At 38.2% G+C, this 144,179-nt stretch overlaps 1 long non-coding RNA gene and 1 pseudogene across 1 annotated transcript; one reads left to right on the top strand and one right to left on the bottom strand.

Annotated features, from left to right (window-relative positions):
* Positions 1-30,676: 30,676 nt before the first annotated feature.
* On the bottom strand, positions 30,677-100,759 carry LOC105491878 (non-histone chromosomal protein HMG-14 pseudogene; annotated as a pseudogene).
* A 292-nt stretch (positions 100,760-101,051) lies between these two features.
* Positions 101,052-111,921, top strand: LOC139355714 (uncharacterized). Its single transcript, XR_011606588.1, has 3 exons — positions 101,052-101,111; positions 102,286-102,353; positions 111,813-111,921. It is a non-coding gene; the product is annotated as an uncharacterized lncRNA (long non-coding RNA).
* The last annotated feature ends 32,258 nt before the right edge of the window (positions 111,922-144,179 follow it).

Genomic DNA, 144,179 nt, shown 5'->3' with positions numbered 1-144,179 from the left:
AAGTGGTAATCATTTGTCTTCCTGATTTCAGAGGAAAGCTTCAGAAATAACCCATTGCATGTGATATATTTTGTAGGGTTTTATTATATTAAAGATATTCCATTTTATCCCTAGTTTGCTGTTTCCTTTTTCATGAATGGATATCCAGTATCACCAAGTGTCTTTTCTGTATCCATTTAGAGGATCAGGCAGTTTTCTTTTTTTGCCATTTGTTATGTTAATGTAGTCTACTTAATTGATTGATTTTTTTTTTTTAATGTAAAAGGTAGCTTGCTTTCCTGGAATAAACTGAAAATGGTCAGAATGTATTATTGTTTTCATATTCTGTTTAAATTCGTCTGTTAATATTTTGCTTAGGATTATTGAATCTGTATTTATGAGAGGGACTGGCCTGCAATTTTCCTTTCTTTTGATAACTGGTCAAGGTTGAATTTCAAGATTCTGCTGATTGAACCTAATGATTTGGGAAGTATTCCTCTTTTTTATTTTTAATTTTCTGGAAGAATTTGTTTAAAATTGGTAATGTTGCTTTCTTAAATGTTTTGAAAATTGACTGAACCTAGACTTTTCTTGGAGGAGAGCATTTTAGTTATACATTCAATTTACTTTGCAGAAAGACGACTCGTTTGGGTGAAAAGATTTTAGAGGTGGAAAAGCAAGCGGTAAACAAGTGAAAATCCGGAACATGCTGGAACCGCGCTCAGCTCCGGTGAGCAGACAACCGGGGGCTGTGGCCGGGGGCGGCGTCTGTGGGTCTTCACTGGAATCTGACTTTGGGCTCCCGGGGTGGCCTGGGCTTCCTCGGGACATGCCAGCCCTCGGGCTGGTCAGCTCCCCACGGCCTCTCCAAATGAAGGCTTCATCAGCCCAGCCACAGGCGCAGCGCCCCGACGTAGGGAGCTGGGGAGTTTGCAGCACGGGTTTCAGGCAACACCTCCGCCCCGCGCCCACGGCCTCTCCTGCCTCCTGGCCCCGCGCCTCTGTTCTGCGCCTGCGGCTCCCGCTCTGATCTCGGAGGCACAGCCTGGACACCTTGTCCAAGGAAGACACCTGGAACGGGGCCTGGGCCCCCTGGCGCCTGCACAGTGGCGCGGCCCAGGCTCAGAGTGTGTGTTCCTGGCTGGCCCTGAGACCCTGCGCTGCGCGAGGTCCGCTCACTGCGTCCATCCCTGCCCAGAGGCCCCAGGGCAGGAACCCCGTCCTCTGTCAGCTCAGCAAGGCCGCCTGCCCGGGGCGCTCTGCTCAGCACGCGTGTCCAGGAATCCGAGTTCACCACCCCACGCCGTGTGCGGGCTGCGCCTGTGCTCACAGCCACACGTGTGTGCACGTACAAGTGTAGATGCGCACATGCACACACACACACCACACGCCACAGATACACACAGAACACACACCACACATACAGAACATACACACACACCAAGCACACCAGAAACATGTACACACATACTACATACACACAACACATGCCTGTCTACACACCAAACACATACATACCACACACACGTTAAAACACACACCACACACATGCACACCACACACACACCACATACACACTACACACACACACACCACAAGCACACATGGACACCAAACACAACACACACAACACACACCACACACACACCAATCACACATACCACATACATCACACATAAGTAAAAACCACAGACACACCACACATACCACATATGTACCACCCGCACATACACATCATAAACACATCCACACACACCCATACATATTCTACCTAGATAGTAAGATCTATGTGAAGTGTGTAGTTTTATTTAAAGGAACAGAATACTATGAATAATTTAGAAACACAATTCTATTAAACACTGGATTTCATCATGTTTACCTTTTTTGGAGATTTACAATTAAGCATTATATCAGTTGACTGCATGAGCTGTTATGTTGAACATTATCTGAGCTCAGACCTCTTTTATGAGCTTGCTGTGTAACATCAAATTTGTAAATGTTTAATCAAAACTGCAAAAAATTTAAATTCACAGATATAGAAAGTATCATTATACATAGATGGAAGCACAGAAGCAGATGTATTGTACTGTCTAATATGTAAGGCAGCTGTGAACTCCAGCTGAGCATTAATTGATGAACCTCCATCTTCTATAATCAGCGACTTGGCAATAAGTAAAACTTAATAATTGGGGTGATAATAAAGTCCTATGAGCAGTATTCTTTTTGATTGACCTCTAGATTTTTAATTTTCCAGAGCTTTCAAAAAGTACTGTGTCAGTTTTCTTGGTAAATCCATGATGTCCATGGGGATGGGCCTTCTGGTTCTGGAACTCACATACTCCTGAGCAATTCCTTCCATTCTCATTGATTTAGAATAAACCACAGAATGAGTAGCCATTTTCTCTGAATTATTTTCCACAGAGCTTCGAAAGAGAACAAGGAGCCTAATCCATCATCTCTTTGATGAGTGGGGCGGTGGTTGCTCCAGGTGAGGGGGAGTCAAGAGGCAGGTGTCTCAGCCTCAACCCCCGCCCCAGGAGAATGATTTCCTGCGTGCCACCTCAGAGCACCTGGCCATGTTCCTTCTTTCATTGTTATTTTTCCTTCACAACAACAGCAACAACTGCGTTGTTCTTCCCAGTGTAAGCAAATACATGCAGTTCACCCTTGTAGGTAGACTCCAGTATTGTATGGTACACTCCAAAAGTACAAGCATAAAGACACTGCATCTGAAAAAATAACCTTAATGGTGACTGGCAGAGAGTTGTCTGGCCAATCATTTGACCATAGTCAGGTAAAATGCTACATTCTTAATTATAGCTCTTGTCTCAATATGTGATAACTACACCATCTGATTTGACAATTTAGGGATACACAAAAGACTGATAAATCGGTGAGTATTTAAATTGATTAGAAGAGAAGTAGTGTGTTATTTTGTGTGTCTTCTTTTATTGGTACCCTGCATTCTTACTCAGATTGAGAATGAAAAATCACATTACATCCAAAAAGAATAAGGCTACTTAAAATATTTATATATATTTTAAAATATTATAAAATATATTTTAAAAAAATTATATGTATTTCAATATGTATATTTTAATATATCATATATTACATAATATATTTTAAAATTTGAATTTAATGATATATATTTTAAAATATATATAATATTTTATATGTTTAAAATATATATATTTTTAATATATCATATTTCATGTTTGAAAAATTTGACATATATTTTGGGTTTTTATAAACCAACTTTTTCACTTATTTTAGCCAGTCACAATGATATATAAACAATTTCATATGTTTATGAAATGTGATATATTTTTAAAATGATACATATTTGGGTCTTTATAAACCAAATATTTTCACTCATATTAGCCAGTCATAATGATATATATATCGTAAATATAAATACATATATTTATGTGAGACTAAATATACGAGACACGTCTTCTCAGACAGTGTCAATAGACAACTCTGGCTGTGATCTCCAGGAAAGCTCTGCATTCACTCTGGGATTCTGCCAGAAAGCACAGCGCAGACGGTGAAACACAGAGAGGAAGATGTATTAAATAAATCTGAGCAAAGTAAATATACAAGTTTAGGAGACAGTTTGAAGGTCAAGAACTCTAAGGTAGCTGGAGATCACAAGGCAGAGTTCTGGGGCAAAAGGAATTGTGCGGATAAAAAAAACTCTAGGGGTGTCACTGGATGTTTATTACATAAAAAGACAGACACATGTATAGTGAAACTCCGTGGCAGCAAAGACCAGTTGGGTAGGTGTGACATGAATGGTTTCCAGAAATCACCCATGCCTGAAATTATTTGAGTTTACACCAGCCTGAATGGAGTGTTGTGCTGATCCTTTGTGTAGCCAAAGAAGCTCTAGAAGGGCTACACTTCTGTAGTTCAGAACCAAGCTAACAACCTCTAAAATGTTAACATGTCTAGAAAGAAGCATAACTCCCCATCAGGTTGAAGTTCAGCAGTCTTCACTAGAGGACATGAAAATTCAGGCACTCAAAACCATAACATCAGCAATTAGTAGGAAAACAAACATAAAAGAAATGGAAAATATTTTAAAATCCAATTAACAGACATAAAAGTGATAGTACCTGAAATTGAAAGACACGGAGTAAGATTAACAGCAGATTAGAAACTACACAGGGAAATATTTGGTAGTTAGTGTAATTCAAAGAATCAGTCCATTTCATCTAAATTATCAATTATATGGTCATAAGTTGTATGTAATATTTTTTAAATGATCGGTTTTGTGTCAATATGATTAGTAGTGATGATCCCACCTCCAGGTGGCAGACTCCCCAGGGAAACGCAGCTAATTTATTTATTCTTTTTATAATTTTTTAACCTGGTTTTTACCAACTTCATCAATATTTTCAAACAACCAACGTTTTATTGATTTTCTCTAGTATTTTTCTGTATTCATTTTCATTAATTTCAGTATTTTTTTTGTATTTCTTTTCTTCTGCTTGATTTACTATTAAATTTATTTTTACCCAATTATTTAAAGTGAAAGTTTAGATTTTTAATATTAGATTTTTCTTCTTTTTCATCTATCCAATGCTATAAATTGCCCTCTAAAAACGCTGCTTTTGCTGCATCCCACAAATTTCAGGGTTTTATTTTTTGTTTTCATTTAGTTCAAAATATCTTTAAATTTATTTGGAGATTTCTTTTTTTACCCATGTGCTATTTAGAAGTAAGTTTCTAAATCCCCAAATATTTGGGAATTTTTTAGCTACCTTCCTGTTACTGATTTCGAGTTTAACTCCATTGTCCTCTGGGAACATTACTCTGTATAATTGTTTTTATTCTTAATTTGTTAATGTGTGTTTTGTGGGTCAGAATGTGGTCTTTCTTGGTGAATGTTCCATGGGAGCTTGAAATCAATGTGTATCCTGCTGTTGTAGATGGAGTATTTTATAAATGTCAAGCTATCAGATCAGTTGTTCATGCTGTTTACATCAACTGTGTCCTTATTGATTTTCTGTCTGCTTGATCTATCAGTGCCTTAAAGAGGCATGTTAACTTCTCCAACTCTTAGTATTGTATTCTCTAGTCCTCATTTCAGTTGTTAGATTTTGCCTTCCATTAATAAAAAAAATTATCAGTATTACTTCAAATATTTATTGTGCCCTATTTTCTCTTTTCCTTCTTCTAGTGTTCCAATTATGTATATGTTACACGTTCTGAAATTGTCCCAGAGTTCTGGAATATTCTGTTCTGATTCCCCATACCTTCCCCATTCTTTCTTCACTCATCATTTCAGTTTTAGAACTTGCCCTTTACTCATGTTCAAACTCACTAATTCTTTCTTCAGATGTGTGAAGTCTACTGATAAGCACTTCCAAGGTACTCTTTATTTCTGTTTTATATGTTCTAGCATTTTCTGTTTTTTTTACAAGTTTCTTATCTCTGCTGTGAACCCCAAATATCTTAGATGGCCTCAGTCCATTTAGAAAGTTTATTTTTGCCAAAGTTAAGGACACACATCTGTGACACAGCCTCAGGAGGTCCTGATGACACGTGCCCCAGGTGGGGAGGGAACAGCTTGCTTTTATACATTTCAAGGAGACGTGAGACATCAATCAATGTATGTAAGCTATACATTGATTCCATCCAGAAAGGCAGGACAATTCGAGGTGGGGAGGGGGCTTCCACGTCATAGTTAGATAAGAGACAAACGATTGCATTCTTTTGAGTTTCTGGTTAACCTTTCCAAAGGAAGCAATCGGATATGCACTTATCTCAGTGAGCAGAGGGATGACTTGGAGCCCTATCTGTCCTTTGTCCACAGGGGATTTCCTTGTGGACAAATTGTGAGGGAGGTATGTAGCTTTATTTAAAAAAAAAAAAAAAAGCCCTTAGTAGCTGTAATTTTTGGGAGTAGAATGGGAGGCAGGTTTGCCCTAAGTAGTTCCCAGCTTGACTTTCCTTTTGGCTTCGTGATTTGGGGACCCCAAGATTTATTTTCCTTTTACACGGCTTACATTACCCATCTGTGTTTGCACATTCATTACTTATTTCATTAGAACCTTTACATATTTGCCAGTTATTTTTAATTCCCTTCTGATAATTCCAACATCTGTATCGTATCTGACTTTGTTTCAGAGGTTTTGTTTCTTCAGACTGTTTTTATTTTTTCTTGTCCTTTGCTTTGGCCCAATTTTTACTGGAAGAACTCACGGATCAGGTAGTAGGAACTGAGGTGAATCGGCTTCTAGTGTCAAGATGTATGTTAATCTGAGTAATTGCCAGGCATTGTACTGTGTTTGCTGAGGAAGCTGTAAGCTCCTCTAGTGGTCTTGTTTGTGTCTCTGCTCTTGAGCCAGCCCTCTCCGAGTGTCTGACCTGCAGCTCTTTTCACTAAAATGCACTATATATTTTGATTGCAAGGGATCACTATATATTTTATGTGATGGTGAGGAGAGGAGGAGGGGTCATGCTATGATACCCCAGTTAAATCTATTTATCTCAGAGGGCCTATGATGACCTTAGCCTGAGTGTCCTCCTGTGTGGCTTTCTTCTGCTTCCCCTGCCCCTTGTGTGAGACAGGAAGGCAGGGAACATGGTCCGGAGAAGACGGAATTCCACGTGGCTCTGGACAAGGCTCTGGGCCAGTCTTCTCCTGGAAAATAGGCCTTCCTCATGGAGGGGTCCCTGAGCTCATTTCTCTCTCTGGCCCTTGCCAGAGCAGCAGAGAGTGGTTCTCAGATCTTCACCATGAAAATATACTGTGATCTCTCTCTGGTAAAGCCCAGAAACACGTGCAAGCCCCATGACTGTCACTTTCAAGAGTTTGTCACTCATCCACATCTATACCCAGTCTTACGGGTTCATCAGAGTTGCCATTCAAGTGACCCAACCAGTTGACAGTCCCATGGAAGCAGATTTGTGCTGTGACTCTGGATTCTCCTGTCCCTCCAGATTCCATGGTGGCTGTGCACTTTGTGCCCTCAGTTCTCTGATGGATGAAAGAAAAGACATTGGTTTCAGTGTGTCCAGCTGTTTCTTGTTGCCAGGAAATAAGCACGCATTTTACATATTTCAGCTGAGCCCAGAAGTCCTTCATTGATCAAAGTGTCCAAAAAATTAGGATCTCCTAATTTGATCAAAAAATGTTTTTTGCAAAATATTTTCTAGAAATTTGTTTTGTATTAGTATGTTCTCATGCTGCTAATAAAGACATACCCAACACTGGGTAATTATAAAGCAGAGTTTTAATGGACTCACAGTTCCACATGGCTGGGGAAGCCTCACAATCATGGCAGAAGGTGAATGAGGAGCAAAGTTACATCTTACATGGCAGCAGCCAAAGAGAGTGTGTGCAGGGTAACTCCTACTTATAAAATCATCAGATCTCATGAGACTTACTATCACGTGAACAGTATGGGGAAAACCACCCCCATGATTCAGTTATCTCCACCTGGTCCCACCCTTGACATGTGGGGATTATTACAATTATTACAATTCAAGGTGAGATTTGGGTAGGGACACAGCCAAACCATATCACTATATAGTATGAAACAAATAGTACATGTGTTAGATTTTTAAGTCCTATTCAGTTATTTTTTTCTCTGACTAATTTTAGGATCTTCTTGTCTTGTTATTTTGCAATTTAACTATCATATATCATCTCAATGTGAATATCCAAAACAATAAAATAATGCTAAGAATTAGCAAAATAATGGCTATTTTTTTTTCATTTTTAAATGGACATTTTGATAGTTTCTGAATTAAAGTTGCCAAGAGTTAGGAATCATGATATTTTAATGGTTGTCACTCCATTTTATCTCCAGATATCTGGGTCTTGTGCTTTTCATGGCAGTAGGTGAGTTTACCTTAGGGAGTTGTCCCTGCCTTGTGGTAGGCAATCTTGTTACAGTCACTATTCCAGATGCTCTTCTTCCCCTGAAAAGTGGTTGGTACCTAATGTAAATTCGGCCAATCAGCCCTTCTTTTCCTGACATTTAACTTGAAAATAAAGTGCCATCATGGACTAAAACTGGTTGTCAGTAACTTACCCGCTATCCTAATGGGCAAACGCACTCAATAGGTCTTCTTATCTTGATTCCTTGAGTACTTTTGCTCTTCACCTGGCCAGGGCTTTTATCTTCAGCTGTTTTGTTGTTGTTATTGTTTGTTTATCATAGCTCCTTCCAGTAAGTATTGTTATCTGCTGGTTATCCGCTAACTGATTCTGGTGTTTAATATTTGTGATATAAACCCTCATATATACTGCTGCTTAATACCATGGTATTGGTACATGACTGTTGACTGATGTTTGCATCGCAAGATTCTCGTCACACCGTTCATGCATTTCCCACCTTCAACACAGATGGAATAGCTACAAGTGTCAGGCACTCTTCAGTTATCTTACACAGAGAATAAAAATTATCCCTCTGAAATTCTGGAGGAGTTATGAAGCGTTTCACACTGATTTTGCTCCCAAATTATCCAAGTGAAACCGAAAAACTACTAACTACACAAATATTCAGCTCACTCAATTTGTTCACTTCGGCTGAGCCTGTTACCCAATACTTTAGAGAGGTCACTTTATTTCCTTATTTGCAAGTTCCTGAAAATATTTGGCCCATTTTTTCCCAACTTCTCCGTGTGTGTGTGTTCCTAACATACAACTCAGCCCCGAAAACTGACACACACGAGATATCAGGGGTGAAGGAAAGCCTCTTCGTAAACATCCAAACACTACCACCAAGTTGGCCTCAGGAAATTCCCCTGGGCTTCTCCTGCCGCCATTTTGAATTTTACAATGCCAATCATGAATTTACTTTGCTTGCTAATGTAACAGGATTTGCAGTCTGGATCACCTTCTTTCTTTTTATAATTTGGATAATGATTCACAGATATAGTTGCTTTGTGAGGGATGTAGGACATTGAGTTGGGTAACTGCCCAGAAACGCAGCATGGTAATAACTGCCTAACGCTTTCCCACACCTGCATTGGAACCTGGGCCATTAAGAGCCTGGATGCAAGCTCTCTCCTCCCTTCCTCTACCTAGGTTACCTGAATTGGACATCAGGTGATTACCTTATCTCTTAAAAGACAAATTATAGTGTCTGACCTTTCACCTTTTATGGAAGAATAGCAATAATCACCCTGACTTTAAAAACACTTTGATAAATGAAAAGATCAGATCATAATTTAAAACATTATCGTCATGCTGTTAACGGAAAAGAAGAAAAATTTAAAGTTTTGACAGCAACAACAGAAATGCAAACAGGGAAGGCATTCTCTAGAAACTGTCAATCAATTACTTAGTTGCTAGCTCATTGAGCCCCTGCTATAAACCAGCTAAGGCGATAGGCTTACAGTAGAGAGATGAAGAAAACAAGCTGCTTGCCCTTGAGAAACTCAGTCTCCTTGTGTAGGAGAAAGGGACTCTCTAAAGACAGAAAAATCACATAGTTGATAATATTCAAACTGAGAAAGGAAAAACCACCCTGCAACTTTACATCACCAATTTAATCTTTTAAAAAACCCATTAAAAAAACCTTAATTTTGAAGAGTACCTTCAGAAGTCATAGTTTTAATAAATATAGATGTTTACTGAAACACTTATCATTATGAGACTAGACACTTACTAAAAACGCAGCATTGAAAGGAAGCATCTTCGGGGTGTGTGTGTGTGCATATACACAAATCCAGACATACACTATACACTATCCTGTAATTATATTACTTCAGACTTAATTATATTATGTCATTCCATCATAGCAAGATTTTATTTGTAAGTAAAATAGAGTTGGGCTTTTTCTTTAAGTTGAGTTGGACTTTTTGTTTGTCTAAGTCTCCAAGAATCTAAATTTAAGTTGCTGTGGGTATTGAAGTCGGGACACCATAGCTTTCAGTAAATCATAATATTAAAAAAATTGATTGCACAAGAGATTGATTTTGTGGGCAATAGCCATTTTTCTCTAAGACAAGTTATTTTGAGTGCCAATACATTTTACCGTACACAAATATATGGTAGTTTTAAACTCTGAACCAAAATGGATTTTTATCAACCCTTTCAATATGATTCTGTCACAAATAATTTTTTTGAACAACCAAGTACAAAACCCTTTAAATAGATATGTTGAAAGCAAAAATAATCTATTTTAATTGCAAGTATGTAAAAATCTACCGTATTTATTTTAACCAGTAACTGCAGTGATAGAACTTTTAAAAACTTTTTAAATTAATAAAGATAAAAAATGTAATTCCTTAGAAATATATGAGTTAAAAACACATTTTGAAAAAGCTTTAAAATAAATGATCTATTTATCTAGCAGATTACTTTTACCAAGTTGTTTCTTTATGTTTTCTCAGAGGTTCACTTTTCTGCAGAAATATTAACTGTTAATACGCATTCCCAACCCCTCATTTCAGTATTATTCTAAATCAATAGAATTCTGTAGCTATGTCATGCATGTGACCATAAGTAAAGAGAATGCACATATTTGTAAAACACTGATTTGAGGAAAAACTAGCATATTTATGGGAGAATGTACTATAAAATTTGGAGGAAAGAGAGTTGTGGTTAGGATCATGGGCTCCAGAGCCCGCTGTGGATTCAAAGTATAATTCTGAATATCTGTGTGATCTGGACCAAGTTAAGTCAGGCTTTCATGCGTCAGTTTCTTAATTTGTAAAATGGGAAAAATAGTAGTATTACTAATTGATAGTTTTTGAATTTTTAATACACTATAAAATAACACATGTAAAATGCAATCATTATTAGTGATTTTTTTGACTCCAGATGTGCCCTCCCTATTGTATTTTATTGGAAGTAGCTCTCACGTATCAACATATATAGAGTGCCATGTAATCATAATACGTTTTGATTTTAAAAAAGAATTAAATTATCCTTTTTTGGAATCAAAGGTGATTTAGGATATTGAAAATATATGTGAAAATATGTGTGGAATGCCATCTTTACCTATGATAAGGGTGCTGGCGTTCAATAGTAAATATATATTTATGTTTAAAAGTTTACTTTAGGCCAGGAGCAGTGGCTCATGCCTGTAATCCCAGCACTTTGGGAGGCCGAGGCAGGCGGATCACCTGAGGTCAGGCGTTCGACACCAGCCTGGCTAATGGCAAAATCCTGTCTACTAAAAATACAAAACTTAGCCAGGTGTGGTGGCAGGCTCCTGTAATCCCAGCTACTTGAGAGGCTGAGGCAGGAGAACCGCTTGAATCCATGAGGTGGAGGTTGCAGTCAGCCAAGGTCATGCCACTGCACTCCAGCCTGGGTGACAGAGCCAGACTCCATCTCAATTAAAAAAAAAAAAATATATATATATATACACACACACACACACACATACATATATATACATATATACACACATGTATGCATATATAAAAGTTTAAACTTTATAGAATTATGAACTCTGTTCTCCATCCCACTATCTCTTTTTATGGTCCACAGAATTCTTTGAGTCTACCCCGATGCTCTAAATTTATAAAGTTCTTCATACGAATGTGTAGTCAATCTTTGTGAAAAATATCAGTAGAAGGACTGGATAATATTTTAAAAGATCAAAGTTCATGGAACAGTGTGAGTAACCTCTCAAGCACTGCAAACTTTAAAGTTTTCAAACAAAGTTGGCAAAGTGTTTTTATAAACAACACAAACAAAATGTGTCCGCGGCGGTCAAAGCAAGGGATTTTCCGTCCACTTCTGTCCCCAACACGCAGCAGGAGAAGGTATGGAATTCTCACACACTGCATTCCATGTTACAACTTGTTTAGGTGTTCTTATTTTGAAATACAGTCTCTGTATAGTTCTTTACTACCTTTTCATTTCTGCAGGACACTCAAAGTTTTGTTGATTTTTCAGTATCTTTGCCTCTTCAGGCAACAGCCTAAATTGGTCTCTTGTTTACCATCTATACCATGAATGAGAATTGAAAACCAATAATATCACTTCTGTGTGTCCTTTTCTCCCAGCTACATGGTTCATCACCAACATTAAAATAAATTTCCCCCATTGTCCTTTAAATAATTTCAACTGCTTCCTATAGTAAATTGCAATCTCCTTGGAACTGAATTATCTCTTTTGGAATATTATGAGTGTCTTCCTTAAAACTTGGATACTTCAGTGTATACTTTTGCAAGTTTTTTTTTAATACAAATATTAAGTAAGCTTTATTCTGGCCTCAGTTTTTGGCTAACCTCATGCTTTTCTGGTAGCTGTCTTCTCATTAAAAAGGTTTTTCCAACATTTTCTACTTTAGAATTCACAACGTAGAGTCCAGTGCTCTCATGACCTCCTCTTCGCTATCAGTCTCATCCTTCTGCTGTTCTCTCTCCTCCTCCTTCTCCTTTTCCCTTTTGTAGGATGTTTCACATGTTCTGTTGGTCCAAAGATGTGGTTAGACATATCATTCCTAGACTCTTCTCATTTATGTAGCTATCACCTTCACACAATAGCTAAACTTTCTCAAGCTATCATGAGTCAGGTCCAAGAAGTTGAATAAAATAATGAAAAGATGCATGCCTTGTAATGTGAGAGGCATCCAGCATCCTTTGTCAATGAGAAACTAATTTTGCATTTAAGAGATCATATTTTACTTAATTTTTTAACAAATATTTAAAATCTTTTACTTTCTTCACTAACCGAGATTTTGAAGCTAAGACATTCTAAAAACATCATTCTCATGGAGCACCTTCAGAGCTGAATACAGTAAATTACACACATTTGGGACCTTGATCTTCAGTGCAGGCTCTTGGGTTGCAATAACAGTATCAAAGTCTTGGGTCCAAGTGTTCTCATTCATTACAGCTCAGGTTCTGCTGATCACTTCAGAGACGTCTGTGACTTTCCCCGTCTCTGTTGGGGAAAATTTGTAGAGCAGAGGGAGAAGACAGATGATGATGCCTGGATAAACTTGGGACCAAGTGAAGTCAAGACTTGGACATCACTTTGTTCATGAAGCCTGGAAAAGCTTTGTAAGAAGAATCTTCCTGCCTAAGTGCTAGTGCTTGTAGAAGGTTTCAGACAGTCTCCTGGAGTTGCACATTTGTACGAAGGAGGAATTGAACTTGTGCTTCAGCAAGGAGATTAGAAAAGTGTCTACATCACAGCTGGACAGCTTGAGGAAGCCTGGTCATTTAGGCCAGCAGAAAGTAGAAAGAGTTGCATGTTCCTAAGGACCAGAGGATAGCTGAGAAACTTGGACACCTCCATAGCCACCAGCGGGGATTGACAACAAGGGATCAGAACCACTTAGGGAAGGGTGCATTTCAGAGTTTCCCAGCGGAGGATAACGTGGAGGATCAATCACATAGGATTCAGATTTTCTCCCCTTAATGTAATGTAGCGTTAGAACAAACATATGGCTCTGGGGAGAAAGCAGAGAAAAAAATCTCTGAAGAAACTGAACGCAAAGCTGAAATTACCTAGAAAACACTGAAATATCTGGATTTATTGGGTAGTAACTACATAAAACATTATGTAAACAGACCAAGTGAGACTTGGAATAAAAATAAATTGATATGAAAAACTAAATTTACATTTTGACTACCCGATTACCCATCTTGAAAAGATACTTAATGACTCTCTTTAGAAACCAGTTACTAACTCAAAGGAAGTCAATTCTTCATCTTGCCACATGGCTCTGTTATTTTAAGAAATTGCTTTTAGCCATATGCAACTATTAAAAGCCAAGTTGGGAATCCTGAAAACATATTTTCAGTTTGAGTTTTCCTTTGCTTCTGTATTCAATGCTTTCTCAGTCCACTTGGTCGAGTGGCGGGTTTTCCTCTCCCTTGCAGAGCCTGGGTTAGTTTTCTGCAAATCACACTGGACATTTGCTAGTGCGCTATGGTCTTACTTGTTTTTGCTCAAAACGTCCCTAATTGCAGTTTGTCCTATACTATGTTTTCACATTTGGGATGTTATTTCTGTCTTTCAGCCTAACTATTACAAAGCAGGTGACATTCTCATTGTATCACATGAGGTCTTGGATTGGATCTACAGATGGGGAATATTCTGGCCTCACAATGGCCCTGCTCAGACATAGAAAAGTTTTACAGGAATTATAATATTAAATAAGTTAAGAGTTCCACAGTTTTTCTGCTGTGGATTTTTTGAACTCTTCCATAGTTCTCATCCAGCTGTGTAGAAAATTTTTTTTTTTAAAGTTCTCGTTTCATTCCAATATGTTGCCCTAAACCATGTTGAGAAGCACAATATTAAGACACCACTAATTTGGACCTACATTTAATATTTGCTAACTTTATGAACTGGCAGTTGCCAGATGGTGCTTTAGCATCTGTAGAGCAAAATGCTGATTTTACTGTCTTTGGAGACCACAGAAGGTTTTGGCTCCTTTAAGAACAAGGATAGTTACACACACACACTGTTAGAACTGACAAACGAATTCAGTAAAGTTCCAAGATTCAAAATCAACAAGTAAACATCACTGGCGTTTCTATACCTTAACGGTGAATAATCTGAAAAGGAAATTAAGGAAACAATTTCACTTAAATCATGTCAGAAAAAATCAAATACATAGCCATAAACTTAACCAAAAAGATGAGAGATTTGTACAATAAAAAACTACACAGTGTTACTAAAAGACATTAAAGAAGACACTAGTAAATGGAAAGACATCCCTTGTTCATGGATTAGAAGACAATGTTATTAAGAGGTCAATTCTATCCAAAGCAATTTATAGATTCAATGTAATCCTTATCAAAATCACAATGGCATTTGTTGCTGAAATTAAAAAAAAAAAAATTCATCCTAAAATTTGTATGGAGTCTCAATGGGTCCTAAATAGCCAAAACAATCTTGAAAAACAGAAAATTGGAGGTCTCATACTTCCTGATTTCAAAACATACTACAAAGACACAGTAATCACAACAGCGTGGTACTGACATAACCACAGACATATAAACCAGCTCTTGGGAGCTACATCAAAATTCAAACTGGAAATACATCAAAATTCAAATGGTCAAATGACAGCAAAGAAATTTTCAAGAAAAAAAGATGCCATTCAAGGCAATGTAGTGAGAGCTGGAGGTATTAACCTGCTGCAATGAGGTGGAGGGGAAAAGTGAGATGATCTTTATAGACAGCCACTGTCTAAGAACACAGCAACTAGTTACTGACCTAAGGACAAAGAGAAGAGCAGTAAAGATGGTGAACAGTGATGAACAGCTGGACTTGAATGAGGACATTGGCTAAGCAGCAGCTGAACGCCAAGCGAGATGATCCCCAGGCAAGGAGGGGAAATCGGTGCAAAGTCTATCAATGGAATGGAGTAGCCATGAGTCAGGTAAACTCCCTGGGCAACTATTGCAGCCAAACTGCCAATGACTTGGCAATTAAGAGGTTTTTACAAAAGGCAATAGGTTGCAACCAAATAGCAATCATAGCGCAATCAGACACCGAAATTCAAGGCAGGTTAAGTTAGAGATGGAGCTGTCAAATATCCTAGAATAGTGTGTTCAAAGTTGAATCTGCAACCCTTGGATAAACAGAGGCATCATTGAAAAGTCACCCAGACATCAGTTCATTTGGTGTTGAGTGAAGGCTGAAGGAACACTTTGATATTTCATTAGAGATGTTCTGAAGGAAATGGTTTTAGGGCACCAAGGGCTTCTTTGCATTGATGTAACAGATTTCTTTTTCTTTCTTTTTTTCTTTTTTGAGATGGAGTCTCCCTCTGTTACCCAGGCTGGAGTGCAGTGGTGAGATCTCGGCTCACTGCAACCTCCGCCTCTTGGGTTCAAGCAATTCTCCTGCCTCAGCCTCCTGAGCAGCTGGGATTACAGGTGCCCACCACCACGCCTGGCTAATTTTTGTAGTTTTAGTAGAGATGGGGTTTTGCCATGTTGGCCAGGCTAGTCTCAAACTCCTGACCTTGTGAACCACCCACCTTGGCCTCCCAAAGTGCTGGGATTACAGGCATGAGCCTCCACGCCCAGCCAATATAAGATTTTTAAGGAAGAAAACAATTGCCTCTTTGCTCATTATGTTTTGTCAACCATAAGAACAGGTTTGTACTGCAGTCTTTGTATGTGTGAAGTGCAGTTTTAAACATTTCTCACTGCTTTTCTTTTTCTTTTGAAACTATTGTGCCACTTCCTTCTTGCCTCCATGCATTCTGATAAAAAAAATACTAGAATTTGAATTGTGTTTCACCTGTAGGTAAGATGTGATTTTTCTCTGACTGCTTTCACTTTTTTTTTTGGTTGTCTTTAGCTTTTATACATTTTATTATGTTGTGTTGGCATGATTTTTTGGGTTTATCCTGTTTAAAGTTTTCTCAGCTTCTTGAATCTACGTGTTTATGTCTCTTGTCAAATTTGGGAAGTTTTCGGCTATTATTGTCTCAAGGACTTTTTCTGCAACACTCTCTTTTTCCTCTCCTGAAACTTCAGTGACTTAAACATTAGACATTTTCTTACGGCCTCTGAGGTTTCTGAGGCTCTATTATTTGCTTTAAGTCTTTTTTCTCTATGTTGTTCAGATTGGGGTGTTTCTCTTTTTCTATATTCCAGTTCACAGATTTTTCTCTCTCTCCATCAACCCTGAAGCTGTGCTTATCCACTATGCTTTTTATTTTGATCATTGTATTTTCCAATTCAAAATTTCTATTTTGCTTTTCTATACATTTTCTATTTCCTTACTGAGCATTTCTATTTATTTGCTGAAGTTTTCTCATGTTCACTTGTGTCAAGTGGGTTTGAAAAATTCTAATTGAGGCATTTTTTATGGCTGCTTTAAAACGTTTGTCAGGCCATTCTAATTATCTGCCTGGTAATTCTCTTTTATCTTGGTGTTGTTATTTATCAATTGTCTTTTTAAGTTCAGAGAGATCTCCCTGGCTCTTCGTGTAACAATTTTAAGTTATGTCTTGGACATTTTTATGTGCTATGGGGATCTGAATCCTTTTTAGGCCTTCTATTGTATTGACTTCTCTGACACTGTTCAGGCAGGGGAATGGAGGCTACACCTCATTACTGCCCAGTGGAGATAAACGACCAGGTTCTCCCCTCAGTCTCTGTTGACACCCAAGGAGAGCATGGCTCATTATTGCTGGGCAGGGTTGAGAGCTGCAACTGCCCATGTGGGTTCCCTGAACCTGCAGGGGGTTGTCCCTTACCGCTAGGCAATGTGAAAGCCCTGAGTCTTCACTGAGTCTCCTTTGACACCATTTCAGTGGAAAGGAGATGAGCATCCTGACCCTGCCAGGTGGTGTAGACATCCAGCTGCCCCATGTGCTCTCTAGTGACCCTAAGGGGTCAGGGGCTTATACCCAGTCGGCAAGGATAAAACTCCTAGCGGCCACTTGGCATTCTATTTCCCTGCCCCAGTGGGAGTGTTGAGGCACCATATTATAGCATCATGAGTGCTGGAGCCTGGGCTTTCCACCTGGCCTTTGCTAGAAGGCGTGGCATGGGGTACAGGTGTTTTTTTGTTTGTTTGTGTTGTTTTTCCCCTGCCGTGATTGGCTAGAGTAGAGCTATTATTATGTAATCGTTTTCTATGCTCCTAACATGACTTTTTCATTTTCCTTTGGTAAAGAGATCAGGCTTCTGTTGGGACAATTTTGTACTCATTAGCACTTCTGAGTTGCTGGCTTCTTTAGCTCCACATTTTAGATATAAGAGGCAAGAAGAAAATCCAGAAAGCTCAGTGCGATGCTATTCCTTGGATCCTGAGCTTCTTGGTTTGTCTGACTCCCTCTCTTCACCTTTCAAAACCTTTTTACTTTTTGTTTTTATATACTGGGCAGGGATTTTTTGTGCTCTGTGAAATAAATTTTAAAAGGTGCATCGACGGCCGGGCGCGGTGGCTCAAGCCTGTAATCCCAGCACTTTGGGAGGCCGAGGCGGGCGGATCACAAGGTCAGGAGATCGAGACCACGGTAAAACCCCGTCTCTACTAAAAATACAAAAAATTAGCCGGGCGCGGTTGTGGGCGCCTGTAGTCCCAGCTACTCGGGAGGCTGAGGCAGGAGAATGGCGTGAACCCGGGAGGCGGAGCTTGCAGTGAGCTGAGATCCGGCCACTGCGCTCCAGCTCCGGCGACAGAGCGAGACTCCGTCTCAAAAAAAAAAAAAAAAAAAAAGGTGCATCGACTCCAAGTTCCCAGAAGGGGAAGTTGACAGTACTTATTTTAAAATGAATGTATTCAAACACTTTGACTACTTATATCCACTTTTTGAAATGCATTTTTAGGAAAAAAGTCTGATATATGCATAAAGCTGTTCACCAATAGTTTGTTATCTCAATAATGGGAAAAGTGATAAATAAATAAGTACCCAACATAAGAGGTTAGTTACAGACATATTGTAGGATACAATGCAACCATTTAAAGTAATGCTGTACTCTATTTCTTCACTTCATGTAGAAATATGTTCAGGATATATTTTTGAGTGACTACAAAGCAGATTGCAAATAGGATGCATAGAATGAGCTCAGCAATAGAAAATAACATGTATGCAAACAAGTATGCAAATATTTTTGCATTTATCTATGCAAAGACACCCACCTTATTTCAGTTCTTTATTCTGCAGCTAGACCTGAGCAGAAGCCACACTTGGTTTTCTGGGCATACACACTGAGTAAAAGTGCTGAGTAAACATGGGAACCAGAGAGTGTGTTTGGCTGCCTGTGTTGCCTGGCAATCCTCATTACTTTTGCCTCATCGATTCACCAATTCTCATATTAATTCATACATTTTTTTAATGAGGATACTTGACTCCTCGTTTTTACTCTCAGAAGTTGACTTTGCTTCTGAGTTGACTCAGACAAGAGAACACTTTTAAGTTCTCATCATCACATTTACAATCCACCCACATTGTCTTCTCTCTTCTCACAATGAACTGTTACTACATCCCTCTTGGGGAATTTTTTTCCACAAGGTCTCATGCTCTCTCTGTCACTTGCTTCGGATTGTTCTGGACATCTTTCATTTTTCTCGTAGGTTTAGTTTTCCTCTCTCTGTGGGAACCCTTTCCTTCCACAAGGGAATGTGCTCCAATGGATTCATCCGTCTCTAGAAATCTCAGTTCTGCAAAAATCCTCAGGAGTTATCCATCTCTGTCTCCACATCCTCACTTTTCATTTTCTTCAAACTTTTTCCAGTCACACTTTCATCCCCATCACAACAATCACACATTTTAGCCAATGTTGTGCGTGAATAATCTCCATGGCTCATGCCATCCAATCACAGACAATCAGTTGGTCTTTCTCCGACTAAAACTTGCATCAACATTGTATCAGCATTGACCACTTCTGAGGCTTCCCCCTTTCTCAAACTCTCTCCCTGCTTGGCTCTTAGGAGCACACACACACCTGGTTTTCTTCTCTTACTGGCTATTTCTTCTGTGCGTTTTCATGGCTTTGATACCTTTTCCCAATTTCTAGATAGTGACATGTCCCAGAGATCATTCCTCAGAGCTCTTCTGTCCTAGGAGATCATTTCCTAGGAGATCAATTCCAGGCTCAGAGTGCCTCTCCTGGCTGCAAGTTCCTAGACTGTTAGTGGATGACATTCTCCAGTTGTGTGAGATTTCTCCCTATCAGAATGTAGGGAGCTCAGAGTGATGCAGGTGAGACCCCTGGACCCTGGCTTTCTGACAGCAATGCCTACTGGGGCAAGTGGAGTTAAACACACCTCTGCTCTTCCCTCCCTCCGTGTCTGTGAGAACTGCTTCTGTCTGGCTCAGCAGGGCTACAGACAGGCAATAGACACGTATGCCACATCCCCAAACAAACTCTTTTTAAAAATAAGCTCCTAGAAAGCCCATGCATGGTGTGCAGTTTTATTTCAGACAATAACATTCGCTACAATAAAAACCTTCTTATAAGTAAATATAACTTCTCTCTCCCTTTTTTATTTCAAATCTTTAATCACTGTGAGTCAAACTGAATTATTCATAATTCTTAAAACAACATAAGGTTTTGGCATGTTTGTGGTAATTTAAAGCAGCAATTTAGACATTAAGGAAACACTTCTCTTTATTCTTCATTTCAGCAATAACTGAGCCATTAATCTCAGTTTGAGTTTATATGACTGTTTAGTAGTCATGTTTTCCCATCCATTTACACATTTAATTCAACGTGTATTCTGTAATTTTTATTTTTTACTTTTCTTGGCTGGAAATATAGCCCTTGGGCAAAATAAAGAAAGTAATTACTTTTGTCAAAACATTACAAGACTAGCTCAGGGGTTATCCGGTAGATTTCATTAGAACTGTGTGTCTCTAATTCTGCCATTATTATGCTTATCCTGAGAGACCTTAGGAGATGAAGTTCATTCCTAATGGACTCACTATTATACTTCTAATTTTAACAGAAGGTCTTGGATATGAGTATTGTAAATTAGATATATTATATGACAAAAAGCAAAAGTGAAACACTCCCTTTTGATATATTGGTATTTAAATAACGAATTTTATCAAGGCATAAGGGGAAGATGACCATGGACATGTGATCATTAGGAACATGATCCATCTGAACTCAGCATGATGAAAATCCCAGCTTTAATGAGAAAATAGCGTTTAAAAAATCTCTTCAGAAAGGAGCTCAAACTGTGGTTATGTATTTAGATGTCTCTGTGGGTATAAACCTGTATATTACAGAGACCTCTGATTTCACCCTCTTTACACTTACCATATTTGAAAGGGTTAAATTTGTTACTATAGAGGTTTAGACAGACTTTATAATGACTTTTTCATAGAGTGGCTTACCATATATGTATATTGTGGCTAAAAATTACCTAGTCCCCGTACAGAAGTAACTCAGAGCACAAATGAATGAACTATGATGCTTTTATATGAAGAAGGCTGACAAAGATGAAAAATAATACAGTATTACCATCAATATTGATATTAAATAAAAGTCTATCTTGGTAGAAAGTTGATTAAATTAGTCTCCTTCTATGTGAGAATGGGCAGTAGTTCATCTTGATTGGAATTGGCACACGTTCTGAATGTGTGACCTTTATGGCTTCAGGCACTCGGCCATTGCTGCCCTCTGAGGCTTCTGAGTATTTGATCCACCATAGGCAATCTCACAGAGTAGCGCCTCAGAACGACGACCCACTTTACAGCAAAGTAAATGGGAAATGGGTCTGGTGCTCCGGGATACAATGTTCTTATCACAGACTCCAGCAGCACAAAAACAGGTGCCTACTACAGCATTGAGATGACCTTTGCACAGGTGATGAGCTGACCAGAGATCAGACTTTACAAAAATGAGACATTATCCTCCAGGTTGAAGTCGACACTTTGGCAGGGTGGGTGCTAAGTCTCTAAGAGGAAGACACTGAGAAGCAGGAGTGGCCTCTCCTGTTGTTACTGCCAGTGACCTACTCGGCAAAGCTGTGATTCTTTTTCTTGAAACCCTGGGCTTGTGGTTTGGAGGTCCTCATTCTCAAAGGGAAAGACTTCTTCAAGGGAAGAGAAGCTGAAATTTTAGTCTACAACCTTGTCCTAAGGACCAGCAGGCAAGAATAAAAGACACTATTCTTGCAGAGGTAATAAGCACCCCAAATCATCAGGAAGATGTAAGGCTATAGGGGCATGCAGGTCATGCACTTGGATGCTCCTCGGTGCTTAGTTTTCAAAACACCATGGCAAGTGGATGAGTGCAGCAGCCAAGGTCTAAAAAGCAGTGGTGACTAGCAGCTCACAGCTTCAGGGACCAGGGGGTGTGGGCCATGCTTCTAACTAAGTCAACAGGACCAGAAGAGGTGCTACTTGAGGGTCTACAATTGTTGGTGGAGGTGGGAGATGGAGATGAAGAACATCTCATGGCCCTCAAAATAGCTGACTCCTGAGAACTGCAGGGTGTGCCCTAGAACGCTCCCTCTAAGTTTCTTCCTGGAAGCAACACTGGAATCTTGGAGGAGCTTCCAGAATATGAAAAAGTTTCTCCAAGTGATGCAAAAGGTGGTGCCTCAATGGGCCACCCACATGCCCTTGTATAGAATATTTGGTGTCCTGGAGATGAGAAGTTTTCTCTGGTGCACAGACTTCATTGTCAGCACCTTCAGATATTTTAGTCTCAGCTGAAAACAACAGCCTCTCCCAAGACCATGCTCCTTCCTGGAGGAGCTTCCTGCTGTGGATGATCAATGGGAATTAAGAGGGACCTGCCATCTTGGTCCAATGTGGCCCACCTCTGAATGGCATTTTACACTGCAGCCCCAGTTTATGACCCAATGCACGTGACTGCCAAGCTCGTAGAGAGCCATTCAGATGACGCAGTCACTTTTTGACCTTAGACACTCTGTCTCCACCAGCACCTAGTAGCACATCAGGAATTGTTCCCAAAAAGATGTCAATCTTCACAGCCGATGGCATGACCTTTCTCCAGAACCCCTAGGGTCTGCATGATGAAGTCCCCACTGGGGCTGCCATCAAGTGTACATTGAATAATTCCTCATTGCTGGTGTCTCTAAAACCAGAACATGCCAGGACTTATGGCCCAAGGTTCTCTGTTCCTTAAACTTAACCCTGGGACTGCTGTGGGCTGTTTCCTGCTCTGAGCTCCACTCAATGCTGGTAGTCTTTGGCAGCTATATGGATTGAAGACAAGTGTTCAAGTGTGGACCGGAGTGCTTCCGGAACATGGACAGACCTAAGACGCACTGTATTAGTCAAGGTTCTCCAGAGAAACTGAATCTATGGGAGAGAGAACGAGATGAATGAACACAAAACTGTGTGTGTGTGTGTGTGTGTGTGTGTGTGTATATATATGTGTGTATGTGTGTATATATATATATACGGTCATGCAAATTTTTTAACCAAGATGGATTTTTATTTAATATCAATATTGATGGTAATAATATATTACTTTTCATCTTTGTCATTCTTCTTTGTATAAAAGCATCATAGTTCATTCATCTGTGCTCTGAATTATTTCTGGATAGGGACCAGGTAATTTTTGACCACAATATATGTGGTTTGGTAAGCCACTCTATGAAAAAGTCATTACAAAGTTTGTCTAAAACTCATATATATATATATAAAATATATATATTTGCATATATTTACATAGACATACAGAGAGACAGAGATTGAGAGAGGATAGATTGATATTTATTGTATTTTAAGAAAACAGCTCAGTTTACTGGGCAGGCCAGTGGGCTAGCTATTTATTTAGGTGACAGTTGAAGTTACAGTCTTTAGTATGAAGACTGGAATCTTAGGCAGAATTTCTATAGTACAGTCTGAAGGCAGAATTTCCTCTAATTTTGGGGAACTTCATTGTTTGCTTTGAAGACTTTCAACTGTTTGGATGAGACCCACCTGTGCTATAGAAATCTGCATTACATTCTGCAGAGAATTTCTTTGTGGGGAGGAGCATTCCGTTATGAAGCTATAAACATTTAAGTATCATTTTCCCCAAGAACTAGCAGATATGTCCTCTAACAAGTAAATCAACAAGAATGCAAAATATATTGCTACTGGAAAAAACTATGGGAGCAAAAGAAAAGTGGAAGGCAGTATTCCAAAGAGATGCCTTCACACTACAATTTTTTAAAAAAACACGTATGTTTGTAAAACCTGGGAAAGCTTTACTTACTGCTTTTCTGGGAAGAGGTCTTGTACATTTTAACATAAAACCTCACAACTTATCTCACGTCGGCTCTTATCCCAATGAGCCAATTTAATGGTGATTCACGTTAGTGTCATCTTTGCTTTAGAACAAGAAGTTTGGCTTTATTTTTTTCTGACAGATTCAGGAACAAAGTCATTTTATTTTTGTTTTGTTTTGTTTTGTTTTTTTGAGACGGAGTCTCGCTCTGTCGTCCAGGCTGGAGTGCAGTGGCGGGACCTCAGCTCACTGCAAGCTCCGCCTCCCGGGTTCCCGCCATTCTCCTGCCTCAGCCTGCCGAGTAGCTGGTACTACAGGCGCCCGCCACCTCGCCCGGCTAGTTTTTTGTATTTTTTAGTAGAGATGGGGTTTCACCGGGTTAGCCAGGATGGTCTCGATCTCCTGACCTCGTGATCCGCCCGTCTCGGCCTCCCAAAGTGCTGGGATTACAGGCTTGAGCCACCGCGCCCGGCCCAAAGTCATTTTATGAATCAAAGTTACAATTCAGCAGTATTCCACAGAAAAAAATGTATATAAAGGCATACAAAATAATATTTCTGTTGCACAAAGGTTAAGATGTAAATTATCAAGAATCATTCAGTATTAAAATATGTCCACATACACTGTGAAACGTAAGCTTTGGCTGGATAACTCCTGTCATCTTGTACAACACACCGCCAGTTGTTTCATTAGACACAAATGAAGAACAACTGGACATTTATTATTCAACCCCGATCTTTGATGAGATTTGCTTCTTTACATACAGAAAAAATATATTGCATCCATTTCAGATTTATGCCTCAGTGCTGCTTTCTTTCAAGTGTACCAGAGCCCAGTGAAAATCATTAGACATATCATAAATTTACCCTGAAATATAGAGTGAAAAGCATGCACCACTGTAGAGAGGGAGTTGATGCAATATTTTTCTTAATCTAGGATTTTCTACTTTTTCTTGAATATAGCTCCCAAAGGGAAATATACATGTCAAAACAAAGCAGATGGAAGTAAAAGAATTCACAGCGAGAGAGATTTAATTGCCAGGGGATTCAACACTGCTCTCAAACATGTTTACCAAAAGAGTATCAATGCCTGGGTAAGAAACACAGGGAAGAAATATTTAATGTTGCTCATGGAACAATAAAAGATACACAGGCCTGCCTTAATTCAGGTGAGCAAACTAACAAGAGGGCACATTTTTATTTACTTACATAAATCTTTATCTATTGCCATGTAAAGTTTACAAGATCCCAGAAAGAAAATGGCACAATAGTTGTGGGAATGTGAGACTAGAGGGATGTTATACTTGTAAGGGGACTCAGATGTCCTGCAGGCCACGCTCCTGCTGGAGGCCCACATTTCATTATTGGATCTTGCCAGGTGCCTGAATCTGAGCTTCACTACTGACATGGACACCATTTTGGTTTAGAATTGTATTTCCTAGACCTAAGACTTGAGATATAATTTTTAATTAATAGAAAAACATACTCCTTCTGCTATATGACAGATATCCAAAGGTTTGAAACTGACTCACAAATGTTCCTTACTCCTTTGGCAGTGCCTTCTGGAAGCTCAATATCTCTAAATCCTAAACCTTTCTTCACAGGACATGATGTGGCACAACCTGTGATGTTCCGTCTGAACTCCCCTTTTCTGAAGGACTTGGTGCCCTTCTCTGAAGTACCTGCAGCAGGTATCTGTTAGCTGTCAAATCCTTCAGATATTGCCTGAACTGCCAAGAGCTGCCTTGTGAAAGCTGTTTACACCTGCTGTTAATCAATATGAAAACATAAAGGTCTGGCTATTATGGCAAACATAAAAAAATTCTAAAAGGTCGTTATAATAGTCTGACTTTCCTTGGGTTGTTATTTTTTCTGGGTAGCAGCTCAAATTTTTCTGCTACTTCCAGCAAACCTGGGCCACAAGTAGTTATGGGGTGATTTACAAAATATGGTGTCCTTAGAAACAAGAGATGAGTCAATAGCATGATTCATATTAAATTTGGTCCATAAAGACCAAAGGGATAATTTTGTCTGTCATCCCAAACAAAAGTCAGATCAACCAAGATAGTGTACCACAAAATAATTGAAATAAAAGTTTTCAAGACACTGATACCAGGCAATATAAGTTGCTTTATGTTGTCACACAAATCAGATGGGCCATATGATTTTCCCAGGTAATGGTCTTGAGTGAGTCTCCAACCTGTGACAAAGGGAAGGAGAACCAGGCAAGGCTGAGGGTTTGCAGGACACAGTGCAGCTAAAATTCACAGGACAGAGTAATGGAGGGAGGGCTTCATGGAGAAAAAAAAATCTGGAGTTCTGCATAGCGATCCTTCAGCATCTTCAGTAGAATACTGAGCAGAACATTTGTGTGAGGAAAATTCCAAAAGCCAGAAAAAATAATCATCTGTAAAGTTCACTGGGGACAATATTTGATGCTTACATGGGGCTGCAAAGAGTGTCTGTTCCCTTCAGTCAAATTTGAAAACAACTTAATTTAAGGAGCATTAGGTAGAGTATAAAAAATAGTCTTAGCTCAGTACTGGAAAATAATTATCTCTATACTATTTTTTCTCTGATTACACTTTAAAAATATTAAAGGACATACCCAGAGGATCACACTTATTGCAATCTTTAAGTGAATCTTACGATAAAGCTCAAAATTTTAATAGAAATACCAAAATATGCAGCAAACAACAAAGTAAAAATCACAACGACTGGCATGCAATCACAGATGACTAGGCATGCAAAGAAGCAGAAATACAATCCAGAAAGAGAAGAAAAGTTGACCAGTCAAAACGAATCCAAAATTCGCAAAGATGTAATTTACAACAAAAAGGAAATTAAAATATTTATTATGATTTTTTCTCATTTATTTAAAAATACAGACATAAAAAAAAAACAACAAAAAACCTAAGTCACAATTCAAGAGATAAAAGCTAAAAAGTCTGATATGAAAATATGCTGGTTAGCATTTCTGAAAGATTAGATATTGAAGAGAAATATTGAATGTGAATAGACAGCAAAAGAAACTATGCCAAATAAGATGCAGATCAGAGAATTTTTTAAATAAAAAGAGCATTAGGGGGCAATGGGAAATCTTCAAGTGGCCTAACAGATGTGTATTTCTGTCCATTAAAAAGAGGAAGGAGAGATCATGGCGGACGGGAGGCAAGACTGGACTGCGCCTCTGGAGAGAGCCGCGAGCGGGGCTCATTGTAAACGTGAGCTCCAGATCCACTGCAAACACAAACCAGCAATGCCCAGAGGACCCACAGACCCTCTGAAGGAAGTGGGCTGCTCCTGCAGGGCGCGGGAGACCCCACAACTGTGAGCGTCGCGACTGCGGAAGTGGGAAAGGGAACCCCTCGTCTGAGGAACACACCCCCCAGTGGAGAAGGTGAAGGTCTGTTTGTGGGACAAGTTTCCCGCTTTACCTGGAGTTGAGTCCGTTTGGAGACCTGAGTGGAGGAAGCAGCCGCCAGGCCCTGGGAGCTGGCTGGGTCCCCGAGCAGCCCATTCCTGCTGGCACCACAGGGATCTAATGGGAGAGGAACAGGGAATAAAACTACACAGAGAGGCCGGGCGCAGCGGCTCACGCCTGTAATCTCAGCACTTTGGGAGGCCGAGGCGGGCGGATCACAAGGTCAGGAGATCGAGACCATCCTGGCTAACACGGTGAAACCCCGTCTCTACTAAAAATACAAAAACTAGCCGGGCGTAGTGGCGGCGCCTGTAGTCCCAGCTACTCGGGAGGCTGAGGCAGGAGAATGGCGGGAACCCGGGAGGCGGAGCTCGCAGTGAGCCGAGTTCGCGCCACTGGGCTCTAGCCTGGGGGACAGGGCGAGACTCCGTCTCAAAAATAAAGAAAAAACTACACAGAGAGAAAGAAGTCTGTAGCTGAACTTTGTAACAATTCGAACAGGGTGAGAAGTCTCCTGGCCAGAACTCGGGGGAGAGAACAAATCTGGTGCACAGTGAGTAAAACATATATATATATATATATATATTTATATATTCAAAATAATTTCAGTATTCTAAACTGCTTTGGGGAATTTTGAAAATTCAAACTCTTTCCATATTGTTGTAGTGATCATATAGATAAGTAGGTCACCAGCATCATCAGTAAAAATGCACATTGTTTAGGTAGGTTTCTGCCCAGCCCAGATCAAACTTCCCTCTTAGACTTTCTATTAGCACCTTAAAGTGTATTTGCCATTTTGTAAGCTCCAGCAGATCTTATTTTGAGCTATTTACCAACCTTAGCACCTTATGCAACTTGGTAAGCCAACAGTGAAAGAAATATGTCACTTTGGAAAATGCATCTGAGGAGATTTCAAAAGATGCATGAAAAATGTAATGTAAAGATAAAAGTATTTAAAGATAAACTTTATCAACGTAAGCTCCTTCAAGCTCAAGACACTTTTGTATGTTGTGATACCATTATTTAGTCTATTCGTAAAGAAATGAGGGTCCTGAGAATTTAACCAAGTCAATGCAGTCTTTTTTACATTATCATCTAAAGAAAAATGGGTGCCACTTAAATATTTTTTAAGAGTAGGAAACAAAGAGGCCCTAAGGAGCCACGTCAGAACTCTAAGATGGATGTCTAATGATTTCCCTCCAAAACTTCACCAAATTGCACTTGTTTAATGAGAGGAATGAGCAGAATCACTGTCTTGGTGGAGAAGGAATCTCTGGGGAAGCTTTCTGGCTTGTCTGTCTGTGAGAGCTTTGTCAAAACACTCTCATAATAAGCAGATGTTATCATTCTTTGGCCCTCCAGAAAATCAACAAGCAGAATGCCTTGGGCGTCCCCCAAAACTGTTGCCATGACCTCTGCTCCGGACCCATCCACTTTTGCTTTGGCTGAACCACTTCCACCTCTTGATAGCCAGTGCTTTGTGCTTTGTCTTCAGGATCTTACTGGTGAAGCCATGCTTCATATCCTATTACAGTTCTTGAAAGCTGTGCTTCAGGGTCTTGATTTCACTTCTTTTAAATACCCATCAAAAGTTCTGCCCTCATCTGCAACTGATCTTGGCACAATGGTTTTTAGCACTCAAGCAAAGAGTTTAGCATACTTTAATTTTTAAAAGAATTGTGAAAGCTGAACTAATTGAGATGTCTATGATGTTGGCTATTGTTTGTGCTGTTAGTCATCTGTCCTATTCAGTTAGCATACAAACAAAATTAAGGTTCTCCTCACAAGTGAATAAAGTTTTCTTCACAAGACTGAAGACTGCTGCTTCAGTCTTCACCTTCAACAACATTTCATGCCTCCTTATAACAAGTTATCCATTTGTAAACGGCTGGATTATTTGGGGCATTGTTTCCATAAACTTTTTGTAAACCATCAATGATTTCACCATTTCTCTACCCAAGTTTCACTATAAATTTGATGTTAGTTCCTGCTTCAGTTTTACCAGAATTCATATTACTCCCACAGGGGCTCTTTTTAAACTGATACCTTGTTTTTCTTAGTGCCTCAAACTAGATCTTTTTCACATATATCATAACAAGTTATTTCAAGTTTATTTTGAAAAAGTGTAAAATTCATGCATAGATTTTCATAACATTCATTTTCCAAAAGCTTTTTGAAGACTCCTTATATATGGTTTGGCTCAATTTAAAAAATTAAACATTTCAAGTTGTGTGTCTCAAATTATGAAACAAATGCATAGAACACAAAATAATTTGTTCCATGAAGTCAGTATGATCATAGCAACTCTGGAAAAATAATTTGAAATATAAAGGAGAAAACAGAAAAGTGAACAACTGCAAATATGTTGGAATGTAGTTCAGTTTTTAAAAGGTGGATAAAGGCGTTTAAATGAAGAGACTACTTATATGCAGAAAATTAGAGATAAACAAAAGATGTGTAGGAGAGAGGAAAAGAGGAAGGATAATAAGAACAAAAATGAGGATAAAGAGAAGAAAGAATGGGGAGAGGAGGAGAAGAAAAAGCAAGGAAGGAGAGAAGAGAGAGAGGGGGCAGAGAGAGACAGTGAGAGAGAAGAATATAGATAATTTTTGAAGAACACAAACGATGCTTGACAGCAGTTATTTCTATGGAGTAAAGTTGGGAATTAATGACAAGAAGAGTTGTATTCTTCTGTTCTGTTATACTGTTTTTTGTTTTTGTTTTTTGTTTTTTGCTGTTTCTTAATTTTAGAAACCCAGCTTCAAATGATAGAAAAGTTTCTCAGAAATTTGGCTAAATGGTCAGATGCCGTGATTCATACCTGTAACCTCAGCACCTTGGGAAGTCGAGGCAGGCAGATCTCTTGAGGCCAGGAGTTCAAGACCAGCTTGGCCAACATGGTGAAACGCTGTCTCTACTAAAAATACAAAAAGGAAAAAAAAAGGTAGATGGGCACAGTGGCATGAGCCTGTAATTCCAGCTCCTCAAGAGACTGAGACAGGAGAATCGCTTGAACCCAGGAGGCGGACGTTGCAGTGAGCTGAGTCTCACTCTGTCGCCGAGGCTAGAGTGTAGTGGCAGGATCTGGGCTCACTGCAACCTCTGCATCCTGGGTTCAGGCAATTATTCTGCCTCAGCCTCCCAAGTAGCTGGGATTACAGGCACACGCCACCATGCCCAGCTAATTTTTGTATTTTTAGTAGAGACAGGGTTTCACCGTGTTGACCAGGCTGGTCTTGAACTCCTGACCTCAAGTAATCCACACGCCTCGGCCTCCCAAAGGGCTGGGATTACAGGCATGAGCCGCTATACCTGGCTATATGTGTGTATTTTCTATTTGTGTTTATATTTAAGATCATGGAATACTAAGTACAGGGGAAACAAATTAGGTAAGAAATTTTATTTATTCACTGAGCCAGTAAAATGCTATCACACTCACGTGTCACATTGTGATAGGTGCTGGAGAGAAAACAAAGGCTAATATAAGGTTTCCTATTGTAAAGGGATTGCACTCGTTTTGGGAGGAGAATTATCTCAGTGTTTTTCTATGTTTTCATTAGGGCCCTGTCTGATTCAGTCAGCTGTTCAGCTCACATTTCTCAATTTCCAAATACTTGGTTTCTGATGCTCAGTATCTTTTTCTTAATTATTTTCATAATTGAGATTTTATGGTTGAGGATCAGTACAGACGTTTCAATTTGTACACAATTCTTAACATATGTAACGAAATTCTAAAAAGCCATGTATTGTAATTCTTTTTTAAAGTTATTCCAGTGACTTTCCAGCTTAAAATTTGGAAGCAAATTTTCCTTAAGAGGCTATCAAGTACCAGTATCTTCACATGTTGGTCAGCTGTTACGTATGGCCCACCAGTTCACAACTGAATAGCATGTACACTACATATTCAAATCTGTAATCTTTCACAGCACAGTAACGAAGTTATTAGGAAAACAGGACTACCACAACCAAACATGTTACAGAGTGCACACAATTCCGACAGGGAGCGCCATGATCGAGGGGTGGTTTGCTTTAGGAAACAATTCTACTAAAACACATGAGAATAGAAGTAAAATAAAATGTTCAAGACATTCAATGCAGGACTGACTCCATATTGCCATTTAATATGCTTTGTATTATAGGATATAAAAACTAACTCCCCATCTATGGAATGTTAAGCTGGCACCCGAGACAGTCAAAGCCTCCCATAATTCAATGTCCCACACTATTTTCTGGTTGTATCAAAAAATAAACAACCAGCAAATGATTTCACCTCTTAAAAAAAAGCATTTACACTTAAAAAATGGAATGAGGTGGGATTCCCTCCTTCGTAAAAATGTTTCTAGAGCTACTAAAAAACTTGCGTTTATAAAGTAGTTGATAAAAATATTCCTCTGGATTGTACAAGAAGGGAGACAGGGACCACTGGTAAGACATGGTATACGGTATTAATCAGATGTGGCTTCTTTCTCTCCTGCTTCGTCAGAGGCTGGACTCTCCTCGGTTTTCATTTCCCCGTTTTCTGCAGGTAAATCTTCTTCAGTTTCTTGGTTAGCCACTTCGGCCTGTTTTCCCTTTGCTCCCCTTTTCCCTTTTGTTTGCACTTTTTTGTCTGATGATTTAGCCTTCGCTGCTGCCTTTTTCGGCTTCGCTTCCACTTTTGCAGGAGGTTTAGCTGACAACCGCGCCCATCTCCTTTTGGGCTCTTCCTTGGCGGCCCCTTCGGCGGAGCTGACCTTCCTCTTGGGCATCCTGGCAGCGGGGAAGGCGAGAGCCTTCGCGAAACTGGGCTGCCTGGCCGCTGCCACTCCTCCCGCCGCCTGAGCTGCTGAGCGATGCTCAGTATCTTAAGAATTGCTTGAGGAAAACGCTGTAAATAAAGCAAAACCCGTAAAATTTTGACGTATAAAAAGTAGATAAAGTATACATTTTATACTACATGTAATATAAAAAATAAGTAAAAGCAAATCATATAAACCCAACATAATTGTACAATCCACAAATTTTCCTCAAACAATAAAGTCAGGGTATTTTTTCTCCCATGATGTTTTTGGAGCCTGACGTCCTAGAAGTTGCTATGTTGAAGACATCTGAAAACAATGCTACCATGTGCTGTCAACATCCAAATTTTCTTCAGTGTGATCAAGGATACACACATTTGCTACAAAGGAAATTTAACTAAGGTAGAAAAACATCTGGCAAAGTGAAACTTCTAAGAATAAGGTGTTTTTAAAAATTTATTATTCAACATCCACTGTGCCCTCCCACAGCACCTTTCTTCCCTTAAACTTCAAGAAGATATAACTTTAAAGGAAGATATCGAGAATCAATTGCCAATCTAGAAGTATTCAATGACCCCAACTTCACATAATATTAAATTATTCATTCTATGGAAATAATATTTGCTTTTCTTTGGACATAATTGGTTTGTGTTTTACACATGTAATGAAGCTGTTTCTGACTTTTCCCATCTTCTATTTTTAATTCATAAGATTTCTACTTCACAGTTCCATAACCTTTAACATTTATTCATTCAATGAATATTTATTGCACGACTATCTACACTAAGCCAGGCACATTAAATAACTACATTAGGTGACAGTAACCAGATCAATAACATAATTACAGAGTATACAAAATTTAAAAATAGGCAGTAAGCTCTCTGTTAAAGCAGAGAGAAACTAAGGATATTCTGCTGATGGAAGAGTGGGTAGAAAATTCCTACCTGAGATTATGACACTTAGTTGAGAACTAAAGGATGAGAAAATATTAACCATACAAAGAACTCAGAGTAGGATGTTTTGAGACAAGAAAACAGCAGCTCGAAAGGCACAGAAGTAATATGGTAGGCATCAGGGAAATAGGACTGAATATCTAAATTAAGGAGAGGAGGCCAAATATAAAACTTAAAAGAATTCTCGTTCAACAATTCTGGGGTTCAAATATTTTCCATTTCCCAGCTGGTAGCCATGGATAATGCATTTAGCCGTAGATAATTCATTTCAATTTCAGTTTCCTGACACATAACACAGGGTTGTCAAGAGCCTGTACCTCGTGCCTGTGCTGCGAAAAATTCAGGAGGTGATGCTTGTCACGTGCCTGCCACAAGGCTGAGCACGAGATAAGAAATCAGACTCCCTTGAGGTGAAGGAGAGCATAGGAGGATCGCAGAAAGACAAGAAGTGACCCGATGGCACGGCATTGGGAGTTTAGTCAAATGGAGGAAGAGGTCCCTACGCAATTTCAAATGGAGGGATTTGATGGTATAACTTTGGTTTCAAGATGACTCTATTGGCACTGTGGACCATGGTCTAGACGGGAAGGTGGTGAATGCAATATTCTGAGATGTATGGATGACTGTAAGAGGGGGAAACTGAAAGAAACAAATCTTTAGGGGAGGCCTGACCTTTAGGGAGACTGTAGAAAAGAATAGTAGAAACTGAAGCAGAAGGTAATAAGTTGTGTCTGTACATACGGAAAATAACTTTGAATTTAGCTTTCATAATAATATTAGAGGTTATTTTTTCATAACTGTTGTTTCCAGAGATGCAAAAAATTATCTTGCTAATTTTAAAAAAATTACAGATATCTGGGATAAATCACATGCTGAGAGAAAAAAATAGTGATTTTTCTTTCTTTTTTCTTTATCAAGCATATATAAGATAAACCTTAAAAAACATAAAACAAGCCTCTCAAATAACAACCTTAACTGTTTAAAATGATCTCCTTGACACTACCTATTTGCAAGTGACTTATTATTTGAGACAATGTCAACTGGAATATTCACAGTAACGCTTTAATTGATGTATTTAAAATGAAATAAGTTTTTTTTTTTTTTTTTTTTTTTTTTTTAAGAAAAAGCATTATATAAATATTACCGGGAAGTGCAGGAATCCTTGGTTGTTAGCGTTCTGCCAATTGACTGATTTAGCCAAAAAAGAGAAGTGATTGAAGGAAAATAGCCGAGAGTTTACTTAGAGGCAGCGCGCCCTGCGAGGAGAGCGAGCTCGCAGCCCCCAAGAGCGCTGCGTTTTCTGCGTTGGGTGTTGATGACGTGGAACTAACCCTTCCTTGAAGTTTCCGCCTCTGCCTTAAGTCTCCACCTTTGTTCTTTGTCTAGTTTTACTGTTACTGCCTTAAGTCCTCTCCTTTTTCCTGCCTATTCCCCAACCCCGGCTTGTGGAACCCTCCTTTACTGTTAGTCAGTGCGCATGCGTGGCAGGTTGGCCAGGCACTGCCCCTGCATTATCTCCTAGGAATTTCTTCTTTGCCATCTTCCCCTTATCAGCGTGCATCTGGCGACATTCCCACAGGTTACCTGCAGAGTGAGTGATCACTGGGCCTCTCTCAAGGGACATTCCTTCTTGCCTAGGTATTTCCCTTCCTCCCTGCTCATACCCAGCATGCACGTTTCAGGTGGTTCCTGGGTTACGAGGTTTTCCCTTTTCTCAGGGGTCACCCTCTCCTGCTCATGTGTGGCTGTCTGCCTAATCTAACACTAATAATACAATACATATAAAAATATATGTTTACAAGATTCTCAGTCAAAATGTTGAAGCGAAGACTCCGGATGTTTGAAGCTGTTCAAAGAAATTCAGAGCCCCCAAATAAAATCAAGTAAATGTAATACTTTTTCATATTTTAGTTCACAAATTAAGTCAGAGAGATGCAGGCTTACCTCCTATTTAAGGACTGTACTGTGAGACAGATCTCTATCCTCAGCCGGTGTGGGGAGGGCCACACTATGGCCTTTGTTTATAGCATCATATAAATAGCCATCAAGGTAGCCAGGGTTTTCTGTGAAATGTGGGGACTATAAAGATCACTTAGGACACAGCTCTGAGGATGATTGTGCCATGAAACATGGTGAACAGAAGAGAACGTCACAAAGTAGGTGATGTAGGAGTGCTTGAAGAAGCTGGACATGGCCATAAAGTTGTTCTGCCAGAAGCCAGCATGGAAGATTGCTCTAAGAAGGTTGGGGTGATGAAGGGAGATCAGTGATAACCTTGGTAAGAGCAATTTCTATGAAATGGTAAGGATATTCACTTTTTCATTTGTTTTATTATTAAAGATAGAGTCTCACCCTGTAACACAGGCTGGACTGCAGTGGCATAAGCTCAGCCAGCCCACCGAAACCTCTGATTCCTAGGTTCAAGCAATTCTTCTGCCTCAGCCTCCCGAGTAGCTGGGACTACAGGTGCATGCCACTACACCTGGCTAGTTTTTGTATTTTTAGTAGCGATGGGATTTCACCATGTTGGCCAGGCTGATCTTGAACTCCTGACCTCGAGTGATCTGCCTCGGTCCCCCAAAGTGCTATGTAGGATTAGGCCCCCCAAAGTGCTAAGATTACAGGCATGAGCCACTATACCTTGCTGCCAGTTTTTAGTTTGTTCATAATTGTGGGAAATTAATACATGAAAACTCTGAATATTGACAATTTTAAGTAGTTTGGTTATTTCAAGTATGAGACAAAGTTGAGTCTGTTTAACATCTCATTAAAAGGATCCAAAGAAAAGAAGGGGGAAAAAGTAGAGATTACAAAAGAGAATAATGCATAACAAATTGTAGTCTACAGTAAAACACTCTGTGACCTACATTCACCTAGTACAACTGTCACTGCAATTCACATAGTCTGCAAGTGTAGAGATTCCTTTAAGAAAGGATTAACAATTAAATGTTTTTGTCTTCCTTAAAATTCCGTAGACATATCCCAAGGGTTAAGAGAGTCAAATTATTTTGTGTATGCAATCTTGTAATACAGAAATATAAAAATTAATTACAAAATGACAGTGTTAAAATAATTATTTTAAATTGTCAGATTTCAATAGAGTAATTGAAAGAAAAAAAGAACGTATTTTTAGGCTGTAATTATAATTTTATGACATCTAGTTGCTGACCTTAACAACTAAGATATTGTAGAGTGTTTTTTTACAAAACAATCCAAAACCTCACAGTTATCCTTAAAATTTAGAAAGGAGATAGACTATTTCTCAACCAGAGAATATAATATTCAACAGCAATACTAGGACCAAGTCTGCAGCTGGCTGATAAGAAGGACAATGACAGCAATACAGCTCAAAGTGGTTCCAGGGAATATGAACTACTTAAACTGAACACAATATAAAATCTCAAACTATGTCAGCACATCATGAGAAAATTATTTTAGAATGCATATGCAGAGGAATTAGGGAATAAGGTTGATGTAATGTGGAAACTAACAAAATTCAAGAGTGTAGGACAAGGTTCAAGTCTCTTAACGTGATGCCTCTATTGTCCAAATATTGTCATTGTTGTTAAATAACTTGAAGCAGTGATGTGACTGTGAAATTGGAAGTGAAATCAAGTCTTTCCTTCTTTAAAGTAAATATATTCAGCAGGGCATTTTCATGGAGGAGTATGTCCTTGGGAAAAGTAAGATGTTCAGGTTAAATAGAAGATGGTGTCATTGAAATCATTCTCATTTTAAGATGCAATTACTCAGCTAGCATGTGTTATCTGGATTTATTCATGGCTTCCTGGGTAGAAGTTTAAACTAAATACTTGAGTAGAATGTAATCTTGAAATATTTATATGTTCAATGAGACTAATAGTTGAGAGATGCTTCAACAAAGTCTGTCCTAGAAATTTAACCTTGGTAACTATGCTGCTGAAATATAGACAGTTCTATAAAAAATAGTTTTAGAAAGGAAAGTGTCTCATTATGATTTACTATAAGGAGAAAATCTTTCTTTTATTTGCCAACTCCTTGTATTTGTGTTCAAATTTAGAGACCTATTTGAAATTATATTTTCTTTTATATTAGAAATTGCTTGTTTCAGGAGCTAATTTGTGAACAGAGATATTCTGATTTTACTTGTTAAATGATGGTATTATAAGTGGTAGAATAAGGACCCATAGAAAATTGTCTCCTCTGTAAAATCATGAGAATACTGATAAAGCTTGAGAAAACCAACATTTTCATGCTGTATTCCATCACCTCCTCCATCTCCATGATATCCTCAACAAACTCTCCAATGATGGTGAAAACTTGGAGCTACATTGCCTCAAAAAGAGTGAGAACAGAGTTGAAACTCTTCTGCCTGATAGTTCCCTGGAACACCCACCGCGAGCCTTGTCAATTAGTTGACCTGACTCAGTGTCTCCAAGTATGAAGACCTTCTCTTTAAAGGGATTTGTCAAAACAATTAGTGGCAATTATTTAACATTACATCTGCCTGAGACAGAGAAAACATTGAGAGCAAAAATGTAACCTAAATAAAAAACTTAAAGGGAAAAGCTGGGAAATGAAATTTTCATGGGAACTTAGAAAAGCTCTGACATATTTGGTAATGTAAAGACATGTCTATGCAAAATGTTGTGTGCATGGTCAGGAAAGACCTAAGAAGTCTCTCACCTCTGGCTGAAGTTGAGGCTCAGCACAAGAAGAAAGGAAAAATGATGGTAAGTTGTAAACTGTCCAACAGAGAGTTGAAGGCCTGCCTCAACATTCATGTGGAACTCTGTGGCAAAGACTGGGACATTTAATGTTTTCAGGTATTTGAGGAAATATACCCAATCATAAGCTGACTCTAAGCTACTCAAGCAGTTTTCAGTGGTTACATACAACAGAATACACACTTCACAGAGTTATTTCAGAAAATTCACTAAACAAACTTCGAGAACAGCAAAGTTGGAGAGGAAGTGAATCCTATCAACTAAACTTTCCTACTGTATTATTTATGTCTTGTTTTCAACAGAAAATTTTGAGACAATAAACAGAAAAGAAATGTGTATATACAAGGAAAAAAGGAATATGTAGAAAGTGTCTACAAAGAAGCCCCTACTTTGGATTAATTAGGCACCAATTTTAAATCAGCTGCTTTTCATTTCTTTAAACAACTAAAGGAAACATGTCTAACAAAATAAAAGAACATATATCAAAAATATCTCACCATAAAGAGAATATCAATAAAGAAACATAAATTTTATTTTTATAAAAGAGCCAAATATAAACTCTAGTGTTAAAAAGTATAATATGTGAAATGCAGATTTCACCATGAGAGCTTGACAGCAAATCTGAGCTCACAGAAGAAAAAAACTCCATGAGTTTGGAGGTAGGTTTGTTGGTATTGATTATCCAGTCTGAGGAACAAAAAATAATACTAAAACAAGAAATGAGCAGAGCCTCAGGGGCCTATACAACATCAACTGTACCAACATATGCATAACAGACTTCCCAAAAGAAGAGAAGAGAGAGAAAATGGGAAGAATAAATATCTTAAAAATGGCCAAAACCTTGAAAATAAAATATGAAATATTAATCTTACATGTAAGAAGCACAGTGAACTCCAAGTGGATAAATTTAAAGTGATCCACACTTAGATGCATCGTAAAATTAGCCAAAGACAAAAATAAAGAGTAGCAAAATCAATAAGTGAGAAGCAACTCATTATGTATGAGAGAGAGTCAAAAGATAAACAGCTGATTTCTCTCCAGAAGCAATAGGGGCCATAAGAAAATGGAATGGCATATTCAAAGAACCAAAAGAAAAACACCAGTTAACCAAGAATTCTATATCCTGCAGAACAGACCGTTAGAAATAAAAAAGAGATTAGAACACATTTAGTTAAACCAAAAAAAAAAAAAAAGAGGATTTGCCTCTTGCACCTCTGTCGTGTAAGAAATGTCAAAGATAGTCCTTCAGATAGAAACAGTAGGATGCTAGAAAGTAACTCAAATCCACATGAAATGATGAGCAATGGTGAAAATAATTACATAGGTAAAAATAACAGAGATTTAAATTTATTTTGTTTTATTGTAACACTTTTTTTCTCCTATCTGATTTAAAATACTACCACATAAAACAATAATAATAAAACTGTGTTGATGGAATTCAGTGTACGAGAACATAATTAGTATAACAATAACATAAAGGAGGTTAGAGGGAATTGAGCCACAGAGGAGCTCATGTTTTGTATACTAATAAAACTTAGTTGGTGGTAATTCAAACTGGATTATTATAAATTAAATTGTTAGGTGTAACTCCAAGGCAAACAGTAATAAAATTACTCAAAAAATAGGAAAAACAAAGATAACAAATTAGTACACTATTAAATATTCACTTAACACACAATAAGGCTGTGATGGAGGAACAGAAGAAGCAAAAAGACATAAGACATATAGAAAATGGCAGATGTAAATTCTGCCTTATCAATAATTACGTTAAATGCAAATGGACTAGTCTTTAATCCAGTTTGAATTGATTGTTGTGTAAGGAAGGGGTCCGGTTTCATTTTTGTTTGCATGTGAACATTAACTTTTCCCAACATCACTCATTGAAGAGACTATCCTTTCCCCATTGTGTATTCTTGACAATTTTGTCAAACTTACAAAATATACATGCATACAAAGGACATAAGGAAACTTTTGGAGGTAATGGCTATGCCTAGTATTTTGATTGTGGTGAAGATACTACAAGTGTTTGCCTATGTCCAAAATTATCAAATTATGCATATTAAATACATGCCATTATTTGTATGCCACATATTTAATAGAACTGTTAAAAATGCAAATAAACTAAAAACAGCATCAAAAGGCAGAGATCAGCAGAATGGATAAAAACATAATTCAACAATCTGTTAGTTACAAAAGATGCATTTTGGCTGGGCACAGTGGCTCATGCCTGTAATCCCAGCACTTTGGGAGGCCAAATTATGCAGTGTTATGAAGTTAATAAAAATATGTCTAAAGCTTTCTTTTTATGCATGTTGTATATGTCATGGAAGTTACCAATCACACTGGTTTGGAAAGCATCTCACTTTAATACTGCAAACATTTATTTTTCCAGGTTAATATTTGCAAGGCTTCAGAGCACACATTCCTATGCATTCATTCTCTTTGCCTTCCTGACCTGAATTCCAATTTCCTCCAACACTGGGCACTCCTTTAGTCAAAAGGTGAGATTACTACTTCACTCCCAGGACAGCTTCACATAAGCATCACATGGACTACCAGGATCCGCTGGACCAACCACCTATCAGATCTACTGTGAAAGGATATGTCATCCTGCAGCTAGCCCCAGAAGAAGATGCTCAGTTTCTCTGTGCTTATTTTTAACCTCATTCTCCACCAGTGGCACATGTGGCTGAAAATAACCATAATACCTTCAAGGAGGATAGGATTTTTTCTTTATCCTTTCTGTTTATTTTTCCCTACCCTGATACATTTAGATCACTTCCCTGACAGTTACTCATTTTCCTACACTGCTTTTTTTTCTTTCCCTCAACACATCTGTGAATATATTTTAAAATACAGAGATGTGGCATATTTTCTGATATGGTTTGGCTGTGTCCCCACCCAAATCTTATCTTGAATTGTAGCTCCCATAATCCCGTATGTCATGGGAGGGACCCAGTGGAAGAAGATTGAATCATGGGAGCAGGTTTTTCCCATGCTGTTCTTGTGATAGTGAATAAGTATCATGAGATCTGATGGTTGTATAAAGGGCAGTTCCCCTGCTCATCTTCTCTTGCCTGCTGTCATGGAAGAAGTGCCTTTGTTCCTCTTTCAACTTCTGTCATGATTGTGAGGCTTCATCAGCCATGTGGAACTGTGAGTTCATTAGATCTCTTTTTATTTATAAATTACCCAGTCTTGGGTATTTCTTTACAGCAGTATGAAAATGGACTAATACACTTCCATTCACAGTTTACTTGAAGACAGGGGCCCTCAACGTGATCTACACAGATCACACATATCAGCATTATCTGGCAACCTGTTAAAAATGCACATCCACTGCACCCAAGACCAATAGGATTCATGTAAAATCCTATTGGGTCAGAAGCCCTAGGGTGGGCCCAGCTCTCTGTCTCAGTAGTTCCTTCAGGGCTTCTGCAGCTCACTCACATGTGAGAGCCTCTGCTCCAAAGTTACAATTCCCAATCAACCTTAGTAAACACAAATTCCCCTCCTCCTTATCATAGCACTGTGAATTACACAATGGTGATTTTTTAAAAAAAGAGTTTCCAATTTATAAAGATAAAACTCTGGCTCTACTGTTTTGTGGCTTGTCCAGATGAACTAGTTGGGATTTTGGCTGAAGTTGCACCTGCTGGGCCATTTTTCTCTGTATTGTAAATCAAAAGCTCATAGGAAAGTGTAGCATAATTCTCATTCACTCTGGCATATCCCCAGGATTCATCTAAAATCCTCCTGTTTTCTAGGTCATTTTATTTTATCTGCATGCATTAATATCCATCTAGTAAATTTGTTTCCTCAGAAAAAGAGTAGCTTGTTGATTAATAGATAGCCATTAGATATTAACATATGACATTTGGGATATTACATTTATATTATCAACTGGAAATCATTGTAAATAATTCACTATTATTATCCTTCCTGGTGATTGCATATATTAGTTAATGTAGCACCCTAAATGATGTAACAAAAATGAATCTGATACTCAGTTTCTTAAAAAGAAGAAACATTTATTTTTCTCTTAAGGTGTGGTCCAGGTGATATTGATTAAGGTTACAGGTTTCACTCTCTGTGTTCAAGTCAGCTGCTCTAAAAATTCCTGGCAACTACCAACCAGTCACTGGAAAGGAAGAAGTGACAGGGCATGCATTTAAATTGCTTTCTTAGTGGCCTACTCAGAAGCAGCAGCCCAGTTCATCATAATTGATGTGATCAATGGACCATCTCATTACAATGCCGTATTTGACTCTTTTCCATCAGCACCAATAGAAATCAGAATTTGTGCAAGTCTTACTTCACAGCTACCTGTAAACCAAAAATAAAATTCAAAGACCCCTCCCCCAACCACCTGAATGGACTTCCTTCTCAGCCAGGACTCTTTTAAAATTTAACCTAAGAGACTGTTTCAGGCCATGACAGGAAGTGGATGTCAGACATGCCTCACTGTACCTCTCCGACATTAACATCAACACAGACTTTCAGTCTGACAAGAAACATTTTACAACCTGTTTTATCTAAAGTCTAGTACCTAAAGGCTTCCTTTGCAAATAAGAACTTGGGTCTCCAAAATCCTTTGTCTTAACCAAGGCATTCCTTTCTATTGATCCCAGGTCTTTAGATTAACTCAACCTATTGTCAATCATAAAAGTTTTAATTCTACCTGTAAGCTGGAAGCCCCCGCTTTGAGTTGTCCCACCTTTCTGAACCAAACCAATGTATTTCTGAAATGTGTTCGATTGAAGTTTCATGTCTCCCCAAAATATATAAAACCAAGCTGCACCCTGACCACCTTGGGCACATGTTCTCAGGACCTCCTGAGAGCTGTGTGTTGGGCCATGGTCACTGATATTTGGCTCAGAATAAATCTCTTCAAGTATTTTACAGTTTGACTCTTTTCATCAACACATTTTTTCAAGTTTTTGAGAGATTAAAAACAATCATAACTTTTGAGTTGCAAAGAGCAATAGAAATTACTTAATGCAAATTCTTCATCAGAGAGGTAGAAATACTGAGACACAAATAGAGAAGAATGTTGGTTTGCACAGATGACCATGGAATCAAAATTGAAATCTCTGGGACCCATCTCCCAGGACTGTGCTTTTATCTACTGCCCATGTTGCCAAAATTTCAGAATCCTCAAAAATATTCAATGAAACACTTTTCTTTGGGAATAAGAGTAGATAAGAGAACTAATTGAAAAGTACGGTGATATGAGAGTTATAGGGGCAGTATATTTCTGAAAATAAAACAGAATGTGTGATTTAATAAACTTTGAAGTTCAAGCATAAGCATCCTTGAAGTAACTCTATATCCTGCATCTTCAAAGAAAAGTTCATAAGAACTTTGTGGAAAAGGTCAGTTCTGCAATTTCTTCATGACTTTCACTAGATAAAGAAGAATAGATATTTTTAGCAATGACAGTGTGCTGAGAGTCCCAGGTACCCTCAGATATAGCACACCATGTAGTAACTGATATAGATTGTAACTAACATTTTTCTTTGTTACTCTTTGCCTAAAGTGTTACTTTTTATAACAAAAACCTTGTCACTTGATCCAAAGCTTTTCAATCTTTCATCTGAAGTTTTGTAATTGCTCCCTCCCTGGTCTCCTCACTTTTGGCTTTATCATTCTGTAGTCTGTTCTTCCTCCATTGTCTGTAATAGCAGTATAAACAAGTAAATCACATCATATCTCCCCTATGCTCAAAATTCTCCAATGACTTTCACTCCACTTGGAAAGAAAACAGAGGTGCATCATAGTATCCAACATTCTAATCATTGGTTTCTCCCTAAGAATACCAAAAATATAGATCCACATAAAAACATGCATGTGAATATTCATTGCATTGATGTTGATAAACAAAAATAGAAACAACCCAAATATTGACAACCCAACATTACAGTGGCTGCAATGGCCATGAGACTGCCCACCCCATTCCTCCCTAAACCCCAGGCAGCATAGCTTAGAAAGAGATAGTGTCCTCTTGGGCAAAGGAGAAGGAAGTAGACAAAAGATGCTGCCTTGGAGCCCACTACTGGGGTTGCAACTGTGAGGCCCAGCCCTGGGCAGAGCCCTGCAGAACCTGACTCAGTGCCTGCAAGTGTGGATGAAGCATCTGGACCCACTCCAACCCCAGGTGGAAACCTGTGGAAACAGCAGTAAGAACTACCCTCTTTAAGCCTTTTCCTTGAGAACAACACACCAACTGTAGATTTGCAGCAAACCAGGGTTTGAGGTGCCTCCTATTATGGCAATGCCCACAGGCTTAGAGTACATGTCTGCTTACAATCTCTAGAAGGATGGGAACAAGACCAGATATTGCAAACTTGCCTGAATACCTAATCCTTCAAAACACAGATGCTGTCCCATGCCCACAGCCATAAACAATGCTTAGAGAACCAGAACCTTACCAAATAGACAATATAGGGTGTCAGAGACCAGATCCTAAGGTGTTAAAGATGTGTGACACCTCAAAGAATTCAAAATAGCTGTTTTAAGGAAATTCAGTGACATTCAAGAATATACAGAGAAACAATTTAGTAATTTGTCAGAGAAATTTAACAGAGATATTAAAATAATTTTTTAAAGATCAAACAGAAATTTGGAGCTGAAAAATATGAGGAATCAAATGAAAAAATGCAATGTGCAGCATCAACAGATGCAGAAGAAAGATTTAGTGCTCTCAAAGAACAAGCTCAAAGAAAATCTCCAGTCAGAGGAGAAGAAAGAAAGAGGAATAAAAAGAAATAAAGAAAACCCACAGGAACTGTGGGACAGAATAAACAGAGTAAATATTCTGATTAATGTCATTCAAGAGGGTGTTAAGAATGCTAAGGGGGTCAAAAGCTGTTTCAGAGAGATATACAAACATCCAAGTAGAGAAAGGTCACCAACCAGATTAACTCAAATAAGTCTATGCCAAGACATACCCTAATCAAACTTTCCAAGGTCAAAGACAAAGAGAAGATCCTGCAAGCAGCAAGAGAAAAGAAAAAAAATCATATAAGGGAGTTCCAGTTCTCCTGGCAGCCGAATTTTCAGTATAAACCCTACAGGCCAGGAGACATGTGGATAATATTGTCAAAGTTGTTAAAAACAAAAAAGTGATAAACTGCTAACCAAGAATACTGTGCTCATACTCTGCTCAGCAAAGCTATACATCAAAAATGAAGGTGAGATAAAGACTTTCTAAAACAAAAGCTCAGAGAATTTCACAGACCTGTTCTACAAAAAGAAATGCTAACAGCAGTTCTACAAACTGAAAGAAAGAGATGCTAATGTGTAGCAAGAAAACATCTGAAGGTAGAAAACTTACTGGTAAGACTAAGTATAGAGACAAATTCAGGGTACTTTAATACTATAAAGAACTTATATCTTTAGTATGAAGGCTAAAAGACAAAATTATTCAAAATAATAATAACTACATTAAATTGTTAAGATATAGGCAATTGAAAAAAAAGATGGAATGTGGAACATCAAAAACTCCAAATGTGGGGGAGAATGGAATTAAAGTACAGAGTTTTTAATTTTTAAAATTTTTTTGTTTTTATTTTTTTTTGTTTTTTGTTTTTTTCCCTAACAAAGTTAAGTTGATATTGGCCTAAAATAACTTGTTATAACCAAAAAGTTTTTGGTAAGCTTCATGGTAACTGCAAATCAAAAATGTTTAATAGGTGTACCAAAAATAAAAGCCAACAACTCAAGAAACACTACTAGACAAAGTCACATAACTACAAAGAAAGACAATAAGAGAGAAAGGAAGAAAGGAACTATTGAGAAAAAAATCTAGAAACCAAATAGCAATATGGTAGTAATAATTTTCCAACTACATGCTGCTTACAAGAAACTCACTTTACGTGTAAAGACACACATATACTAAAATTGAAGTGAAGGAGAAGTATCTTCCACGCAAATGGAAACCAAAAGGGAGTATGAGTAGCTAAGTTTATATCAGATAAAATAGTCTTTAAATCAAAAGTTTTAAGAAGAGATAAGGAAGGTCACCATACAGTGCAAAAAGGGTCAATTAACAAGGAGGGTATAACAACTATAAGTGTATATGCACCCAACATTGGAGCACATAATATATACAGGAAAAATTAATAGACCTAAATAGAGAGATAGAAATGAATACAGTAATATTAAGGAACTTCAACACCACACTTTTAGCAATAGACATACATCATCCAGACCAAAAAAAAAAAAAAAAAAAAAAAAAAAAAAAAAAAAAATCAACAAAGAAACAGCAGAGTTAAACTGCATCCAAAACCAAATGTACCTGAGACCAGAACATTCTACCCAGCAGATGCAGAATAAACATTCTTCTCAGCAGCACATGGGACATCCTTCAGGAGAGACTATATGCTGGCCACAAAACAAGTTTCAACAAATTTTAAACAATTAAATTGTTTCTGAACACATGCAATAAAACTAGATATCAATAACAATAACTTAGCACTCTACAAGAATACATGAAAATTAAACAACAGTCTACTAAACAACCACTGGGTCAATGAAAAAATTAAACAGAAAATGACAACATTTTTTGAGATAAATTGTAATGAAAACACAATATTTCCAAGCCTATGGGATCCAGGAAAAGCAGTGCTAAGAGAGAAATGTATAGCAATTAATGCCTACATTAGAAAATAGAAAGATCTCAAATAAACAACTTAAAGTTACAACTCAAGAACTAGAATAACAAAAGCAAAACAAACTCAAAATAAGTAGAAGAACTGATTAAGATCAGAGTAGGAATAAATAAAATAAGGGCTAAAAACTATTAAAGATCAGCAAAACAAAGTTTTTTAAAAAAACATAAAAAATATTGACAAACTTAGAGCTACACTAAGTGAAAAAAGAAGACTCAAATAAATAAAATCAGAGATAAGAGTCATTACAACTGACACCTCAGAAATAGAAATGATCATTACAGTCTATTATGAACAACTATATGCCCAAAAATTTGGAAAACCTAGAAGAAATGGATAAATTCCTGGACATATATAACTTAACATGATAGAATCATTAAGAAATAGAAAATTTAAATAGACCAACAATTAACAACAAAATGGAATCAGTAATAGAAAAGTCTTCCATTAAAGAAAAGCCCAAGGTCAGATAGCTTCACTGCTGAATTTTATCAAACACTTAAACAAGTACCAATACCAATTCTTCTCAAATTATTAAAAAAAAATAAAGTGGAGGGAATTCTACAAGGCCTAACACCAAACCAGACAAGGACACAGACACAAAAAGAAAACTACAGGCCAATATCCCTGATGAACATAGATGCAAAAATCCTCAGTAAAATATTCATAAACCTAATCTAACAGCACAACAAAGAGATTATTCATCATGATCAGGTGGTATTTATTCCAGGGATGCAAGGATCTGGAAATCAATAAACATAATATATCACATCAGCAGAATGAAGGCGAAAACCTGATTATATTAATAGATGCAGAAAAAGTTGGATGAAATTCAACATACCTTTGTGATCAAATTTCTTGAGAGATTAAGTATAGGTAAAACATACTACAACATATTAAAGGCTACATATTAAAGGCTACACAAACACCACAGCTAACATCATACTGAAGGGAAAAAAATTGAAAGCCTTTTCTCTTTTCTCTAAGATCTGGAATAAAAAAGATACCACTTAGACCACTTTTAATAAACACAGTACTAGAAGTCCTAACTTGAAATAATCAGGCAAGAGAAGGAAATAAAGGACAATCAAATTGGAAAAGAAAAAGTCAAATTGTCCCTGTTTCCAGATGACATAATGTGATATATAAGCAACTCTAAAGACTCACTGAAAAACTGTTAGAATAAGCAAATTTAGTAAAGCTGAAGGATAAAAATATCAACATACAAAACTTAGTAGTGTTTCAACACCAGTAGCCAATAAATAATGAATTATCTTTAAAAATGAGCAAACAATCTATTTTACAATAACTACAAAAAATACAACACCTAGGAAATCATTTAACCAAAGTGGTAAAAGAACTCTACAATGGAAACTATAAAACATTAATAAAATAAATTGAGAAGACACTAAATAAATGGAAAGATAGTCCATGTTTATGGGCTGAAATAACTAATTTGGTAAATTGTTCATACTACCCAAAGTGAGTTATAGATTCTGTGAAATCCCCATCAATAGACTGATAATATTCTTCACAAAAAGAGTAAAAAGCAATTCTAAAACTTGTATGGAACCACAAAAAACCTGCAAATAGTCAATGCAATATTGAGCAAAAAGAACAAAGATGGAGGTATCACACTACCTGAGTTCACAACATACTACAAAGCTATAGTAACTAAAACAACATGGTAATGTCATAAAAAGAGACAAATAGACCAATGGAAAAGAATAGAAAGTCCCCAAATAAACCTACACATCTATAGCCAACTGTATTTGACAATAGTGCCAAGTATACACAGTGGAAGAGGAGAGCTTCTTTAATAAATGATGCTGAGAAAAGTGTATCTCCACATGCAAAAGAATGAAAGTAGACCCTTGTAGTGCACCACATATAAAAAGTAACGTGAATTAAAAACTTAAATTTAAGACCCCAAACTACAAAACCACTAGAAGAAAACATAGGGTAAAAGCTTCACAACATTGGACTAGGCAAGGATTTTTTAGCTAACACCTCAAAAACATGGGCAACAAAAGAAATATAGAAAAATTGGATTATATCAAAATTAAAAATGTCTGTACAGCAAAGGAAACAATCAACAGGTTAAATAAATGACTTACAGAATGGGAGAATATATTTATAAAATATGCCTCAGATAAGAGCTCATATCCAAAATATATAAGAAACTCAAACAACAACAAACAAAAGAGCTGAATAGATATTTATCAAAATAAGACATACAAACAGCCATCAGGTATATGAAAAAATGTTCAGCATCACTAATAATCAGGAATATGCAAATGAAGATAATGAGAAGCCACCTCACTCCAGTTAGAACGGCTACTATCAAAAAAATCAAAAGATAACAAGTGTTGGCCAGGACGTAAAGAAAAGGAAACTCTTATTCATTGCTAATGCAAAATAGAGAAGGTACCCTTCCACATTATTGGTGGGAATATAAATGAGTACAGTCATTATGGAAAATATTATGAAGGTTTCTAAAAAATTAAAAACAGATCTAGCAATGTCACTATTGGGTATATGCAAAGGAAATAAAATTAATGTACCAAAGTGATATCTGCATTCCTTTATTTATTCATTTATGTGAGATGGAGTCTCTCTCTGTTGCCCAGGCTGGAGTACAACGGCCTGATCTCAGCTCACTGCAACCTCCGCCTCCTGGGCTCAAGCAATTCTCCTGCCTCAGTCCCCCGAGTAGTTGGGATTACAGGCATGTGCCACCACATCCAACTAATTTTTGTATTTTTATTAGAGATGGGGTTTCACCATGTTGGCCAGGTTGGTTTTGAACTCCTGACCTCAAATGATCTGCCCACTTCAGCGTCCCAAAGTGTGGGGATTACAGGTGTGAGCCACCCTGCCTGGCCTCCTATGTTTATTGCAGCACCATTCCCCAAGCCAAGATATGGAATCAATCTAAATGTCCATCAACAGACAAAAGGTATAGATACACAATGGTATACTATTCAGCCATAAAAAGTAATGAAATCCTGTAATTTGTGGCAACATAGATGAACCTGGAGGACATTATGTTCAGTGGAATAAGCCAGGCACAGAAAGACAAATATTGTGTAATTGTACTCATATGTGACATTGAAAATGCTATCATAGAAGTAGAGGGTAAAATGGTGGTTACTAGAGGATGGGAAGGGTGGCGGGGGAAATGATGAGAGACTGGTCAATAGGTGCAAGCTACAGTTAGATGGGAGGAATAATTTCTGGTGGTCTACTGGATAGCAGAATGATTAGAGTTTAAATGAACTTATTGTATATTTCAAAATGGCCAGAAGAGAGGTTTTGAGTGTTCTCATCATACATAAATAATAAATATTTAAAGTGATGGATATGCTAATTACCCTGATTTGATCATTACATAGTCTATATGTGTATGGAAACATCATGTTGCATCCCATATATATGTACAATGATTATGTGTCAATGATACACTTAAAAGATTAAATTAAAAAAAGAGCTATTGGTTCATGCTACAACCTGACTGCTTCTCAAAAACACCTTGCCAAGTGAAAAACACCAGAGACATCAACAATAAAATGCTGAAAAAGGCACAGAACAGATAAAAGGTTTTCTGCGGTTGGGTTTGGGGGAAGGATTAACAGCGAAGGTACAGGAAGCAACTATTTGGTGTCATGGAAAGGTTCTAAAACTTGTTAGTGGTCTTTGTATCTTTGCATACATTAACAAACTCATTGAACTGTTTGTTAAAAATACATTAATTTTTTTGCATTATACCTCAGTAAATCCAATGAAGGAAAGAAAAGGCACGTACAGCCTTCTCTCCCAGCATTCTTTTTATTTCGTGCTGCATTTCCGTTGGGCCGCTTGAAGTATATGCGGGATGCATTGCTATATTCCATGTCATCAGTCAACTTATTTTCTCCGCTAGGAACAACACTTTCCTCCCTCTGCTTATTGGGGGACTTCAAATTTCTTACCACCTATTTTCTTCCACCCATTGAACATTTAGCAGAAATTTCTGATCATCTTCTACTTTATGAATGTTTGACATTTTGAATAAACACTTACCGAACATTCTTTCACATTTTAGTATCTGTATGCATGATTTCTCAGGTTAAAAAAATTCCTCAAGTCAGGGACTCATAAGGATTTCACCTTGGTAGCCTTGGTCCATAATTTTGTGCCTAGAATGTAGGAAGTCCTCAGTGTACAGTTGCAGTATTAAATTCCTCTAAACATTGACTTCTTTTCTTGACATCTTTTACTTCTTAGTGTTAATTTTACTTGAGAACCTCACAAATTTGAAATAACAGTGAGAATCCTACCACAGTGGGTGTCCAGGGCAGGGAGCTCTGCCTGACCCTCTTCCCTTGGGTGGGAGGTTCATTATTTGTAGGAACATCTGGATGGTTGTGTCAACTGGGCATCATCCCCTAACTTGAACCTGTGTGGGTCAGCTCTTATTTCAGAACCCCTGGGTATACTTTCACCTACCCTGACCTTCCTACATGTCACCCCTACCAAGACCCCACCCTGGAGCCCTTCTGCAGGGACTCCCTCCTCCTGGGAATCCACCAACTCATGCTATGCCTCAAGGTGCCCAGGCTGGGATGGCTTCAGTGGAAGCACAGATTCTGACTGTGGAGAGGAACCTGCGCTAAGCAAGGTTCAACAGAGACCATGAGATGTGTTAGAGGCAGAGTCATTGGACAACAAATTTGCAGGCATTGAAGAGAAAAACTAATTCTCCCTTGAGAGTTTCTGAAAACTAAAGCAAAACTCATCAGAATAGAAGCCATCAGCAGCATAATTTATTCAGAGGAAGCCACCAGGTGCTAACTGAGATTTGAAAATAAATCCCTACCTTCGAAACGTCAGGCATGGCTCAGAATATAAGCAAGACTTTCCCAGGACCTGAAACGGACTTCAGCCTGCTGTATGTATTCAAATAGAGCCTGTGTCTTTAGAGTACTTTTCACATATGAAAAGTTTTAACAAAGAGCTCAAGTCATTATTAACTCTTGCATTATTTGTAAAAGTAAAATTAGTAAATGTGTACTTACGTAATTTTTCATTTCAGGATTTATTAAATAGGAAGGTTGTCAATTTGGATAGGAGGGAAAATGGAAATTAGTATTTTTTCATCCTCTTCTCAGAATCTGAAAGTTCTGCCTCTGATACAACCAACTTAAGATGTGGTCCAGTAGACCATCTCAGTTCGTTGCAACTCCTTCCTTCCAGTTATTCAGGTCTGATAGATTGAAGTAAATTTTTTCTTTGAAATACAAATTTTATGTATATTTTTTCTACTTATATATTGTCTCTAACATTCACTTTAAAGAATGATTTAAAGAATAATAGGCTGGGCACTGTGGCTCATGCCTGTAATTCCAGCTCTTTGGGAGGCTGAGGCAGTAGATCGCTTGAGGAGTTTGAGACCAGCCTGGACAACATGGTGAAACCACATCTCTAACAAAAATACAAAAACTAACCCAGTGTGGTGGTGCATGCCTGTAATCCCAGCTACTCAGGAGGCTGAGGCAAAAGAATTGCTTGAACCCAGGATCCAGAGGCTGCAGGGAACTGAGATCGTACCACTGCACTCCACCCTGGGTGACAGAGTGAGACTCCATCTCAAATAAATAAATAAATAAATAAAATAAAATAAAAACTAAAAGTAAAAAGGAAGGAAGGAAGGAAGGGATTATGCAATTGTGTTTTCCTTCTTAACATTTTTCTTTTTTTCTAGATATTCTCCACCCAGGACTTGCAGAAGGACTCATGTAATACAGTATAGGGTAAACTTTAGAAATCTCTGTAGATTACAGGATCTGAAAGCAATTTTTCCAGCTTCATAAGATTTAGCCAAGAAGAAAACAGGTCACAAATAAAAGCTTGTTTCTGCTAAGAGCTGAAATTAGCAGATTTCATAAGTTGAGATTTTATAAGATTTATAAATGTTCCAAATATCAGAAGTTGGAATTCTAGCCCCTAATCCCTCAAAATGTGACCTTATTTGAAAATAGGGTCTTTAGAGAGGTAATTGAGTTAAAATGAGATCTTCGGGGAGGCTCCTAATGCAATATGACTGGTGTCCTTATTAAAAAGAGAGAGACTTAGATACAGAGACACATGCAGAGGGAAGATGATATGAAAGAAACGCAGGGAGAAGGCGTCCACCTCCAAGCCAAAAAGAGAGCACTGAGCAGATTCTCCTTTAAGCCCTCCGGACAAACCAGCCCTGCTGATGTTTTGATCTTGGACTCACAGCCTCCAGAACTGTGAGACAATGCATTTTTGTTCTTTGATCCAGCCTGTGGTACGTTGTTACAACAGCTCTAGCAAACGAATGCAGTATTGATTATGGAACCTGGAGGAGACATGAGAAGCAGTGTCTGGGAGCCACACGGAGGAGGGCAAAGCCAAGGGCAGGGCACTACCACGTGTGATAGGAAAGGCAGCTGAATGTTCCGGGTCCCTTTACTGCAAAGATGGGATCTGCGCACACAAGTCCAGTAATTGACAGGAAGCCTCGGAGTCCTGCATGGACGGAGCAGCAAACCTCGATACCCAGAAGTCATGCAGGCACCAGAACTCAGCAGATGCAGTGACCCGGTAGGCTGGCACCCACGGCCAAGTAATGCCTTAGAAACTGAAGCAAGGGGATGGCAGAACAAAGGGATGAACGATGCTTTCTCCATAGAAAATGCGAGTCCCTGAGAACTTCAGTCCTTTATGAGCAAAAACTGAGAGACGACTTAACCAAATGCAGGAGTTTTAAACTTAAAACAATAAAACCCCTTGAATTGGCAAGTGTTAAATGTCTTTCGTCAGTACAATGAGACTATGCTCTAAGATAATTTGAGTTTTATAACAACAGCATTAAGTCTAAGAAAGTTGATAAATCTGAAAATTTTTAAAATATTTTACATAAGTTAAGTGTATTACAGGTCAATGTAAAGGTATGATGTCCAGAACCTAGTTAGCTAAAATGCTGAACAATTAGAAAAAAACACTGCATCTAGGCAAGAACTGTTTTTCCATGGGCCGCCAAAACAATTTCAAAGAGAAATCAAACTTTTTGGACTGTTGCTTTTGAGATATTTTGTCTGTTACACTGCAAAATCAACTGAAAACTTTACATGCATCTTGCTTTATCTTACCTATTTCATACTGGAATTTCAGCATATGCTTCCTACAAAATGTAGCATATTAAATAATTCATATTTAATTTATTAATTCATATTTAATTTATTTTTATTATGTTCTGTAAAAAGAATTTTCCACTCCGTTTCTCCCCTACCCACCCTATGCACTCAGTTTCCCCCCAACACCCTACCCACTCAGTTTCCCCCCATCCACCCTATCCACTTGGTTTTCACCCCATCTGCTCTACCCACCCATTTTGCCCCACATCCATCCTCCCCACTCAGTTTTCCCCCAACCCACTGGTCAAAATGAACTTCACAGCACATGTGTTGTATTTGCCAGATGGTCAGGGCCATCCTCCTATAAAAGGCAGGGGCTCCTTCAGCTGAGGAGTGTGCTGAACAGTTCTGCACTCACACAATTCCATCTGTCTTCCCTGCTTCACCCTTTCCATCCAGGACGTTAGAAGAAAGGAGAAACTGAATTGAATACATCCTGTTAAAATATTTGTTTTCACCTCTAGCTTTGAATAAATCCAATTAGTGCCTATATAAACATTTTGTTTAACCTGTGCAGGAGACTTAATGAGTTTATGAACCACCATTCCCATTTCCCTCACAAAAAACGTCTTTCATTTTGCATTACATTATACATTAAAGGCTTTGTTTCCAGAAAGATACTGAGTTGGGGGAAAGGAAAAGGTATTGTTACAGAAGCCCATGAACTATTGTACAGGAAATGTCAGAGATTTACTACAGAACACCACAGGTCATCTACAGGATATTCCGGCTAGTCTTTAACTAAAACCTTGGAAATATAAGAATGGCCTTTCACAAAGGATTAGCCATTAGCCATCATTAACATACAAATCCTTGGAGCCTTCATGAGAGCAATAGTTATAATACTGACAGGTGTTTTAATGCCAACTAAACCGACTCCACTTTTTGAAATAGTTGTTTTCGATTACATTAACTATGTTGGACTTGAATTTCAACTGTGTTGTATGAATTATATTTTTACAATCAGCATATTTGAGTCGAAATGATAAGAATTATAATTTCCAGATATAAAATGTAAGAGATAAATAATGATTTTAATGTCATACTAAAATGGTTCCCTTCGTTAGTCTCATTTTCCTGTGCCATGCACATTTTACATATTAGGAATTAAGTAGCCATTAGAAGCAGAACTTAGCACTGTTTTTACTTAGTTATCACTTTTTGATCAATGAAATTATTTCAGTGTACTATTTTCAGTTTTCTAGATTTGTTCTGAAAGTCATAGAATGCATATTAAATGAAGTAGATTATTTTTACCCAGCATATTAGCAAGACATGAAAGGGGGTGGTCATATTGGAAAGCATATGGTGAGAAACAGAAACTCACAGCCTTGTTCTTTGGAATTGTCGTCATCCATTTGGAGGACAGATTTGCTCTATTTAAAAAATCTTAAAAGGGTGCATACTCTTTGACCTAGAAAATCTTCTTCTGAGAATTTATGATAGAGAGAAAAAGTACATGTGTCCCTACTGCTGATTCTCATTACTCTTGCTGGTTATGTTCTTAATGTCACCACAAACACTGAATTAGTGAAGACTGAACTGCTGCCCCCAGCCAGAGCGTCCGGTAAGGTTCCTATAAGCCTCTGACTGCAACGTTTTCATGAGCTGATCAATATGTGTGTTTCCATTTAAAGACACCTTATTTGTTATATATTGTTGATTTAACATTGAACGGATGGCCAACAACAATATAACTCATGCAGAGAATGAATTTTACCTAACAGACGCATTTTCACTCTAAGACACATCACACCCTCTGGTGGCTAGCAACTCCAACAGGCACTTCTGCATATGCTTTGGGGGCATTTTAAACAGCAAAGTTGCTAAGGAAAGTTGCAAAATTACTTAAAAAAGACACAAAATTGACAAAAACATGTCACTAAATATACCACAAAAGGATACCTGTTTTCAGTATGAGAACTGAAGCAAGCAAGCAGAATGTCCTATTTTAGGCCTCAGCTGGGAATGTGTTCTAGGGCAACTAACATTTTTCACCACCTGTGCATGGATGCAAATGACCACAGAAGCACTGTATTAATTTTTCTAACTAAGTTTAGCAAGTTGATGAATTCACAGATCCAACATCACAAATAAGTATTAAGTATATTCATATTAATGTAAGAATGTACATGTGTGTGTATATACACACCCACACACACAAGAATATATAAAAATGTGCATCATGATATCATCTATAACAATATCTATTACAAGAGTGCTTATTCCTTGAAAATGCCACCAAAAATAGAATGAATGCTGATAAGCAAAGTTCAGTGAAGGGAGAGCATTCAACAGTGTTAGTGTCTGAGAAAGGGTGGAACGAAGGTGTAATATTTCAAGGGTTTCTGGAGTCTGATTTAATGTGGAAATTTCAGTGCCGGGCTTGATTAGGATTGGGTAAGCTCCATGATGTGAATTTAGGATTAATGCACACATATGAGGGTCCAGAGAGGAAAGTTTGAAAACAAGGCTTGAATGGTAAACTGTCATTTGATGCTATCTACTGCAAGTTCCTTAGGCTGATATCCCTTTGGGTGATGTTTTGGAAAGTTCCTGAACTACACATCATATCAGCCTGTTTTAATCACACATAGGATTTTGTTTTCATTGGGTGTGATAAGATGATAGTCACAGAGACAACCACATTGAAGGAAAGGTGTATTTATTACTCGTAGTTCTCAAGAGGAGGGGCCACCTCATGCCATGCAGGGCCACACAGGGAAGCACTAGTGTTGGTTCAGTGGCAGAGTGAGGAGAACATGGGCTGGAGACCTCACCACAGTGGGGAAGGAATGGGTGAGGCAAGATGAATGCATGTACCAAGAGTAGGATTGGATTATTTCAGTAAATTCAACAGCTCTGGACCATGGGGATCATCTGCAGTTATCGTGTACCTGCCCTGGGGGTGATTTCGGACAGGGGAAATACTTGCATGGCATGAAAGAGTTAGAAGAAGATGGCTGAGAGGATGGACTTTGGATATGAAAGGTAAGCTCACCTGCCGGTTGCGTGCTGTGTCTAGGAATTAGCTGACTCTAAGAAGACCAGTCCCTTTTTAGGTCCATGAGACTCCCAGATGTCAAAGCATCATAAAATAAAATTTTTAAAAAACATGAGTAATACACAACCTAGGCAAGAATTTCTTGGGACAGTAATGTCGTGGTGAAAAAGATAGCTAAATAGTAAAGTCATGCTAAATTTAGGTAATAGGCTTTGGAATTATAAATGGTTTTGGTTTCGCCCACTATAAGTTGTTTAAGTCAATTACGGTACAACCCAAGGACTAAATACATAAGCCAAGAAAAACTCATTATTACAGACTATGTGGCGACAAGGTGGAGAGAAAAAGTCCTCAGTAAAAATGAATATGGTCTACCCAGTCCCCTCGCTGACATTATTCTTCAGAGGCATGATATAGGCTGCAAATAGTTGGTCTGTGGCCTGCTGCAATGGTCGATTTAGGAGTCAACTTGACTGGGATAAGGGATGCCCAGATAGCAGGCAAAATCTTATCTTTGGGTGTGTCTGTGAGGGCGTTTCTGGAAGAGATCAGCATTTGAATCCATTGAGTAAAGCAGATCCACCCTCCCCAGTGTGAGGGGGCATCACCCATCCATGGAGGACGCAGATAGAACATGGAGGTTGAAGTAGGTGGACTTGCTCTTTGCCTCAGCTAGGACCTCGATCCCCTCCTACTCTTGGCTCTGGGTGCTCCTGGTTTTCAGGCCTCTGGGCTCCAGGACTTCCACCAGGACCCCAATCCCTCCTCCCCATTCCCAGGCATTGAGACTTGGTGTGAATTACACCATGGGCCTTGCTAGATCTCCAGCTTGCAGTGGGCACAAGGTGGGATGGCTCAGCCTTTCTGATTGTGGAAATTAATTTCCATAATGAATCTCTCTGTGTGTGTATATGTATGTGTAAACACACACTAAATGCAATATGGTTCTGCTTCCTTGGAGAACCATGGCTAGTACAACCACAATAGAGATTCTGGGAAAAGAACTCTGCCCTGAAAAGCTTCACACGTTCAGGAAGTGGAGACAGGCCCTATCTAGGACACCTGGTAACACTCTGGCTTTCTGGCCAAAGACATGCCATATTGGAGAGAAGAAGTCCCAGAGCTGAGTTGCGGCTCTCAGCTTGTCCTTCCCTTGAGCAGACTTGGACCTGCCCACTCTACTCGCAGAGACGGCAAGGCCATGGCCATGAGACCTGTCTCCACACAGTCACAGACTGGATGTCCAGATTTTCTGACTTTCACATGAGCCTTCTTAACTTTATGCCAATTATTTCTCCTTTTATCGAATTCTCTTTTTTACATTCAATAAGAAAAATGTCAGCAAATTTTTTTTGTCCAAATTGGAGATTAAAAAGAAAATCTAGAGATAGAAAAAAAAGTTGAGAAATATCTCCAACTCTCACATTACTTTAGTGAGACGCATTGTTTAAATCCTTCAGATCTTACTTCAAGTGTGCTTAGGCGATTTAAATGACTTCTCTGTTTAAACAGGGATAAAAAGGATGGGGTCTTTATGCAAATCAAAAATTTCCAGCTTGGCTGTTGCAGCCAGGAGTGATTAGAAACCGATCCTCTCCATATTACAAGGGGATACCTGGTCTCCTCACATCTTCGCCTTTCAGATCCCCATGCTCCTTCTGTGGCCTGACCCACATCACACACAGGGACACGCGTGGGGCTCCCAGGCAGGCAACTGCATTGGTCAATACTCTGTAATGTCCAGCAGCTTGAAAGTGAACTGAATGCTGCATATAGTCTAGGGAATGCCCCAAAGTAGGAACAAGGCAGATCTGCCATATGATGGGGTACAGTGTGGAACCCCAAAAGGGAAACAAACTGAGAAATAAAATGGATAGAATGGGAGTTAAAACAAGATGTGGAATAGTTGGTTGAAATATCACCAGGGCACTAGATATTACATACACACACATGCATGCACAAGCACACACACTAATCCTTCCCCAAAACGGAAGAACCACTAATTCCTTGATCTGAATCTCCAGAGAGATGCAGCATTTGTGTTTGTCCTCAGGAGGGTGGTTGCGCCTGTGGCTTTCAGCGGATTGCAGGTGGTGGGGCAGTGATGGGCAGCATGGTGACTTGTCGGTGGTCGTATCGCGATGATGCAGCTTTGCCATCATTTATTTGAAATGCTTTATTGTTCTTTCCAGCTGATTCACACCAGCTCCCCATCCTTCCCCATCTTCAGGCCCTCATGAGTACAGCACAGGCAATGAATACCGAAAGGGGAGCTGCCACGGGCTGATGAAAAGGGGAACTGTCAGGAGACGGGATGGTCCACAGGGTCTAACAGGAAATGCCTGCTGAAAATGCTCCAAGGCCCCGTCTTGTTCTAAAAGCCCATTTGGTGTATGTACACAGGCCATGCTTCAAAATCAACAAGCTTGATATTCAGAGATCTGATGGTAAAACGTGGAAACACGAATAGCTTTGTGTGATTTTGAAATGGAGGGGAATTAGAACTCAAGTGTAAGACCATTAGTATACAGCTGAAATGTGAAGTGAATGATTGTGCCTGTGTAATACTGATTTTAATTATTTGTAAAAAGGAAGTGTCTAATTTGTCTGGAAGGCATCGCAAAATTAATTTCTTAATTTTGACCACAGCTAAAGAAATCATAGTCAGTGTCTCAGTATTTTATCATCTACGGTCACCAAAAAAGAAATGTACAGCATTGCAATGAATACTCTTACTAATAGCTAACTGTTAAGGTCAAGTTATTATTTTGTAATAGTCTCGATGACGTATTTATATAGATAAATACCTGGTATGGGCAGCATATTTTACTAAGTGGTGACTGCTGTTAACTCTCGTAAAATTACAAACTAACTTTGGCACTGTATTTCATATGATAGTGACAGGATCACAGGACAGTAACCCCGGAATACAAGCAGATGTTTTGTTGCCTGTGGGTAGCACTGACAGGTTGCCCTGAGAAGGAATATGAGAATCACTTCCTGAAATGTGCTACATTTTGACCTAAATGGTGGTTATCCACAGACAATAATTCAGTGATATGTACATTCAATATTAAGGCACTTAATGTGGTTTATTGTATAACTCGATAAATTAATAAAAAGTCACAGCATTGAATTCTATAGCTAAAAGAAACTTTAGACATCAATTTATTGTATTTATAATGAAACCAAAACCCAGAGAAGTTAGACGGCATTTCTAAGATTGCAAGAGCCAAGTCAGAACCTGGGCCGGGGTCCCTGAGTGAGCCGCCTTTCATTCAACAACACTCTGCCTCCATCCTTCCGGAAAAACACGACTCCGAGTCCCTCTCCTCGGCGGAGGCGTTGGATGACAAGGTTTTCTTCAGGTAAACACTGAGACCCTTGAAATAATTTCTCAATGATCTTTTCAGGCCGCAGGGAAGTTGCTACATATAACTAAGAAAATCCCAAAGAGTGACACATTTTCAGGACCACAATATCCTCTGGGCTGGAGGCTTATCCTTGCCCCTTTCACGTTTCCAAAACCCTAAGCTGTGCTGCATAGCAGCAACCATCTCAGCCCTTACCCGCAGGAAGGCATTGGATTCACGGATTAGTTGAGCTCCAGGGATGACACTCACCGGCAGGAAGGTTGCAGGCACCGATGTTTGTGCACTGCCTTTAATCCTTTTAAAGCAAAAGATATCAATGCCTTTCTTCCTCCTTCTGCAATCGTTACATAACAGGTTTTCATCTTGCAATCTGTAAAAAAAAATACTTTAAGTTGTTGGTTTTCTGGGTTATGTTATTTAAAGTCAGATACTTATTTTGAAGTCATAAATATTGGGTGGAACTGAAAATCGCTTATAAGAACTTGTGAAGGCAAGGTGTGTTGTTAAGATTAATTTATAACGACACTTTTAATGACCTAGGTGTGATTTATGTGTTATGCTAATGTATTTTCTTGCTCTTTAACTTTCTTTAAAATTTATAACAGTGGTTTTCCACTTTAAAATGTCAACATTATTCCATTGGAAAATAATTAGCTTATTCCAATATAGGAAGTATTTGTTATGTTTTCTTGTGTTTCAGGAATAGCTTTAAGTTTTCATTGAGTGGGGAATCACTCCCCAAACCCTAAAATGTATATGGCAGTCTAAGTGCATGGTCCATGGAGCCTTTGTTGATCCACAGAAATTGTAAGCCTAAGTTCTTTTTCTGGGATAACTCATTCATTTTTAAAAAATGGCCTTAAGAAGTATTATCTGTATTTTACTGAAATGCAAAGAGATTAGGGAATATGTCAACAGCCTAAGAGTAGAGTCAGGTTCAAATCCAGACACTCCAGCTCTGAAGCCTCTACCTGGATTTCCTGGGACACAGAAAATACATCATGTTATCATCATGCAGAAGAAAATGCAAATGGATTAATCTCATTTGGTAAAATTAGATTATATAAAACACGATATTGAAATCCAACACTTGCTCCTGAAACGTGTCAGCGAGATAACTTCGTTACATCTGTTTAAAACTTCTGCATCGAGACAGTTTGATCCACACTTTTTCAGACTCAGGAAAATGTACCTTAGAGACTGGTGCCATATTAGGATGATTATGTTCTCAGTTCTCCAGGATCCTGTGTGATCTTTACATGAGAATTGTCTGCATTGTCTCTTCTCTGATATTAGTGATAAAATGAGTCATAGACATCCCATCACCCCGCATCCTTTTCAGAGGTGACTCTCACATGCATTTGTGAAATGTTCTTAACTTGCAAAGACTAACATAACTTCTACCCCAATACCAGTTGGCCAAGTGGATAAGGAAGTGTGTGGTGCCCATTGTTCTAGAATATGATAAGAATAAGAATATCTCTTTCAGAGGGGGACATGTTACTTTTTAACATTGACATTTTTTCTTTAGTAAAATATTCATCAAATGGATTAATGTGTGAGCATTTCTCCTATTCTCCTATATAGAAAACGTGACTTTGTTTAAACACTTAACTTTCTAACTAATTGGTAAGAAAGATCAAAACAGAGTAAATTCAGGGGATCAAGAGGCAGAGAGAGAAAATATGGGTCAGAAAATGACAAGGTAGAAGCCTTCTGGAATCAGGGAGAAGAGCTCGGAGCTTGTCCTAGATTCTTAAAAACAAAACAAAATAGAATTGGATGCCTGTTAGGTTCATGCGGCATCTGCTATGGGGGCTGTGGCTGCTGACAGTCCTTTTAGAAAGTAGGAGCCTCCCTCGCTGACCATGCACTCTTTTCCCTGCATGAATCGACAGACTTCTTGTTTTTATTGAGTCTTTTTCTGTCTTCGCTGGCACTAAGCCTAATGTTAGCTTGGGAAAAAAATGGAGAAACGCTCTTCAGACAGTTGGAATGGAGAAAACTGCAGTAGCTCTGTTCTTAAATGGCTCTGACTAATTACACACAGCCTGCCAGGCAGCTCCTGACCTGAGCCCAATGTACCAGCACACAGATGAGCCTTCTGACCTGAGGCTGGGAAGGCAAGCTGGCCTTCTGCCGCGCTCTCCTTGTAAATGCCATCAAATGGCAGAAGGAATGAATTTGCCTGCCCAATTTGCTATTCTGCTGCAATTTTCCTCTGGGTCTGCTCAACCAGTTCTTTTGCAAGCTGTGATTTAAGCAAAGCACAAATGAGTAATTATATGGCTGGAGGGGGAAAAAAATGAGGACACCTTTAATGTGAGAGCATTTCCCCCTATTTGGTCAAAGTTGAGTTTCTTTGACTGACTTTTTCAAAGGGGCTGACGTGGGCACAGTTCTCTGATTTTCAACAGTGCGACCCTACCACTCTCCAGTGTACACTGAGCCAGGCTGTGTCACCCTTGTGTCTGCACACTGTCACTTAAAGTGCCCCATAAAACAACAGGGCACTGTTGTTGAGATGTTATTTACATGCTTTTGGTAGGTGAGAATTTATAGAAGTTTTGATACATGTATCAGAGGCATCAGTACCAATTTTAATTAAGATGCACGACATTCACATCACCCCAAAAATTCTCATTCCCCCTAGTTAATTCTCCCTGCAGCCCCAGGTCCTGGACACCACAGATATGATCACTGTCCCTAGACTTTTGCTTCATGAAAATGTCATAAAAGGATCCAGCATTTGTCTGCTCTCTTCAATGTCTCCTTCCTCCACTTAGCTTAATACTTTTGAGATTAATCCATGTCAGTGGCTATTTCTGCATATTGCTGAGTAATTCTCTTGTATAGGTGTACCACAATTTACAAATCCATTTAACAGTTTGAACTTCAGATTTCCCCCCTCAACATTTGACTATTAATAAAATTGTATAAACATTGACCTATAAGTCCCTGTAGGAAATGCTTTTATTGCCCGTGGGTAAATATCTGGGAAAAGGATTGCTAATTTTATTTAAAAAACTGCCAAACTGTTTGCCAAAGTATTCAAGCCACTTGTACTGTACTTCGCCAGTAAGAAATGAGAGTTCCAGTGGCTGAACATCTACACCAGCATTTGATGTTGCTAATGTTTGTTTTGTTATATTTTGTTTCATTCCTTGCATGAAATGGTAATTGGTTTGCAATTTTATTTGCATTTCCCTATAAAATAAAGATGTTGAGCATCTTTTCATGTATTTCTTTTGCCACCTACTACTCTGTTTTGGTGAAATTTCTCTTCAAATTTTTAACTCCTCCCCTCCATTTTTTGGTGTTGGGGGGTTGGCCTGTCGCCTGTTACTGAATTAGTATTCTTGTGTAAGTACGGTATTAGATGATGAGTTTTAAAAATGGCTGATCAAAATCTAGTCTTTTTATATTTCTATAACAGTGTCTTCTAAGAACAGAAAATGGGTAGTTTTGTTTATGTCACTTTGTTTTCTTTTATGATTTTTGTTTTTGTGTCCCCTATAAAAACTATTTACCTAACCCAAGATTACAAAGATATTCTTCTGTCTAGTCTGATAGAATTTAAAAGTTTTTGATCTTTACATCCCATGAGATGATTTGACTCGAGTTAATTTTGTATAAAGTGTGAAGTAAAGGTAGAGTTTTCCATTTCACTTTTGTGTATTTCTGTGTGCCAGCATCATTTATTACAAAGATGATGCTTTCTCCATTAAATTAACTTGGCAACACTGACAAATATTTTGAAAGCTTCGGTAGTTTTCTTTCGAAATTTCTATTCTGTTCCACTTATGTCTGTCCAAACTCAAATACCACATTGTCTTGGTTAGTGTAGTGTCATTGTTACGTTACATCTTAAATCAGACTATTATGGCTATTTTAAAAGATTTAGTTTTCCATTTAAACTTTACAATTGACTTGTCAAATGCTCAAAATGCATACTGAATTTTTTATTAAGATGTTAGGAAGTATATATCAACTTAAAGATAACTGGCATATTAAAAGTAGAGAGCCTTCAGATGCATGAGCAAAGTATATTTCTCATTTATTTATGTCTATTTAATGCCTCTCATCAATGTTTTGTAATTTTTAGACTATGGACTTTGTGCATATTTATTTAAATATTTCTCTAAGTAATTCATGTTTATTGACGATATTGTGAGTGACTTTAAAAATTACAATATCAAAATATGTGTTGCTAGTATATAGATAGAAAGGTGGTAGGATTTTTAATCCTGCAAATTTTCCAAAGTCATTTCTTAATTTAAGCAGCTGCTTTTGTAGATTTGTTTGGATTTTCTTTATTTAAAAAAAAATGCCATTTTTAAATACATCAAACAGAGTTTATTTCTAAATAAACTTATTTATTTCTAAATAAACTCTGTTTGATGTATTCCTTTCTAATCCAAACAATTTTGATCTGTTTTTTCTTATTTTTTCTTATTTTACTGGCAGGAACACATAGTACAATATTGAGTAGAAGTAGTGAGAAGGGACCTTCATGAGATTCCCAGTCTCAGAGTGAAAGCTCTCAGTCCTTCCTTAGGTCTCATATTTGCTATAGGTCTTTGATTCACTTTGTCACACTGAGCTAGTTTCACTTTGTCACACTGAGCTAGTTTCCAAATATTTTTATACGAATGGGTGTATATATATGTATACACACCCAAGAATTATATTGAGTTTGTTAATATGGTGAATAATATTAATTGCTTTTTGAATGTTGAAATAAATCTTGTCTCAAACTGGGATAAACTCCTAATTGTTCATGATAAGAATATCTAGTTCATATATCACAGGATTTGATTTGCTAATATTGTGTTAAGTACACTTTTACATATATGTTCACAAGCAAACTTAGTCTGAAGTTTTCTTTCCTTTTCATCTGATTTTGATATCAGGGTAGTGTTTGTCTCACAATATTAGTTGGGAAATGGTCCCTCTTCTGTTTTCTGGAAGACTGTTTGTAGAATTAGAATAATTTTCTCCTAGGTTGTTGAAGGAACACCTGTGGAGCCATCTGGGACTGGAGTTTTTTGTGAAGGAAGGTTTTTAACTAAAGCTGTATTTATTTCATAAATATAGGACAATTGGGCTTATTTATTTCTTCTTGAATACGCTTTGGAAATTTGTATCTTTACAAAATTTTTCAATGTGTTTATACTATTCTCTTATTTTAAATATCTGTATTGATGGTGGTGATGGCTCTTTGATGTTTATCTTGGTCATTTGCATCTACCCCCAACCCACCCACCATTAGATGGATTAACTTTTGTTTTCATTGATTTCTCTGTTGCTTTTCTCATTTCTATTTTATTGATTTCTGTTCTTCTGGGCTTCATATACATAGGTGAACAATGTTAAAGCTGAGACGATTTACTCAAGGGCTTTCTTCTTTTAAATATAAGCATTTAATGCTGTAAATGTTCTAAGAAGCCCAGCATGGGCTATATATTACAAATTTTGATATTTAGTATTTAATTTTTATTCAATTTAAAATATTTTTACCATATCTTATACTGTTTAATTTGCAAGTTTTGGTGATTTTTCAGACATTTTCTGGTAACTGATTGCTAATTTTATTCTTTTCGGACAAAACCATACATTGCATGATATTCTCTGTCCTCTCTTGGTACAAGTTCAATGTACGTCGGAAAAAAAAAAAATGTGTTCTGCTCTTGTTCAGTGAATGTCCTGAAAATATCATTTAGATGAAGTTTGCTAATAAAATTGTTCAGAACAATTATTGGTCTATTTGTTCGTCAGTTACTGAGAATGTTTGCTGTAATTTCCAATTACAATTATATTTTTTATCTTCATACATTTAGTTATATTAGCTGTTGCTTCAATAATTTTACACCTGTATAGTTTAGTGCATTTAAATCTAGAATTATTATATTTTCTTGATAAACTTTCATTGTTTTCCTTATGTAATATCCTTTTTTACCACTGGTAATTATATATTTAATTTACTTTTTCTCACATTAATATAGCTACTCCAGATATCTTTTGATTAGTGTATCCAGGCAACATTTTCCATATGTTTATTTCACCTATGTCTACATATTTAATGTAACATGATTTTTATAGAAACAGTATACAACTGGATGTTACATTTTATCCAAACTGACAAGTTCTTTTTCTTTTGATTGATATATTTTCACCATTTAAATTTAAAGAAATTATTGATATTGCTTGATGGAAATCTTCCATCTTACTCATCGCTTTCAATTCTTTCTATATCTATTTTTCTTTTCTTCTACCTCCTTTTGGAATAGTTATGTGTTTTTCATAATTAAATTTTATCTTATTTATTAGATTTAAAAGCAAAGGGGTGATGATAATTCACAAGAGAAATAAGTTTGATATCAGAAATGTCCATTTGATTACAGTTCATCACGAGACTATGCAGAAATCTCAATGAAGATCTTGAACTTTCTCGAATTTTATATAACCACTGATGTCGATCATACCCAAACTCCTGTGGGTGAGTGTGGAGACCTCGCCTGATATCTGGCTGACAAGTAAAATCACAAACTCTGTAGAACTCATAGTCCTGGAAAAAATCATAACAGCTAAATAAGATGTAAGGAAGCAGCCCAAGCCCTAAGCCTGCATGAAGCATTCTCAGATTGCACTGTGGACATCAAGCTTTCCTGCCCTGCACTGTAAAATCTAAACCACCCATCAGATTGCACTGTGGACATCGAGCTTTCCTGCCCTGCACTGTAAAATCTAAACCACCCATCAGATTGCACTGTGGACGTCGAGCTTTCCTGCTCTGCGTTGTAAAATCTAGACCACCCACCTGGCACACACCACCTTTGCTCTTCTCAACGTGCTATTACAAAGATAACGTCACACCTTCACTGAAGGCAGAGAAATTTCCAATTTCTCCATTGCAGGCACACACTGCATTCAGCGTCAATTGTTATGGTAATTTAATTATTTTAATAAAAGCAAGTTCCAGAGAGAAATATATGATATATTCAGAAGATACACTTTAGTTAATCTTTTCTTCCAACTTTCAATGGAGGTTGAGGCATTCATTCAATAAATATATTTATGTGTTTACTATGCACAGGTCTTACTTATCTAAGTGTAACTGTGCAAGACATAGAGAAGAAGTGAATTGATTCTTTAACTTCAAGAAATATAATATCTTTTTGTCTCTCTTCCTTTCCATATATAGAAGACAGAAAGACAGATGATAGAGAGATAAAGAGGCAAATTAATAGATATACAGGTAAATAAATAGAAGGCCGGAAATGCCCAAATGACTCCAGACTGATTAGTGGAGGATTAACTCACATTCTATAAGGTTTGCATTAGTTCTTCTGTAGTGCCATTTCTTTGAAAGTTGGTGCTACATGCAAAACTTGATTAGAATATCTAATGAGTGTGTGCATTTATCAGAATATCCAACAAGTATGTGAAGAGTAGAAGTGAGTCACTGTCCTTTCTCATACGTAATATTAATCTTTTGAATAGACATAAACTACATAATGTAATGCATTAATACTTTTAGTGCTTTTATACCAAAAATAATCATAACTGTATATTAAATTATAGGTAGAGAAACATAATATATGGTTACAGTTCACTGTCAATAAAAAGTGTGGGAAAGTGGACACTACTCAGGAAAATATTTCCAAAAATTCTCAAAATGCACTAGCTGTTGATATTAACACATAACAACAACTTAAAAACTGAAAATAAACATTCTCTATTCCTTGAAATAGGTCTAAAAGCCACACCAGAAATAGTAAGTGATGTAATTTATGAAATGCAATGAGGAAAACTTTACCTAACTTGATATAATTTAATATACTTCACCTAGTGCTATTTGATACTTACAAACATTTTTTACTAATATATCACGAAAATTAAAGATATTACTATATGACTATTATATTTCAGCCAAGATGAGAATTTTAATACAGTTTTAAGGCTTGGCGCAGTTTTTCATAGGTGTCAGTGGTAAACCATATATTTTTTTCTACACAGTATAGCACAAGGTTTTTAATATCTAAATGTCAGTATTTAAAGGTATTTCTCAAATAATTAAAAATAAGAGAACACATAGATATAATCTGAATCTAGAATAAAGACCTATTTTTACAAAATTAAAATTTGGAAACTTGTTTGGCCCAAAGACACCAAACGACTTAGTGCCAGAGTGAAAGATTCACAAACACATGTAGCAGCACACAAGGTGAAAGATGAAACAGAGAATTCTCATATGTGGTACCTAGAAGTGTTTATTCATGGTAGTAAACCTGGTGTTTTTAGATGTAATTATTTTTTTAAATATCTGGTATCTAGAGGAGTCTGACACACACATGCTTCTCTCATTAACTGATAGACCAAAGAGACAGTGTATTCAGTTACAGTGTAGAATATATATTTAAAATACAATTATCAAGCTTGAACTAGTGAAATGTATTAGAATCCCTCTACCAATAATTAGAGACTAAACATTATTTTAATATACAAATAGAGTACTTAATATTTATGTCTTAAGAAAAGAGTCTCCAAGTAATCATCATGCAGATCATTTTCTAATCACCTTTCAGTCAGAAACAAATTTAAGATAAAACATATGAATAAAAAATTTAAAATTTCCTTTATAAAGAAGCACATTGAAAATGAATGCTCATGAATTAAATTATAATGTACTTATGACTAAATGAAAAGGAAAATACTGATTTTCAAAATGGATGGGAGGCAACTGAAATGATATCATTCAATGGCAAATTCAGAACCTTAAATTCAAGGTCAGAATAAAAGAAAAGCTGAAACTGTGTAAGTTTTTCACTCTGAAGATTATTTAAGAACAGAAAATAAAACTCAGGAAAGTAAAAGAAAAAATACAAGTAGGAGAAGAAATTAACGAAAAATTAATGAAAAGTAAATAGAGAGGGTTGAAATGGCAAAAGTCAGTTGTTTCTTTGAATGATTCACAAAATATATGAATCTCTCATGGGGTTCACTAAGAAACAAAAGATAAAATGTACACACATGTAGTATTAGAATTGAACGTATAATTCTGCAGTGTTAAATAAAACACAATCTTCCCCAAATAAAACATAACAAAATAACAAAAACAGTTCTATATCCTGAATTTTTGAGGTGAAATTACTCAGGTATTGTATTATTCTAATGGAATGTAAACTCTTTAAAAAAATCATAAAAAGAGTAAACACCACTCAGTTGACTTGATCTTTTCAATTCCAAAAAATGATAAATTTTGACACTACTTTAAATAATGAATGTATATACACAATATTAAAATAAAATTACAAACTACATCCAATAATGTCTATAAAAATAATACTTAAACGATGCTAGATATTCTGTGTATTATTTTTATATAGTGTGAATAAGTTGAGTTTATCCCAGGAATGTTATTTTAAGGTAAAATACATTAATAATATTTACCATATTTATATATTAATGAAGAGAAAATTTATGATTATTTTAAACATACACAAAAATTCCATGAGATGCAACACTTATTTATTTTTAAATGTGGAATCAAATAAGCCAAGAAGATAATATCCTTCACTAATAAAAATGATCTACTAAGAATGACATCAAACATTATGCTTAATGATTACATTGGATTTCTCTCTTGCACCTTATAACAAAATTAATTTCACTAAATATAGAAGTATGTTAAAGATAGAAGAGGAAAAGCAACAAAATAAGAGAAAAACTGGAAGGAAATCTAGATGAGCACACGAGCTTTCCAGGAGTCACACTGGTGTTTTAATCCAAAAACAGAAACACAGAAGCTGCTAAAGAAAATAGAGACATGAAATATACAGTATGTTTTAAAGTAGCAAACAAAAAACTCAAAATAAATAGGAAAAATACACTTACTGGGGAAAATTGCAACACAGGAGTCTGTGTTGTAATATGTAATTTATAAAAAACAAACAGCTCTTACAGATTGTCAAGGATCAATGAGCAAGTGGACAAATACGAGAATGAGCAGTCTAGCGATGAGCACTTGGATAATTTAAAATTTAAAATACATGCAAAGTGTACAAATACTGACTCATACTCAGGAAAGGTCAGGAAAAACATTACCTATTTCCTTGTATCTAATAAATTGGCCAAAATAGAAAGTTTCAATTTTTTTTTTTTTACCAGTAAAGATGCAAAGAAATATCTTTTCTTATGATTGTTAGTGGAAATTTACTTATTAGAGCCATTTTGGGCAATACTATGTTAAAATGTATTTAAAAATCTAGAAATTCTATATCAAGCGATAGATTTAAACATAGATTATTATAGGCAAGATGAGAGTAGCAATCATACTAAAGAGTGTTTGGAACTCTACAGAACCTATCATAAAACAACAGAGGAATTACAGTATTGAAGTACTGTATAAAAAAAAATTCATACGTAGACAATTTCTGCAATAAACAGGTGAAAAAGCATTCCCTAAAACCCCATAATAAAAATTAGGATTGTTGAACCTTCTAAGGCAGTGAGCACCACTTGGAAATAAATAGCTGCTGTGCCCAAGCAAGAGGAGAGAGGGGAGAGTAAAAAAGAAGTTGTTTTTTTCTGAGCTGGAACATTCAAATACTACCAACAGGTACTCATACTCCCAAGACGGGTCCCTTCTCCAAGGGGAAGGCTTGAGCGGTGGGTCTAAAGAGGAACTGTGAGGAGGAAAAGGGGGCTTCAAGGCTCTAATCATACAGGCCCAGGGACATTGTGGAGAGTGCTGGATGACATGCCAGTAGTGGTCAGAATCCTCACAGCCCTTGGCAAAATAGCAGCACCCAAGGAAACTATAAGAAGTAAATCAAAAATTGATAAGGGCAGGGTTGTTGGGGATACAAGCAGAGAGTACAGCCATTAAAAGGGAAGAGGATCAAGAGAGGCAGATATCCAAAATAAGAGGTGGATAAACTAGGGGCAATTTATTGGAATATACTATGATATAACAGAATACAGAGCTACAGAATTGCAAAACTAGAAAAGATATCTGCCCAACACAGCTCCCACACCATCTTCTTAAAAGTATAGAAAACGTGTCTTACTTAAATATGAGCAAGAGTGAACAAGCACAAATAAAATACATTACATTGACATTATAGGAAAATTTTAAAAGGAGATAATTTTCCCAAAAAAATTACATACAAAAGTGAAGATGACCTGAGGTATATTTCCATGATGTAGAGAAAAACTGAAATCCAATATTTAAAATAAGCTAAAATATATTTTAAAAGAAAGAGAAAATAACCAGTAAAAGGACAAGCATTACAGAAAAAAAAATTAGAAAAGCTCAGATATAATATGATAAAGCAACCAGAAGACATGAAAAGAGGGTTGACAGATTATCAGAGTCAGAAATTTAAAAATAAAATTCAGAAATTATATGTAAGCTAGAAGAAACACAAGAGCCATGAAACACCTGAGAAATACTGCAGCAAGAAAAAAACAGAAAGGAGAAAATAAGGAAATCAAGCAGAACTCTAAAAATAGATAAAAACATATAAAATAGAAAATGTTAGACATAGAAGACAAGCAAAGATGTTTGAGTATCAGGATAATAGCAGACCCCACAGAATAATTAAAATAATGAAAGAGCATAAATGATAAATATGACCCTTCAAAACATTCCACTGAAAAAATAACTTTGAAACACCAAATTAACACTTGATTTAATGAAACTGAGAAAGCTGACCCTGAGAGAATTGCTGTACTTGAATAAAAATAAAGCAAACACAGTATATTTTGGGCATCCAGACCAAAAAAAATCCAACTCACTTAGGAGGAAACTAAGTCATACCTGTATTTGATTTTTTGATAGCAAACTTTAAGCAGAAGAAAAGGGTGAAGATATTTAAGATAGTCAAGATATTGAAGATACTCAATTATTCTAATAACAATGTTAATGTTAAAATTTGATAGATGATGTTGTATTTACTATCTCCATGCAGCAAATTCCACAGTTTATAAAGTACTGTCAATTGACAGTATTTGTTATATCAAAACTCCTCTAACAAAAACAACCAAAACATGGCAGTCTTGTAAGGGTCAAATAATTTGTAAGTAGAAAAAGAATACTTAGCATCCAGATAATATTTTTATATATTTACCTCTTGGCTTTGTGTCTGTGGAGGTCAACTACAATCCTTGAATCATATTTTTTCTCCAATAACTAGAATAATGCTTGACAAATACTTTCCAATTAATAAGTATCAATGATCTAAAAAAAGTTATAAAATCAATATGTCAATATGTAAAATATTGAAATACCATGTAATGATACTAGGGTTATACAAAACAACCCCCATAATTTTTTTTTCTGGATAGTGAGTGTGTCAAACATAAATCTTATCCTTATCAATGATATTCTTGGTCAACCTGCATTCAGTAACTTGCTTTCATGGCTGGTGACCAACAAATTACTTACCCTCACACAGCTGGACACTACTGAAGTTTCCGACTCCTTTTACCACATCTATTAATAGATGTCAATAAAACTTTCCATGTAAAACATGGGATATGATATCCAAAAGAGCCAGAAACAACCTAGAGTTTCAGAGTTATGGTGGAGCAAATTTGAACCAATATGAAACAAAGGACAGGAGAGGACCAGGCAGATACATGACCTCTTCCTTCCTCTCATGAGAGTGTGCAGAGGAATGGATTTTCCTTGATGATCAATCTTTTGTGTCTCCTGTGATGTATTTATAAACAGTAGCGAGTACAGTAATGTATAGATTTCCATTACTTTATTTTTTTCTTGCATAACTTTACTTGTTCTTCATTCTTGCTGCCTAGAATTGACAATCGTCTAATAATGCATCAGTACTTAATAAATGCACCAGTCTGTCTTTTTAAAGATAACTCTATTAAAGACAATAAGAGTTGGAAGAGATTCCAAAAATCAGGACCATTTGGGGAGCATTAAGAACCCATTGATGGTTATAAATGAGATGTTAATAAGCTTTGCCATTTTATGGCATAAAAATTTCACAAGATGGTCCCCTGTGGTTAATTAGCAAGAAGTACAGGTGGGAGATGAAATAAAAGGGATCTTAACTGACTCAAGAACAATGGTAATTATAAATTAAACATTTTCAGTGTGCTTGGTCATACTAGAGAATTTGAAAAATGAAATAAGTTCATGCCACAAAAGTACCAAATTCAAGCAAATTCCAAAAAGCCAGATGGCTGTTACAGAAGGTTTAAAGAAGACATATATATATATGTATATATCCTGTGAATGTATCAGCCCATGCTGAAAAGGAGACCAATGATCTGATTCCAACAGTAGCAGAGCTGAAAGGACACTAAATGCATACATAAAATAGGTTTACCTTGTCAATGCTGACAAATGAAAAAGGTATGAAACACTGACATATTGGATGGGACATTTGAATGGAAAAAAAAGTGAGAAAAAAACTTCCAAATTTACTTAAGTTCCCCTAGCCAGCAAAAAATAGCTCTTTTTCTCCCAGAGAATACTATCTTTGCATAGAGATTGTGTGATGATCTCAAAGTAGGCTTAAAAAAATCCTTAGGATCTGTACTATTTTTCCCACTGAGTTTTGCCAGAGGATATATACAAGGTAATTTCTTTCTCTGAACCTTACTAAAACTGGCAGCCTTCATTCATTACTAGCTGCCACTCAAATGTGGTGTGTATTGTTAACAAAATTCATGGAAAGTGCAGCAAAATACTATTCACGTTGAAGGTCTTATGCTCAAACATGTTCCCAGCCACTGGATTTCTATTAATTTTATCAAGTAGCCAGTCACTAAATTTTTGCAGATTGATCTTCCACTCTTGTGATGAAGATTCCTCCTGAGCTCTCTGAGATAATTTGCTAATTACTACTTATCAAGTCAAATCACCTTTGAGATCTTCAATGTACAGAATCAGAGTGATGTCCAGTGGGATGCTAAGCTCAGCACATTTCTCTGTTGTAGACTGGGAGTCTCCCAATTATGCTTTGCAGTCAGCCTGCTTGATTTTGTATGTAAAGTTTTATTAGAAAGTAGCCAATCCCATTCGTTCTCTATGTTTGCTTTTCAGCTGTTACAGAGTTGAATAATTGAGCCAGAGATTTTATGGCCTGCAAGCCTGAAATACATATAATCTGGTCCTTTAAGAAAAGGTGGTTAACCCTAGCCTATATTGTGATATAGAACAGAAGAATTGGTACTGTTCTAAGCAGAAAAATAAAGGAGCACTGTTTTCTCCTCTAAGTGGAGGGATATTTTCTGATAGTTCTTGCGCATTAGTCTGGAGGCAAAAAAAAAAAAAAAAAAAAAAAAAAAAAAAAAAAGGTTTTTGCCATGCAGATGACTCTAAGCTAGGTACCAGAGGCTGTGCTTATTGGCATTAAAGTCAAGACATACAAGGCATCAACTGCACTGACACAAAAATAACCCTTGCTTTAGCTTATGATGGTGGTTATTCTCTAATACCTAACAACCTTCTACAATGACCTATTCAGCAAGTTAAATGGAGATGCTGCATCCCTGCATCTCTGAAATCTCGGAATGTGGCACTAATCTCTGCAAGTCCTGTAAAGATGCAGTACTTCTTTGGCTTACTGTCCTGATAGAAAGACGTTTAATCAGGTTCCACTTAATTTTCCTATGTAATTGCCCTCACTCCAAAGATCAGGGGGCCAACATGAGGATTCTCCTGGCTGCCACGTACATGCATTGTAATCAGCCAGCAACTATGGAAACTACACGTGGACAGTCTGCAGAGCTGCTTGGATCCCTGTGGCATAGACTTAGGCCAAATTTCCAAACGATACTTAATCACCATAGTTCTACAGTTTGACTCTGGGACCCCAGAACAATGTCATGTATATATATACTCGAGGTCTTCTTTAAGTCTTCTCCAAATAAACCTACATCCAGGAACTAGGGTATTTGTACACTGGGGAAAGATAAACTCAGTTTGGGGGGGGATTATTAAGTGCTTGAAACAAGTTGATGTTAGTTCCTGGTGATCTAAGGTCAAACTAGTGGATAATGGTGATCAAAGACAAATGGAATTTTGATTCAAGTCTGTGGGTCTCAGTGATCACACAGCAGGTAGGAAGTGATACCTCATCCCTAGCTGCCACAGGTGTGGGTCAACCCAATGCTACTGCACACTCCGGGTTACCTGAGTTGCGTTTCCAGCAGCAAGAAGCTAGGAACCACATTCAAGACCAAGGACATTTGACTGGGTGCGGTGGTTCACACCTGTAAGCACAGCACTTTGGGAGCCCAAGACAGGTGGATCACTTGAGGCCAGGAGTTCGAGACCAGCCTGGCCAACATGGTGAACCTCATCTCTACTGAAAATACAAAAATTAGCCAGAAGTGGTGGCAGATTCTTGTGGTCTCAGCTACTTGGGAGGCTGAGGCAGGAGAATAGCTTGAACCCAAGAGGCAGAGGTTGCCGCGAGCGTAGATCACGCCACTGGACTACAGCCTGGATGACAGAATGAGACTCTATAAAAATAAAAATAAAAAAAAAGAAAAAATAAAAAGAAGAAGATACATAACCAAAAGAAGAACATAACCAAAGTGATCTCAGAATCCTGCCTTTTAATTTTGTTTCCTGTTCTAAGAAATCTCCCATGACTATATCAGTCAGGAAAATAGAGAGTACATCAGGTATTTCAGAGAGGGTTAATACAGGGAATTGTTTTCAGACATGTTAGAAAATTAAAAGACTGCCGAAAGGAGATCATGTAGACATCCCAGAGTATAACTGCAGGAAATAGCTGCAATCTTCATGGCTTGGGGAAAAGTGATAATTAATAAAACCTAAGGCCGGGCGCGGTGGCTCAAGCCTGTAATCCCAGCACTTTGGGAGGCCGAGACGGGTGGATCATGAGGTCAGGAGATCGAGACCATCCTGGCTGACACGGTGAAACCCCGTCTCTACTAAAAAATACAAAAAACTAGCCGGGCGAGGTGGCGGGCGCCTGTAGTCCCAGATACTCGGGAGGCTGAGGCAGGAGAATGGCGTGAACCCGGGATGTGGAGCTTGCAGTGAGCCGAGATCTGGCCACTGCACTCCAGCCTGGGCGGCAGAGCGAGACTCCGTCTCAAAAAAAAAAAATAAAATAAAATAAAAAAAAATAAAACCTAAGAGCTCCAAGGAGGATCTCCCACAGACTCGGTGCTCACCCCAGGAGGGGGGGATGTGAACCGCTCTTTCCTCAGGAACAGGGACAAGGGGCCTGGGAGGTTGGTGCTCAGGTGTCTGAGTTGAAGCACTGTGGCAGCTGCTTCTCGGACCTCTATGGGGATCTTAGACTTCTACACTGAGTCTGATTCTAGGAGTTAAAAGGAAACTGGATTCTGAAGAGGGGCTACTGTTGGAGCCAACAACTGTTCCCAGGACTGTGCTACAGAACAGGAAAATAGGAAAGAATAACCTCCCTCTTCTACCTACTCTCCTGCACTGATAGAACCCCGCAGACAAGCATCGAGGAAATATCATTTGCAGAATTTACGCTTCTGCCACATACAGGAGGGTAACTTTGGAGCTCGGGAAGACAGGCATGTATTCAGCAGCATGCAATCTAAGTTTTGTTTTTGAAAGACCAAAAGCTCTGGTTGTTGCGTAGAAAATAAACCATAAGGGCAAGAGAAGAAATAAAAAGAAAAGTCTTCATTAAGCTACTGCATTTGTGCCAGATTATTAAGTAGAGGGAAGATAGTAGAGAATGCTGAAACTTAAGAGTGTCTTTATAAAATCATGTGAGAAATAATAGTTTGGCAAGCAAAGTTCTCAAAAGAAAGGCGAAACGCATAATAACAGATTGCACACACATTGCCTTTTGTAACTTATTAATGAAAGATTGTCTGCTGAAGAATTATCTCAGTCATTTTTACAACGAAGGGGATCTGAGTAATGTCCCCATGGTGAAGTTGGCACATTACTGTTTGCTAACTAGGTCTCATGATGGATACTGCTGCATTCTCAGTTCCTCACTGAGCCAGAGGGAGGAAAATCACCACTTCAGAAGGATAACTAATTCAGTCCCTAACTCTGCAGCTGCGAACCCATTTTGAGTCTAACCTGTTCTCACCTTTGGATTCAGACATGCTTACACATGCCAGCATTTGTGGGGATGGGGGTGGGGACACCAGGGACATATGTCTATAAGGAACTAGAAATAATTCATTGCAAAGGAAGAAAAATTAAAACCTAAGAATTTGAGTCAGTAACAGCACCTGAAATATTTTGAGCCCTTATGAAGAGGCAGATTCTGTGTTAAGTGCTTTATGTGTGTTAGTGCCTTAACCCTCACTGCTGCAGGATTGCTGCTATGATTGGGCCAGCTTTGGAGATAAGAAGACAGGTTCAGCGGGTTTAAGTACCTTGTCTGTCATTGCACATTTCATAAGCTTTGGGGCCAGAAGTTGAACCTCGATTAGCTCCAGACGTCACACATTTAACCACGAGAGCAGGACCTCTGGAGAATATTGAAAATGTGCCCACACCTCCTACATCCACCGCCTTGGGAGGTGTCCAGCACCTGGCTCTGTGGCTCATGCTGGCACCGTAGGGCCCGTCTTCTTGCTGTCACCACCATGTGAAGAAGCTCAGGTCAGCCTGCTGGATCCTGAAGGCTCGTGGCCCAGCTCCCCTTCCACTCTAGCCAACAGCCTGCTAATCACACGCATGAGCCCATCCTCAGTCAGCCAGCCCTGGGAGAGCTCACCGACGGACCACAAGCCCAAGCAGACCCTTCAGAGATCAGCCCAGCCTTTCCAGAACAGAAGAGCCTCCTGGTCAGCCCACAGAACATACAAACACCTGATGTTGGCCCCTAATCAAGACGAGGAACCAGAATCAAGGTGTCTGGGGGTGGGTTCTGAATAAGATGCCCTTGGATTTTCCCTAGTTAACAAATGACATAAGGGGCCTCAAACAAAAGAAGGAACAGAACAGAAATTACAGGACCAGAAAACTTGTGGAAAAAGTCAACATCGCTATGTAATAATTAAATATAATAATTAAATGAAAAGGACAGAGATGTTAATATCCCACCAATTTGAAAATAATTAAAAAGAATTATGCCTTGTGTGATTCTGAAGGAGTAGGGGGTCTTCCACCCACTGGTGTTTTTGGAAATATACATCGAAGCCTAGGGAAAATATAGATCATTTGCATAGCTAGGAATTTATGCAAGAAAAGAAAATAACAGAGCACCCAAGGATATAATCGTAAGGGGTTTGTCCCTATGTTTTTCTAATAGGGAATTATCAGAAAGTAAAACAAAGGCCAAACAATAAGGGGGCTGCTTAACAAAATTTGCCATCTCTACACAACAGAATGCTACTTGGTTAAGAATTCTGTTGTAGAAAGTACTTAACAAAACCGGATGCGGTGGCTCACAACTGTAATCACAGCACTTTGGGAGGTCGAGGAGGGTGGATCACGTGAGGCCAGGAGCTTGAGACCATCCTGGCCAACATATCGAAAGCCTGACTCTACTAAAAATACAAAATTAGCCGGGTATGCTGGCGTGTTCCTGTGGTCCCAGCTATTCGGGAGGCTGAGCCATGAGAATAGCTTGAACCCAGGAGGCAGAGAATGAAGTGAGCCGAGATTGGACCACTGCACTCCAGCCTGGGCGACAGAGCAAGATCTTGTCTCAAAAGTAAATAAATAAATAAAGTACTTAATAAAACGTAAAATTACTTGAAATATATTAAGTAAAATATATAAACCTGTTTATATATTTATATATTATATATATTTATTAATATATGTTACATTTATTAATATAGGTTTATATATTAATAAATAAACCTGTTTGTGCCCAAATATCAGCTGTCTGTGACGACCCTGAGTTACTTTTCAGAGGGTAGTCTTTTGATTCCATTAAAACATTTCTCATCTGCACATGGCTCTGTCAACCACATTCTTATTCCGAAGCACCATTTGGGGAGGATGCATTATTGTGAGGAATGTAATTGTAGATGCTTCTGAGGTCAGAGCCCAGAAACACAAAATAATAGGCAGAAACTGTAACATAGATTTGGCAAATATTCTTGGTTGTATAACTCTAAGATACACGGTATTTAATGCCATTGTAGAAAGCATTTTAAAGACCTCCTTTAAAGGTAGAATGAGACTGGCTGCATTGCAGAGGTCACCAGACCCTGAGTGCAATCAACATAGGAGGAGGAAAAAAAAAAAACAGATCCTAACATTATGCAAATGGGTCCTCCGGACCTCAGATAAAATTTCCAGCAACAGCATCTGATGCGTTCTAAAGGTGTTATATTTTGAACAATTAAGAGGCTGTGAAGATGATGTATTCTTGAAGACAGTGTTAAGAAACTCAAAAACTACCTGTTAAGGTAAAGATTGCACAAATGTCAGAAATATTTGTGGAAATTTTGAGTGAAACTGCACCATGAAGTCTAAGAGTGAAAAAATTTAATATTTATAAATTAAGTTCATTTTATCTAATGTGACTAAAATTATGATCTGTGATTAAATTATATATTAAATAATACAGGTAGACATTGGACTATTTCTACTATGTTCTTAAATGTTTAGATATTCAAATTGTCAATTATGCTTTTAGATATATCCATTGGGAAGTGGGCAATTACCTTATATTCAAGGTGGCCTTGTTACTGACACACAAAGTGTGTGTATTGTGTTTACAATTTGTATGCATATTTTGTAAATATACACATGCTCACAGGAGAAAAACACAGAAGCTAGAAAATGGATATTGGATTAAATGAAGTAAGGTGGTTATCTCCCTGGAAATGAAAGCATGAGAGCATTTTATTTGCCGGGGCATTCTTTGTGGGTTTCTGTGCACTTTAGAGTTTAATGGAGGGTTAGAGTTCCTTATGCAACTTTTGTAAACGTTTCTACAATATACATTATTTTATAAGATAGAAGAGTCCTCAAATACAATGAATTTATGCAATTGCAAGGTAAAGCAAGCTTAATGTTATCCTCCGATTAAAGAAATAGAAACCTGTCTCAGTGAAGAGGCAATTGGCAGTGTTAGGCTCTGGTACCCTCAGCCCACTCGGAGGAACAAGCTGCACCATCTTTCCTTGGCTAGGGAAGGTATTACAACTGCCTGTATTAGTCATGGTTCTCCAGAGAAACCAAACCATAGGATGCGTGTGTGTGTATTAGTCCGTTTTCATACTGCTGTAAATAACCACCTGAGACTGGGTAATTTATGAAGGAAAGAGGTTTAATTGACTCACAGTTCATCACAGCTGGGAGGCTTCAGGAAACTTACAATCATGGCGGAAGGCAAAGGGGAAGCAAAGTGCCTTCTTCACTAGGCAGCAGGCAGCCCTCTTTGTATCAGGGGCTTCAGCTGATTGGATGAGACCCCTTCAGATTGTAGAGGGCAATTAGCTTTACTCAAAGTCCACCAACTTAACTGTTCATCATATATATATATGTATATATAATTCCTCTGCCTCATTTCAAATAGGTAACAGAAGATATCTAAACCCATGTATCAATCAAAAGGTAGGGGTTACTTTGTAACATGAAAATTATTAAATAGAATTATTGCAAGTTGAAAAGTAATGTAGAAAGTTGCAGCTTCAAGATTTTTATGGCGATTCCTCAAGGATCTAGAACTAGATGTACCATATGACCCAGCCATCCCATTACGGGGGATATACCCAAAGGATTATAAATCATGCTGCTATAAAGACACATGCACACATATGTTCATTGCGGCACTATTCACAATAGCAAAGACTTGGAATCAACCCAAATGTCCATCAGTGACAGACTGGATAAAGAAAATGTGGCACATATACACCATGGAATACTATGCAGCCATAAAAAAGGATGAGTTTGTGTCCTTTGTAGGGACATGGATGCAGCTGGAAACCATCATTCTTAGCAAACTATCACAAGAACAGAAAACCAAACACCGCATGGTCTCACTCATAGGTGGGAACTGAACAATGAGATCACTTGGACTCGGGAAGGGGAACATCACACACCGGGGCCTATCATGGGGAGGGGGAAGGGGGGAAGGATTGCATTGGGAGTTATACCTGATGTAAATGACGAGTTGATGGGTGCTGACGAGTTGATGGGTGCAGCACAGCAACATGGCACAAGTATACATATGCAACAAACCTGCACGTTATGCACATGTACCCTAGAACTTAAAGTATGATAATAATAAAAAATAAAAAATAAATAAAAATAAAAAAGAAAGTTGCAGCTTCAAATATGTTTCTATTTCTGTGAACTTTGCTGCAATTTGCAGTTACTTTGCACTGATCTTTGACCTATGTTTCCTGTGGACACTGAGGAAACAGAGCAGGCAAAGGAGTTATTTAAAGACTATGTCTAAGTTCAACTCAGGCTCACATCTCCTGGGCTAAGCAGAAGGAAGTGTGTGACTTTCCAGAATTTAAGCACCTTATATTACGCTTTGGACCTGTGAGATCAAAGGACTTATCCCTGTCTCTGTCCTGTATTCGGCCACACTGGTACTCCTTCCCCTCCTTGCCATTGCTCAGCTTTGGATGTTAGTGCTATATGCCTGACATATGCATGGACCTGAAGACAGGGTTGATCTGGGCAGCTGAGGACCTCTGCATCTTGTGGAATGACCCAAACGTCCTTCTCTTCCTAATCAATTTGTCCGTGTGTGTGTGTGTGTGTGTGTGTGTGTGTGTGTGTGTGTGTGTACTCAAGCCAATATTCCTCTCAAACGAATCTCTCACTGCTTTTTGCTTTTGCTTTCTTCCAGTTCTCTGTGTGGTACAACCTAAGATTTGACTCTGTTTCTTTGCTGTCAGCCAGCTGCTGGGGAAGGCAAAACAGAGTGAGAACCTGATTGATTTGGCCCTCGTCAGTCAATTAAGAAGTTTTCCTATTGAACTCCTTGCACAGATGAGGAAAACAAAAGGGTAGAACAAAGAATCCTGATTAAATTTGTTCTGTGGAAGAATCTAGAGTCCTGCCAGTATGTGAAATCCTTCTCCCAACATTTATTTGCTAAAAAGAATCTAGCGAGCCTGGTGAAGGGCTTCCTGCTGCCTGAGAAAAGAAACAAAGTGGCTCATCCACTTATTATTAGAGTGATGGGGAGTCTTTCCTATTGGTAAACAGTGAACGGGAGCTGGCAGATGGGGGTATTAGCAGAATAGAGTTTGTTTGGATTGATTTATAGTGGGAAAGACATAAACAGATGTAAGCAGTTTAGCAGAGAACAGCAAATCCTGGGGCAGCTGTAATAAAGCATCAGTATACTTAGTTGTAATTATGGTTGCTTGAAATAAATTTAGATATGGAAGTATGACTTGGATTGCTAGAATAATTCCAGAATCCTAAAAAAAAAAAAAGCACTGCTCCAGGAATATGAAAGTTCCCCATGAAGCCCTTACTTAGAGGAATAAATCCGTTTATGATACCTTTGATAATAATTAAGTATATCCCTATTGCCAAAGAAAATATTAGACCCAAGATACATTAGCCAGAAGAAAATATGATCATTTTACTGAGCTCAATATAAGAAATTTTGAGCTCTACAAGGTGGGTGTCATATCCTATTCCGTGAAGTGCTTCACAAGGGTAGGTATTCCAGAACCCTTTCATGACTGCATGTGTCACCGAAGGCTGAGGTTTACCAGGACGTTAATGTATTTTGATGTGTGTTAGTGAAGATAATGCTAACGGCTGTAACAGATCGACCTTGGAAGCTCAGTGACTCTAGAGATTGGAAGTTTGTTTCTCACACCTGTAAAATTAAATTAGCATCACCAGGATTGGGGAAGTGGGGAAGGGTCTATTCCAGGAAGTAATTCAGGGGTCTAAGCTGTCGGAGGTGTGCAATTTGCCACCATGGCTTCAAAAATTCCTCTGGGAATGAATGTCTATTATAGAGACAGGGGAAGAGAAGGGCTTTAGGAGTATGAGCGAGATTTTTGTTTATTTTTTGTTTTATTTTGTTGTTAACGTGCCCCACTGGGAATGACATACGTCATTTCCTCCCACATTCCACAGTCAAGAACGGCACCGCATGGAGACACCCAACAGAAAGGAAGGCCGGGAATGCAGCTGGACTGTGTGTGCTCAGGACAGGCCACAGTTTGCTGAGCAACCAGCCAGTTTCTGTCAAGGACAGAGTGCTCCAGTGTGGGAGTCTGAACACGGAGAATTCATCATCTAGGCTTCCCATGCAATGCAGTCCTTCATTCCTGAGATCTGTCCCAGTTTTGCTATCCCACAAATAACTTGTAATCGAATGGAAATAAAGACATCAATACGTGTGGCCCAAGGAGGCCACAGGTGAAAGGGGAGTAACATAAAGTTCACATAAAGGTGTTTACCTGCATTAAAATGCAAGGGAAATTCTTAATAGTGAAAATTATCTCAAGGCTGCACTTTGTACAAGAGGAACGTGTGCTGTCTCTTCGGTTGGGTCTTCTTTCCTAACATAAAACAACAAACTATTAAACGTCTGTGATGGTAGATGGTGCTCCTGAAAGCGGAAGGAGAGGAGTGAGGAGGATGTTACCTGCAGTAACTGGGAGAGAAGGCAAGACTTCACAGCAAACAGCTGGAAACTGCTGGCAATGCCTGTTCACTGCGATTTCACTAGCACGCTCTCCTGCCAACTGTTACTTTATATTTTCAACCAATACAATACTGTGTTTTCTCTCAGTATCGATGTGGTTGAAAAATGTGCATGTACCTGGAACCATTGTTTTCATATCCTTGAAATTCTGAGTAGTTTTCTGCAGGACAGCAACTGTATTTTCCCATCCCAGTTCATGAATCCTACATGTTCTCTCTGAATATGCTGAAACAGAGTGTTTAAAAAAATAATAAATGTTGAGTTGTGGGGCAGAATGATCTCTACCTACACTACTATAATCCACTGAACAATTGCTTAAATCTAAAGAACCGCCAGCTATGAAAACATGTTATTTCAATATCTTTGAATATTTCAGAAGTTTTTGATTGAACGTCACAAGAAACTTAACTCATACAAGCTTGAGGTAAAGAGGAGTTTATTTTAGGGTGACAAAGTTGTGTTAAAGTCCTGAAGGGAGGTGAGGAAGCTGGAGCCCTCAGGGTTCCCAGGAAGTTCAACCTGCCTGCCTTTCACCCCTGCACACGGGTGTTGTTTATCTCTTTCACTGACTGCATCTTTTCTGATTTCCATTACACGTGGTGGGAAACGATTGGTGTTGGAAACACCTCATGCATTCTGTGACCTAACCAGGAGTAAACACTGTCTCCCTAGCTACCCACACCTGGACTAATCACCTGCAGCCAAGCGTGGGTCATACTATGGGAACAGCGGACCAAAGCCATCCACTGCCAGACCGTGAGTGGCAGAAAAGCTGTTCCTCAGTTTTGCTTCAATTCTAAAACTCAAACAAACTAAGTAAAATAAAAGAAAAAGGAAAAGAATGGAGTTTACTCTGGTAATAATTAAATGGGATAAATTGTCCTTTCCTCAGCATACCATAGAACTCTTATTTCTAGGACCTGGGCTCTCCTTGAGTTTTGTCTCCTAGGAAATCAGAGTTTGTTTTATGTTCCTGGGAGGGGAGGGCAGAGGGAGTTGGTCAGGGCACTGGAGTCCTAGCTGGGATCCGATATCCAATGCATGGATAATTACCACTCTGATACCTCCTATTTGTCACAGTCAGTTATTTGGAATGATTCTGCACAAGCCTGGTTGCTCGTGGTTGAAGATCTGCCCATGCTCCGGATTCTTACTTTGTTAATGATGGCAGAGGATTAATTTGTGGTAATCAATTTCCATCTGTTGTTTATAAGTAATTCCAAGAAAAATTATAACGAGTCACATTTACAGAGGGCTAATTGTTTACTGAACCCCTTCCCATATTTTTCCATCCCATTTTTTACACAATATTTTCCATAATATTTTCCTTCAGTAATGTAATCAAATCTAATGAGCTTGCCACTATATATATAAAACAATATGGTAATGTACGACTCAATATTTCAGCACGAAGAGTACAGTTCCTGCCACCAAAAAGTTTAGAGCTTTTTTATAGGGTAGACTGTGAAAATAAAATTGTGTATTTCTAGATTTAAACATAAAAGAGAACGAAATAATTCTTATTTTAAAAAAGGCCTATCAAGAAGGAGATAGCCTATTGAAATGGAGAGGTTTTTGTGGAATATGCTATAAGGATATATATGTTTAGCTTGACCATATAAATATATTTTAGGTGTTAATTGCTCATGGACTAAATCGTCTTAGTAAAAGACTTGGTTAGGCCAAGTGCGGTGGCTCACGCCTGTAATCCCAGCACTTTGGAAGGCCAAGACGGGCGGATCACGAGGTCAGGAGATCAAGACCATCCTGGCTAACACGGTGAAACTCCGTCTCTACTAAAAATACAAAAATTAGCCAGGCATGGTGGTGGGCACCTGTAGTCCCAGCTACTCGGGAGGCTGAGGCAGGAGAATGGTGTGAACCCGGGAGGCGGAGCTTGCAGTGAGCCGAGATCTCGCCACTGCACTCCAGCCTGGGCAACAGAGTGAGACTCCATCTCAAAAACAAAAAACAAACAAACATAAAAAAAGACTTGGTTAATGAAAGAGAATTGAAAAAGATAAAACTAACAGACAGGTGAAGCATAATTGTGGAATGCTCCGAGAATCAGTATGATGGTCTCTGTTCTTCAAGCTATGAAAAGCCCTTGAAATTTTATGAGCATCGAAGTGCTGTGTTAGTGTTTGCTGCTCATGAAACATCTTCAAAATATCAATGACTTACAACAACATGTGTATATTATCTTACTTGGGTCTTCAAGTCAGATGTTACTCCTCCATTTGGAGTAGGAGGCTTGCTCCAGAAGTTCACATAGATTTACGTCTGTGCATAGGGTTCCTCAGTCTTCTGGGACCTTAACAAAGTGGTCAAAGGAAAACAAGAGAGATAAGCAAAATATATAATAACTCTTCAGACTTTGCCTGGAAACTGGCATGCATGACTTCTGTCCACTTCTATTGTTCAAAGCAATTTATGTGGCAAAGCCCAAATAAATGGGGTGGAAAATTATGCTCTACTTGAGCGAAAGATAACACAATGTCATCACACAGAAAAGGACCTGGATGCAGGGAAAGTGTGAAGAACTGGGAACAATGACCCAATCTGTCACAAGTGTTATAAACAGAGTGTTGTCTTGGAAACGTTTCTTTGGCAACATGTCTGATCCACAAGATAAGGTAGAGTGGCACTGGGGGTTTGGAAACCAGTGGCCATATTGTACATAAGAGTTATATCTCCAAGAAAAACTTTATCCATATGTTTCAAAGTTAGACTCTTCAGGTTTTCTAATAATCCATCAGTCAGTGTCAGTCATATGCTTGTCAAGAACCATGAAATGTCTGAGGTTATACCCTGTTATAAGTTTTCATCCCAGGTTCATTAACCTTGTTTCAAATGGCAGGATTTCCTTCTTTTTCAAGGCTGTATAATGTTCCACTGTGTGTGTGTGTGTGTGTGTGTGTGTATAGTATACATACACATATATACTGTATATATACATACAATGTATATAATATATACCACTGCTGGGTATATATTAAAAAGAAATAAAATCACTGCCTCAAAGAAATGTCTACGTACTTTCATGTTCATTGCAATATTACTCACAATAGCCAAGATGTGGAAACAGCTAAGTGTTTACTGATGAATGAATGGATTTAAAAACATAGTATATACAGTCACATGCTGCTTAACAATGTTTTGGTCAGTGATGCTCCACATGTATGACAGTGGTCAGAGCAGTAGGCTATACCATGTAGCTCAGATGTGTAGTAGGCTACACCTAGGTTTACCTAAGCATGCTCTATGATGTTTGCACAACAATGCAATTACCTAACAATGCATTTCTCAATGATCCTTGTTGTTGAGGAGAAAAAAGGACTTTCTTTCTCAATATATATAGATATCTATATATAAATATATCTTTTTCAAGGCTGCATAATATTCCACTGTGTGTATATATTTGTGTGTATATATACATTCAGTATATATAATATATATACAGCATATATATACACAGTATATATGTGTATATATACATATATATAAGGCTGCATAATAGTCCACTGTGTGTATATATATACTGTATATACATTATATATATACAGCCTCTATGCCCATCAGTGAGAGTGTAGATAATAATAGCATATAAGTCATAAGATTTTTGTTGGGATAAAATAAATTAAGGCATGTAAGGCACTAAGAATGGTGCTTGGGTGGAATGTGAGTTGGATTAATATTTGCTGTTGTTTTTGCTCTCTTTCCTATAGGTTAATATCCAGAGTCACACGTGGAGAGGAAACATCACAATGAGACCATGAAACCACATAATCCGTTCAAGTCCTAGAAGGTGTTGGGAGAACTGCAGGACTGACCTAGGTCAATGGCTGTGGGGTAAGGAGAGAGGTTTTGTGATTGCTTTTAAAAATCCCAGTGGGTATAGCAGGTGTATCCCTGTTTTCCTCATTCGTGGAAGCTAGGGATTTTAATCAACTTTGGGATAGATTGCCCTTTGCTATAGTCACATCTCCTCTGCAATGCTTTGAACACCTCCTATGTGAGGCAATGCATGACCAGCAAGGCTGGGAATGCAGTGATAAGCCTCAGAGTCAATGCTTCCTATCAAATGTGATAAAGTGATCTTGTAAATTAAGCAATTCCTGTAGAAAAATGTATGTCACTCAAGACTCATCTGGTTTCTTCAAGGAGATAATATTGTTTAAGTTTGAACTCAGGCTGTTATGTGCCTGTCTGTTATAGTTAGTTTTTGGAAAACTGTATTTATTTTTGTTTGAGTATTTGATCCCACTGGAGATTAGAAACAGAGATGACAAACACTGTAAGAGATATATAGGTATATAGATAGATCGATCTGGTCTCTTCTCCTCAGGTCACAGAAAAAACTGTATTTATTTTCGTTGGAGTATTTTATCCCACTGGAGATTAGAAACAGAGGTGACAAACACTGTAAGATAGATAGATAGATAGATAGATAGATAGATAGATAGATAGACAGATAGATAGATAGATAGATATCTGATGTCTTTCCCCCAGGTCATAGAAAAAAAAAAAGATCTTAAAGTGATTTAATGCAGCCACCCTAGACTACTCTTCCAGTAGAATCACATGGAACTAAATCACTCAACCCCAGGAAGTGATCCATTGTTTAGGACTGAGATCTGACGTCTTTGGGAGGTCAAAGGGTATATGGGTGTCACCATGTGTGGGGTGGCTTGGGGGTGGCCCTGAAAGAAATTGTTTTTATTGTCACTTTCAGAGGGAGGCCAATCCAGAGGGAAGAAAAAAAAAGGAATTGAGAGCAGGAATTATATAGAGATATGGAAAAACCTTTACCCTTATTCAGAAGCCTCATGGTATTTTATTCTAGAATCTGCTGATTGGAGAACCTCAACCTATGGCTAATAATGGGCATCTGCTTGGCCTTATCCATGGTACCAGGCTTGGAGCCAGGCTCGCCTGTGGCTGAAGAAAGACTCAGAGGATGCCTTGAGCATTAGCTCTGAGTTCAGCCTTTTACAGTTTCCAGTCTAAGGTTCAAGTCTCTAATATGTTTTGAGTTGATTTTTTATGTAGTGTGAGGTAAGGGTCCAATTTCATTCTTCTGCATGTGGCTATCCAGTTTTCCTAGCATCATTTACTGGAGAGACTATTCTTTCCACGTTGTGTTTTATTAATGTCCTTGTTTAAAATTAATTGATCATAGATGCATGGGTTTATTTCTGGGCTCTCTATTTTGTTTCATTGGACTATGTATCTGTTTTATGCCCATACCATGCTGTTTTGATTACTATAGCTTTGTAATGTTATTTGAAATTAGGGAATGTAATTCTTCTAGCTTTGTTCTTCTTGTGCAAGATTGCTTTAGGTATTTGGGATATTCTGTGAGTTCATATGAATTTTAAGATTTTTTTTCTATTTCTGTAAAAAATGCCATTGGAGTTTTGAAATGGATTGCATTGAATCTGCAGATCACATTGCATAGTATGAATATTTTGACAATATTTGTTCTTCTGGTTTTTTAACATTCTTCTGGTTTTCACATTTTTTTCTATTTTAATTCTTTACATCAGTATTTGTAAGATTACAATGTACAGATGTATAGATTTCAATGTACAGATCTTTCACATCCTTGGATAAATTTATTCCCAAGTAAATTTTTACCACTATAAATGAATTTTTTCTTAATTTCGACATTAAGAAAAAAGAAAGATCTCAAATAATCCAATTTGACAACTCTTAGAACTAGAAAATGAAGTACAAAGTAAGCCCAAAGTTGGTAGAAGGAAAGAAATAATAAAGATTGGAGCAAAAACAGATTGAGAAGAAAGGCAATAGAAAAGATCAACGAAGCTAAGAGTGGTTTTTTTAAAAGATAAACAAAACTGACAAATCTTTAGCTAGGCTAGCTAAGACAGAAAGAGAAAAGACCCAAATAAAATTACAAATGAATGTGGAGTCATTCCAACTGACACCACAGAAATACAAAGGTTCATTCAAGACTGCTATGAGCAACTACACACCAACAGATTGGAAAACCTAGAAGAAATTGATAAATTCTTAGAAACATACAACCTTCGAGACAGAATTATCAAGAAATAAAAAACCTGAACAACCAATAATGAGAATATTGAATTAGTAATAATTTTTAAACCCTTTCAACAAAGTTTTTGATGAGATTGTTTCATGGTGAATTCTACCAAAAAATTAATGCCGATTCCCCTCAAACTATTCCAAAAACTGAAGAAAAGGAAGCACATTCAAACTCATTTTTAAGGCCACATTGCCCTGATGTAAAAGCCAGACAAGGATACTGACATTGTCAGAAAAGAAAACTACACACCAATATTCTTGATGAACATAGATGGAAAAATTTTCCACAAAATACTAGCAAATGATTTTCAACAGCATATTAAAAGTATCATTCACCGTGATCAGGTATTAGGTTGATGCAATTATTTTTGCACCAACCTAACAGAATTTATTCCTGGGATGCAAAAATTATTACTTTATTACTGATATAATTCCACATGCTGTTTTTATGTTTGTACAAAGAGGAATCTTGATAGCAAGAAAATAATATGTGTATTACGACTGTAACAACTCTATTACCAAAATTCTGTGGTTGAGAGTCAATGAAAAAAAAAAAAAAAAAAATATATATATATATATATATATATGCATGTGTATATATGCATTTTGAGAGAAAGAGAGTGAGAGAGAGCTTAGAATTTTAAGCTATTACTGTGGGTAATTATTGTTTCAGACTTCTTCCTACACTGCAAATAACATTACTGAAATAAAAACAGTAAGAGTAATTTGAACACTTTATATTTTCTTTTCAAAACGTTTCCTTTGCTCTCTCCTTGCATAAGTTCAAAACCTCTTAGTACTTTATCATCACTCATTATTATTTTGTGTGAAATCAGTCTGAAAATGTATCTATTCGTTTATTCAAACAATATTATTCAATTACATTTTGATTCATGGCAACTAAAATAAAATCATGTACCGAGTGCCATGTTTTATGACGGAGTCTCCTGACTCAGCAAAGCCTCCCTACTTTAAGTAAGGAGGATGAAAATGCATGCATATAACTGTCTGAGGGATAGGATGGGACTGGGCTCCTCTGGGAGCCTATATGGACCTTCCTGGAAGCAGGAAATTAATTCAGCTATGAGGAGACTGGGACTGGCCACCAAGGGGAAGGTGCTTAACAATTGGAAATGTGCAGACCTGGCAGTAAAACTAATTCAGAACAGGGGAATGATCAGAAATAATGAAGAGATGATATGAAGAGTACACTTGGGAATAAGAACAGAAGTTGTTGTTTTTCTATAAGTGAAAATAATTGAATTAGGTGTGTATGAGTGTGAAGTATATTCAGTTCATTGACTTATTAGGGCACCTTTTCTGAGGCTGTTTTCTGAAAAGATGGAAATATCAAATATTCTCATGGTTTTTATTTTCGCATTTGTTTCCAACAGGTTCAATGACAGCAAGTTAGATAGTGTGAGTCTTAAAAACTGAAAATGTTGACAATATTCCTGCAGTTGTTTAAAGAAAAATGTAGTGCAGGACAGTTCTCAAATAATTCACTATTTCTTTTTTTAGGCAAGTTCTTTTTAGTGTCTGCTAACAGATTTAACTGCCTGCCACCTGAGCACTTGAGCCACCACAGTACTCAATCAAAACCGGTATGAAAGAGTTTATCTATGACAAACTGCCATTCTCTATTTTTTCCTTTAATTTCTAAGGATATTTCAATGGCTTCAGGTAAAGGTGAGATTTAATGGTTACATATTTAACTTGAAACCCATGCCTAGGAGCCAAATGTAGGTGTTAAAATCACAAGTATATAGAAGAGTCATCTATGAGGGTTTTTTTTTTCTACTCACTGCACAAAATTATCCAGTTATTTACTGATCTGTTACTGGCATTTCTAAAACCATCCCCACCAGATCTCTGACTCACAATTCCTTTGCGGTGAAGTTTTCATTTTAGAGTTCTTTTATTAAAAAAGAAAAGATGTCTCACCTCAATATTGCTGTGATTATGCTCCTATAAGACAGTGGAAATTACCTACTAATTGCTCAAGAGGATTTTATATGGATCACAAGAGAGTGGTTCTGTTCGGTGCTAATCAAGGCAAGGATGTTTACTGAACTCTTCTATGAGTAAGCCGCCGCAGCTGGGGAGCTACAGAGGAAACTGAGAAGCACATGACATAGCATTTGACCTCAAAAAACTCCAAAAATTTAGCAGCAATAAGCCCCAAACCACAGACTCATCGCTATTTACTAGAAATGAAAACATAAATGGAAGAGGAAATGCAAGTAGAGATAATATAGAAAGAAGATGGACCTAAGTTAGACAAGAAGAATACGATCAACAATAGAAGTCAGAATTGCAGACAGTGTGGTCCTGGTGCGGATGTGGTGAGTGCTGTCCACGGTCTAAGAAGAGAAGCCTGACCAGAATGGAATCTCCCATTCTCTCTATCCCCAGGTCATGCTGCTTACATCGTGACAGTAAAATAGTTGTTGATGTGAACTCTGTTCAAAATATTGTGTTATGTGCCGTACAAGTCCTTAATGTATCCTTCACAACAATTATTTCCACCTGCAGGGGAGAAAGCAGGCCCAGAGAAGCTCACAAACCTGCAGCATTCACCAAGTTAAGAGACAGCAACCTGTACCCAATGCATCCACTTGGGCTGAGCCCTCCTGCACCTACCAACCAGCCTCCCTCCACTGTGGTCCCATTCTGCCTGGGCACAGGGTCAGGTGTTCATTTATCTCTATTCCTCTCTGTATTCATCCATTTTCATACTGCTACGAAGAAATACCTGGGGCTGGTATTTCTGGCAAAGAAAGAGGTTTAATGGACTCACAGCTCCACATGACTGGGGAGGCCTCATGCTCATGGCGGAAGAAGAAGGAGGAGCAAAGGCAAGTCTTACGTGGTGGCAGGCAAGAGAGTTTGTGCAGGGGAACTGCCCTTTATAAAACCATCAGATCTCATGATACTTATTCACTGTCATGAGAACAGCATGGGAAAACCCACCCATGATTCAATTACCCCCAACTGGGTCCCTTGCACAACAGGTGGGGATTATAGGAGCTACAGTTCAAGATGAGATTTGGGTGGGGACACAGCCAAACCATATCACTCTCTTAGTTCCAAAGTCTGTATCAACTTTAGATTACAAAATATTTAATGCTGAAGACTGAACTCTATTCATCATCTTTGAATGTCCAAGTCCTACAACAAACTTAAGAATTAAAATAAAGCAAAACAGCACAAAGGCACAGCCCCAAACATGAATGCATGCAGCCATGAACCTCATCCCTCATCTCTGTTCCTCCTCTAGGTTTTTCTGTCTCACGTATCAGCACCTCTGTCCACATTAGCATCTCCACATCGTCTTTGGACTTTGCCTTCTCACCCTCTCCATTTCAGATCCGTTGCGGTCTTGCTCCTCCTTCCCATGCTGTTTTCGAGTTCCTCCCTTGCCTCCCTCCCTACTGCTGGCCACACTTCCCCTGGGAGAATTCACACCTCCCTACCCTAGCCTTGTGTGGGTGTTCCCCTCTCCACCAGCTGCTGGAACGTCCCTGTTGTAGGAGTAAATCTTCACAACACAAATGGGGTAACATTACAGCTCTGCTCAAACCTGGCAATGGTGTATTTCACTTTAAAGCATCACAATCTCCATCACATGTATGTATCATGGGACATCACCCAGCCCCACACCTAGCCACATCTCTGAAAACAGATTGCATCATTCTTTTCCATGCCTGTTGCACTCTGCGAAACCACCTCGGGCCATTTGCACAGCCCGTGTCCACTGCCCATAAGGCTTATCCCCAAGAGTGCTCTGGTGAACTCTTACCCATCCTGCATGCCTCCATAAATGCCCTTCCTCAGGGGGCTTTTCCTACTCCCCCATCTAAACTGTGCCATTTCTCCTAGTGTATTCTCTCTCTTCATATAGTGTTCTTTCTTTTGTAGAAATGGTGACAATTTTTAGGTCTGTATGTATTCCTGTTCCCTCAAAATCAGTGTTCTGCTGAGGCTGTTTCTGTTGCCCTTCCCTCTATCTTGGGGAGCACCAACACATCTGGCACACAGGAGGTGCCCAGGACATGCCACCAAATGGGAGAATCAATAAAACAGCAGCCAAGGAAGTGGAAACTGGAGGAAGAGTTCAAATGAAGATGCCTATTCTTGAATGAACTTTCGTTTGAAGGGACATGAACTTTAAGGAAGAGGAAGGCAGCTGTATTAGTCCATTTTCATGCTGCTGATAAAGACATACCCAAGACTGGGAAGAAAAAGAGGTTGAATTGGACTTACAGTTCCATATGGCAGGGAGGCCTCAGAATCATGGTAGGAGGTGAAAGGCACTTCTTATATGGTGGCGGCAAGAGAAAATGAGGAAGACGCAAAAGCAGAAGCCCTGATAAACCCATCAGATCTCATGAGACTTATTCACTACCTTGAGAACAGTACGGAGGAAACAGTCCCCATAATTCAAATTACCTCCCACCAGGTCCCTCCCACAACACGTGGGAATTATGGGAGTACAATTCAAGATGAGATTTGGGTGGGGACACAGAGCCAAACCGTATCAGCAGCTGACAGCTTCTCAAGCAAAACATAAGCAAAATCCAGCACAGATTTACCGTGACTCATCTGGTCTGGTTAACGAGTGCAGAGCCCATTCGATTTCTGACTCTCATCCATGAGCACAAAGAGGGCAGCAGGAATCCAACTAGTAACAATGAACACAGTCATGGGAGCATGACCCTCCCCACCAACGCCTTCCTGGCCTGCCACTCACCACCATGCTCTGCCCTCGCAGCCTCCGGCCCTCTCCTGAAAGGGTGGAGTTTGTCAGGAAGCACCCAGGTGAGGGACACGGGTCACAGCAAACTCTAGGTGCCAGCTCCCAGCATCCTGAGATCTCCCTTGAGACCTGACAAAGTCAACATTTGCTTAATTTATATCTGATATGGAAATTCACACAACTGAACGATGGGGTGAGCTCAGTTGGCTTATGGAAGCTGTGAGAATATCCCACAGAGAGTACCTTGGGGATAAATGGCTTCAAGGAAAGTGAACCCCGGCCCCAGCATCCCCACAGAGACACTTGCTGAAGGGCCTTTGCTGGAAAACATTACCTTAGTAAGTTTAAGGACTGGCTAGCTAACGATTAGCAACAAATCCGGATGTAAGTGTTTACTAAATGAAGCGTTTGATTATATCCACCATCGATTGTCTAGAAGAGTCCTTGAAAAATTGGATCCTAATTCAGCTAATATGAAAAATTAGAAAGGAAAAATCTGGAGGACCAACAGCCTGAAGCAACCCTCCCTCAGGGCCTGGGCAGGCAAGGGAGAGTGGGGGACACAGGATGGAGCAGCGTGGGAGATAAGGGCTTCTCCCAGGAAATGCTGCAGTTATCCTGGGGCTGATCTCACTCAGATTCTCAACTCTGAAAAGCAAACCATATCTCTGAATGCTTGGCACATGCCAAAATGGGCTCCAGCATTTGCTGTTCATCCTATGCACAAACAGCGTTCCATGAATGTGCACAGAAGCACCGTTACCAGGCCCTAAATTTGTCAAAGCTCTGATGGCTCCTACCAGCGTGGTCCCTGAGAACATCTTAACGTGGGAATGCCTCTATCGGGTGTTTTCCCAGGCACAAAGGTAAACACAAAGTCAGGGAATTACTGCACGTTTACATCACACCAGCACATGGCCCGGGGCAGTGGCTCACGACTGTAATCCCAGTACTTTGGGAAGCTGAGGTGGGCAGATCACTCGAGATCAGGAGTACGTAGGAGATCAGCCTGTCCAACACGGTGAAGCCCTGTCTCTACTAAAAATACAAAAAACTAGCCAGTGTGCTGGCACGCACCTGTCATCCCAGCTACTTGGTAGGCTGAGGCAGGAGAATCACTTGAACCCAGCTGGTAGAGGTTACAGTGAGCTGAGATCACACCACTGCACTCCAGCCTGGGCGACAGAGCAAGGCTTATCTCAAAAATAAATAAATAGAAAATAAAAAATATATCATGCGGGCACCCATCTGACCTAAACAATGCATAACACAACGAGTTATGTCCAGGCCATGCCTGTGCCTTGCCCAGGAGCCCTCCCAGAAAACAGAGTGGTGAAATTCAGGACGGCCTGATGACAGCTTCAAATCCCCATCAGAAGAAAAGCGAGCACATGGTTCAATCTGTGAGAAACCATAGCGGGGACTTTAGGAAGGTCCATCACACACAACATGAAGCTCCCATGACGGCACAAAAGAAGTGTCTAACCTGACCAGAGGAGTTCAGAGACAGAGCGAAGACCAGCAGCTCCTCCTCCAGCTTCCAACGCAGCCACAGTCGGCGAGACTGGAGGTCACTGCTGCTCAGGGACCCCTGGAAGCCAGCCTCTCTCCAGTTCCACCGTCACCCCTCTGCAGCCTGCGGCTTTGATTCCTGGAATGCAATACCACAGACATCATAGACATTTTTATTGGGAAACCACTGTTTTTGTCCTTGCCTGCACTCCCAGGCCCTCTCCTACCTCCTGTTGGGAAAGGTTTGATGACTGAGACCTTTTGTGTTTCATGTTTTCTCTGTTGGAAATAAATGCAGATGCTTTTGTACATGGATTTTATAATAAAGTCGTTAAGATCAAACTCTTTTTCAATTATTGTTTAGTACTTTACTTGCCAGGTCACCCTATCACATGGGAATAGAAGTCATTAAGAGGCATATGAAAACCTCGTAATGAAAAGTGGATTAGGAAAGAAAAAGACTCTCAAAGTGAGAGGAGTCGATCTGTGTTCCTCGTTCTTTCATACATTCACTTGCTAATAACAAAATGGTTGTATCAATGTTGGGTGTTATTCATCCCTATGATTAACTATGATTAAATATAAGTATAGGACTTAAGTTTATATTTTTCTACAATTAATTCCCAAAACTAAAAAGCTACATTTCTAAGGATAAAACAGAAAAAATAATCAAAGTAATCATAACAATTTAGGATTGTCTCAAAGTCACATATATTAGCCATCCGTTAAAATTTTATTTTTTGCTAAGACAACAGGTCTTTGAGAGACTGAGTTTGTCAATGATCAATTACCAGGTCACATATAAAAGGAGAACTCTGACCCACAATCTGCCACAAGCAGCCCCAGGAGCCAGCTCTTGTCTGCAGGAGCCAGCTCGGAAGCCGCCGGCTGCAAGTCAGGGTCCAGGAAGGAAGCAACGGCCCAGGAGGCCAGACAGTTCACCCTGAGGCAATCAGTGCCAAACGGCCACAACATAATTAATGACTGACAGATTCCCTAATGTTGTCCCCACTTCCAACCTAGGACCACGTGGAGAAAGCCAAATTTTCCCCCTAGTCAATTCCATGAGATGCCCCCCGCTACCAACATAGCCTCCACCAGGGCTTCCCGAGCCTCTCTGCCAGCTCCCTGCCTCCTGCGAGTCTCTGCCAAGCCCAAAGGGTAGGGGTGGCTCCATCTCTCTAGCAAACTCTGAATAAATAGCTCAGGCCTGTTTCCATTTGGTTGGTCCTTGTTCATTCTCACAACTGCGGTGGTCGCATGATGCCTCCTTCCTTCATATTACCACCTCCGAAAGGATGTTTTTAACACTCCTAGGTGCAGAATTCTATATTTCTTCAAATCCCCCTGTTCCGTTTTCATAGAATACGAATGGTGTGGGATATGCAGAAGTTGGAACGTGCACCTTACAGGAGAAAGGTCCCTGCTGAGTTTCCCCGTTTATTAGGAGGAGAGTCTGGCAGATGCTCCTAGGTATGTGACAAGGTGGACATTCACCGTGAGTCACTAAAGCTACATTTCTAATTGAAGGCTAAGAGCTGGGCTTTTAGAGTCACTGGGAGTGACCTCCCTCGGGCACATCAATCACTTTGGAGACGTCCCTTGGAAAGCTGGCTGTGATCCTGAATGTTTCTGCAGATGGAAGGTGGATGGACTCTTTCGTGTGTTGAGAGTTTCATAGAAAAAGGGGCCCTGCCTCTTGGCCACTGATGCCTGTCCCAGGGAGAATACTTAATGGGGCAACTGCTAACTGGGCAGAGCTAGACTCAGTCCCGGCTCAGCACTGGTGGTCTAGGAAATTAAAGAGCTAATCAAAGACATCTGTGGATTTGGGATCCCAAACGGGGTGTGCCTTTGGCTAAGCCTACCAAGAAGAAAGGGACCATCGCATCTCCAAAGCTGTCTTAGCCCATTAAGCACCTGCAAAGCTGGAGCAAAATTCTCCATTAAACAGCGACACCTGGTGGCCAAGCCAGGAACAGCACAAGCAGATTGACAGCCGTTATTGACAGGTTTGTAATACAAGGGCCTTGCTCTAGGGACAATTTAAAGGGGCGATCCTGCATATGCTCATAACTAACTAGAAAAGTTAAAAGATATATCCATATTTCATAATGAGTTTGGGGAACAGTCTATCCCATTTGCATGCAAATTCTCTTTTGAGGAGTACTTTGCCAACTAATCATTAGACTTTGAGAATTTCTGCACAGGCTACTCTAGCTACGCATATGATTTGACAAGAAGTTAGTGAGCTTCAAAAGCAAAACAAAAGACATCCAATTAAATGACTTTATCAATAAAACCAGAAAGAAATACTTTAAATATAGTTCCTCCTCAAATTCAATTACAGCATTTATTTTGAGTCCAATAATAACAATCACTTAGACAGCAGCTGAATTAACATGCATTATCTGTAAAAGCAAAGTGTGTCCTAAGCAAGTGAATAAGCTCTCACAAGGAAAATGTTCCAAGTACCTAGGATGAATATTTGAAAGCATTCTTAGGTTTGGTCATTTTCACATAAATCCTGTGCAAGTATTTTGTTTTTTTTTTTTAAATGCAGTCAGTGAACTCCTAAAAGACAGCTGCATTTCTGTTAATTCTTGATATTATGAGACAAAAATTTAAAATCTATCTGGAAGAATGAAATATTTAAAAGTTAAGAAAATTTTAGAAGAATCTTTTAAAAAATATGATACCAGATAAATTACAAACTATGTACTAGGATACAACTAGGATTAAAAATTAATAATACAGCCCTAACTTTTATGGTGTTTGAAGGCTATTGGAAAACATAATAAGTAAGCAATCCACTACTGGATATTAAAACATTGAAAAAGGTACAACTTTCTAAAAAGTGTGGTACAGGTAACTTTAATTAAAAAAAAAACAAAACAGCAGTTCGGAAACATATCCTACAATGTTATAGTTTAATATCTATCAAATGTTGGCATCACTACTCAGTGAGACAAAATAATTCACCTGAGAAGTAGTGTTAGAGCAATTGGTTACACATGGTGGGAGGGAGGCTGGCAACCAGCGAAGTCTTTATCTCCTGATGATCCCAGCTATCTATGCATATTGATTACAGAGTTAAATGTTAGAAGTCAACCTTCAGGTTAATACATGCTTAAAAATTAACCTTTAGAAGGTAACAACTTTCCATCTTAAAGGGCAGTAGAAGAAATCCTTGGGAAAAGCACGCCGCTGTTGGCATTTTAGAGCAGTTTTTTGTTGAGGGGAGGGACCATCTTGTGTCTTCTCGGATGTTTCGCAGTGTGCCTGAACCCAACCCACTGGCTGCCTGTAGCGTGACCTCCTCCCCCAGCTATGAAAACCAAACATACATTCTAGACTCATCAGTTTCTCAGGAAGATCTTCAGGAGTTATGCCTAAGAGTGCTTTGAATCTGTTTATCAAATTGGGAAGAACTGATATCTTGAAAAGATTTATTCTTCCAAACTGAATATAGTTTATCTTTCTATCCATTTAGATCTTCTTTAATTTATCCTAGAAATGTTTTTAGAGTAATTTATAGGATATCAATTTTATGCTATAGAAATTGATGGGTTTTCTTTAAGAAAACCATTTTTCACATATTGGCCAGTATACAGAAATATAACTGATTTTTATAAGTAGAACCTATATTCCATGATCTCACTAAATTCGTTTGAGTATTTGTTGTTTATTTTTAATAGATTTGAGAGGGTTTTCTATATAAAGAAATATGTCTTCTCTAAATAATGAAAGTTTTCTTTTCGACGTTTATGTTTCTATTTACTTTTCTTGCTTATTGCATTGCCTAGGACTTCCTGTACAATTATAAGTAAAAGTGGTGAGAATAGGTATTCCTGTCTTGTTTCCAGTATTGTGGGGATATCATCCAATGTTTATAGTAAAGAAAGTTGCTAGAAACAGGTCTGTGAAGATTACCTTTTCTAGATGAAGTTGGTTGCTAAGATGTTATTATCAATGGGTAGTAAATGCTGCCAAAAGCTTTTTCTACACTTACAGAGATAATCTTGTTTTTACTCGTTTACTCTGTTACCATGGTGAATTATACTGATTAACTTTGAATGCAAAATAAACTTTATATTTCTTGGTTAACACCCATCTGCTCATGATGTACCATCATTCTTTAGAGAGCTTAATTCAATTTGTTAATGATTTCCAAAGAATTATTGTTTCTATGTTTGTGAATTTTCTTTCCATATAAATTTTTACCCAGCTTTGGTATTAAGATTACTCTGGTCTCATAAAACTAGTTGGGGTGTAATATATTTTCTGAATAATTTAGATAAGAAATTATAGAAATATTTTTGTAAAATAAAGTTTCAGAACTGCTTTCAACCATTCCACTGATTTTTTACATGACCCAGAAACTTCAGAAAATACGTAAATGATGAATGCTTTATTCAGTATCCACTTTCCTTGAACATTGTATGACTAATTCACTTGGATACATTTTCTAGCTTTTTCTTTATATCAGCCTTGTGAAAAGGCTGGTAATGAATCGCTTATACCGATTTTACAAAAAAGAAACTAAGGCAGAAAAATTCAAAGTGACTAGATAAGCATTATCCAAAGACAACATCAGGAAGCAGCAGAAAGATATGGGGACTAGAAAATTGATATGGCATACTTTGGTCAGAGAATAAATATATGTTATTGGAATACAGGTTAAATTTTAGAAACAGCAGAAAATTATGGCCACTTTACCTCTGGAAGAGTGGTGACAGGAATTCAACAGAAAAGAAGCCATCAATCAGGGCAGAGAGGAGGAATCAGACCCAAGCAATCTATACATGGATAGAGCACCCATGTTCTCTTTCACCGCAGAATAACTCTCCAGACGCTGAAAGCTCCAACTTGATCCTTAAGTGCAAAGAGGAGCTGAAGATCACGAAAGGGACCAGGTTCAACCAATCCCATGGGAGAACACAGTGAACTCTCTTCACCACCATTCAATCGCTTTCAGGTGCAGAGTCAGAGTCAGAAGATGCAGCAACCATGCAAATGGGGAACACTCAGTTCAGCGAATCTCCTTAACAAAACCATAGTGAGTACTACAGCCATGTTATTGAGAACTGAGCTAGTGCAATCTGCATGCCTAGCTACAAGGGACATGTTGACAATATTTCCAAACTCATCAAGCAAGTTGAGACAAGTATCATATTTCTAGGTTCTTGATATTGTTTGGCTGTGTCCCCACCCAAATTTCATCTTGAATTGTAGCTCCCATAATCCCCTCGTGTTGTAGGAGGGACCCGGTGGGAGATCATTGAATCATGGAGGCCGTTTGCCCCATACTGTTCTCGTGGTAGTGAGTAAGTCTCGCGAGACCTGGTGGTTTTATAAGGGGAAACCCCGTTTGCTTGGCTTGCTTTCTTCTCTCTCGTCTGCTGCCGTGAGGGTTGTGCCTTTTACCTTCCGCCATGATTGTGAGGCCTCCCAGCCACATGGAACTGTGAGTCCATTAAACCTCTTTCTTTTGTAAATTGCCCAGTCTCGGGTATGTCTATATCCACAACGTGAAAACAGACTAATACAGTTCTTATGTAAAAATAATATTCAAAAATATTAATGTCTTTAATGGTCCTCAGGGACAGCCTGCCATTAATTTTATTAAACACTGGATGTCACTGTTGCTATTTTATAATACAAAATAATTTATGGAAAAAAAGAGTTCCTAATCGATATTCTCAGAATAGCTGTAGAAATTAATTTATATTTTATATCTATCACTTAAAAAAAGATGTAATCTCTTCAGAGAGGCTGGTTTCTTCATAGGATTTTTGTTTTTAAGGAAAAATCCCTGCATGCCACATTCTCTGGCGCTGTCTGTAACTTACATGTACATAAATCTGTTCTGAACTCCCCCATTTGGCCATAAGAGGCCCGTGCGACTATGTAAACCTCCTGGTGAAGGGGCAAGTTGCTTTCTGTGAAATCAGAAATCCTGCTCTTTTCTTGGCTGGGCACAAATTAACCCTTCCGGTTATCATTGTCAGCATCTAAAATGACAGTGCTGCTTCCCCTGGGTGCAGCTTTGTAATGAATGACTGAGCTAAGTGCTTGTCATTTTCTATCAGCTGAGGAAACACGTTTGAGTCATATTACTAGAGTGATGGAAGCCAGCAGACCATCATCCAGGAAACTCAAATTGCCTTCTTAGATGTGGGGTTGACGATGACATAGTGACTTCTCGTCTGGAATTGAACTGTCAGAATGCATCGGTGGTTGGCTATTGTTGCTGTGTTCGTTAATTAGCGTTTACATAGCCGGGTACACTAATATCGAAGTCAACGATAGTCACATTGTAATCCGTGAGGTAGACTGCAGTGAGATTTTTAACATTCAGCTTTCACAAAAAGCGTTTTTTTCTAACCACATTTGATTTTAAAGTGTCCATTTTAGTGTAACCTTGTTAGTATTTATTATATAAACTACCAACTTTTGAAGCATAATGCCATAATGTGCATTTAACCAAAACTACATTGCATTATATGTGATCATTCTTTGATGACTTAGAAAACATTTCCGATGTGTTCTAGGATTTGAGGTTTCTACAACCAGCATCACTGATGGTAAAAGAGACGCACTCCTTCACATATAACTGGCTTTTCTTTCTCTTTTCTGAGGTATCAAGTGTTTGCCACCAACAGTGTATCTAAGACACAATGTCTGGCAGTCTTTTGCTATCAGAAAGGTAAGACGTTTGCAGAAATGGTGACAACACAAAACCATACATTGGTGAAGACATTTCATACCAAGTTTCTTTAAATATTTTAAATAAAAAAAATACCATTTTTAAAGATATAATTGGGTTAATCTTCAACAAGGTGGCTTTCATCCCAGCTTTGACAGATAATAGAAACACCTTCGCAAAGCAGAAAAAATAAATTGTGAACAAAAATTAGGGACAAGAAATTACAAGTGTGCCGGGCTTTCGTAAGTGATTTTGTCTCAGGCACCAAGCACAAGTAGAAAAACATGAAGACAAAAAAAAAAAAAAAAAAAGAAACTTGGAGGTATTTTGAAGGTATTCTGTGGAACAGGTTGGGATCTGCACAGTACTTGAACATTCTACTTTTTAAAATTAATATTGTTTGTTTCTATATTTCTGTTACAATAGTCATATAAATGAGTAACAAACATTTTCAGCATTCATATGTAAATGCATGCATGACTAAATACACACCTTTCCATTTCTGGAAGTGAATTACAAATTTTTTCATGCCAAAATTTGAAAACAATCTTCTGTGATATCTAATAACTATAAGATGGTGACTGATATGAGGTGACAACTACCTAACATGCTTTTTCTTATCAGCAGTTACTATTTAGCATATTATGTATGCCTGCAGAATGTAAAATAGAAGACTTATCTCACAGTAAACAAACAGTAATTTCATTTGGGTTCACAAATAAGAAAACAAATAAAAATCAGATTAAAACAAATATATGCATCTGTGAAAAATAAGCCACACAGGTCTCTTCATTAAGGAAAATAGAATTCGACTTAAGAATACTCTGTTATGGCCGGGCGCGGTGGCTGGTGCCTGTAATCCCACACTTTGGGAGGCCGAGGCATGCAGATCAGTTGAAGTCAGGAGTTCAAGACCAGCCTGGCCAACATGCTGAAACCCCATCTCTACTAAAAATACAAAAATTAGCCGGGTGTGGTGGCACACACCTGTAATCTCAGCTACTCAGGAAGCTGAGGCAGGAGAATTGCTTGAACCCAGGGGGTAGAGGTTGCAGTGAACTGAGATTGTGCCACACTGTACTCCAGCCTGGGTGACAGAATGAGACTCTGTCTCCAAAAAAAAAAAAGTCTGTTACTTTTCTAAGTGCCAGAAAAGGTAAAATCTTATTTTTCTTTTTAAATAATAGATTTTCAACTTAATACAAAAACTATAGTTCCCACTAAACTTTAATATGAGATTTTTATATAATAGATGAATATCCTTCAAAATATGGCAAGTGCCAATTGTTTAGATAATAAAGTGGTTCTAATTAAAGGAAAGTATTTTACATCTATAAGCACGTAAATGAATCGTGCATATTGTATTGAGAATCGTCTAAGTGCACATTATATTAGGTTGAGCTGTAAAATTATCATTTTTAAATATTAATGTATTTTAATAAATTCTTAAAATTTCTGCATCTAGATGTAAAAAGAAAGTCTTTTTTTTCTAACCAGCTTTATATTTTGAGTAATGAAGTAGGATATGAAGTGAAATTTTATTATTATTTCTTACTAAGTGTTCATTTCAGCTTATTTTTATGAATACACATTTATTTTGATGAAAAAACTGAGTAAATGAAATAAATCTCCATTTAGTCATTTTAATTTTTATAGAAAATTCCTTTCAGTTTCCAAAATATGTTATTGCTACACACAAAATTCCAAAGTTAACCTTTTCTGGGCTTATTTTTATTTGCATTTTATACCTAGCTTGCTTTTGAGAATATTAATGAAAAATAAGTTCAAATGTGAAATTAGGATAAAAGCACAAATAATGTATAGGTAAAATATGTATTTTAACTATACAATTTATTCACTTTTGAATGATGGAAGTTAAATTAACTAAAATGTCTGCCACTTAACTCGTAATTTGAAAGTTCTTACATATTAATCCTTCTTTCTCTGAATTATTAATGAATATATATTTTAAAATTTTATGAGAACTTTCAAACACACCCTAAATGTTATAAATTGTATATGTGCATCACATATCAATCATCCAGATTGAAATTATTAATATTTTACCATCTTGATGTTTTACCATCTTCATCTAATTCTCTGTTTGCTTATTTATTGAAATTGGTTTTTTTTTTTTTTGAGGCAGGGTCTTTCTCTGTTGCCCAGGCTGGAGTGCAATGGCATAATCACAGCTTACTGCAGCCTTACCCGCCCCAGGCCCAGGTGATCCTCTCACCTCAGCCTTCTGAGTAGCTGGAACTACAAGCACATGGCACCACACTCAGCTAATTTTTCTGTTTTATAGAGACAGGGTCTCACTATGTCACCCAGGTTGGTTTAAACTCCTAGGCTCAAGCAATCCACCTGCCCCAGCCCCCCAATGTGCTGGGATTATAGATGTGATTCGCTGCACCCAGCTGAAACTTTTAAAGCAAATCCCAGACATGGTGCCGTAATTTCTCTACATGTATTCATGAAGATTATGGACTTTTTAAGATACATAACCACAATGAAATTATCATGCTTGATAAAAATCACAGTAGTTCCTCAGTATCAACAGGTACCTACAGGTAACTCTAATTTTCCTGTCTCCAAATGATTTTAATATATTGGTTGTTTTGAATCAGATTCCAAACAAGAACACACATTAGGTTTGGATGCTTTGTAACTCTGAAGCTGTTTTAATGCATAGTGCACTTCCATGTGCAACGTTATATTTTAGTGCCTTAACTTGTTGAAAAATGTCAAGTTAGTTATTTTTTAGAATATTTTTTCATTTTGTTATTTCTGTTGCCTTCTTGCCGGTGTTTTTAAAACTAGTTCCTTTGTCCATATTCTCTAGATTTGACTCAGTTTTTTGACTAAAGACTTGACTCAGTTTTATGGATGTTGCTATGTCCTTTCCATTATGTCATATCAGGAGGCACTAACTCCTTGATTCATTCATTTCTAGAGATATTAAGTTTGTTACCCAGGTGCAGTGTCTCACACCTGTAATCCCACCACTTTGGGAGACCAAGGCGGGTAGATCACCTGAGGTCAGGAGTTCAAGACCAGCTTGGCCAACATGGTGAAACCCTGTCTCTACTAAAAAGCTACAAACATTAGCCTGGCATGGTGGCACATGCCTGTAATTTCAGCTACTCAGGAGGCTGAGGCAGGAGAATCGCTTAAACCGAAGAGGCAGAGGTTGCAGTGAGCCAAGATGGTGCTCCAGCCTGGGCGACAGAGTGAAACTCCGTCTCAAAAGAAAAAAAGTTTGTTCAGCTGGTTCAGGTATAGACAGTCTGGTTTTCCTGACATCTTTTTCTGTGACCTTACTCAGCCTGACCTGAATCCATTGTTGAAGCTCAAGGCCATGTCTCCATGTGGAGAGAGAGGAGACAGAAAGAAGGAGGTTGCTATGGGAGTTTGAGCCAGTTGTGACAGTGATGGATATGCACACAGAATGCAACTCTCCTCCCAAAACCCCACAGAAAAGAGCCAAACAATAGGTCCACCTAAGTTTCATGGCATAAATCTCTTCCAAATGAACATTGCTATCCTGGAAACAACAGTGATTCTATTAGCTCTTCTCTGAGCTATTGACCTTATAACCAGGAAGTTGTAAAGAAATTGCTTTCCCCTAAACAGAAAAGAGAACGGCCTGTCATTCTGGATGTGTTTGGATTGCACTTATCTCGAACATGGCGCCCAGTTCAAATGGTATAGGACTTACTTGAATGGAACAGGGAAAGGTGAGGAGGCAGGAAAACAGCTCAGATGACAGAGTAAGTGCAGAAAATTTTTAGAATCATTGTGCATGCAATTAGTCTACAGCCTACTATCTTCTTTTGTCTAATTTCAGATTTCGAAATAAAGAATATCAAACAAAAAAGAACATACTACTCATACCAAATTTCAAATTAGACAAATGTATTTTACCATGTATGCTAGAAACAATGTTAATATCATTAGGAAAAGTCTAAAATGAGTTTAGTATTATATTTTAACAACACAGTAAGTGCTTTTGTTTCAAAAAATCTAATTTAACTTTTAATTAGTTTGGCTTCTATAACAAAAATGAAAGATTTCAGTTTCTCTTCTGCCACTCCCTTACTCTGTGACCACAAATACGGTAAATTACTTGCAACAGAGTGATCAATTTTCTCACCTATGAAACAGTTGCAGTGAGCCGAGATCGTGCCACTGCCCTCCAGCTTGGGCGACAGAGTAAGACTCCGTTTCAAAAAAAGTAAGTTTTAAAGTGCTTAAAATATAAATGTTTAAGTGATATAAGTTCATTCCAAACAAATTCAAAACAAGTGACTGGAATGGGCTGGACCCTCAGCAGATTGATGGCTGTGTTAGGACTTGGCAGGTGACCGGCTCCAGACCCATTCTGGGGAGGGTGGGTGGATGGGCGCAGAAGCATCTGTGAAGGAGGCAGCGAAGCAACTCTGTCCGGGGCTCGAGGAAGCCTCTGCTTGGTCCTGTCATGTCCCATCCTGTGTCCTTGCCTTCTCAGAGACTCTCAGTGACGTTGCCTGAGAATCAAGGAAGAAGAGAAAACTCTCCCCGACTCCATCCCTTCCAGCCTGCTGAGTTCAAAGGCAGAGTTTCTTAGCTGGAGCTATCCAGGTTCACAAACTTTGTCAAATCTGGTTCCCAAGCAACAGAAGACTATTCTGTTGCCATTTTTAAAAGTTTGGCAACATTATTCTGTGTTTTAAATAAGCTATTGTTTGCACGACGTTTTAGAAACAAATAATTACAAGCTACTGGATTAGAGAAGAAGAGATTGGTCGCCTACTACTTGACTGGCCTTGCACAATTCACTTCACTTTTATTATCAAGTTTTCTTTCCCATCTGTAAATGGGGCTGATGGTGATGTCCACCTCTCTGGGTGAGGGACACGGACCCCTGCTTTGTCCCCACCTCTCTGGGTGAGGGACACGGACTCCTGCTGGGTCCTTTGCAAATGTCAATTGTCCACATTATTGTCAACACTGAGCTTAGACGTGGGATCGGGTTGAAAAGAAAGGGAGAAATCAGGAAGAAATCACAAAGTGATTCATACTTCTATTTTATGATCAAAAACTGTGAGAGAAAATGAATATGGTATAGCATTAGGAGGCCGGATAGTTCTGATAGTCTTATCTTCTTGGAGAAAAACATCTGGAAAATGAAATTTCCTCTTCTTTCAGCTTCACTGGCTGAGATGCCAGTGTTCAAAATCATCAACAGAAGAAAACCTTATGTGAGCAAACAGAGAAGAAACCTATGACCTCCCAGCCAACTTCAAAGGCATAGTTTGGTGATTGACAATTCTGAAGGGATAGGAGTGAAATAATCTGATTTAGAAAAATGTGGAGCATGATTCTGAAAATGTGTATTTTACTGCGGTATTTTGATACTTTGGTTCTAGGGTGAATATTCTTTGTAGCATTTTGACTTTGGAGCCTGATGGCATTTGTTTCAGTGTTTTAGGATCCAATTACACAAGGCTCTGTCATGACTACACTGGATAATTCTATTAGTTAAAAAAAAAAAAAAAGGAAAATAGGAGAAATGGAAAGAGAAAATAATATGAAAGACACCAGAAAGGTAAAATTGATGATATCAGTCTTTATATTTCCTGTAGGAAATTGTCTTAAAATTCCAAAAGATCTTTTCTGAATGCAGAATAAGCGGGGTGGAATAGAATTTCAGAAGGTGCTAGCTTGTTAAAATAATCCCCCATTGTCTGGGCCTCTGGCTCCTATAAACCACATTCTGTTCATTGTGGAGATCCCTCCCTGTTGTCTCCTTCAGATCTGAAAGTTTAGCAATTTGTGATTCTTTCTGTGCTGGAGGAAAAATTCCTCATAATGGACAGTACATCCTTTTTGTGAGCAGAAGCTATTTTTGCATGTTTTGAAAGCATCATAAGATCAAGGAAAGCCCATCTCTAATGAAAACTGATGATAATCACATAGGGAGGGCATGGCGGTAACTATGTTCCAAATCCAGTGCTTCACTGGGAGGGACACCTTCCCCGTCTCAGGTCCAACACTAGGACACTGCAGTGTGATTTTGAGCATCTGTCGCTAAAACTACATAGCCTTTTGGTAGTACTCATGCAATAATCCCCTACAGAGTCCCTTGTTGCCTTCAAGTTTTGAATAGTGAGTTGCAATTAGAAGAATGGATTGGAATCTGTGTATATCACTCTCCACAAAGCTGAGAATGAGGCAATCACCTGACTGTGATCTGAGCTAGTTTCAGAGAGGGAATCAAACGAAAATAGGAGTTAAAATACTTCTGTCACATGGTACTCACTGCACAATCCAAAATCAACTTGGTTCTTGTAGATAATCTCTCAAATCTAACAATTTGGATTCACCAAGTGGAATTACATGAGCATTAGGTCTTCATATGTTTCCATTTAAGAACTATCCACTTTTAGTGTTTCTCCCAGTGGAACATCACTTCTGCCTGTGTACCATAAAAAAAAGTGCTGTTACTGTGTCGACAAAAAATGGGAATTTATTTTTTCTGAAAGTGATTTACTTTGTATTTACTAATTTGAATGAAAATTGCAGAATAGAGATTTATCAGGCCCTGGAAATAGCTATTGATTTTTTGGAAGGAAAAAGAGGTGGAAAATTCTAAGGCAGAGAAGATTCATAGACAGTAGGAATCAGGGCAGATCAGTCTGATTTTCCTGTTTGACACAGGGTCCAAAATGTAGGACAAAAAAGACACAATTACAACAATTTATAGACCTAATTGGCTTTTCTCTGTGCTTCATGAATGAGGCAGCCTCTCTTCTACAAAACAGAATGACAGCTCCTCTGGGCAATGGTAGACGGTGAGATTTATAAGGTGGGAACAAGAAAGATACAAAAGAAGAAAAAAAAAACTGATGGGTTAACATCTGTTCCCTCCAGTTACTTTTCTTACAAGGTAAAAGCAGAGGGCTCTTTCTCATGACACTGACTCAAGTACACTGGAATCTCTTGTCTTCAAGAAAAACTGGTCTGTTTTGTGAACTGTCTGCTTCCTTAAAGTTTCGGTTCCACTATGAGTGCTTTAATTTTGGTTTGCTCTGGTTTGTTGGAGTCTAGTGCAGGAACTCTGTCCAAGTCAACGGCCTCCCATACTTACTGTTTAACCATTTTGAGTCAAAAACAGAGGGCTTGACTTGAGACAAAAGCAGAATAAGGAGAGGTACCCTGCAGTGGGAGCTCCTGCAGAGCTGCGGCTGGATAGCTCGGAAGTGCCATCCAGGGCTCTAGTATTGGTGGTTCTGAGTAGGGAGTCAGAGGTGATTGTCTGTGTGCCAGGTATCTCCAAATGTTTCCCACACAGCCAGGGCGGCCACAGGTTCTGAGATGTGCATCAGGTCTTCAGGAAGAGACAGCATTGTGCGAGATGAACATATAAACTGTGCTAAAGAAGAAAGAACGCAGGTGAGATGGAAAAGGAGACAAACTGTGAGTCTGTGGGGAGGAGGGTGGCTTTGGAGATGGGCTGAACTCAGGGTAAGAGGGACCATATGTCAGGAGAGATCAGCTGAGCAGCTGGAATTGGTAATCCCACTGAGACGATGGCTCATGTACTGTCAAGGCAAGGCAAAAGTTGATCACCAAGACCAAGAGTCTGGAGACTTTGGGGAGATGGAAAATGACCTGGAGTGGCACTGCTTATGGGAAAGTGGTATGACTTTAATTGCTGCCCAAGGATAGACCTCAACAACAGAATCCTGAAAGAACTTCAAGGCTGAAGATGGAGAGGGTTTGGGAAGGTTTGACTGAGTGCATTCACTATTTGAAAAGAAAACACAGCTGGTGAATATAAGTGCATTCCTGTTTCAACAGAGGCAGCAGCACTTCCTGATACATGAGAATGCAGCGATAGATGCTGAGTTGGAAGTGTCAGATTCTAGTATAATCCTATTCAAATGTCAGCACATAAATCCATCTCAGTATTATCTATGAAATATAGTTAATTCCTCTATCCTTCTCAGAGGTAATTCCACTAGTACTGAATTGTCAGTGTGATGCTTTCCATCATTTCTCTTTGAATCACACAAAGCAATATTTTCAAGTAAGTAGATAGTGTTCATCAATGGCTAGGCGTGTCACCTCCAAACGTGCTGCCTGAAATCCCCGCTTCAAACGTCTGGAACTTGTATTAGATCACAGGTGAGCATGACAGTCTCTTTCCTAGAGAAGAGTACATTGTAAATTGCCTGCCTCCTAATTTTTGGGGTCCCCAGGGGGGCCAGTCTTACCTCACCGGGATATGGAAGAACATAAGAGACAAGCAAAAGGAAAAGGCCTGAGAAGAAATAAATTTCTACAGAGAAATTAAAAGGAAACATTCTGTGACCCAAATGAAACAACGTTTAGTTCCTCCATCTCTTGTGTGAAATGTTTATCCCCAGGATGGGGATAGCAAATCAATTCTGGGAATGCCTGACCGTGAGGTGAAGTGATCAACCCCATTGAGACTTAGCCATTCCTGATGGTATTTCAGGGAAATTCACAGAAAGGCTTCTTCACAGGTCCACAGGCCGTGAAGGCTTTTCCCAAACTTTAGATTCAACCTGCCAATTTAGATCCACACAAGACCAAGGCAGGTGCCTAGATTTGGAGATGCCGTCAACAGAAGCTGGCTCAGAAAGTCAGAGACAGTGTTGACCCCGAAGGGGAAGAGGATATAATCATACGTTGCTAAACACAATCACCGAAATAGGATTTTAATTTATAACTGAATTATCATCTGAAGTCCATAGAAATTGGAAACATTTTTCCCCCATTTTGTAGATTACACATCTGAGACTCATGGAGTTCTGGATTAACATGTAAACGTTTCCAAAGTCTGACCTTTTCTTGCATAACATGCACGTGTCTCGTCTGTAATAGGAATCACACACAGAAGTCAGCAATCCCAGCACAGACACTCAAGTGCCATGCACTTGATAGTCTTACTGGTTGCAGGACACTCTAGAAAAGAATTTTAGAAACAAATAAGAGAACTGAAAACCTTCATCTTTTATGCCTTGAGACTACAGAGAAGAAGAGGCACCAGATGTTTCCAATTGAGACCAGAGAAATATTCAGCTTGACCCTAGAAAATCTTTCTAAAGAGATTTCACAACACTCAGCTCATGTTTCGGGTCCATGAAACCATCTTTAGGTGAACGGTGCTGTGTTACCTGTGAGAAGTGAGCAGCGAGGAGTCTCGTCGGTTCCAGAAGGGGTATTTGTGTTACTGTTCTTCATCGTCTGCAGTTCTGCAAGTATTGATCTCAGTATTCCACAAGGCGTATTACAGCGGCAAGGAAAATATCATTTTTTAACATTACAATTAAATTCCATTTTTTACTTAAATATATGTTATGTCAATGCTTTTCTCTAGCAGGTTCCCTATATATTATTTTAGTATTAGTAACTTCAATATTTTTTCTTCTTTTCTTTCATTGAGACAAGGTCTTGCTCAGTCACCCAGGCTGAAGTGCCGTGGTGTGTGTGATCACAGCTCACTGCAGCCTAGACCTCCTGGAGTCAAGCAGGCCTCCCACATCAGCCTCCTGAGTAGGTGAGTAGGTGGGACTACAGGTGTGTCACTACATCTGGCTAATTTTTAATTTTTTGAAATAGAGACAAGGTTTTACTATGTTTGCCAGGCTGGTCTCCAACTCCTGGCTCAAGTCATCCTTCCGCCTCAGCCTCCCTGTATTAGTCTGTTCTCACACTGTTATAAAGAACTACCTGAAACTGGGGAATGTATGAAGAAAAAAGGTTAAAATGACTCACAGTTCTGCAGGCTGTACAGAAAGCATGGCTGGGAGGCCTCAGGAAGTTTACAACCATGGTGGAAGGCCAAGGGGCGCAAGCACATCTTACCATAGCAAAGCAGGAGAAAGAGCAAGAGAGAAAAGGGGAGGTGCGAACACATGAAACTATAAGATCGACCTCATGAGGACTGACTCACTATCACGAGAACAGCACAGGGAAATCCACCCCCATAACCAGCCACCTCCCACCAGGCCCCTGCCCTGACACTTGGGGATTACAATTCCGCATGAGATCTGGGAGGGGACACAGAACTAAACCATATCACTCCCAAAGTGCTGGGATTACAGGTGTGAGCCACTGCATCTAGCTGAGTTTCAGTAAATTCAATCCCATCTTTAAAGAAATTTTATTTTCATGAAACATTATATCGTAAGTCGATCAGTTATTTTACATTTATTTCTTTGTTTAACAAAACTATTTTGACTAAAAATCATCACATATAAAACATTATCTTAAAAGAAAATCACTTTGTTTTCTTTGTGTTAAATATACCTCTATAGCTAACATTGCAAAGGTTCCCTGCAGAATCATATAAAAAGCGTTGGTTGTCAAATGATCAAAAGTAAATGATAGCTAAAAGTGATTTGTTGGATTTTCATCTACTTTAATACAGACATCTTCTCCAATAGATTTGAATATAGGCTGTTTGTGGCTTAACATAATCTGGAAGGTAGTTGGCTAAGTGGGCATTTCAAGAAGGTATTGGCATATACCAATGTGAAGGTGAGAAGAGTACGGGACTAGGAATAAACCTTAGATTTCTTAATACATGGCAGGTCCACCATATTATCTGCATAATTTCTAAAGGTTTCTAAATTATAAGACTCATTTTAGATAAAGGTTTGTGAAACTGCATATCAAAGTGAGCATGAGTGTGTACACACATTTGTGTAAAAATCACACTTTGATAATAATATATGGGGGTTTTAGTGCTCCATGTTCAACTCAATCTTAAAATTCCAGGCTTTTAAATCACTTGACAAGTTAAGAGATGGTTCCTGCTATAAGAGTGTGGACTTAAATTGTTCTTTCCACTTTTTAAAAATTAAGATTGAAGACCTGTTATGTGTCTTCAATCTTGTTTGGAAGGTTTTCCACAGTTGAGACCCAGTTGTTCCAGCATAATTTGTTGAGTGGTCTCTCTTCATCCACAGAGCTCCAGAATGTCTCCTCTTACAGGAATCCTACATGTGTGCGTCTCTTTTGGGGGCTCTTTATTTTGTTCCACTGGTTGTTGTCATTCCTGGCACTACCAGCTTTCTGCCTAAATTACGATAGCTTTAGTAGAAACTTGAATTCTTGCATAGTAAGCAAGAATTCCCCGTTACTCTTCAAGAATATCTAAGATATCTTTGAATCTTTCCACATCCACATTAATTTCAGAATCAGCTTGTTAGGTTCCTCAATATATTTTTGCTTTTCATTAAAATTGTATCTTACCCCAAAAATGAATTGGGGAATAATTGACATTTTTTTTTAAAGTTGAGACAGGATCTTCCTCTGTTGCCAGTGCTGGAGTACAGTGGCGTGACCATAGCTCACTGCAGTCTCAGACTCCTGGGTTCTAGTTATCCTCCTACTTTGGCCTCCCAAAGTGCTGGGATTACAGGCGTGAGCCACCATGCCCAGCCTAAATGACATATTTTAATATTAAATCTTCCAAACCATGAGCCTGTTATGTCTCGAGTTTTAAATATCCTCTTCAATAATCCAATAAGATTGTGTAAGTTCCAACATATGGTTCTGGTACCATACAATGTATGGTACTTTGTTGTAATTATTTCCAGTTATTTCACACCTTTGATGTTATTATGAATTATATTTTGTTGAATTTTTTTGTTGCCGCTATACAGAGATTTTAAAAAAAATTTGATATATATGTTATATATATATATCTTAGATTTTTACGTATTTAATTATGTCATCATTTGAGAATGACTATTTTACTCTTTTTTTCTAAGCTACATATTTTAGAGGTTGTTTTTGTTCCTCTTTCCTTTTTCAGTGGGCACAAATTTCAGCATGGCATTAAGAACTGTGAGTGGGCATTGTTGCCTTGTTTCTATTTTCAGAGGAAGATATTTTGTTGTTCCCCATTGATATTTGCATTTAGATGTTTTGTAAGTCCTTCTTAGTATATGAAAGGTATTATGTTCCATTCATTATTTCATTCAGCTCAAAAAATTTTCTACATTCGACAATGTATTTTTGATAAAAGGAATGTTTAGCAGTGTATTTCAAAAACATATTTCAAAATATATGGGACTTTTCCAAATTTTTCTGGCTATTCATTTTCCCACTTAAGTGCTGACAATTAAGAAAGTAAATTACTATCTTCGTCTGAGTTAAGCATTGTATGAATGCCAGTAAAAAGAGAAGTAGATAACATCATGCAAGATAAATTCAGGATGTCAGTTCCTAAAATGTGATACCTGAGCCAGAGTGGAAGAAGCTGCAGCTTTAGCACTGGTTTAGATTTTTGGTTTGTTTTCATCTTTCCTTGACTCTGGACACTTCTGTATCACCTACATTTACAATGCTTGAAGGTCACCCTAGCTTCATTTACTTTTTATTCTAAAGCCAAATATTTAGGTCCATTAGAGGCCAACATTATTACTAAGAGCTCTTTAGCAAACAATGACGTTTCTCTTTCAAAAGGTCAATATTTTATAGAATCTAAATTAAGTGGGAAAAGAGATTTAAGATTCACTATCAATACTTTCTAATTATTTTTACAACATTTTATAACAAGATTAAACTTTTGGTGAGTTCTGCTAAACTATGGTAACTACAAATCTGGAAAACTTTGTCTCCCCCCAGCCAAAATAATTTTGTCTTTGAGCTTCTTTCTTCTTTTTTGTTCTTCTGTTTTTGGTGACACATTGAGAGTAGATTTTAGCAATTTTAAAGAAAGTAAGAGGGCTATTCTCCTCAGTACAAGTTCTCCGAGGAAATTTTTTTTTAAAAAAATCAGACATACTTACCAATCTGCAAATAAACTGAATAGTGACATAAAGTTAAAGTCATGGGAGGATTAAAATCTGGATTAAAATCGAGAAAGATACAGAATTCTATAAAAATAAATATAATTTCTGATATCCTTTTAAAGATGCTGAACAGCTGAGTACACTCTATTTTCTTTTTCTTTTTTTTGAGACAGAGTCTCGCTCTGTCGCCCAAGCTGGAGTGCAGTGGCCGGATCTCAGCTCACTGCAAGCTCCGCCTCCCAGGTTCACGCCATTCTCCTGCCTCAGCCTCCGGAGTAGCTGGGACTACAGGGGCCTGCCACCTCGCCCGGCTAGGTTTTTTTTTTTTTTTGTATTTTTTTAGTAGAGATGGGGTTTCACCGTGTTAGCCAGGCTGGTCTCGATCTCCTGACCTCGTGATCCACCTGTCTCGGCCTCCCAAAGTGCTGGGATTACAGGCTTGAGCCACCGCGCCCGGCGAGTACACTCTATTTTCAAAGAATAATGTTTTCCCTTGGTCCCTGGTCAGCTATGATTTCCCAGGATGATATAATGTTTCTTGCACTAGAAAAATACATATTATTTTTAGGTTAAAAGTAATAAAAAGTGTTTTTTTCCTGTGGCTATCCCTACTCCTCAAGCTACTAGGAAAATGGTGAAAACAGAAAAATCAAAACAAGAACACCAACAGATACATTTTCTAAACCTTAACATGCATGTCTTTGAGAATTCAATTTTGTTAACCACACTTCAGGTATATAATCTTTTTCCTTTAATAATCTGTGATTTAACTTCTCAAATGTTTTTAAGCATCTGGTGCTGGTTCCAAATAACCCTCCGTCTTGGGATGTGCAACCCTCCGCAGGTTTCTGCCTTCATCACTAGTAGCATCCGTTCTCTCTCGACAAGCTCTCCCTGAGCAGGAGGCTTAATAGTGAAGCGGAATACCCTGGATAATGAGAGAAAAAAGGGGAGAAGAAGTCTTTTAGCTATTAGAGAGAGAATGATGATATAAGGAATGTGGCATATTGATTTAAATATTCGGATATTGATTTAAATTACCTTGAAGACATGCACAAGCTGTAGTTGAGAATTAAACATTAGTAGGTGTCATTTTGATCATAATTAAGAGGCCTTTGGTAGCACTGGCAGCTTGACTTCCACTTGGAATTTCTTCTCCTAAGTATTAGGCACCTGCTTCTCTCTGACATGGTACCACCTATCCAGGTTGCTCTCCTCCAAGGGTTGTTGGAGATTCTCCTTGTGTTGCGGACCCAACCTGCACTCTGGGTTGTCTTGTTAATTTCTGAAATACACCTCCACATAGATTTACCTTTGTGAGCACATCCCTGGTCTGATCTTTATACAGTTAGTAGGTGTTGAGTGAGTGCATCCCTGGTTCAATCTTTATACGGTTAGCAGGTGTTGAGTTTTACTGATTTTTGATCCCCGGGCTGGGTATACTCAGGAACACACATATGCCCAGGTTTATGGGTCATTATTCACAAGGTTCTCTTAGGTTTTCTTATGTGAACATTTTGTAGTCTTGGCGAGACTCAATAAAAACTCTCTAAAAGAAAACAGCTAGAAACAAACATGGTATAAACTGCAACATCAGAAACACTGTGTTGAAATAAAGCAAGAGTTCACGTAGCCTGTGTTCAGCTTCTGACCACAGCATCCAGAGAGAGCCTGCAGTGGGAAGCATGCTTCTACTGACTTTTCAAATTATGATCACGGAATACACGTTCTCCTGGATGCCAAAGTGACTCATGTTTCATGGATCAGCCCAAAGGTCAGTTCCTCTACTAAACTACTTTGAATCCATAGTCGTACAGTTTAAAAATCTGGAAGGCACTTCTGAGATCACTCAGAGTGATAAGGTCATTGCAATATTTAAATCATGAGTTGAAAGCACGTTGCACAATGTAACATGCTATAAAAAATACATGTATTTGTAGGAATTATTAAGACCCTTCATTAGCATTCCTGTGGAGTCATCACTAGGAAACTTGTGGTCTCTGAAAAGAAGACTGTTTTTATACACAATCAATGTTTCTGTGTTTTGATAGACAGAATCAATAGCTACCAACTGTTCTGCTGGGCTCAAACCACCAAACCGCTGGCTCTGTATTCACATCCTCTCGGTTCAAAATATTTTTAACCCTATGATGTATAAATTCCTACTCTGTACAGTTTTTCCACACTGACCAATATATACACATCACAGAGGACACATTTAGTTCTGTGCTTCCTGCTATGACTGTTACAAAAGGAGGCTCCCTGCTTGGCAGCTGTGATGGCCTAGGAGTCAACTTCTCAGCAGCACCATTCTGGAAGTTAAAATCTTACATTTAATTATATCTAACGCACAGTTTTCAGAGTTTAGCTTTAAAAAAGTCATCTGCAAAGACCTGGAACCAGAAATACCATTTGACCCAGCAATCCCATAACTGCATATATACCCAAAGGAATAGAAATCATTTTATTACAAAGACACATGCACACATGTGTTCCCTGCAGTACTGTTCACAATAGCAAAGACGTGGAATCAACACAAATACCCATCAATGATAGATTGGATAAAGAAAGTATGGTACATATACACTAGGGAATACTATGCAGACATAAAAAGGAACATGATCATGTTCTTTGCAGGGACATGGATGGAGCTGGAAGCCATTATCCTCATAAACTATTGCAGGCACAGAAAACCAAATACCACATGATCTCACTTATAAGTGGGAGCTGGACAATGAGAACACATGGACACAGTGAGGGGAACATCACACACTGGGGCCTAGGGAGCATCGGGAAAAATAGCTGATGCATGCTGGACTGAATACCTAGATGATGGGTTGATAGGTGCAGCAAACCACCATGGCACACGTTTACTTATGTAACGTGCACGTCCTGCACATGTACCCCAGAACTTAAAATAAAAATAAAAATTTTAAAATAATTAAGAAAGGAAAAAAGCAGTCGTCCTTTCTGTACAGCTGAAAATCATCCTCAAAAGTAGTTGGAATACTGCACTCATATTCTTAGTGCTTCTAGAAATCTCCCAACTGTCCCAATTATCCCACTGTTTTGGAAAATAATACATTGTGTGTATATAATGAATCTCTGCAAAGGGCATCTAAGGTTGATATGAAAAGACTCATCTTGTGTGATATGCATATGCTGAGAATTATGGGTCTATGCAGATCGCCCTGGTCAATTTTACCTTAGAGTTTTGGGGAGGTTAATTTTTCCTAGAAATACAAGATCACTTTCCTTTTTTTTTTTTTTAGACCACTTTATTTAGGGATGCAGCAATGGCAGTAGTTCTCAAAAGGAAGCCGGGCAGAAGCACATTAATTTCTAAGGTATGCTAGACTCAGATGTATTGCAGATGCTAACTCACTCTCACCAGTTGGCATCAATGCCCTAGTCAGGCAGGGACCAGGGAGTCTGTGTCGGCATCTGTGTGTTCCTGCATCTGAGCACCAGCATCGGGGAGATGAAGTGCTGATCAGGAGAACACGCATTGGCAGGCGCGCGTGGCAACCCTGGTCTGTGCTCTGTCCGTCTGGGTTTGTCCAACAACTTAGTTCCATAAAGAAGAGAACACAGAAGTCGTGCCCCCTAGGGAGGAAATCATCACTGAACTAAGCAAGGGGTAAGATTCTGACTCAGGTCTGATAATTGCCGGAACATGCTGAGGATGATGAGGATGACGTAGGATGTACGAGTTGCGAAAGGGCATGGTGAGCCCCAGGTCCAGGACACTCGTAGGTGTGTGAGACCTGAGATGCACGTTGATATCGTGTTGTTCTGGTCAAGCAATGTTGAAAGTTGGGTGAGAATCTATGCAAGAGTAGAAAGAGTCCCCAGGATGGAAATGCTGACTGAAGACAGGTTCTGGGAAAAAAGGGGAAAGTAGGGTAGAGGGGTGAGGTATCCATATGCCCTGAAGTGTGTCTGTGTGATAGAGAGATGCAGAGAACCAAGGAATCAATGGTGATTAAGACCCTGATTGCATCAGGTGGATATGCAACTAGGTAGAAGAATTTTTAAATTATCTAAATAATTTAACTTCCCCCCAACAAAATACTTTACTAAGCATTTTTAAAACACAAATGGACCCTAGCTTTCGAAAGGCACTTATCCTAACCGAAGTTTTTCAGGAGGGTTTCCTAGTTAATGGATGTGTTGCTTGCCACTGAAACCTCCTAAACCATGTAATTCGCTATGTTTGCAGAATTATGTGAGGCAGATGCCCAGTAAAACCAAAAATGCAGAGAAATCTGATAGAAACGCTGGAAGCAATGACAAAATTCTTTAAAGGCAGACTTGAGTACTGTCAGCCTTATGCTACTTCCTGTCTCTAAGATTGAGTTATCTTAAACTGCGTCCATGGGAAATAAAAGAGAACAGAAGCCTGCTTTTTAAAGGCTTTGTGTCATGAAACTGCATTTAGAGTTTATTAGACAGGAATAACTTAGGTAAAAGTGTCAATCAGACATTAAAAATGTATATGTGGGGCCAGACCTGGTGGCTCATGCTTGTAATCCCAGCACTTTGGGAGGCCGAGGTGGGTGGATCACTTGAAGTCAGGAGTTTGAGACCAGCCTGACCAACATGGTGAAACCCTGTCTCTACTAAAAATACGAAAAATTAGCCTTGCATGGTGGCGTGCACCTGTAACTCCAGCTACTCAGGAGGCTGAGGCAGGAGAATTGCTTGAACCCAGGAGGCGGAGGTTGCAATAAGCTGAGATCGTGCCATTGCACTCCAGTCTGGATGACAGAGCAAGACTCCTCAAAATACACACACACACACACACACACGCACGCACGGAATATAGAAAATGTATATATATACATATAATAAAAGAGATTAGGTACTGTAAAAGAAAAATTGCACCGTACAAGATGAGCAAACAAAATTTATTTTATTCCTACACTTTTGCCAACAGTAGGGAAGAGTGCACAGACAGATATAGTCTGGAAACCCAGCTTCCTTGAAACAAAAGAATGGAGGGTTTCAAAAGCTGAGTGGGGTAGAGGTCACCTGCATTTGCTAATTGCTTTCCCCAAAGGAAAGGTAGATTTTCTCCTATGTTCATGACAGAAAGGTAGTTTTACAACTTGGACTCCCACAGAGACTGGGAAGGGGCGCCTGCCTTGATGACTGGATTCCAGAAGGATGGTGCTCACAGCCTTGGGAGAGTCACTCCTGAGCTGTAAAACTGGCCAGATACTGGGCAAAGATTTACATCTCAAAGGACAGACAAAATCAGTCATGAGCAGTTTTCTAAAGTAAATGCTGTCCATAAAGGGAGGTCAGGGGCTTAGAGTCAGAAATAAACCATCTAACATTGAGACTGGCTGAGGGACAGGTAGAGACCATCTTGGTTGGTAGCTATCAACAGAGAAGGACCCACTGAGGCTGGGGAATAGATACTGATGACAATGATGATCATGATTATGATAATGAAACATAACTTTATAAAGTCTTAAAATTAAAAAAAAAAAACTCCAGTTCATATTTTCCCACTTAAACATTCCACAATAAACATGTAACCATAGTAATAGCAAATATGCAGCCCAGAAGCAGACTGGTGGGAGCTGGACCATCCCATGTCCTCTGGATTCTAGTTCCGGGCTCTATTCAGGTCATCATTTTGTCTGCTAAGGTTGAAAAGATGGAGTGTGAACATATGTGAGGGTATCCAAGAGCAAATCATGAAAAATGTGCACACCCTCAGTGCCCTAAATATACATGATTACCCTGAGTGCCCAGCACATCCAAAATCCAATGCATCATTTCACCTTCTTGTCACCAACTAGTATTTCTGTCAATGGCGCTAGGATTCTTTCAAATTAATCATCTCTCACCTTCAAAACAACTTATCTCAGTCTCCTAAAGGATCACCTCTCCTCTCTAATTCTTTATCAAGCCACCAAATTTATCTTCCTAAGTGATTCCTATGTTGCCACTACTCTACATCAAAAATTGAGTTACCAGCTGAAATAATGTGATCATCTTGGTCTTTTCATGGCCAAATTAAGCCATTTACACATATTTTTGATAAGCGATCTGCTTGGTTTCATAATATCTATTTTAGTTTTGTTTTCTATATGTTGTATTTTTATGCCATTTTCTTATTTTGACTCTCGACCTTCTTGTTTCTTCATTACACTTTGAAATTGTTACAATATGTTAAAATTCTACTGATTATATTTCAATAAGGAATTGAAGACACATAAACTTCTGGGATTTTTCAAAGGTACTGCAGAAGATTTAATCAGTTTTCAGTTATTGCTAGAATGTCCTCTAACCCTAAGTTTCTTCACTTTCTGATAAATGCCTGAAATGGTTTAGCTGTGTCCCCACCCAAGTCTCATCTTGAATTGTAGCTCCCACAATTCCCATGTGCTGTGGTAGGGACCTGGTGGGAGATAATTGAATCACGGGGCATTTTCCCCCCACACTGTTCTCATGGTAGTGAATAAGTCTCACGGAGATCTGAGAGTTTTATAAGGGGAAACCCCTTTTGCTTGGTTCTTATTTTCTCTGCTTCCATGTAAGAGGTACCTTGTGCCTTTCACCTTCCGCCATGATTGTGAGGCCTCCCCAGCCACGTGGAACTGTGAGTCAGTGAAACCTCTTTTCCTTTATAAGTTACCCAGTCTCGGGTATGTCTTTATAAATCAGCAGCATGAAAACAGTCTAATACGATGCCTATTTTATAGTCGATGCATGGTCACACTGTTAGAGAACCCCAAATTGCAATGTTCTTTCTTACCACCATTTTGTTATTGTTATTCTTGTTTTCACTTTCTCTTACCTGAGATATAATTTGATTTAACTGACATTTAGGATACTTCAGACCTTTTTTCAGGGATGAGATAGTGTCTGGAAAGTGGTACGTCGACAGAAGAAGTCTTTCCCTTACCGTGTAGCCTGAGTTCGCTAGGTTTTGATGACATTTCATTTTCCTCAGTAGCTTAAAGACATTGAGGACTGTCTTTGTGCCTCCAGGATTGTGTATGAGAGGTAGCGTCAGTGTGGCTCTCTTTTGTATTCTACCTGCTTTTACAATCTGGCAGCTCGTGTGATTCTGATTCCATCTTCAGGACTTTTGGGTATATCCATATATCCAGACTATTTGTAAAATTTATTTGATCTGCAATTCACTGTAACGTTTTAATTCAAAAACAAATTTTTCTTTATCCAGAAATAAATACTTTTTTATTGCTTGTTAACTCTTGCATCACCATCCAGTTTTACTCCTTTGGGGAATTATAAGAATTAATTTTCTTAGCTCTGCCTTCCATCTCACATATATTTTGCCTTAATGTTTCTATCTAATTATGTCTCTGATTTTTATACTGAGAGGTACTTTCCCCATTTTTTTATTCATGATATTAATTGGTTTTGTGGCACAAGTTTTTAAAATTTTATTTTCTTCAACTCCTATTTTGATTTTTTTTCCCCCAACATCCTACTTCTCTTTTCTTCATTTATTTGTTCTTTTTGACATTTATCTTGGTCTCTAGAAGTCTCCCACGAACACATAGAGGCCTGAGACTGCTTACACACTTCTATTTAAAAGAGAGGCCTAGGAAGGTAATGGAAGCTGTGCGTGAATAACTGACTCTTAACAGCCAGTGTGTCATTTAAGGGTAATCAGATGACAACCACCATCTGGCCGTTTCACTGGGGGGCCCCCAAGCATCAGCATAAGTATATATGTTCTCAGTGATGGTTAAGTTTCAGCAAAAAAAATATCATCAACCTTCTGCTAGGGTGAAAGGTATATGACTGGTTGAGAACATTCTGAGGCCCCAGTGAAAGGGGAAAACAATGGATTTTGGAGTTCAGCATATTAACTTTCAGCCCATCAACCTGTTTTGAGTACCATATTGCATCCCTGCACTCAACGCCCAGAGTCTGCGGTGTTCTGTTTTAATTTCTCTTGACACCCCGACTCCCTTAGGGGAGAAGGGGATGTTCAGGGAGACTCACTGACCTGCTTCGGATTCCTTCAGTCAATTCTTGTGTTCTTAGCTTCACTCCTTATTTCCACCAGGAGAGTTTCACTATGCTTTGAATTACTGGGGTTTCCACAATTAAGCCATGCAAATTATTAAATTATTTTGTTTATCTTATTTCTCGTTTGTAATAACTTGTTATTTGAATTTCCTTTATTTGTCATTAGTTATCACAAATACACCAACTTTATTGTTAAATATTTTTTCATCATCACTCGTATTCTGGGGTCTCTTCTATTTTCTTTAGGTTCTACTGTTCTTGGATGAGTTATACACACGAGACTTCAATGGATCTCATACGTTACCCATTGTTTTCACATTTCCTTCATGGAATTTCTAATTGTGCTAGTTAAATTTGTTTTTCTCTTTAGTTCTTAAAGCCCTTTGGGTACTGTAGTTGGATCTTACTGAGTTTGGCTTTTGTTATGTAAAATATCTTTCTTTTTCTCTCTCTCTCTTCAGTGTAAGCCACCCCTTCCAGATGTCTTTCCTCCCTCAGTAGATACTTGGTTCTCCTTCAAGAATGGAAACCACCCACACAGCTTGCCATTTTTATTAACATGATTCTATAATTCCCTGTTTTCAAGAGCATAACTTTACTTGTGTTTAGCTTAGGATCCTAGGAGACACTTGCACCAGAAGATGAAAGTTGCAACTAACTTTATTGCTTACTCCAAAGACTCATCTGTTCTTCAATAGGAAACTGTTTTAAAACAGTCTAAGACTTTTTGAACAATTCGGCCTCAAAGTTCGTGGCATTCTCTGGCTACAAATTCTAAACAATTATATCATAATCTTTCCTAAATTAACCAATATCCTGAATTGAAAGACACATCATAAGTCAGATTTTTCAGTCTTAATAAATATCCCGAATTGTGTTTTACCTGACGGTTCAGCACAGATGCCCTGTGGGGGTATTGCCATCCCTGGGTGCGTAAGCAGTGCACTTGGCTTTGTCTTTTCAGCAGGCTTTTTGGTGATAGTTTGCAGAACCAGTGTTGAATATCCTCATGGAATAGTCCCTTCTCTGGCTACTGATAGTGGTTCACTTTCTCAGCACCCTTGCTGTGGACCAAAGTGTGTCCTGCCACAAGTCATACGGTGAAACCCGAAGCCCCAGGGCCTTTAGGCAGATAATTAAGGTTAAATGATGCCATCAGGGTGGTGTTCAATAGAATTGGTGACTTCGTAAAGCAAATACACCAAGGAAAGGCCAGATGAGGCCACAGGGACAAGTTGGCCGTTTGCAACCTAGAAGAAGGCACTAACCAGAACCTGACCATGTGGGCACCCTGATCTCAGACTTGCAGCTTCCAGAACTGTGAGATAATATATCTGTGCTGTTTAAGTCACAGGGTCTGTGGTACGGTGTTATGGCAGCCACAGCTGCAAGACCACCCATATGGGGGGTGCAGTCGGTGCCCCTGGGGCAGTAGCCAACAGGTGGTGAAGAGTGAGGCTCCTTTTTTGCCCTCTTTTGGGAAGAAGGAAATGATCTGGGGAAATGTTACCTCTGTTAGTGAACTGGGTTGAGGCACCACTACTTCCTGATCAGTTGGCTTCAAGCAGCATTTCTCCCTATTTTGTTGCTGTTGTTGAGACAGAGTCTCACTGTGTCACCCAGTCTAGAATGCAATGGCGTGATCCCAGCTCATTGCAACCTCAGCCTCCCAGGTTCAAGCGATTCTCTTGCCTCAGCCTCCCAAGTAGCTGGAATTACAGGCACATGCCATGATGCCCAGCTAATTTTTGCATTTTTAGTAGAGATGACATTTCACCTTGTTGACCAGGCTGGTCTCAAACTCCTGACCTCAATTGATCTGCTGGCCTCGGCCTCCCAAAGTGCTGGGATTACAGGTATGACCTCCGGCACCCAACCCATTTATCCCTATTTTTTTAAAATTCAAGAGCAATATGTTGAGATATTGTCATCCCCTTTGCTACTGACCAAAGTCCTAGAACTCTGTCACCCAGGCTAGAGTACAGTGGCATGATCTCAATTCACTGCAACCTCCACTTCCCAGGTTCAAGTGATTCTCCTGCCTCAGCCTCCCGAGTAGCTGGGATTACAGCACCCACCACTGCACCTACCTAATTTTTGTATTTTTAGCAGAGGCAGGATTTTACCGTCTTGGCCAGGCTGGTCTCGAACTCCTGACTTCATGATCCACCCACCTCAGCCTCCCAAAGTGCTGGGATTACAGGCGTGAGCCACCGTGCCCAGCTATGATTTCTCATTTTCTTTTGTGAGAAATACATCTATCCCAGACATCAACTTCTCAAAATTTTGTGTATTTTTCATTGCCCGTCACGTGAAAGTCAGCATAGATTACTGATTAACTGTAAAAAATAAAATATGTACTAGAAAGAATTTTATGAGAAAAGGTACATAATTTTGTTATGGAGATGTCTGTACCAGTCATATTTACGTTTCTCTGTCTTTTACTATTTTTGGTTGCATAATTTCCAAATACTTAATTTTCAAACACTGGTGTGGAGCATGCTGATATGGTTTGGTCTTTGTCCCCACCCAAATCTCATCTTGTAGCTCCCATAATTCTCACATGTTGTGGGAGGTATCTGGTGGCAGGTGACTGAATCTTGGGGTTGGGTCTTTTCAATGCTATTCTTGTGATAGTGAATAAGTCTCACGAGATCTGATGGTTTTAAAAATGGGAGTTTCTCTGCACAAGCTCTGTCTTTGCCTGCTGCCATCTACATAAGATGTGACTTGCTCCTCCTTGCCTTCTGCCACGATTGTGAGGCCTCCTCAGCCACATGGACTGTGAGTCCATTAAACCTCTTTCCTTTGTAAATTGCCCAGTCTTGGGTATGTCTTTATCAGTAGCGTGAAAATGGACTAATACACATGCTATCCATTTTTCCTTCCCGGCATAGTTTTTTTTTTCAGTTATTTCATCTATATGTATTTCAGTATTGATCTCTAAATATAGTGATTTAAAAAAACATCATTTTGCAGTATGAAAAAGATAATAATTTCTTCATATCATCGAGTACCCAACTGTGTTCATATTAATTGTATTTTTTATGAAAAGACGTTCTAAAATGTAAAGTTCAGTTTCTCAAAACTTTCCTTTTTGATTAGTGCTTTCTTTGTCTGATTATTGAAATCTTTCTCTACCTCAAGGCCATGAAGATATTCTTCTCTATTTTGTACTAGAACTATTATTATTTGACCTTCACACTTAGGTATATAATCTACTAGTAACTGATGTTTATGTATTATGTATAATAGGGGTCAATATTCATTTTTTTCTTCTTAATATCCAATTCACTCAGCATCATTTATTGAATATATCATCCTTTCCCTACTGAACTTCTGTGTACCCTTTATCCTAAATCACATAATTTTTTTCCCCATATTCTTGTGTGTCTGTCTCTCAAAACCAAATTTTGTTATGTCTTGGGAACAGTCAGTGCTCCCAAGGGACAGCCTTTCTTATGGAACTGACATTTTTATTAGAGGCAGATAATCTTTCTTTTATAAACAGAAAATACTTTATTGTTCTCAAAATTGCTAAGAATGAATTAATCTTCATTTGCTATTAATTTCAATGTACTGTTCCCACACCCAGTCATAATAAATGTATAATTATGTTTCCCTTAATCATTGATTTCAGTTGTGTTTTCTCACAGCTGAATTATTTTATTAGTTATCTACTTCTGAGAGACAAGTTACACTAAAATATCTCAATCTAAATATTTTTAAATGCTAGCCATATCGTTTACTCGCTTTGGTTATGGCCAGCAATTTGTGTTTGAGATTAGTTTGGCTATTCTGCTACACTCCTTGGGAAACAGCTCACTGGATGGCAGTAACCTCAATTCTCAACCCGGTCTGGGTGGTGTAAGGTGTTCACACTCGCGCCTGTGCTGCTTGGGACTGGCATCCAGCTGGGGTTCTCTCCACGTTAGGTCTCATCCTCCAGGAGGATTACCTGGGCTTATTCAATGCGAACTCCCAACGGAAACTCCATTTCCTCAAAAAAGCACAGTAGAAGCTCCATTTTCTCAAAAAACTGTCCATCCTCCTAATGGAATTCTCCATGTCCTCTAAAAAGCACAATAGAAGCCACTTAGCCATGAGACTATAAAATAAGAAAAAGAAGTCAAGAGAAGAAGAAAGGTGTTCTAGTGCAAGAAACTAAAATATATTTCTAAAACTGAGCTGCAGATAGAACTCCTGGTTTCCTGGTAAAGAAAAAGACAAAGTGTAAGGAGTTATACACAGTTATTATCATTAGCTAGAAGAAATTTCACATTTGTGGCCTAATAGGCATGGAAATAAAATGCTAGAAGGAGTAGGGCATGATGGTGCACACCTGTAGTCCCAGCTACTCAGGAGGCTGAGGCGGGAGAGTGGCTTGAGCCCAGGAGTTTGAGGCCATAGTGAGCTGTGATTGCACCACTGCACTCCAGCCTGGGAAACACAGTAAAACTCTGGGAAATGAAGAGACAAAAAAAAAAAAAAAAAAAAAAAGGCATGGAAGAAATGTCAGATGGAATAACCACAAAGTAATGAATCTTCCCCAAATAATGAATGTCATGAAACCAAAAAGGTTAACTTACTTCTAAAATGGTACATTGAATGGAAGCTATTCACTGCACACTAAAACAATAGTAAAAACAGTATACCTCTGAATTGTTACATGAAATGTACAGTTCTAAATGGGTGTGTTTATTTTTATATACAAACATGATGAATATAATGTATGTAGAAAATGTGCGGTACATAGAAGGTTAAGATATATTAAGTCTCTATGTCCTTCAGAAACTCAGTTCTATATGGTGCTTTTTAAATTATTATCACACCTCCTTTAACTATAGATGTAGTAATAGCAATCTTCAGTGATCCAAAATGGGTTATAGCAGTCTCCCACTTCAAAACCTCAATACAGAATTATGTTTCTGTGAAAAAGTTAACTAGGAATTGAACACAAAATGTATTTCAATTTTTCCCCTTTTCCCTGTAGTATTTAAAACATACTAGTTTATTGTTATAGGGCATTCAATGGACCAGTGACACTGTTTTCTTTAATTCAGGTAAAATTGAAATATTAGCACAATTTATTTATTGAAATCTCCAATTGACAAAAAGTCAGTGAATTTGAGATCTATTCCATTTTCCAGTGTACTTATAGTTAAACATGTATTCTGTTGTAATATTTCTCTGATACTTGATACATTATTCCTCCTTCAAGTGATACAATACAAATTTTATTTTGTAGCATTATGAAGATCAGTAATGTTTGAAACAATGGAGTTTCAAACTTTAAAAGTGTCTGTGTGATGTTTCCCTGAACCCATTTGCAAAATGTCTGAGAACAGAATAGAACTAGCATTCAGATCTTGGTTCTGAATACTCTTCTCCAGTATAAGGAATCAGGGCTCTTTGGAGAAGTGCCTGATTCCAGGTCTGGGGCAGGACATGAGCAAGATGAGCCTGGGGCATCTTACAGCGCCTGAAAGGAAGTGCTCAAAAACTAAAGGGATGGTGATATGGTTTGAGTCTGTGTCCCTACCCAAATCTCATGTTAAATTGTAATCCCCAATGCTGGAGGTGAGACCTGGTGAGGGGTGATTAGATCACGGGAGCGTTTTCTCGTGGCTTATCACCATCCCCCACTTGGTGCTGTCCTCGCAGTAGTGAGTTCTCCTGAGATCTGCTTGTTTCAAAGTATGTGGCATCTCCCTACTCCCTCCGTCTCTTGCTTCTGCTCTGGCCATGTGAAGTGCCTGCTTCTTCTTCACCTTCCACCACAATTAAAGTTTCCTAAGATCTTCCCAGAAGCTAAGCAGATGCCAGCATCATGTTTTCTGTATGGCCTGTGAAGCTGTGAGCTAAGGAAAAGCTTTTTCTTTATAAATTACCCAGTCTCAGGTAGTTCTTTATAGCAATGCAAGAACAGGTTAATACAGAGGGGAGCTTGTCAAAGGCTGTAGAGCCCAACTGGAAGAGCCCCCAGTGGCCAAAAGCAGAATAATCTGGATTATGAATCAAAGCATAAAACACATTCGCATGAGTCCATGGAGATATGAATACGTAATTACTAAAATGAATAACTAGAGGAGAAAAAGATCCCCATAGGAAGAATTCCAAATAATGTATGTAGCTGCTCCCTGTTCCAGGAGGTGGAGATTTACTCCCTGCTCTGGCCCTGCGAGTGCTTGGGGACTTGTTTCCAAAGAGCACCCTGTGAGCAGTGGGAAAACACAGCCTTGCCCTGGACAGCACTACCAGGGCCAGACGACCAAGGCTGCATCATCACTGACGCGGGATGCTGATAGCACATCCCCTTGGCATGGCGTGTTGAGAAGGGCACTTTACCTCCTTAGTCTCCTGAAAACCCAAAACCCCAGTCTAATAAAGAGAAAAACTATCAAACAAACCCCAAATGAGGGGCGTTCTACACAATACCACCCACCTCCTCAAAACTGCTAACGTCATCAAACACAAGGAACATTTGCAAAACTACCATGAAACAGACTAGGCTAAGGAGAAATAAAGACCAAATGTAATAAAGTCCCCTGGATGGGATCCTGGAAGAGAAAAAGGACATTACGGGGGAAACTCATGAAATGCAAATGAAGTTACAAGTGTAGTTGACAGGAACTGCCATTGTCGGACCCGTGGTTGTGAGCCGTTCCCCACAGAGACCTAGGATGCAATGAGGCAAGAGTGGAAACCAGGTAAGGGATGAACAGAAATTCTCTGGGCTGCCTCTGCAATGTTAGGCAAATCTAAAATTGTTCTAAAATTGAAAGTTTACTTACCCCAAAACTAAAAAAGTCACAATAGTTTTTAAAACATTTTCATGCAATTGCTTGGATACAATACTCAGCAGTCCATCCAAGTTTGCAGCACAGTAATACAAACTTAGAAGTGGAAGCCAAAATGAAAAAAAAGGAGTCAGAACATGTACAGTGAGGTTTAATTTCCGTAAAGCTCAAAGCCAAGCAAAGCCAATCAACCTCCCACTTAGGAATAGGCCGGTGAACTAGCAAACACCTCTAGTGACACAGCAAAGCCCAGATAGCTTTGACCTGTGGCTGGGTGATCAAGTAAGGATGCAGAGGTAGTATGAACATGATGTATAGCATTCGATGTCTAACTTTGGAGTTTTAAACATTGTTTTACTATTATCGTATTTATTATTATTATATACCCATATACATGCACATATATATTTAGCTGGAAATGTGATTTACTATGCGTAAGTTTTATGTATATATGCATGTATATATATTCAGCTGGATATATATGTTTTATCATTGTTGTTTTGTTAGTTACTATACATTTATTTATCATACTGTTATATTTGTATGTATAAATACATTTACACACATAAAATACAGATATATTTTTATATATTATCTGTATAGTTTTGTGAATATGCAGATAGATTTTTATATGTCACAGATTTCTATTATTTGTATATAAATTTGTAATGGTCATGCATTTATAAATACACAATACAATTAGCTTTATTTTTGATTGCACATACTGGGGTGGATATAGTCAATACAATGTTTTAATGGAAACAAGGTGCTAAAAAATATTGCTGGGCTGAACAAAATTCAAAATGGACTGGCAGCATCAAGTAATAAGCAAAAATGTATATCTGTTATACAATTATTATACAACTTTTTTATTTTTAATTTTATTATTTTTACTTATTGAGTTGAAAGTTTTTTAAACATCATCAGACATATATATGATTTCCTGGTGCTGTCAACAAGTATTTAGCTTGTCTTTTCATTTCCTTAGGGGCATCTTCTGAAAAGCCAACATATTTAATTTAAATGAAGTCCATTTTTTTTTTCATTCATGGATTATTTGGTGTTATGTCTTAATCATATTACCTCAAAGTCACAATGCTTTTGTCCTATGGTGTATTAGAGAAGGTTCAAAATTTTAATCCTTAGATTTAGATCCGTGATCCATTTAATTTAATTTTGTGCATAGTCTGAAGTAATGATCTAGGAATAATTTTTCCGTGTGTATAAGCAATTGTCTTAGAACCATTTGCTAAAACACTATTATTTTCCTATTGAATTGTCTTTTTATGTTTGTAAAAAAATGACCTGATCATAACCATACAGGTTTATTCTTGGACCGTGAAATGTACTCCATTGGTCTATATGTCTAACTTTGTGTAAATACTAGACCCAGTGATACGGTTTGGCTGTGTCCCCACCCAAATCTCATCTCCACCTGAAAGCCCCATGTGTTGAGGGAGGGAGGTGATTGGATCATGGAGGTGATTTCCCCTGTGCTGTTCTTGTGACAGTGAGTGAGTCTCAAGAGATCTGATGGTTTTATAAGTGTTTAGAAGTTCCTCCTTTATTCTTCTCCTTCCTGCCACCTTGTGAAGAAGGTGCCTGCTTCCTCTTTGACTTCTGCCATGATTGTAAGTTTCCTGAGGCCTTCTCAGCCATGCCGAGATGTGAGTCAATTAAACCTCTTTCCTCTACAAATTACCCAGTCTCAGGTATTTCTTGACAGCAGTGTGAAAACAGACTAATATACTCAGTTAATTACTATAACTTCAGAGTAAGTCTCGAAGTCCAATAGTTGAAGTCTCCCAGACCCCTAACTTTGAACCTGGGACTTTGTTATTGTTTTGCAAAACCCTTTATGATGGATGCTTTGCATTTAAATATTAACTTTATGATGATTGTGCAAATTCCTACCAAAATGTCTATGGGATTTTGACAATAATTGCACTGAACCTGTTGAAAAATTTGTGGAAATATGTCATCTTAGCAATACTGTGTATGGTCGCACCTTCCTATTTCACTTAGTGTCGTTTGTTTTCTGTTGTTGGGAACCAGTTATTTGAAGTTGTATTTTTTCTTTTCTGAGTATTTTTATTTTATGTAACTTTTTCATTTTAGTAACTTGACTGTACTTAAACTGTGGAAAATGTATCCTGTATGGCATGTGTACACACATGCCTTGGCTCGTATTTTTTATTCTTAGATTTCTTTGTAGCCTGGCTTCCTATGGGGGTCCCTGTTGTCTGCATTGCTTAGTGGTTAGCCAATGATTTGGTAAAATTTCTCTCAGACACTTCATGTTTGCAAGGCTCCACCTTCTGTCAGCCTGTCTGCATAGGGGTTAGGAGACACCTTCAAACTCCAGGGAGCTCTCAGATTGGCATTGCCTTGCCTTCTCTCGCTGGTCGCCTCTGCACATTACCTGGCTTCTGTGTGGCCAGGAATCTAGCCTTGCTGCTGCTCCCTCTTTCCCAGGGTTTCCTGTTAAATTTCTGGCTGTTTCCCCATTGCCTCAACCGGGACCACCACGTAGGCTATTGAGTTTCCCGCATATCTGACCTAGCTTCCTACATTTCCAGACATGTTGTCTGAGTCACCCTTTGATTTTGCTCTTCATGTCACCATGGAACCATTCTTAATGGGCGCTGGGGGAGGGGCTGCTAGACTGGGCCAGACTCTTGCCTGAAGGTCTTGCAGTTTTTGTCTCAATTTGTCTTTGTTTTTTTGAGAGGTTGGGGTTCTCTGACCTCTTCATGATACTGTGACCAGAAATCTATCCATCATTCCAGCAATTTAGTTTCTCATATTCAAGTATGTATAAGAAGTTACTCCCCATCCATAGGAACTCACTACCAGGGAATCAGTCCATGAGTCTAAGCCTTTGTTTCCTTGACTGTCAATGGCAATAATATTTTCCATGTAAATTAGTTTTTAAGGTTTATCAATAAACTATTTATAGTATACCTAAAATTTATACGTTCAACCATGGGTAGTCAATAAATAGGGGTTTCCACTCTTGTTGAGAGCAGGCACCGGGACTCACTGGCCTTCATTTCTGCCGTACCGACCCTGTGACAGGTTTTCTGTGAGGCGTGTTTTGTACACAGAATAACTCAGTCTGAACTAGAATGAGAACAGTCGAACTGAACCCAAGGTTTGCATTGGCTGAAGGGATATGGTAAACATTCCAAGGGAAAAAAGCAAGATGCCTAAAAATACAGATTATTAATTGGGTCTGTTTTTTGAACAGTGGAAGGCCACTCTCTCAGAGAAGCAGGAAAAGGTAAAAAAGCAGGTGAGGAAATTGGACCCCAAGGCTGGGGCCCCCAAAGTAGGATCCCCTGTCCCAGCTCTGCCTCCTTCTTCCTGACTGACTGTCACCTGGGTTCCCCTTGGCACTACATGGGTGTGTGTGACTACAAATGTTAAACAGACTTTGGAGCTTTGAGACATTTCTAGAATTCTGAGATGAGGTCCCAACTACCTCCACACAGTTTATTTATTTGGGGATAATATAAATGAAACAAACAACAAAGAGCCTTGACAATGTAGTAGCAACTGTGAGTGGCTTGCCGACATTTATGAGTTTGGTGCAAAAGTGATTGTGGTTTATGCCATTACTTTCATCGCAAAACTGCAATTACTTTTGCACCAACCAAATACAATAAAGTGCTCTGGAATCTGAGATAATGTTAGGAAAGCTGTCCCCTCTGTGTCTAAAGTCCTATAAACTCATCTATGTGACCTGTCACTCAGTTTCTTAAAGTGAGATTATTTTCAGCCATCATGTTTTCTACAGTAGACAGCTCTCTGGCAAATTGAGTAAAATAATATAATAATAAATTAGGGATAAAGCAGTGTAGCCAGGGAATAAGAGTTATTTTAGTTTAGTTTAGTTTATTTATTTTATTTTATTTTATTTTTGAGACAGAATCTTACTCTGTTGCCCAGGCTGTAGTACAATGGCATGATCTTGGCTCACTGCAACCTCCATCTCCGAGGTTCAAGCGATTCTCCTGCCTCAGCCTGCTGAGTAGCTGAGATTACTGGTGCCTGCCACCACACCCAGATAATTTTGTATTTTAGGAGAGACAGGGTTTCACCATGTTCGTCAGGCTGGTCTCAAAGTCTTGACTTCAGTTGATCCTCCCATCTCAGCCTTCCACAGTGCTAGGACTACAGGCATGAACCATCTACCGCGCCTGGCCAAGTGTCTTAAAGGCAAAATATTATGAGTTATTTCTCTCCTAACTTCACCCTTTTCATTTAAAGGGTGAGTATCTTATAAATGAAGAGAAGCTTCAGGAAAACAATTTAAACTACCTCTCTGCCTCTCTCTCTCTCTCTTTTTGTTATGACTTCATTCTTTTTTATACTATAGAAGTCATAAGCAACTGTAATATAAACATTACATTTTAAATTAATACATTTTAAATCAATTAAACATTACATTTTAATGTAATATAAACATTGCATTTTAAATTAAACATTACATTTTAAATTAAGAGTCGGGTATGCCTAACTTTTGCTGAACTGTGAGGATGTCAGGTTTGTGAAGCCTCATGAATGAGCTGTTCTGACTTCATGAGGCAGGCCCCATTGGAGGCCCTGCGGAGAGCAAAGAACAATGAAACAAAGCCAGGTTCTGGGTCCTGGACCTGTGTGGTTGTGGGAAAGCTGTGCAGCTCCTCTGAGTCTCCATCTCCTGCAAAACAGGGTTGCATTTCAGAGGATGCTGCTGAGTAGACAAGATTTCATTCCATTGTGTTCCTAAGAGCCTCCTTATCTTTCTGTAGTATTATGGACTTTATTATGTGATGAAGTTTTCAAAGCACATCTAAGAACACAGAGAAGTTTCTGTGCTTATTATATTATTATTATTTCATCTTTCTGGATTTTTTCCCCCAGGACTGACATTTTGGGCTTTGCACCTGTTTATTTTTGTGGGGAGCACATGTAAAAAGGTGGGCAGAGGGCACGCATCAAAACAAAAATTATGCTTTAAACAAACAAATCATTTTTCACTTGAAAACTATAAGCTTACAATTGCACAGTGAAAGTACCATTAACTGAAGTTTCATAGGGCAGGAAACTTCAAGGCATGTGGTGCTTACTGATTAGAAGGTTATTCAGAGTAAGGTGCTAATTATGTTGTTACATTACATAGCAACAATTTTTCAAAAAAGCATTTCCATTGAATAATACAATTATAGTGTAGATGGGGATATTTGTATTTCTTTATCTTTAAAATGTCTTCACTGTCAGAAAAAAAGTAATTTCATAATGGACCACCTGCAAATAATGCTAATTTTAGAGCTTTATTCTGTACATGTAGTACATTTTTGTCTTGTTAAAGATTCTCAGAAAAACAGGTTGATTGTGCCAAAAAGCAATTCTGAAAGAATATTGTAAGTAAGAAATATTATTATAAGAGCATATTTTGCATAGGGTATTTCACAGTTAGATGTGATATATGCAGTGTTTGAGTTGATCCGTGTTCTTTATAATACATCATATTTTATAGAATTTTGTAGATAAAATGTAAAGTAAAATATGAATAGAAAAAATCTTAAAAATAATATTACTTTTGGCAAGGAAGAGGAATTCTGGTTAAAAGACTGATTTTTGAATTTAAGTGGAGATAAAGAGTATAAACATACTTTTGTGTAAAAATAGCTAGGTAACAATTCACTGTATATCAGGATTAAAGTCTTATTCAATTACATTTGGCAAAAGCCCCAATCAGTCCTTGGAATACATGTGCATCTGCCTTGTTGATCAAGATAAAAATCATAGGGAGATTAGAATGAATTAAAGAGTTTCAGGAAAAAGAAAAGTTAGTATGTCTCTGAGGACAATGCACTATCTTGGTGTGGTTTTAAAATAAGTATATACTCAATGAACTTAGTAACATTCCTGGGGGTCATCTTTGTTGTTTTTACACAGAAATTCTAGAACTTATTCAATACTTTGTGATGTTTGCTAAAGCTAATTTCTTCGAAACTAATTATTGGAGTCTCGGAGAAAACTGAACAATAAATTTGCTTCTCCAATGAATTACAGTACTTGTGGAAACACATTGCAGAAGATATATAAAAAGATTTTAATTTACTTAAGGGGTACAATGTACACTATGTGGTGATGAATGCACTAAAAGCCTAAACTTCACCACTGTATAATTCATGCACTTTTATCCCTTAGACTTTTACCCCTTACACTTGTACAAATAAAAAGAAACAAAGCCAGAATGAATTAATTTTAATACTGAATCCAAATCAGCCTGTCCTCTCAGATGCTTCTAACATTTTGGTATTTTGGAAAGAAGTTGAATCTAATTCTCTTAACATTTTAAGTGTTCTCTGCGCATCATAGATATTTTAATAAAAGTCATTTTTGCTAATGTAATTAAGAATGAGTACTCATTTTTTAAAAAACAAAATAGTTCTTAAAATTTTAAACAATTAAGCATTTTAAGTTAATCATATACCTAAGACTCTGATATCTTCAAACACCTAAAATAATCTATATGCATATAATAATTATAGTATCTCCCACAAGCATCAAAGTAATAGCAAGGTACTGAGAAATAACTCATTCAAAATACCAGATAAGGAAGATCTCAAAAAGGTAAACTCCAGTGCAAACCTAGGGCATTTGCTGATTCTGCGAAAACTACTCTGGGCTCCCACTGCAGATACAGTAGGCTTCAAAGGTGGAAACAGGAGTCAAAGCTTAAAATTTGTCCAAATAAGGATTCTGACTGATATGGTTTGGCTGTGTCCCCACCCAAATCTCATCCTGAATTGGAGCTCCCATAATTCCCACATGTTGTAGGAGGGACCCAGTGGGAAGTAATTGAATCATAGGGGTGGGTCTTTGTGTTCTCATGGTAGTGAATAAGCCTCATGAGATCTGATGATTTTATCAGTGGAAATTCCCCTACACAAGTGCTCTTGCCTGCCACCGTGTAAGATGTGCCTTTCCTTCTCCTTTGCCTTCAGCCATGATTGTGAGGCCTCCCCAGCCAGGTGGAACTGTGAGTTCATTAAACCTCTTTTTCTTTATATATTACCCAGTCTCAGGTTTGTCTTTATTAGCAGCATAAAAATGGACTAATGCACTGATCCACACATTCTACTTTCAGCTGAGACCTGAAAGATTTACCTTCTTACAAAGACCTTAAAGGGTGGATCTTTGTGAACTATGGGCCTGCAAGTGTGTATGTCACCACTGTGACTTCTAGAACTCCAAACTGAGACTTTAGAAAATGATGTAATTTTAGACTCATGAGTGTCTACAGGTGCCTAGCAACAATGAACAAAAGTCCTTTCTTAAAAAAGATACCATCATGCAAGTTTCCAAATAAATACCAGAAAAACTTAATTTCTATAAAAATAATTTACAAAGAGCATAAAGCAACCAGGTGTACCTTACTGATTTATGCAGTTGATTCAATTGATCACTGAAAGATGGATATAGAAAACTCTAAATACAATTGTGGATTTTTATTTATTTCTCCTTACAGTACTGTTAGTTTATACCTTGCATATTTTGAAACTTTTTTGCAGGTGCATATTCACTAAAGGTTTTAAATTTTTCTTGAGGAATTATGATCTATTTCATTTAAAAAGTCTTTGTCATTCTTACTATCTTTTGTTTTGCAGTTTAATTTGTCTTTACATGAATAGAGTCACCCCAGCTTTCTTATGATTTCTATTTGCATAATATAACTTGTCTCATCCTTTTACTTTTATCATAACTGTGTATATTTCAACTGTATTTCTTGTAGACAACATATACAATCTGGCTTTATCTTTCTGATAATCTCAGCCTTTACTTAGTCTACACCATTTGTTCTTAATGCAATTATTATAATATAAATAGATTATTTATATTAAACATAATTATTAGTATGCTGATTTTTCTATGTGTCCCAAATAATTTTGTTTTCTTTCCCTATCATAGTCTACCTTCAAATAATAACATATCACTTTGTGTAAAATGAGAATACAGTTGAAGTTCATTTATTTCCTCTCAGAATTTAGTCTGTTGCCAACATAGATTTTATTTCTAGATATATTTTAAAACTATAAATTAACACTGTAAATTGACCCCTAAGCACTGCATTATTTACTTCCTATAAGTACGTTTTGGTATGTTGTGTATGTGTGCATTTTTTAAATTTTTGATTCATCTCAAATATTTTCTAAGTTTTTCATGATTTCTTCTTCAACTCATCAGTTCTTTGTATGTGTGTTGTTTAATTTCCACATACTTGTAAATTTACCCAGTTTTCTTTTGTTATTGATTTCTAATTTCATTCTATTGTGGTCAGAAGAAATATTTGTCGTAAGTTTAACTTATTATTAAAATCAATTTATGATTTTAAATTTATTGAGGCTTGTTTTGTGACTTAATATATGTTCTGCCTTGGAGAATGTTCTATGTATACTTGAGAATGATATGTGTTCCACGGTTTTGTGTTCTGCAGATGTCTATTAGGGTAAGTTGGTATATGTGGCTGTCATAGTCTCTATCTACACCCATGTAGTCTTGTGTTTATTCATTCTATCATATCTGGATATTAGGGTACTGAATTCTCCAACTATTATTGTTACAGTGCTCATTTCTCCCTTTAAATTTGTCAGATTTTGCTTCACATATTTTGATGCTCTACTGTTAGGTACACGTATTTTAAAATCATTAAGTGTTCTAGATGGACTTATCTTTTATTATTTTAAAGCATCCCTTTATACTCCTTGCAACAATTTTTTCTTAATGTCTATTCTGTCTAATATTATTATAGCCAATCCAACTCTCTTACACTCTGTTTGAATGACATTTTTTATCCTTGTATTACATTCAACCTAGTTGTATCTTTGAATCTAAAGGATGTCTCCTATAGATAACGTATAATGAAATCATTTTCTAAATTCAGACAAATTCTAACTTTCAACTGGGTGGTTTAATCTATCACATTTTATGTTATTATTAATATGGTTGAATTCATACCTGCTATTCAATTTTTGTTTTTTCATATGTCACAACATATTTTGTTTCTCAGTTTCTCTTTTACTGGCTTCTTTATAACTAAGTGGATATTTTCTAGTCATTGTTCCATGTAATTTCATGCTGTTTATAAGAGCTGAAAGAGGAAATGAGAGCAAGCATATATTTATAGAATTTGTTATACTGATTTTCTTATTTATCATTTTCTTTTCATTGCTTACTTTAAACTTGAGGAACCATTTAGTGTCATCAATTTCCCTCTAAACAACTTTTCTCTCACCCTTTTTATAGTTTGTTGCAATTGTCAAATATATTACTCTTCTGTGTTATGGGCCAGCAGTATAATTATGTAGATACTGTTTTACACAGTTACTTTTTCAATCAATTAAGAGAAAGAGAAAGAATAAATATAAATTATACTATCATTTATAATTATTTGTATAGCTACTCTTACTCTCATTTTTTTATTTTTCCATGTGGATTCAAATTACTGTCTCTGGTATTACTTTTAGCCTAAAATACTTCCTTTAGTATTTCTGGTAAGGCAGGTTTGCTACCAATGCATTTTCTCAAATTTTGATTATCTGGGAGTGCATTTATTCTGTGTTATTTTCTAAAATGAAGTTTTACTGAATATAAGATTCTTGGTTGACAGCTTTTTTTTTAACCTTCTAAGCACTTTTAATATGTCATTGTGATGCATTCTGGTTCCCATTATTTCTGGCTAGAAGTCAGTTGTCAATAATTTTAGGATTTTCTCGTGCATGGCAGTTCATTTACTCTCTGTTTTTAAGATTTTCTCTATGTCTTTTAATGTTTTGATTATCATGGATCTAGGATTGTATCTCTTTCTGTTCATTATACTTGAAATCCTTTGCGATTTTTGAAGTCTAGATTAATGTGAAGTTTTCAGACATTATTTCTTTGAATACACTTTCTTTTCCTTTCTCCTTCATCTTCTGGTGTGTCCTTAATGCCTGTGTTGATGTGTCTAATGTTGTTACACATTTCTCTGTGGCTTTTTCAATCATTGTCTGTCTGTTTTTCTCTTTGTTCTTCAGACTGCTTGTCTTCTGTAAATCTATCTTCAAGGTCACTAATTATTTCTTATACCTGATTATGCTTTTGAGCCCTTCTGATGACATTTTTATTTTTGTTATTATACATTTCAATTCCAGAGAGTATGCTGTTTTCTTAAATTTGTTTCTCTTTCTTGCTGTTCCATTTGATGCAACATTGGTCTTATACCTTCCTTTAGTTCTGTAAACATCATTCTCAGTAGTTCTTTAAACATGTTTGCAATATCTGCTTTGAAGTCTTTTTCTGCTAAGTCCAACATCTGAACCCTCTCTAAGGCAGTATCTATTGCCAACTTTATATTCTGTTTATAAGTCACATTTTCCTGTTAATTTTATTATTCAACTGTTTAAAACTAGGCATTTTAGTTAATATATTTAAGTATTGTGGATAAACATGTCCCCGGTTTTTCAATGTTCTTTTTGTTACTTTCTTGTTCATGTGTTCAATGAGTTAACTGCACTAGTTTACTGAGTCTACTTCCCCCACATTTTGCAGCCATTGTACCTTCCTAGTAGGTCACAGCCTTGGGCACCTGTAGTCTCTCTGATCACCAGGGATTACTCTAGTATTGCTACCTGATTGCTCTATTTTTTTTGCTTTGTTTTTATATTTGTTGTTGTTTTTTTTAATAATACCCTGGACATAAAATGCTCTAAAGTCCTGTCCAATTAATTTTGGACCGTTTTGCAGAAGTAGAGAGTTGTGTCTTTGAAATTTAACCTAACCAAGGAAGGTTGTCATTAGTTGTCTCTTCTCCTGGTTTTCTTGGTTAAACTTTCGTTGGTCATCATTTTGCTTGTTGTTAGTAGTACTGTGGAACTATCGGGCTCTTCTTAATTGTTCAGCCTCATGATTTCTACTGTTTGTGATAACACCGTTGGGTGTGAACTTCCTTACGCTTTGCTTCAAATAAAGACTGGCCCATTAGGTGACGTTGTGGATCAATTTGTTCTTAAGATCACTTCTTCCCCTGGGCAGAAACTCTGTGTCATTGTACCAGAGCTGGAGGCAGGGGCAGCAGCCCCGTTCTCCCAGAGTGTCACCTGGGTTCTATGAGTAGGATTCCAGGAGGGGAAGGTAGTCCTTGGCCTTCTCAGCTGCTTCCCCCAGGTAGAAATCTCTGCCCTAAAAAAGAGCTGAGCAGTCAGGGGTCACTATTCTCAGTCTGTCACACCTGGAGTAGAGCTTCTGCTCCACAACTCTGTGGTAGGTAGGGAAATTTTGTCTCAGGACTCTTGCTGATTCTCACCTAGAATAGAACTTTTGCAATGCATGTTGTTGCATGCAACACGGACGCCAGTGGCATGCTGTCTTCAGTGGGCCTCACCTAGAATAAAGCGTCTGTCACCCTGAGCTGGGGGTGGCAGTGATAGTGGGTTGTAGCTTAAATGCCACAGACTCTTGCTATTCTTGCCAAGATTTGGTAGATTTTCTTTGGTAAATGTTTTTCCATCTGCTGCACATCCTTAGGAAAATTTGTGAAGACTATAAATGGTTGTTTTTCTTGTTTTTGTTTTCAAATTGTACCCAGAAGATGGTTGTTTTGCCAGGAAAACAGTCTATGGAGCATCTCATACCACCATTCTGAAAGTCCCACCCTTCATTCCCCTCTGCATGTGTGTTAAAACTTCATAGTAGATTGTGCCTATTCTTCCTGTCTGAAACAGCATTTATTGAGGTATAATTGATGTACAAAAATTTACAAGTTTTCAGTGGATAATGCCAAGAGTTCTAAGAGTTCTGATAGATGTGTAGATTTACACAACCGTAGCTACAATCAAGATAGATAGGTTCATCACCCCAAAACTTTCCTCATACCTGTTTATCACCAATCCCATGTATGCAGCTTCAGTTCTTAGCCATCACTGATCTGATTTCTGTCACTATAATTTTGCCTTTTCCAGGTCATATAAATCCAACCTTATAGAATGTAAAAATTTGTGTCTGGCTTTTTTGCTTACTGAGGTAGGCTGAATAACGGCCCACAGAGATATCCAGATCCTAATAACATGAACCTTTGAATGTTATCTTGTATGACAAAAGTAACTCTGTGGGTGTGACTAAGTTAAGAATGTTGAGATGGGGAAGTACCTTGGCTTATCCAGGTCGACCCTAAATGTCATCACACATGTGCCTATAAGAGACGGCAGAAGGAGATTTCACTTGAGAGGAGAAGGCTTTGTAAGACTCAAGCAGAGATTGGGATGATGTGCTTTGAAGATGGAGAAAGGGCTGCAGGCCAAGGACTCCAAGCGAGCATAGAAACCCTAAAACCCAGAAAAAAAAAAGGATTTTCCCCTGGAGCCTCCAGAAGAAGCACAGCCTCAATGACATTTTCAACAAGACACAAAAAACTGATTTGGGACATCCAGCCTCTACAACTACAAGATGATAATTGCATTTGTTAAGCCACCAAGTTTGCAGCAATGTGTTAAGGCAGGCACAGGAAAGTAATGCACTCATGGTGTACTAGGTTTGAATTCATCTGTGTTGTCGAATGACCTTGTAGCTTATTCCTTTTTTATTCCTGAGTAGTATTCCACTATGTGGATGCATCCTGCTGTATTTATTCAAAATTTGATGGATGTTTGGATTGATAAAAGTGGTTTTGGCCACTGAAATAAAGATACTGTAAACCATCAGAGACAAGTTTTTGGTTTAGGGTTTGGTTTGGTTTTGTTTTTTGGTGGTAATATGTCTTATTAATCCTGGTAAATACCAAGGAGTGTGATTACTGGATTGCATAGTAAATAATGTTTTTAAGAAACTGATAAAACATTTTTCAAAGTAGCTGTATCATTTTTCATTCCAGTGAATCATGTATGTGAGTACCAACCACTGTACATCTTCCTACTCATTCATCTCATTGTTTTCCAATGTTAACCATATTAGTGTATCTGTAGGGAAATAAAGTTTGCATTTTATTTGTGATGTATAAATATATAAGATTCTGCTTTCATAGCTATAAAATCTGGCTGGTGGCTCATGCTTATGATCCTAATACTTTGGGATACTGAGGTGGGAAGATCACTTAAGGCTAGTAGATTTAGACCAGCCTGGGCAACATATTGAGACCCCATCTCTACAAAACAAACAAACACACGAATATACATATATATATTTGTACATCTGTATAAAATGTATATTGTATATACAAATGTGTATATATAAACATATATACACAGAGGGAGCGAGAGAGAGAGAGAGGAAATCTATAAAATGAGTAGATTTAACTTCATTTGTCGAACACGCAGGATGAGAGGTGGCCTTCAGCTTATAGACTGTAATAAGAATAAAACAAACTGGCATAGTTCAAGAGATAATGCTTCACATAGAAAGGCAATTAATTTGAGTTTCTTTTTTATTTCACAAAATAATTCTATGGTGCTTACAGCATGATATGAATAACAGCATACTGACTCCAATGACATTTATCTTACATCTTCTCCTGAAATGAAAACCTTCACTTTCCTCATATATCACCAAAAGTTATTTTAGAATTTTTCTGAGATTCCTTCCAACTTTAATATTATAACTCATCGAACTTAAGAGTTTGATGTTCTGCTAGATTAACTTCTATTTTCTTTAAGCAGGTAAGGAGTATAATTATGATTTCCAAAAATATTATTAAAACCTTGAAATCATTCCAGGATATGACTATGTGTTATACTTTGGGGGAAAATTGCTAATATTTTTTCAGTACTTTTTATGTGACATGCACTGTGCTAAGTGCATGCATTAGGTCATTTAATTTTTAAGGAAACCAGTGATAAATAGTTGTGAGTATCCCCTTAAGCTGACAAGAAAACTGATATTTACAGTAGTATCTTGCCCAATGTTGCTAAACTAGTACAAAGATAGGATTTTTATTTTATTTTATTTTGAGTCAGAGTCTCACTCTGTCACCCAGGCTAGAGTGCAGTGGCTCCATTGCAGCTCACTGCAACCTCTGCCTCCCGGGCTCAAGCGATTCTCATGCCTCAGCCTCCCGAGTAGCTGGATTTACAGGCAAGTGCCACCACGCCCAGCTAATTTTTGTATTTTTAGTAGAGACAGGGTTTCACCGTGTTGGCCAGGCTGGTCTCTAACTCCGCACCTCA

Source organism: Macaca nemestrina, chromosome 8 (genome assembly GCF_043159975.1).
Source record: "Macaca nemestrina isolate mMacNem1 chromosome 8, mMacNem.hap1, whole genome shotgun sequence".
Lineage (NCBI taxonomy): Eukaryota > Metazoa > Chordata > Mammalia > Primates > Cercopithecidae > Macaca > Macaca nemestrina.
Note: the sequence above shows the minus strand (reverse complement) of the source record. Positions and strands in the feature narration are given on the sequence as shown.